Raw genomic sequence first — 144,179 nt, 5'->3', positions numbered from 1 at the left:
GCTGTGTTCATGGCTGAGTGAGGCATCTTGGTGGGTGGACCTGAGGACAGTTTCACAGAGGCATATGCCCTCAGTGTGGTGCAGGGAGGTGGGCAAAGGGTCAGCAGACCCAAAGAGGCCCAGTCCTTGGGCAGGGAATATAAAGATTGTGTGAACCTGACAACTGGTAGCTTCACCTCAGTCGCAGATGCAGCTGGGAAGCAAGAGGATGTCAAGACCTCATGGGCAAGTTTCCTTGTGTTATTGATTTCTAATTTAGTTTCATTGTGGTCAGAGAACATATTTTGTATGATTTTAATCCTTTTAAATTTATTGAGCTTTTTATGGCCAGACACATGGCACATCCTAGAAAAAAATTCCATGCACATTTGAGAAGAGTTTATATTCTTCTGTTGTTGGGTGGTGTGTTCTACACATGTCTGTTAGGTCTAGTTGGTTAATAGTATTGTTCAAGTCTTCTATGTCCTTGATGATCTCTTATCTAGTTGTTCTATCCATTTCTGGAATGTTTTCCAACACCACTGAGGGATTCTTCAATTCTCAGTGGACACTGACTAGGTCTCCCACAAATTCAACTCAATTCTGACACTTTCTATCTGGAAATAGTGGCAGATTCCACAGGTTAAGGGCTCAGTCCCTCAAGACTGCTCTCACTTCAGCTGCCAATCTTAAGTCCAGGTTGTTACCTGTGCTTCTGACCAACTAAGCTATAAATGAGAAGTTCCCATGCCCTCCTTCTCCAGTTCGATTAATGTGTTAGAACGGCTCACAGAATGCAGAGAAACATTTACTTACACTTAACAGTTTCCTATAAGAATGTAGATGAACAGCTAGATGAAGAGGTGCACAGGGAAAGGCCTAGAAGGATCCCGAGTGCAGGAGCTTCATACTACATAGCACTGGAGTGTGAATGTGGATGCATTCACCAACTCAGAAGCTCATCCAATCTTGTTGTTCGGAGTTGTTTATAAAACTGTAAACTCTAGCATGCACCTCCTTCCCTGAGATTGGTGAGTGGGGTGCAAGTTCCAACCCTAAAACAACTTGGTCTTTCCGATGGCCAGTGCCATCCTGAGAGAGGCTGTGTAGGGACCCTGCTGTAAGCTACTTTGTCAACATAAATCCAAGTGTTGTAAAATCATGCTCCTTATGATAAAGGAAACCCCAAGGATTTTACTAGCTTTGTGCCAAAACTGCGACAAAACCAAATATATTTCTTATTATAGCACACCATTATTAAAAATGGGGGGTTGGGCTCAGTTGTTAGGTTCATATATATATATATATATATATATATATATATATATGTTATTTCTTCTTGATGGATTATCCTTTTGATCACTATAAAATGCCCTTCTTTGTCTATAATAACAACTTTGGCCTTAAAGTCCATTTTGTCTGATATTGGCATAGCCACTCAAGCTCTCTTTGGTTACTGCTTGCATGATATACCTTTCCCATCCTTGTACTTTGAGCCTCTTTGTGTCTTTGAATCTAAAATGAATCTCGTTTAGACAGCATATAGATACATCTCTATCCTTTTTTTTTAAATGTTCACTGGGGGACATTTTTTCCATTGCTTTTTAGAGAGAGTGGAAAGGAGGAAGAGAGGGGGAGAGGGAAACATTGATGTGAGAGAGACACATCGATTCGTTGCCTCCCACACGCATCCCAACCAGGGCAAAGAATTGAACCTGCAACCCAGATACATGCCCTTGACTTGGAATTAAAACCACAGTCCCTCAGTGCACAGGCTGGTGCTCTAACCACTTAGCATACCAGGCAAGGGTACATCTCTGTCTTTTAATTGGGAAGTTAATCTTTTTAGATTTAACATAATTGCTGATAAGGTAGAATTTATGTCTGTCACTTTGCTATTTCTTTTCTATATATCTTACGTCATTTTGTCCTTTCCCCCTCTATTTCTGCCTTTATTTGTGTCATATATTTTTTAGTGTAGCACTTTAATTCCCTTGGCATTTTTTTTTTTTTACAATATATATACTTTTTGTATTTTCTCAGTAGTTGCCTTGAGAATGATAATTATCATCTTAATTTATAGCAGTCTAGTTCATATTAATACCAATTTAATTTCTTTTTTGCTTTGATTTTTTTTTATTGTGGTAATAGACAGTGACCCTGCCCAATAACACACTAGCCTGGCCAGTTTCCAAGGTTTTAACCAATTAAATTAGCAACTTCTCCTTTCTGGAGGAAATAGGTTCGTAGACAGGTTGGCAGAAAAGGGGTGGGAATGCAGATACAATCATACTCATGTAACTTGGAGCTGGAGGTTGTAAAACAATGCTACAGACCTGAAAGGGACATGGGCATGAATATTTGAAAGGAGTAGAGAAAATGGTATTCCTTTTGTGGCTAGACTAAGAGAGTGGAAAAGCTATTACATTAAGTAGTCATTCTTTGTCCACATTTCAGTTGTTTTTTACAGTAAATTTCAGAGGCTTCAAATGCTTTTTTTTCTTTTTCACAGAAACACAGTTGCTGACTCAAAGTGTGGGATGCAAGGATTTCTAAAGGGTTTGGGCTCATGATTATGTGAGACTGCCTTTTCCACAGGAAATGTCCTTTTTAAAAACTTTGCCAAATATGATAGCTAAAAATTAACATTTCATTATTTTTAGTGTGTGTGTGTGTGTGTGTGTGTGTGTGTGTGTGTGTGTGTGGCTGAACAAGTGAAGTGAACAGAAGAGGGATTAAAAGCAAGGGCTTCGCAGCTCGAGCTGGCCAGCGCCCAGCTGCTATTCTTCTGCCCTGACTCATCTTTCCCCCGGAGTGAAGCAGGGCCTTCCTCCCAGGACTGTGAAGGCAAAGGATGCAACACCTGGGAAGCGCTGCGGAGGGCTCTGAGCTATCAGCCAGGCTGGGTGCCAAACACTCACGATGAGCACTCCCTTCCCAGCCTCTGGAAAGCGCAGTGCCTCTTGGGCTGTCTCAGTCCTTCCATCTGACACCACCTCTGAAAGCTGCCATTAGGTGTCTTGTCTCCACTCTCCCGCCCACCTGTGTATGCACCCGGATCTTGAGAAGTCCAGCCTAGAGGGGAGTTCTCTCTCTCTCTCTCTCTCTCTCTCTCTCTCTCTCTTTCTCTCTCTCAGCTAATTCTGTGGCCCTTCATTTCATACTGCAGCTAAGCAGTGACCCTGGTGGGCTGGCCTGGCCCTGGACACTCTGGCCACCAGTGCAGTGGTGGCCACTAGGCACACCCGATGAGATCAGCCCATCGGCCTCAGCACTCAGCACCATCCCCTTACAGGTGGTCCAAGCACGGTTATCGCTATAGTCCATGTTTCTAGATTCCATCACCACAAGCTTTCCCCTGGGGTTTTAGCCTCTTCCCTTCAGATGTTTGTGCCCAGAGCCACTCCTTTTGAGGCCCGGCATATGGAGCAGTAAAAACTGCTAGGGAACAGGTTGGGACTGAGTCGAGTGAGCCAGGCTGCAGTGTCTCCCATGACACCCATCATATTGACACGGAACTATTTAAGACCCAATAATTCAGAATATACCCATCCCGTATCATTGTTTTCTAACATGACTGTCTGCTCAGGGCTCACTGCACAAGACCACACCCTTTGGTATGAGATAAGTTTTTTTCCCTAAAGGAAGCAGAATTTTCTATTGTCAACCATCTTGAGATAGGAAATGAGGAGGCAGCACTCAGAGGAAAGAGATTCAAAACCCCATTCCTCTCTGGTTCTTGGGAGAGTTGGTTTGAACTTGAAGGTTTAAGTGTAGGACTGTGGTGAGAGAAGCTTTCTCTGCCGCACCGAGGCGTGATTCTGAGTCTGGGCCATAATTGGGGGCAGTTGCCCACTACTCTCTACATTGTCTCACCCATCTGCCACATCCTATATCTGAAACTGTAGTTCCTGGCTTAGCCACTACTCCAAGGAATTAAGGGATGGCTATATGCTCACACTTGGGAAAAAGTGGTTGAGCCAAGAGCAGGAACAGATGTGGGGGAATACCAGCCAGTGAGCAGTGTGCTGTGGAAGGATCGTGTGCATCAGCTGACTGGAAGGAGACACGGGCCTGCAGCAATCAGCACCCGGGAGAGCTCTGTGAAACATGATCATCGCTGCTTGAGTCTCAGAAGTCTTGGGGGAAGGAAGACAGCCAGATAAACCCTGAACTTCCTGCAGGAAAGCATCATGGGGACGGAGGACCATTTTAATTTTGAGGATCAACGGAAATAGCCTCTCATAGGCTGAGAATGTCTGGGACATGCCAGTTACAATGATAAAAGGGATACTTGGAAAACGGATTTTTAAAGTGGTATATTCAAACAGACAAAACACGTTTGCAGCCAAACCTATGAAAGAAAGTTCAAAACCTCAAAAATTAATTTCTGGTAACGTGGAAAACTGGATATCTTGAAAAATTCTCATGGTATATTTACAATAGCGTTGAAAAATATTAAGTCCCTCGGAATAAATCCAACCAAAGGTATGTAAGATATCTATGGAGAAGGTTATTAAATTTTATAGAACGACATTAAAGAAGACCTAAAGAAATGAGGATTTAAAACACATTCATGGATGAGAAAACTCAAAATCATAAAGATTTCATATGCCCACCTAGATTCTACTATTAACGTTTTATTATATGTGCTTTGTGCTTGTCTCTGCATCTAAGCATCTCTCTATCCACCCATCAATCCATCTTATTTTTTGGATGCACTGCAAAGTACGTTGCAGGCATCTCTCTATATACTTCACCCTAAATACTATGCATAGCATTACTTAGGAGGCTTGAGGATCTGTGAACCAACCATATGGATAGTGTGATTTCAGGCCCCAAACTATATTCAAGCCAACTTTTATTTATAAATTCTTAGGGGAGAGAAAGGCCTTTTTCTTTTTCTTTTTCTTTTCCCTCTACCTAGAGCCAAGGCTGACAGACCTTCTTTTTCGTGGAATCAAAATTTTCTCTTGTTCTTTCTGTAACTGATGGTATGGCCCTTGGAAGTCACTCCTTTATTTGGGTCTCCAGCATGCTGTTCCAGCCCGGGGGCATTCTATCCTGCCTGTGGCCGTACAAATGAAGTTCCAGGTCATGGGGAATGTCATAAGCCCTGGGGCCGCCATAACTTGATTTCTCACCTCCCTGGATTCCTGCTCCTGCTCGTTTGGGGCCTCTGAAGGCTTTCCTGACAGCATGCATTTGAAAACATCTTAAATCCAGCATTTCATGGTGATTTGCATTGTGCTTTGTGTTGTACAGTAAGTTTGGTTATAAATTCATACACACTATCCATACAGCTGGGTCTATCCTAGGGACTGACGCTTTATCTGTCATTATTTCCATCTGTTGCCATCATGAGCTTACCAAACTCAGGATTTCAACATTCTGTTTAACCAAATTCTAGAAGCCTCTCCTTTCCTTTCCTACTTCTCTGTCTCTTCCCTCTTTCTTCGTGTTGGCCTAACACACAGTAGCAGAATGAATGAAACACATTCCAACCCTCTGCATAACTAACACTCACAGAATCCTTAGCTCCAGAAGGAGTTATAGGGTCAGTCAAACGACACAATGTCACTAAAACTTGCTCCTAATTTGTGTGGAGGAAGGTATCTGGCCCTTGAGCTGGTGTCCAATGATCTCCACAATGAGTTCACTCAGGCATTCAAACTGTACACTCCAGCCCAGCCCCTGTCTATATAGACACTCACAGAGTGTGCCAACTACTTCACATCTTCAGCAAGGCTCAGGCATCCAGAGGTGGGAAGGACCCCAAGAATCCTTCCCTACCTGCATGTTCTGCTGATGACTCAGGAAACCCACACAGGGTATCGCCCAAGGCTCCCCAAACCCATAAAGCATATTTACACACCTGAGCTGCTTCAGCTAAATGCCCTAATCCCACATTAGCTGAAGTCTGGTGACGAAGTTTGTGAAGGGTTAATTACTCATGGGGTTCCGCTCTGCCTTAAGAAAGGTAGGAAAGAATGAGAGCAGGTGAAAGGAACCTACCAGTAGGCACGTGGCTTTCCATGACGGTGAAATCTCTTCCCAGGTAGGCAGCCCTTGCTGAGCGTCAGGCTGGAGGTCAGGGTTCCCCTGAGACTTCCCCTTGCTTCACTAACTAAAGGTAGAGGGGTCCTCATGGGGCACTTTCCTGGGGAAGGAGACAGGTGTGAGCTCTACCTGGCTAACCACACCCTGAGGTCAAGCGATTCATCTGGTATGAAACCTCTTCTGGGAATTTTCTACGAACTCAGTGGAGTGGAATGATTAGCTTGCTCTCAGATTGCCTGTCATAGCCGGACAGGTCAGCCTGACATCACATCTGGAAGCCGGGCAGTAAAGTCCAGGGCATGTTGCAGCCTCCAGGTTGGCAGCTGCAGCACGTGTGTCCCGGTAGACAGAACGGGAAGTGCTGAGCCCGATACTCTGCATGGCTCACTCCCTGAAGCCAGGCTGGCCTTTGGGCATGGGAGGTGGTTTCACCCCCTTCTCTATGAAACTGGCCAAGCCTGCCTGTCAGCTACTGCACCCCAGGCAGGGCAGAGCATAAACAGGCGGCCTTGGGCACACCATCATGGAATGCATGGGGGAACTCCTTGGTTTGGGACCCCTGTGCTATTTGTTCTCTGAGAACAGATGATTCAGAAAAGGAGCCCTGTACTTTTCACAGAGCGTGGGCATTTCCCATGTCTGAGCACCAAGCTCTATGGGCCAGAACCTGGGCCCCACTAGGATAGAAAGACCAAGCATCCCTTTTCAAAGAGAACATTAGAAGCTGGAAAGAATGGCCTTTTGTGTAGTAGTTACTGCAAAATGTCCAGGCTAAGTCTGGGCATCAAATGTCGTGAACCACTCTCTTGAAGATCACATTTTCTGAAACAGAAATCAGCAGATAGGAGCTGGCAGGTTATAATGTATCAATAGGTCAAGAGGGCAGGGCTCAGTACATCAGCACCATCCTGGAAAATTCTGATACTATAGCAGCTGGCAAAGGAACTTTCTTGTCCACTGAAAGATGATAACTTGCTAGAGCGATCTGGGGAAAAGGGTGCTAAACTGAGGTAAGTCATAGACTGGCTTAGGGCATCTGTTTTCCACCTCTTGGAAAAGGGCTCGATGATACCAACTACTTGGATGTGCGCTGAAGTATTTAATTAATGTTTGCAAATCACTTTGAGATGCAGTTGTAGGGCCCACAGCCAAAACCAAGGCCAGCTTGTTTAGATTGGCAGTAAAAAAGGTAAGCGTTCTTTACTAATTAACACCCTATTAGTATAACAGCAATATCCATGTAGAGTTACTCAAGATCATGTTTATTTTCAACATGCTGTTTAAATTGGTCTCCAAGTTAAGGAAATCTGAACTTACCTGATGGTGTGAGGTAATGAATAACTGAAACCTCCCTTCAAGCCAAATTCAACCAACAAAGAAATATGCTAAGATGGGTGCTTGCCAGGAAATGCCAGTCAAACAGGTGCCTGTTGGGGAAATATGATAACCAGAAATCCCAGGCTAATGTTTCTCAAACCAAAGTTCCCTTGGACTCCCGGAATGCACTTCCCAAAGAGTGAACACAATGAGGGCGCCCTCTGCTGGAATCAAAAAGTATTTTTAATTATTTGCTTGCCAACTTGACTGGCGTACAGGAATAGAATTTGAGAGGATTAGAAAAGTTCAAAGGAAGCTTATTAGACTGCCTTCATTTTTATAAATGGCGATTAAATCCATCCATTATGATAAAGTAAAATATACAAATATAGGTCTCTGTTCTGTAGTTACTTGGAAAAATTTAGAGGGGAGCAGAGGTCACTGTTTGAGGCTAAAAATCTAGCACCAGCAATGGCACATGGATCAATTGTACTTAATTTGGCACTTACGTTCTCATCTCATTCTATCTTGCAGGTAAATGTATCTTAATTTAAGGCAATGACCAATTAGAAATGTCTACTCTGGATTTGGCAGAGTAATAAATTCTGCTTACATTAATTTTCATCCAAATCCAATTTGGTGGCTTAAAACACTTTTTTGGTATAAGATAAACCCTAAAGAATTTATAAGATTGAAGGTAGGACTGTCAACATAGGCATAATCCAACAAGTAAGTAGCTAATCATTGCTGGACAGCAAATGTATAAATAACGAAGCATTAAGAGCCAACATTCACACACACAAACACACACACCCCTCTGAATCAATCCATCCTCAACCAAGTCAAAGAAGGTGAGGAAGTGAGCCAGGCAGATACTTGAGAGAAAAATGCTCAAGTCAGAGGAATAGTCATGCAAAGGCCATAGGAGGAAGCACTCTCGAGATGTTGAGGAGGCGCAGGAAGGCCAGTGTGACTACAGCAGAGTGAGCAAGAGACACACGGAGCCATCCGGAACCCAACCAGAAGTCTGCAGTCCAACCTGGCCCAGCTGACCCTGGCCAAACCATAGCCACTCTATAGACTTGAGTGCAGAAATAAATTACTGTGGTTGTAAGTCACAGCAAGCATTGTATGGCAATAGCTGATGAATAGATTAATCAAGTAGTCACACAATTAAGCATAGTAGCCTATGGATCAGACAGGTAATGGGCCAGATTGTGTAAGATTTTACAGCCAATAATGGGGGAGAAAAATAAGAGAATGGTATTTAGAGCCAAAGGAAGAAAGTGTGTGTTAAAAAAGAGCAACAAATGAACAAACCAGAAAAACAAACAAACAAACAAACTCATAGACACAGACAACGGTATGGTGGTTACCAGAGGGAAGGAGGTGGGTGAGATAGCAAAGGATAAAGGGAGTTAAATACATCGTGATGGAAAAAGATTTGACTTTGGGTAGTAAACACACACTGCAACATACAGATCATGGATCACAGAAATGTACACTTGAAACCTGTATAATTTTATTAACCAATGTCACCACAATAATTTTAATTTAAAAAAATTGAAAAAATGTAAATGGAGTGGTCTTGGGAAATAAATAAATAATTATTTTAAAATATTTTTAAAACTACTGAAAGAAAAAAGCTGTTGACCCAGAATTCTACTAGTGAAAATGTCTTTCAAAAACAAAGTCAAAGTAAAAACTTTTTCAGAAAAACAACAGCTGAGAGAATTCATTGCCAACAGATCTGTAGAAATGATAGAAAGTTCTTCAGTTAGAAAGAATATGATACCAGACAGAAACTCAGACCCATAAAAAAGAAATAAAGAGCTCCAGAAATGCTAAAAAGGAAGCTAAAGTTATTCTTCTTAATTGCTCTAAAAGATAATTTCTAGAGCAAGGGCCAGCCAATGTTTTGCTAAAGGGCCAGATGTTAAATATTTTAGGTTTGCGGGCTATTTGGTCTGTGTTGTAACTACTCAGCTCTGCCATTGCAGCATGAAAGTAGCCACGGACAGTACGTCAACAAGTGGGCATGGCTGTGTTCCAATAAAATGTTGTTTACAAAATGTGTGGCTGACCTGAGAGTTATAGTTTGCTGACCTCTGTATTGTGGGGTTTACAAAATATGTAAGAGTAAAATGTAAGACAAAAATAGCACAAGGATAAGAGGAAGGAATTGGAAGTACACAGTTGTAAGGAGCTACACCATTCATGCAGTGGCATAATATTACTTAGAGGTAGACTGCAATAAGTTAAAAACATACATTATAAATTCTAGGACAACCATTAAATATTTATTAAAAAGAGGTATGTAACTAATAAGCTAATAGCGGAGATAAAATTAAATTATTAAAATAATCTCAAAGCAAACAGGAAAAGATGGGGGAAAAGGAACAAAGAACAGATGGGACAAACAGGAAACAACTGTCAAGATGGCCAAGTTAAACCTAACCATACCAATAATTAGATTAGATATAAGTAGTCTAAACAGCTCTATTGAAAAGCAGATTTTGTCTACAGGAAGTCCACTTTTAATGTGAACGTATAGATGAGATAAGAGTAAAAGGATGGAAAAAGATATACCAGGCAAATACTAATCAAAAGAAAACCTAAGTGACTATATTAATACCAAAGAATTCAGAGCAAAGAATATAAGTAGGGACAATAAAGGGAAACATTACGGAACGATAAAGGGTCAATTCACCACGAAGACATAACAATCCCCAATGTGTGTGCACCTAACAACAGAATTTCAAAGGATATGACAAGAAACTTCAGCACTGAAAGGAGAAATGGACAAATCCACAATTATAGTTGGAGACTTGAACACTCCACTCTCAGTAACTGATGGAAAAAATGAGCAGAAAATCACCGACAGTCTCTAGAAGACTTGATCAACACAAATACCCAACTTGATCTAATTGACATTGATAGGAAACTCCATCTGGCAACAGCAAAATACACATTCTTTTTGAATGACAGAGAACGTTCATCAAGATATAACATAATCTGGACTATTGAACACACTTCAACAAATGTAAAAGAATCAAAATTATAAATGTAACCTAAGTCAGCATGGTTTTCTGTTTATATCCAGCCTAAATCTGGTTTCGGTAAAGTAGGCAGAGAATTGGATTTAACTAGGTTTGGGATTTTTCCAGGTGAACAATGTGAAGAGATAGAGTGTAAGAGAGTTTTAAGGAATTTTAGCATTAGATCATGACATTTACACCAGGTAAGACACAAAATAAGAACATGAGGAGCAGTGAAAAGATAGTAGGATCAATGGACTAGAAGATCTGATAAGAATTATTGGAGTTTGAGTGCTACAAGAAGTAAACTAGACATTTAGATGATGGTCACAGAATAAATTTATATTGTAAAAGAAAGTGAGAAAAGGACCATTGGTAGGAGAGAGGTTTGACAAGTTTCTCGTAGATGGAAAGACAATGTAAATGGAGTGAAACAAAGCATCCCAGAATATGCAGGAGAAACAGCAGCAAAGGAGAAAGCCAATGGCCATGAGAAACCCCAGAGGGGCTCCAGGAAGAGGCCATAGCTGGCAGGTATGATGGAGGGCAGGGATAAGAAGGAGAGTCCCAATATGAAAGGGTTAATTCAAAGTTGTCCCTTCTACCTTCCCCTTTCAGCTCTACTGTAAAGAAATAGATTATAGGAAGCTCAGCATTTTCCTTCAGGCCAAAAACTATATGACACTTTTCTAAAAATACTGAACTTACTTCCAGGGGCCAAATAGGACTGCCAGGGTGGGCCCCAGCACTGGAGAGTAAAGCCCTCCACTGATCATTAGGGGAATCCCAGCGTAAAGTCTGGCAATGTACATGCTAATCCAGTGAGTCTGCAGCTGAGCCTGCCAACACCACAGAGCAGCCAGGTAGCATATCTACTCCTAGGAAACACCTAGGGAGAAAAACAACACGCCTCTACATAAGCAAGGAAACCCATAACTGCTCCAGAGAAAAATCAACACCATTCCCCATTATTAAGTAGGAGTTGACAATCATCAGGTAGAAGACAAACATCTGAGCATGAAATGACAAAGATACACAAATAGAACAAATCATTTCAAAAGAAACAGGCAACTCAGTGAAGAGAATTAAATATAAAAACAAACAACTCTCTTCACTGAGTTACCTGTTTCCTTTGAAGTTGAGCATTGACCCAGGAAACGAGAGGTCACTGGTTCAACTCCCGGTCAGTGCACATGCCAAGGTTGCAGACTCAGTCTTCAGTAGGGGGCATGCAGGAGGCAGCCAATCCATGATGTTTCTCTCTCTTTGTTGTTTCTATCTCTCTATCCCTTTCCCTTCCTCTATCTCTAAAAATCAATAAAAGACCTACTTAAAAAAAAATAACTCCAATAACTATCCTCAGAGTTTTTGAGATATTGTATGGATGTGGATAAAAACAAGAGCTGGATGCTATTATCGAGGAACAATCAGAAAATTAATTAGAAAAAACTTAATAGACTAGCTGGAAGATAAAGCCAAAGAAATTTCCTAAGACATAAGTCGAAGAGATGGAAACTTGGGGGGAAAAAAGATAAAAAGACGTAAAGGATCAGTCCAGAAAGTGAGTTATATAATTGAAGTTCCAGAGGAAAAAACAGAGAAAAGTGGATTAAACAAATAATATGAAAACTTTCTGAGGGCTCAAAGGAAAGCATGGTTTTCAGATTTAAGAAGTTCACAGCACCGACAGCCAAACACATCTTTAACACATTTCTACACACTGAGGGTTGGGTATATCCTGAAACAGAGAGAGGGAGAAGAGAAGGGGAACAGATAGAGGGAGAATAAGAGAGGATGAGAGAAGACAGGGGAGAGAAAGTGACATTCTTTAAAAATCCAAGTCAGATTGACACCAGACTTCTCATCAACAACTGGATTCTAGAAGACAATTGATCCAATTCCTTCAAAATTCTAAGGGAAAATGATTTTGAATCTAGAATTCTATATCTTGCTAAACTGTCAATCAAATATCAGGCTGAAATAAAGTGTTTTCATAGATGCAAAGCAAAGAAAAGTGTGTCTGTCACAAGAATGCATCTTGTACAGCTCTGATTATGGGGAGTATAACTTACATGGACCCCACTTTTGTGCCTAAAATCCATCGACAAATTTGTCAGCCAATGACTGAATGTAGCAGAGATACGAAGGCAGATCTGTTTCTGTAAGACAGGGAACTCTCCAATATCTCTGCTAAACCTACCGTTGACTAAGTGGCAGTCTACCCAACCTTCTCTCGCCCTCTCCATCACTCAAGGTTCAAACTGCCTCATGGTTTGATAGCTCTCCAGGCCTTACCCAGCTTCTTCCCTAGTTTTCCATATACAGGAACATTTAATTCTATCTTAAAATCCACTTCTCAGTGGACCCAGACTAATAGAAAGTTTACCTCTTATGCCCACTTCTTGAGGAAAAGCTAGCAACAACAAGGAGAAAAAGGAAAAGAAAAAAATCAGAATGAGCAATACATGAGATATAAATGGAAGACTGACCAGAGTTCGGTAAATATGAAGTTGTGCAACAGGCCTGAAAAAGGTCTTGTTTGAAGATGGTTGGTCAAAGCTACCTTTCCCCCTCGTTCCTCCTGGCATTTATCCAAAAGCAGCAAGGAGAATGAGAAACAAAGGTGTAAACTCCATTTAAAGGGAAAGTTGGAGATAGCTAAACCACCAGGCCATATGATAGGGGAGAGGACTGCCGTCACAGGGAGTGCGAGGAGGGTGTTTGGGATGCTGCAGAGAGAAGGTGCCTTGGCCACAGCTCTCAGAAAAAGCCAGCAAAGCACCCTTCTAAAGAAGAGAGGCACCCTTGACAGTCAACCTCAGGAAACAAGCTATGCAGCAGGTCTAGAGTGCAACCAGCCCAGATATGAGAAAGCAGGTCTTCATGAAGGATGGTTTCAACAGCAAAAAAGAACAATTAGATTGCTTGATGTTGTTGATCTTGTAGAAAAACGTTCTGTTTGGGGAGTTGTGGGGTGAATTAGCAATGAAGTAACCTCCCCCCCAAAAAAAGTAAATTAAAAAATCAAGACAATTATTATCTACAGATAAAACAAAAATTAAGAAAGGAAACATAATCTCAGGGCACTGCAATGCTCAGCTGTGAATAATATTTGTGTAGTCACATCATGTCAACAGCAAACATCGATCTAAGAACTGTAAGCTAACGACCTGGGGAGGTGCAGTGGACAGGAAACAGGATAGGATGGTGTTGTAAGCGATCTAGATCCTCATCTACCATCAGAGGAAGCCAGTAGACAACATCTAAAATTGATAAAGTAAAATATAACAACAAATACTTGTTATTCAGAAACATGGAGATAAGTAAACGCAGGAAAACAGCAGTTGACAGAAGAGGCCTCTGGGGAGGGAAGCATGTGGAATGGGGGGCGTGGAACAGGGAATCATATTTTATTATAAATATTTTAGTCAATTTGATTTTGAAACTCTGTGTGCTGTTAAAAATTAAATGAAAAAAACGGATTAATTTCTCCTAGCACCCTTGCTTACAACTCTAGTGGCCGCCTGTCTATGCTGTGATACCTTTTCCTGGCTGCCCTGAACCAATGATAAGTCTTAGAAAAAACAACAATCCCACCTCCCTACACCCCCCCCCCAAAAAAAAACCCCACACCTATTTTTCTATATGTGTATGTCCCTTAAAGTGTGATGTTATTTCAAAGAACTATGCCCTATATAAAATATATGGGGGAATGAAGAAAGGGATCTCAGACAAGAAAATTATAACTATAATTATTAAGTGTTTGAAGGAAACACATGCAAGTTAAACACCTTCCTGAACAGCAATCTTAATTTATCATGTAGCTAATTTCCTTTTAGTTTTCCCCACTCACATCTCCTGGATGGAAGTCTAGCTCTCAGTCTGTTGATGGCCTCCCGTCTCCACAGGACCTGCTCTGGGGGACTTCGTGGGGCCCAGGCTCCTCCTGGCTTTAGCCCATGTCCAGTCCTTCCTAACACACTCATATTCTCTTGGAGAGACAAGGTCACACCATCCCCGAGAGCAGCATCCTGTTCACCACCCAAAGTGAGCAGATGGGGCTCCGGACATGAAAGCCCACGGTCCATCTCAGTTCTGAGCAGAGTTGGTGGGGGGTTAACTGGAAGCCTTCCCACTCCCCCAAATCGCCTTCTTTGTACAAAAGGCTTCGTCCTCCTATGCCCCTCTCACTGCTTTGTTCTTTCAGAGTGCAAAGGCCCCTGGGAGGGGTGACGCCAGTTAACACAAAGACTTGGGCTATTGCTTTTTTTTAATGTATTTTTATTAATTTCAGAGAGGGAGAGAGAGATAGAAACATCAGTGATGAGAGAATCATTGATCAGCTGCCTCCTACTTGCCCCACAATGGGGACTGAGCCCGCCACCTGGGCATGTGCCCTGACCAGGAATCAAACTGTGACCTTCTGGTTCATAAGTTGACACTCAACCACTGAGCCACACCGGCTGGTCATGTGCTATTGTTTTCAGAAGGACGATGCAACTTATGACACCGGGGAAGAAAGGGAGAGAGGAGGGGGAAGTAGAGGCCTCAAGACAAATTTCTCCTCCCTCACAATTATGGGGAAGGCTGAATCATTAAAGATGTGAATCAGATTTGTTCTTGTGGCTTTAAAAATAAACACCAAATGGCCAGCATGACCTGACAGCCTGTTCTTACCCACAGAGGCCTGTGGTCTCAATTTTAAAAAAGACAGCACGTTTCAGCCCAAAACAGTATGTCATTCTGAAAGGATGAGTCCATCATTCTTGCTCTGCCATGGCAAGAGAAGGACCCGTGACCCTGGGCTCCTGATTCTGTGTCACTGTGGGCCCGGTTGGGTCATAGTAGCAACTGGGGGGGAACAGGCCATTGGTGCAGGCCAGGGAGGCCCCGAATGACAGGATGAAGGTGAGCATTATGGGAATGTTGTATTGCCACCTGCTTTTTCCAACCTCCCAGGCATAGCTGGGACCCTGAGATATTGGGGATGCTGAGGCATGGAAAACATACCTGTGCTCTTAGATGCAGATGAGTGTTTCTATCCTCCAATAGCCGCCTTCACGTCTGAACTCATGAGTCGAGGATGGAAACTCACGAAGTGTGATGGAGGGATTTCAGGGGCACCTGTCTTCCACACGGCCCTTCCCTGAATTTGAAACTCTCTCTCTCATTTACCACTTATTCCATTTATTTCACTCTCAAAGGAAGGGGAGGCCTGGGGGCCAGCAAGAGCCATGGTGAGGCCAGGATGGCCCCCTAAACTAGATATAGGGAAACTATCATGTTCTTCCATCATAACAAACTTCAAAGGCAGCGATAAGACAAAAATGCTGGGTAATGACATATCTGAGCTTCCTTTCATCTGAGCATCTAGGATCTACCTAAAGCATTAATTACGCTCTTCTGGTGGAGAAGGACCCATGTGGTTGTCCCCACGGCAGGATATCTCAGCTCACTGGGAAAGAGCCCTGGGCTGACGGGAACCAGGAGATGGCCTCTGCCCTGTCAAGGTAGTGGTTTTTAGGCAGATTCCCTCACCGGAATCTTGGTTTCGGGAGAAAAAGAATAATAAAAATAAAAAATAAATTAAATAGTAATAGTAATAAATAGTTGTTTTTATGAAGCACTTGCTGGGACCAGGTATTATGCAAGAGCTGCCTTATCCCGGAGGCAGGGACTACAGTGGAGCCCTTTGCGCTGATGAGAAAGCCAAGGGCTGGAGAGAATGATTGACTGTGCTAGAAAGTTGAGATGCTGCTATGTGAAAGCCAGGGCTGATAGGCAGATAAGAAAACCTACTGAGACACAGTATGTAGAGGTGTTTGGAAAAGCTCCACATTACACAGAGGTGAAGGGGAGTTTCAGGCCTGGCGTTTGGTCTGGGCTGCCCTCCTGCCTTCCATCCCAGACCGCAGACTTGTATCTTTGGATCCAGCTTCCCTGCTGCTGGTGTTTGTGCGAGATTTAGTCAGACTTCCAGTGGCTTATGTGGGAGGAACAGCCTAGAAGTCCTAGATTAAAATGTTTTGTTCCCTTCAAAACCCTCCATATGGCTTCTGAACCCTTCAGTCAAGGAAAGCCAACCCATTCTAGCCTTAATCAGTTCTGGAAAAGATATCGTCAAAGTGGGAAGATAATTGAAAAGGATTAGTATGCTGTGTGTTGCTTTCTACCCCTTTCCAGGGCTTGAGACACATTCTCTGAGAGTGGAAAAAATTGGGAGTGGGATTTGAAATGTCTTTTCTGCATTTGTTATTGAAAAGATGGTTGATTGTGTAATTAACGATCTTTAAATTAGTGACATCAAGATTCCACAGCACCTGGGTATTTGTTCTCAGCTGAATGCCTGCAAATAACCAGCTAGGAGAAACATCTCCAGGGCCCATCGCACCCCCTGCAATGGAAAAGGCAGCACCTCTAAGCACCCTGGGCTCTCAGTTCTTCCTCCCTCCTCACAGGTTCCCTGGGCCCTGTGCTGGGTGCTGCAGTTACAGGGAATGGAGGATGGGGAGACCCCTGCTTTGGGTGGTGAAGCACAAATTTGCTCTGAGTATTGAAGGACAAGGTGACGAGTAGGTGAGGGACCATGGGACCACAGGATGGTGTCCTGGAATCCAGCAGGTGATGAGGAAGACTCTGTTCAGGCCAGATCCAAAAGGTATATTTGTAAGTCATGTGAAACAAGTGGTGTGATCCATGGGGAATGGGCAGTTTCTCTCAAGCAAGAATGTAAATGAAGGAACTGGATCCACGTGTGGTGGGGCGCCCCCTGGAGACCGCTAGGCAGTACAGCGAGCCGGGGACCGGTGGGCTGCTTCCCCCAACCTGGGTGACAGGTCTTACCCAACTCACCTGGGACCCAGATGCCGATGCTATTTTTAACATTTTTGTCCAACTTTCTGAAAAAGCAACTGCTGTACAACTTTCTGCAAAATCAACTGCTGAACAATCTATGTAGTTAGTGAGAATTTAGGACATGAAGCAAGATTTCTTCAAAAGTAAGTCATGCCCAGCCTGTGTGGCTCAGTGGTTGAGTATTGACCTATGAACCAGGAGGTCAAGGTTTAATTCCTGGTGAGGGCACAAGTCCACATTTTGGGCTCAATCCCCGTGGGGGGCATGCAGGAGAAAGCCAATTGATGATTCTCTCTCATTATTCATGTTTCTCCCTCTCCCTTCCTCTCTGAAATCAATAAAACAAAACAAAACATGTTTATTCAAAAGTAAGTTGTTTGTGATTGCTATTAGGGTCTTGAATTGCAAACTTGAGCAGATGAAATCAAACATTCTTCATGGGATTTTAAAATCTTTTTGAAAACATATTGTTGATGCTGTTGTTCTTCATTTAGGGGTTCACTTGGTGATAAAATGACAACAGTGGATACTTACAGAGAGCACTTACTACATGTCCTGCTGAGTCCTAGGAGCTTTCACCAAAACCACTCATTTAATATTCACAACAGCCTACGAGGTGGCACCATTATTATCTCCAGTTGACAAGTGAGGACGCTAAATAACCACACAGATAGTAAATGAAAGACCTGGGACTTGGACCCAAGCAGTCTGGCTCCAGTGCCACCTCTCAGCCACTTAACTGCCGGCTAATCACCTGACGTGTTCAACACAGGCCAGCATTTAGGGGCACTAAATACAGGTGTGTTCTTTACCTGGGAGCATATTCGCAAGGTTTTGTGTATATGTGCATTTTTCGGGAGAGAGTCTTGACTCTTGGCACCTTCTGGATCTCCATCACTGAGTAGCCATGTGACCTGGGCAAGCTGCTTCTCTGTGTTTCCTCAGCTGTAGAATGAGGGAGGGGCAGTAAACTGTGAGATCTCAGCGGCTGCTTCCAGCTCCGATATCCCACTGCTCTGAGTTAGTGTGAAAGGTATCTGAACCTACATTACACGGGCTGGGCTGCCTTGGGGAGCCCTCGATCTCTGCAGGGATTGGGCCAGTGCCAGAACACCTCTGCAGCGGAGGTCAGGCGTCCATCGGATCGTGTGGGATCTGTCTCACAGCCACACTGAGCCTCAGGAAAGTCACAGCAGCAGAAGTGGATTCATGCCTGGCTTCCTAGTGTTTGAATGCTGGGCTCAGACCTAGTCCTCCCCTCGGGGCTGGGACAATTCTACATGTGCCGAGACAGCTGGCAGAGGCCTGAAGAAGAGAATGCTGGCCTTTCTGCCAACACGGTCCTAAGTAGACCGAAAAATCAATGGGAAACAATAAGAGACGTGATCACGTCTGTACCCCGAGCTCAGTTGTGGTTTATGGGTGGTATTTACAGACAATCCAGTAAGGCTACCGTTCTAGTACTAGAGGCCAGATCAGCAAATGCCACGGTCAGGGGTGACACTACCAAGACTTGTGATGCAGAGGCTGGGATGAGAGACCTGCAGTATTCTCCCTGGAGCAGCCTCAGTGCTTGGGAGACGGTGCCTCCCTTCATGTCACCAGGAAGTGGCCACCTAACAATGCAATCTGTGGGGAATAAGCTGTCTTCTTCAGCCGGATCACTCCTGGGTGATCTGATAAAGTCAGTTTTCTGGCCCTACAACAGGGAGAGCCAGATGGATGGTGAACTAACCAACAGGCCAGTTTCCTATCTGTATTTATCATGGTTCAGTGGCCAAGAATGAGGGGGATAGGCTGGACATGGCTCACCAGTAAGATATTAACACGGTGAGTGGGTTCCATGTCCTGCTCCCTTCAGTATCACTGAAAGGCTCCTCCTGTGTTTAGATCCCAGAGAAGGCAAAGGAGGCTTTGATTCTTTCCGCCCCCGTTACCTCGGCACATCAACCAGCCACCAGGACCAGATCTTGTTAAGTGTTTGTCTTCCCTGCTTATAACAAAGCATGTCCCACCCAAAGTCATGGTGAGCTTTTGTTTCTTAGTTATTGTGCTCAGGAACTTCACAGAGGGGAGCCACTGCTTTCCAGCTCCTCCTTAGGACTTAGGACAGCAATACAGCCCCGGGCCCTGCACCACTGAGGGTCCTGCTCTGACCCTTTCTCTGGCCACACCCTCCATGGGGATGGAGTTAGCAGGGCCAAGGGGACATGCCCACCTGGTGCTGCCCCAAGCTCTGGCTATCCGGGACCCCAGGATGCCCTGCCCAAACAGCCCCTCACCTGCTTCTAGTATCTGTACAGCTCTTCATGGAGTTGATATTCCCGAGGACCCAGAGTGGTCCAAGGACAGCTGTTTGTATCAGGGGGATGGACAGAGCCTGGACATGAGTGCTGTTCATGCAGGTGCACACAAGACCATTTGTGGCAGGGATGGACCCCACATCGGGAACAGAGGGGTAACAGGACTCAGGATAGTGGTTAGAGGCTGGGAATCAGCTCTCCCAACACTGCCACTCTCCTCTGTGGCACTCCAATGAGACTGGGAATTCTAAATTTGAACCTGGCCTTCCACCTCCTTATGAGTATACTAGAGGCCTGGTGCACAAACTTGTGCACATCAAAAGGAAATTAATTAGAAGAAATATTTTAGAGGCTGGGGAGGGACTGCGGGAGGTTGGGTCCAGCCCCGTCTCGCCCAGTCCTGATTGGCGGGACCCCAACAGCAAGCTAACCTACTGGTCAGAGCATGGTGGTCAGTGCATGTCATAGCAACTGGTCGAGTGGTCGACTGAACAGTCAATCGATCGGTGGGATACTTAGCATATTAGGATCATAGATAGATAGATAGATAGATAGATAGATAGATAGATAGATAGATAGAGATAGATAGATATAGATAGATAGATATAGATATATAGATATAGATATTTATAAAGGCAGAAGGATAGAACATACTTAAAACATTTAACTTGATTTAAAATGTGCCAGTGTTTAGAGATACAGTATGTGAGCTTCCAACTATACTCTGGTCCTGCACCCCCATAGGTTTAGGCAGTTATGCTGGTCAGGGCAACCTTTGCTGCAGGCTGAGATTGTACAAGGGAGACTCCTGCACTTGCTCTGAAGATAGGATCTTTTGAACAGATCAAACCCTGGAAAAGGAGATAATAAATTTTAAGTTTTTTTAGAATGATGCTGGGAGTGCATGAGTGTGACTGTGTCTGGGGATGCATGTGGTTCTGTGTATGTTGATATGTGTGGGTGTGTCTGTGTGTATGTTTGGTTATATGTTAAGCATTCTTTTTAGAATAGATGTCTGGCCCTAACTGGTTTGGCTCAGTGGATAGAGCGTTGGCCTGCGGACTGAGAGGGCCCAGGTTCGATTCCGGTCAAGGGCATGTACCTTGGTTGCAGGCACATCCCCAGTAGGGAGGTGTGCAGGAGGCAGCTGATCGATGTTTCTCTCATTGATGTTTCTAACTCTCTATCCCTCTCCCTTCCTCTGTAAAAAAAAAAATCAATAAAATATATTTTAAGAAAAAAAAGAATAGACGTCTGAAGCAGTGAATATTTGTATGGTGTGTCCCCCCCCCCCCAATGTACAATTCAAAAATATTAAATAATAAAAAATTAGTCCCCCCAAGTTCTGATTTTTCCCTGATGATTGATTATTTCCTCATTTTACAGCTGAGGAAGCTGTGTCTTGGAGATGTTAAGTGACTTACCCAAGGGCACAGAGCCCACAAACCTTGGCCAGGAGTCAGCCCAAGCAGCATGGCTCCAGAGCCCTGGAACCCTGCTCACTATCTCGTATGACCTCTTGGCTGGGGGAACAGATCCCAATGGGCTGGCCATGGGGCAGGTTGCCCAGAGATGGGGACTCTGGAAACCAGGCCGGGAGTGCTGGACCTAAGTGTGAAGGCATTTGGATAGGTTCCTGGTCTTGGGTGAGTAAGGAGGCTCACTGCTCATCCTTGATCCCTTTGCTAGTGACAAAAAGAGACGAAAGTCCATGACAGCACTGCTGGGGGCCAAAAAAAATAGAACCAGCGCTGCTTGGGACTCTTTCTGCAAAGTGGAAGCAGAGAAGGGAAATGTCGCCTCCTGGTGGAAATCCTCGGTAGTGTCAGTAGGGTTCCTGCAGAGTGAATCCTGGCACCTGGCTCTTGAGGCCAGGATAGGTGCCCACCGCATTTCCCCAGTGTCCCTGCCCCTGCACCGCAGCCCACCCACTGCTACCGGCTGGCTCTGAGTGCGCGAGTGGGAGCTGGTCTCCACTATGCTATATACTCGGAAGAAATTCCTCAGCGTTTCTGGCAGGCAGAGGGCACCCTGCTCCCACGTTTGCATCACCACCTTCCAGGGCAGCGAGCTTTACACAGGGCGTCAGCACACTGTCTGGTCGTTGGCCTGGTCAGTGAACACAGCTGTGAGATTGCAGAGCTGAGAAGTGCTGTTTACAGGCAGTTTTCTCGATGACTTCAGGAGGGAAAAGACTGATGGCTTTGGGGCAGGGGCGGGCCTGGGCTCCTTGCCCTTAGGCCCACAGGAGCCAGGGAGCTTCAGGGTGCAGGGTCCCTGGGTGCAGGGTCTCTGGGTGCAGGGTCTCTGGTGTAGGGAACAGGTCACCTGGAAGCAGTGGGCTGGGAGTGATGATGGGTCCCTGTGGAGCAGCGAGTGGGAAGGGTGGAAAGAGTGAGGGGCTTGGTCATCTGGAAGATTTGGGTTTGAATTTGGGCTTCGCCACATATTAACCTGTGGGGCATGAAAAACTCCTAGGACAGAGCCTTAACTGTAAAGCAGGGTTTCAGCGGGATTGAAATAAAGTGCTGTGTATAAGACACGAACGCCTGACCGATATGTGTGGATCCACAGTAAGTCCTGGGCTCCTTGTTTGTGAAGAGCTGAGAGGGGCAAAATGGGCTCTTTCTTCTTTGTTCTCTCCCCAGTATCTCCATTCTGGGGGGTGAGAGAGAACCCTTTGAGGGCTCTCCCAGGCCCTCTGGTTATGGCCTGACACCCCTTCCCTTTCCACCCCCTGCCCTCCAGTCTGCCCCTGCTGCTTCCCCTCGGGACCATCTACATGTATGTTTTTGCAACTCCTCCCCACCCTCCTCCTCTCCCCTCCCATCTAAATCCTCCTCCTCCACAGAGTTGTTTGCAAACCCACATGCCGGACCTTCTCAGGGGTCTGGAGCAGTTTGTTGCCTCCCTCCCCCATCGGAACTCAATTCACATGTTCAGCTTTCCATGCGCGAGGGATGGTTTCAAGGATAAAGGTGTGATCGGATGTTTCCATGAATGGACCCCCTCTCTGGCTTCTGCTGCCCTGGGAGCTGGCAGAACTCATGGCCGACAGAGACGGGTCACACACCGGGAAGCCAAGCAAGGTAGATTTACTCGGGTCATATCTGCGGGTGAGATAACAGCACGTACATACAGAAGTCCACGGGCAGAGGCACCGCCCGGCACACAAACACCAGAGATGGGGGAGGGGGACGGGGAGGGGGAGATCCGGAAGTGGCTTTGGGGCATTCTCTTGAAAATCCAAGGGCAGCTTTGGTGCTCAGAGATTCAAACAGAAGACGATACAAAAACCAACCCATAAATATATATATATTATATATGTGTGTTATATATATATATAAAATTGCAAAATAAAAGCCCAAGAAACGAATCACCAATCTGCACATCAGTGGCTCAAAAAGTGTTAGCGCAGAGAAGGGCAAACCCATCCGTGGAGCTGCTGCGTGTGACCGGGGCTGGCATTTCCATAGCAGGAAGGGCATGTACATGGAACCCTATTGGAACCGTCACAACACGAGGGCAAGTTGACACACACAATGTATGTACATGGGAGACGATTGTCAGACACAGACATTTCACCAAAACCATCCACAGCTTTAGAGAACACCAGACCACCCACAGCTTCAGCGTACACCGCACTCTCTATCCAGACCCCACACCCCGGCCAGGCCAGCCCAGGCTCTCCCTGTCGCTTCTCCCGGGGGAGGGTGACCACTACGCCCACAGATCCGGGGAATTTAAAAGTGGAGCCGATCACCGAGATCAAACAATTGCTCACAAAGCAGGCCCAAGAGGCATGAGGTGGAGTTGAAATGTGGGGGTGGGATCCCCAAAATATATTTCCCTTTTTGTAAGGGCTTTGATGTATTTAAATGTGGCCCCTACATCCATGGTCCAACTGTGGTCCTCCTTCTGATCCACTTTGAAAGGGAAGACGTGGCCTTTGAGCTTCTAAACGTTATACAAGGTGATTTGCTGGAGGGGAGAACGGTTTAGGGTTCTTCTATTGTTACTCCCCACCACCACACCTAAGCCCTCTCGACATTTTCTTCACACGACTCAGAGACAAGGGACTTGCACACGACAGCTGGCCTCATCCTGACGCCGGGGAAACGGGTGAGCCAGGAGCCAGGAGCAACTACACGGGGACTTTTTCACACAGAGGCTCTGGCTCTGGCTGCCCCTGAACCCCTCCCTGTGTCAGTAACAGTGACCATTTCTCCTTCATCTTCAGGCCCCAATTTCTCAAAGCCATGACCCAACTTTTGGAAGCATCTAGACGGAAAATGGCACCAATCATCATTTTGACAAAACCTGACACCACTTAAGTATGAATCAATAAGAACCATTACCTCCGTATTTTTTTTCCAGCTGGGGGTTCTTTCTAACTGTGCCTAAAAAGAGAAGCCTGTCTCCATGACAATGATGAGTGGAGCTCTCTCCACTGAAGAATGACTCCCCACCCCACGCTGACTCCTGGCTGAGGGTGGCTTCTCACTGTGAGAGGCTCAAGAGGGTTGGGTGTGCCTTGGTGACAGGGCTCTACATGCGGGCTCTTATTTCTGGCGATATAGATATCTCCCATCCAAGTGGGTGTAGGCTGGTTAACAGGACATTTGGATATAAATGCTCTAAAGTGTATGCTTTTTGTATTGTAGCGTGAGTGGACCCGTGCAGATAGATAACCAAGGAGCACATTTTATTAGAGTCAGTTCAAGGCCTCTGACTTAATCTCATATTACATTATCCCTTCCGGGGTAGATGGGGGACACTGGCAGTAAGGTGTGCCAGCAGGTTTTGAGTTGTGAGGTGCCCTGTCGTTTTTGTGGGTGTGCAAGGCATGGCTTTATCTCTCCCTCATTTCTTCTCAGACTCTTTGAGTGCTGTTGTCTTAGACCAGCGACCCCTTCCACAGGGGTCGCCTAAGACCATCCTGCATATCAGATATTTACATTACGATTCATAACAGTAGCAACATTACAGTTATGAACTAGCAACGAAAATAATTTTATGGTTGGGTCACAGGACTGTATTTAAAGGGCCAGAAGGTTGAGAACCACTGTCTTAGACAATTTGCTTGGGCTCTATTTCCAAAGCCGGCTGCAGCTGTGCCAGCCAGCTCACGGGCTTCTGCTGGCCCACATGAAAGAAACAGGAGCCATGCGTTTTCTCACTTGTCCAATAGTCAGAAACTGAATACTCCCGGCCTGGAACGAGAACATAAACGTCACACTTGTGCGAAAGATGGCAGGCGTGTGGGCTATGTGTCCACCTATCCCTGCGCGTATCTGCCTGGAAAAGCCCACACTTCTTTTTCATCTTTCAGACTTTCGGAAGTGAACTGTGCTCTTAGGCAAACGGTTCTTTCAAATCCATGCAATCAGAGAAGTGGCTTTCTAGCAGTTTCCCCCGTGCTGACAAAAGTGGTAGCCATCTGTTATGACACTGACAGATGACAGCTGAGTGACTATATTGCCATATTCAGGAATGAGTGGCCCCTGACACAGGAAGCAGGCTTCCAGGCCCAGTATAAATGCACGTCAGTGGTATAAGGACAATGCTTTCCAATGGAGTTCATCCAAACACACCCAGTCCTTCAGAAGTAACATCTCCATTTGCAGAGGAACCCTGTTTTTGTACAGAGGGGTCGAGGAAGGTTACTCTTATCTGTGTGTAACCTGGCCGAAGTAGGACAGTTCCTTGGGCCACCTGCAGGCCAAGGGGCTCCTATGGGGCCCAGATCTGGGCTGTGGCTGTACCTTGGCTGCACTTTTTGCAGTTGGAGGAAAGGTCACAGGGTGTGGATGGTTCTCCCACAGCACTGCTGGGTGCCAGCCACCGAGCACGGAGAGTGGCTGGGACTACGCTTCTCTCTCTGTATCACCCCTCCCTCTGCCTCCCTCCCACTCTTGCCCATCTTTCCGTGGAAATAGCCTCAAACCCTCTCCACTTCCCATCTCAGCTGGCCACAGCACAGCAGACTGGTTCCATCATCTCATTCCTTTTCTGTGGCCTATCCCAGCTTGAAATGAGCTATTGCCTACCGATTCTGAGCTCTCTGTACATACATTTTCTCCAGACAGATTCTGGTCCAAGATTTCAGCCAGCTTTTAACTAGAGCCAAAGACAGCATCCCCACCTGTCACCCTAAAAGCCTCTGGTTCTGTTTGGACTGAACATCTGCTTCAACAGCATCCAGTGCACAGCCACAGGCCTGGAGCTAAGCACGCCACATCAATACAGACAGGGAAGAGCAACTCTACACAAGCCAAAATAGAACCGGAAACCGAGCTACTTATTTGAGTACTAGAGGCCTGGTGCACAAAATTCGTGCATGGGTATGGTCCCTAGGCCTGGTCGGCGATCAGGGCTGATCTGTGGGGTGACAGGAGGGGCAATTGGGGAGCCCCCGCTGGCACCCGCCTTGGCCGGCCTAGCACACTTGCTCAATGGCCCCACACCCCGCCGCTGCTGCCGGTCGCCTCTCTCTGTGGGAGGCGACCGGCCAGGCGATGGGGGTGGAGGGGCAGTGCCAACCTGCTTGCCGGCCAGCCCCACCCCCCAATCACCCTGCCACTTCTGCCGGTTGCCTCCCTCTGCAGGGCAACCAGTGGGATGATGGGGGGACCCCCCCTTGGGGACCCCCCCTGGCACCCACCTTGGCTGGCCTGGGGCCTGTGGGCTGGGGGTAGCTCCTGCATTGAGCGTCTGCCCCCTGGTGGTCAGTGTGCCTCATAGCGACATTCTTCAGTCGATTTGCATATTAGGCTTTTATTATATAGGATTTCCCTCTTTTTGTCAAAAATCTTTCTTAAGATGCCTTATCCAAATCATTTGTTGGAAATGAATTCTGTGCTGGAAGCTCACTTTTTGCTCTAAGGGAAAATGTAGTGTGAGGCAGGTCACCTAACATGGTTTAGTAGTGACACTCAGAAAGGCCTCCTTACAAGATTGTCCATGCCTCCAGCCCACTCCTCTTTAAGTCCATCCTCCACTCAGCCACCAAAGGTTTCCTAAAACCTGGGGCTGACCATGACTCTACCCTGATTAGAAGTCCTGAGTGGCTCCAAACCCCTTACATGATAGAGTCTGGTTCCTCCATACTTTCTACAAGTTTCTTTATGATTCGGTCCTGCCCACCTGTGAAACGAACACCCCATCTCTGCCTCCCACCTTACACCTAGTGCTCAGTGCACACATCATGGAGTCTTATGCTTCTGGGCCTTTACACGTGCTCTTCCCTCATCCTGGAATGGCCTGCCTAACCTTTTGTCCTCCTAGGAAATTCCTCTTTTTTTTGAAAATCTAACTCAACTATCATTCCTTTCAGGAAGGTTTCTCTGGTCCAGAGGACAATAAACCATTACTTCCTAATGCCACCTCTGCACCCTTGCCTGTTTGTAACTTGTCTATGTGCCTCCTTTACTTATGAGGTGCCCTCAGGCCTGGCCCATAACCCAAGCCCTTACATGTGTTTTTTTAATGTACAAGGAATGGACAAATGGATAAATATGAGGTGGACTCCTGGCATAAAGTCCAAGGACAATGCCCAAATTCCAACAAGCTCTGGCATAGTCATCTGAATGAGGCCTCCCTGTTGTAAAGGGAATAAAGAGAATTTGTTGAATGCAGAGTCAATCAACATATCTCTAAGCTACAACCACTCACACATAAAAAGCTGCATCAATGGTTGTGTCCACTCCACCCTTTTCTTAACATTGCTTGCCACTTATTATTCTAGTCACAATGATTGTTTTCTTTTAACGTCAGCATAATGCCTGACATTTAGTGGGTGCTTAACAAATATTGTGAAGGGACCAATGAATGAATGTGAAGTCTACTTTTATAAAGAAGGCATCAAAGGATTGGCGTTTAAAGGCATTTCCTATATCACAGACTTTTCTGAGGCATCAGTGCCCCTGATCATTGGGTTGTCCATCACAAGACCCAATCAGAAAGCAGAAAGGGGGAGGGGTACATGGGGGCTGGGGTAGCAGTTGGGAATCTGCATTGGAGAGACACAGCATTGGGTTTTCCTTAGTCTTATCAGTTTTCTTTTTTCTCAAGAAATAACCCAACTATGAATGGTATTTCCTGACCAACCAGAAGTCCCCTGCATCTCCTTTGTCAGAGGTCCACACTGGCCTGGCCACAGTCCACGTTAACCAGGAACTTAACGTGCACAGATGAGGGAGAACACGGGTAATTTCCTGTCTTCATTTCCCATACTGACATTATACAGTGGAGACCAGTCACAAAAATGGGGCCTGGACTAAAACCACACCCCCTGGGGATTAGAGAGTTTTTGATCACCACGGCTATTAAGAGCAAAGGCTCTGGACTCAGGCTGACTTGGATTTAAGTCCAGGCTCTGAATCTTTCTAGCCAAGCCACCTGGAACATGTCAATTTTCCTTTTGGGGGCTCAGTTTCCTTTCCCATAAAATGGGACTAATCTTACCCATATTATGTGAGGGTTAAAGGATGTAATGTATATAAAGCCTACACAGTGTCTCTATATACAGTAAGTGCTCAAACATGGAAAACTATGATTAAGAACTTTCAAAAATACTTTTACAACAATCAGGACAAAGAGGGAAAATATCCTTTGAAGACACTGTGCTTTAAAGAGAATGGATTGTCTATTTTTTTTTAGGAGCTAGCAATGCTCATTAATCAATACTCCATGGAAGAATATGAAAAGACAGTGTTAGCATTTAAAACAATAGCTGTGGCCATTACTAGGCCCCAGGATGGACATAGTGACAGGGCCAAGGACACCTAAGCCTCTCTGATTAATCCTGAAAGGTTCATCACCAGAGTGGCTGAGTTGGAATCCAAAGGACCCAAGGCCAAGGTGCCTAGGGTAAGATGCCAGTTCTAGTCCATGAACCAGTGCTTCTGAGTTTGAGGGAAAGTCAGGGGACCCCTCACTGCCAGGCAGAGTGAGGTGGGTAGAGCTGCATGTGTCATGCAAAGCTAGAAAGGGATAGTATTGTTTATCATCCTCATATAACCCAAAGCCAACCGAGGACCTACCTTCCCCCAAATGTCTGCCTTGAGCATGAGACAACTGTTTTCTAAGCTAAATTTGGTTTTACTGTGGAAGCTCCTGAGATACACAATTTGAATGGGTCAAGCTCCTGGCATCTTACACTGATTAATTATCTCCCATTCCATGGACAGCTTGGCTTGCCCTGTGTCTGCCAACTTTTACAACTCTTCCATCCATAATTCAGGAAGTTCCATGAAGAAAGCTCAAGGTTAGTGGTTGGGGAAGCACAAGCTAAGCCATCAGTCCTTGGGAACAAAGATTAACTTCTGGTGGAGGGGACAGGGCAATTTGTCTGGTTACTGTGAGCAGCAAGGCAGGGACCCTATGAAAAAGAGGAGAGAGATTTCTAAACATAGTGATAGCTCCGTCAGTAGGAGATTGGGTTCCCATGAGGAAAAGGACCTTGTTCAGGGGAAGCCTTGACCTGATTTTTAGTCTGAGCCTGTGAGAACTTGTGGCCCACTCTTGCCCTCTTGCCCGAGGTTCAGCTCAGTGGACAGCACCCTCACAAAGGCAGCCCACAACTAGGCAGTGTTGGGTAGTAGAAAGAGCACTGGACTGGAAGCCAGGAGACCTGAATTCTAGTGCAGGCTCTGCCACTAACTAGCTGTGTGACCTTGGAAAGTCACCTGATTCTCTGGGGCGATTGTAAATGAGGGGTTGGTCGGGCGATCTCTATGTTCCCCATCAGCGTGTGGTCCAGGGTCCTACTCTATCCCTCCTTGGCCCTGTGCTTCCAGGGGCGGAGATGGGAAGAAGGGAAGGTGGGAGAGAGGATGCAGATGGGAGCCCCAGGGTGCTATGAATCAGGACTCCACCTTCTCCTTCTTTTTGCTCTTTTTCAGGAAGGATGGGGTTCGGAATTTCTTTTTCTTCTTTGAGGGAGATTTGGAAGGTGAGCCCTCTGGGGACATGGGGCCGCTGGTGACCGACTCGGTTTTGTCCTTAGAGGTGTCAACTTCCGTGTCGGCATTGGTGGTCATCTGGCTCAAGCCTTTGCTGAGAATTTCCTCTGCGGTCTGCTCGTCCTCCCTCCCGTTGACCACCACCCCTTCTGGCTGCTTTGTTTCGGGCTCTGTGGTGGCTTTGCTTGTTTCTGTCTCCTTAGCACCTTCTGGAAAAAGATCAAAAGACATGACCCATAAGATGTCATTCAGGTGAGAGCTTCCACCTGGGGTTACCAGAACTTCTTCTAGGCAATTCTACAAAGTTAAGTCCAGAGCAGTGAAAGAGCAGGCTGATGTTGTAGGAGCAGAGGGTAGGCAGGGCTCTCATTCAAACCTGCACCCTTTCCACACTGCCTGGCCTGAGAACAAGCCCTTCGCAGGTCAGTGACTCTGGGCTCTTGTTGACAAATGCAAATAGGTAATGGTGTCCAAATATGGCCCAGTTAGGGGCCTTTCTAGGCACAGACAGAGGAAACAGACACAGGCAAGGGCAGAGGCTGTAGGAGCGGGGCGAGCAGTGTCCTGTACAACTCAGTGGAGACATCTAAGAATTGTAACTAAGAATTGCAGTTTCACCAGTAAATATATGGAAATTATATTTTTTCATACCATTTTATTTCCTACATGAGGGAGGAACGAACTTTTAGAAGAATGGAGAGTTGCCTTCTCTGTAGGCAGAGAGGGGAAGGCAGAAGGAGGATGGAATTCCTGAGTGACATGAACCCTGTGTTTCTAAGATAAGGATTGACCAAAAGGGGAAGAAGCTTGGTTGGCCCAGGCTAGCGGCCATTGCCCCAGTTCTTTAACCTGCCTGGAGGGAGCCTGTTAGGATTGGCACCATCTTCTAGGCTAGAACTGCCCAGACCCCATAAACAAAACCCTCCTGTGGCCCTTTCTCCACCCTCCCACTCTCACTCCACTCTGCTTCCACTGGGGCCCTGAAATACCTCAATGGGGAGGCAGGAGAGAAATACAAAACCATGGCAGGAGGGAAGTAGAGAATATAGGAGTCAAGAGCACTGGGGAACTCGGTAGTTATATAATGACTGGAAGTGGGCTGGACAGTAGGAATGGGAGCTGATGGCCAAGGTCTTTGCTACTAAAAGAGAGGCAGTTCTCAGAAGTTACCTGGCAGCAAACCAGCAGACACAACCTTCTCCCCACCCACTTTCCTCACTTCCCCTGCTATTCGGCCTTATCAATCTCTGGTCCCTTGACCCCTCTCTGTCACCCCGGCCTTGTCTCCCTCTGTCTATAAGGACCTTCTCTCTCTCCTGTGTCCCCAACCTTCACCCCATACAATGAATCAACTTGAGTGTTATCTTTTCCTTCAAGTCTTTCCTGATCCCTCCCTATTTCCAAGTAGAATTGATCACTTTCTCTTTTCTTCCCCCACTATATAAACTTCCACCATAGACACTGTACAACAACCACGCTTCCTTTTTTTATGCTTATCTCCCCCTCAAGACTGAAATAAATTAGGGCAAAGCTGTGTCTAAATTATCTATGTAACTAGCTCATAGAAGGTACTCAAAAAATGTGGAACCCATGAATGGTCAAATGCACGAGCTAACAAATGAATGTGTGAATAGTTTTATTCTAACCAAGCCAACACTGTACCTCATCTTCTTTCTTGTCTGCCCCAGCCTGAGCCGTCTAAGCTGATCTGGACCAAGCCATGTACACAAACAGCAGCCCTGAGTGCTGGCCTTTGTCTCCTGTACCTAGTCCCCTGCCCCTCCTCCTCCTCCTCCTGGGCTCATGTCCTCCCATGGTTCTGCAACTTCAATCCAGTTTCTTGCTAAAGTCCACTCTTTTGGATAACCCATTAGGACATGTTTCTCAAGCCTAACCCTCTCAGATGACTTTGATACTTGCCTTCTAGCTCCATGATCATAACTGTGGATAAGAGGGACACCTACTTTCTGTCCACGTGTGCTTTCCTTCCCTGGTGGATGGGTATCCTCACCCCAAAAGTGACCTTCATCCATGCCCTTCACCCATACCCACCTTACTGTCAACCTCACCTAAAGCCTCAGCCCCTGGTCTGTGTCTTGGGTTAGGAGGGTGGCACTCAAACTTCTCACTATCCAGAAAATGAGGCCACACCAAGTGCACCCATCAGGATCTCAGAGCTCCCAAACTATCAATTGTTTAGGGGAGGAACAGCAAATGAAAGGGGGGCTAGTGGAGGCACAGTGGGCCTTAGACTCCAAAATGAGGTCCCCAGTCCCTTGGCGACAAGGGACAGAGACCATTGGAGAGTTTGGGTGGCCAAGAGAAGGTGCAACAGGTCAGGGCTCCAGAAATAAGCACTTATTAGGCTCCATTAGGAAAGTATCAAAGACCAGCTCTGAGAGCCCAGACTCCTCCTCTGTTAACATCTCCAAAGAGTTAAGGCTGGAACTACACAGAGCTCTCAATTGGTCTTCAGTGAATTGAGGACCAGGCTGGGAAGAGGCCCAAGAAGGAGGGGCAGATAGGAGCTTGTCTTCTAAGATCCCCTAACAACAATCACTGGCTTTCTCTCTTGGGTGAGACACTTGGAGCTCTGGGTGTAGGGGACAGATGTGAGGGTGGGTGGAGTGCAGCAGAGGCTGAAAACTGAAGGCTCTGTCCAAGGATGGTGTCCCCAGGAAGCAGGGGATGGGAAAGGGGGATCCAGAGAGTGGGTAATTTGGAACAAGACTCAACTTGGAAGCCAAGGTCCACATCCAGATCCCTGTGAATACGGAGACAAAGGGCTGAAAAGCTTGCAGAGGATGGAGGAGAGGAAGAGGTGCTTCTATAGGGAGGTCCTGAGCGTGTTTGGACATTCCATCTCTCATTCCATTTCTCACCATCCCTCAGCTTCCAGATACTCATTGTCTCTTGATCTTCCTGTGTCTCTTCCAGGATGTTCACTTCCCCAGCTTTCTAACCACAACCCCTGGATAGCCCACTCTACTCCTGTCTGCCCGTCAAGTATACATCGTCCCAAGGTCTGGCTCAAGCCCCTCTTGACATTTGACAATGATCTTGCCCTCCTCTAAACCTACTGCAAATATATTCATTCTACACTTGCATGTCATTTATCTTTTTTTAAGAGCCCACACTTGGGTGTGGTCCCCTCCCACACTAAATCGGGGCTGGCCCTGTGGCTTGCCGTAACCAACAGAATGCAGAGAAAGTGCCACTGAATCAGCCTCACGCTGAAGACTTGAAAAAGCCTAGCAGCATCTGCTTTTATAAGTTGGGGAGCCCAGAGCCAACATGTATAAATTCTGACTACCCTGATGGAAACACATATGGCCTACAACCACATGGAGAGAGACAGAAAGTAGGTATGCATGCCCTGAGGGATGCTGAAGACAGAAGTCAAGCCAGGTGCTCTATGCATCCCTATAAGATAGTAGTCCCTAGAGTCATGCAGACTCTGGCCCATAACCCCAAAAGAGGCCATGGCTCCTTAGAGGTGCCCATGCATTCAGAACAGGGATATATGTACTCGTGAGGGCCAAAAGCACTCTACTACATGGAATGGCCAGGAGCTGACCCCACTGCCCATTCACGGTGGGGGCTTGTTTTTTCTGGGTGGCATGCTCTGTAAAAGTATCGGTGTGTGTTTTTGCATGTGTGTCCTATGTATGTATATCCTTCAGGGGAGTCTTGTTTATGCATAGGACATATGAAATTGGTCATGACTTTTATAGTCAGGAAACCTCCCAAAGGCAGGATTGTGAGTTGCAAAAAAAAAAAAAAAAAAAAAAAAAAAAAAAAAAGAGGGAGGGGGAATAGATTTCTTTTGAAAAAGTCCTCCCTCCCCCATTGCAAGTGTGGAGTGGGTTAGTAAGCAGCCTCTCTATACTTACTACAGAGACAAGTATTCAGAGTCGGAGGAAACTCCTTTGATGAAGGCACAAATGGGAAGAGAAAGGAAGACATTGTGGAGACAGGTTGACAACACCACGATGAGACACAACGAACACAAACAGCTGGGGGACATCCACTTGGGGCTCTGGCCTCAAGCAGATGGGTTTCCTCTGGCAACCCTGGGCCTGCACTTGGGCAGCAACTGGCCTCTACAGGGAGCTAAGGGGTTGGGGCATTCTAGCAGCGTCCACAATGTGGACATTCTACCCAGGAGGGAGCAGATTCCAGCAGGTCACCAAGCTGCCACTCCCTGCATGGTGGTCCAGCCCTCTGTGGTGAGGACTCTGGGGGTTCAGGGAAGAGTGTTCATGCCCAGGTGTGATTCTGGGAGCTCATTAAAGACACTTTTATAACCTAGGTGGTATGGACTGTAATACTATTACTATCTGTCATATATATTATTAATCATAACCACTTTTACTCTTTCGAAGTATTTTTCATTTACAACTTCCCTTACACATATAAGAACCTTAAAAAAGGGAAAGAGTGGCCCCATTTGACAGACAAGGAGACTGAGGCACAGAGATGACCTGATTTTCTAAAATTAGTAGTTGAATTATTGTTAGTTAGCATTGGAGTTGGGCCTAGAACTCACTTCTCTAAACTAGTAGCTAGTGAAGTGGTTCTCAACCTGGGCTACACGTTAGATTCACCGGGGGGATCTTAAAACCCCAGGCTTCCCTCCTTCCCACCCCCAAACTATTTAACTCAGAACCTACCGGTGGGACCCAGCAGGCATCAGGAATGTTAAAGTTCCCCAGAACCCCCATGATTCCCAAGTGCAGTAAAGGTGGAAAATGACCTCATCAGCCTCACCTGGGAGCTCCTTGAAAATGCAGTCTCAGGGCCCACCCCAATTTTGCTGCACCAGGATCTTCATTTTAACAAGATCCCTAGATGGTCCCGGGGCACATGAAAGTCTGAGCCCTGGGCTGGTGCACCTAGAAAGGCCCATCCGCCAGCCCAGTCTGAGTTAGAAGTGAGAAGGCTCTGAGTCGGTCGTGAACTTATTCATCATTGCTTAAACTGGAAGCTGTATGGTCACAGCTTGTGAACGGAACAAGCTTCAGTGAGTAACCCCTATTTCAGATTCCCTAGAAATGGCAGAGGGGAAAGCTTTTCTGGTTGGGGGGGGGGGGGGGAGGCGGGCAACACCTGTTGAAAGGCAGGTGCCTGTAGTATGCACGCCGGCCCCTCCTTCCACACAGATCCCTTTCTCCGCCTGTGGATGCCCCTTCCTCCCTCCTGGCTGCTCAGCTGACTCACCGTCTAAAGACTTGGAGGGAGAGACCACGGGGCTCTTTGTCTCCGACTTCACTGGACTCTGTGCTGGGGAAGCAGGTGCAGACTTTACAGGGGAACCAGGCTCCTCTGCAGTGGTTTCTTTCTCTCCTGAAAATACAGAAAACCACCTCAGGATAGGGGTCAAGCAGAGGAGAGATGGAGAGATAGATAGAGATAGAGATAGAGATAGAGATAGAGATAGAGATAGAGATAGAGAGAGAGTATTTTAAAAAATTGCTTTCTTCTACTTGGTCCTCATGTCTCTCGGCTGGAGTTAGCTGCTCTCCTAACCGTTTGTTATTTCTGCTACGTCCTGGGGGAGTCAGAGTCATGCTCTGCTTCCTCCATCAAAGCACATCCACCTATTGAATATGTTGCCCCTGGCGCAGACAGCGAGCTGCAGGAGAGTTCCCACCATGACTGGGTGGCATGCAGCGCATTTTTATTTACTGAATTTACAAGGTCAGTGCCCACAATGCCTAGGGATGGAAAGCACCATATTTTTCCACCTACTTTTTCAGGTGGCACATTAGAACTCTGAGCAAGCCAGCGAGGTCCTTCTGGTGCCTGCTTGGCGCCTGGGAAGATGTCTGACGCTGGGCGGGGAGGGAGACGGTGGAGGAAGACCCTGCCCTGAGGGAATGAAAGCTGAGCTGGTGGACAAAACCAAGACTTGAGTTCTGGGTCTCAGACCCCAAGTGCCCCTGAAGCAAAGAGAAGGGACAGCTCAGTGTGGGGGGTGGGGAGAGGCAGAGCGGGCTTCCTAGCAGGAGGGAGTTTGAGATGGAGCCTGAAGTGTAGATAACTTTGGATCAGGCTGGCCTGGAAGGGAAGCCATGCCAGGAAGGGACAAGGACATGAACAAGGGCATACAAACTATCATGAGAATGAATATCTACCTGGGAGTCAACAGAGAGAGCTGGGCTTAACTAAAGATTCTGAAATAAAGGAGTGAGAGAAAGACATAAAGAAGTCAGCTAGGGGAGCGTTTTGATTGCCTAAAACGTTTATGCCAGATCTGAAAGAGAATTAACTATTGCCACTGTTATAATGATCTATTATAGCCAACATTTATCTGGTGGTTATAGACCTACGCCATATCCACAGGCACTATTCTAAGCATTCTGCAAGGATTAACTCTCTCCACCCAGCTGAGAGGGTCGGATGAAATCCTGAAGACACCGTGCAACTGTTAGGCATTGAACAATGAGGGTCATTATTGTGATTAATAGTAACGCTAATAAGAATATTATTTGGTGATTGGGAAGGCAGATCGGGTTGAGGATATCATGAGAAGAGAGAGAAACAAGTGAGGATTAAAAATGAAACCAGAGGTTAGACTGAGCCCGGGGCCCTGCGGGGGTGGGGGGAGGCCTGGGTTCCAGGGCTGCCCGTTACTCTGCTCCCTCTCTGGGCTTCCCCAAGCTCTCCCCTCCCCTCCACCTGGAAGAGCCTGAAGCACTGGATTCTTTACCTTCCAGTTCTAGTTTCTTCCTCTCCACCTCTTTCTTGTATTCCTCCAGCTCCTGGTCAGTGAGTTGGCTGAAGGGGTTGGGCACCGTCTCTTCTGACTCATCTTTGGTGTCCGCGTCGCCCTTGGCCATCAGCTGGCTGTCTGTAGACTGAAAGTTAACCACAGAGTGTGTGTTGCTCTCTGAACGCCGGGGCCGGGGCCCGGGCCCGAGCTTCCTTTCAGACTCATGTGGCTGCCAGTGGCCTGGCTGGGGCCGCGTGGCATGCAGCTCCTTGGAAACAGCACAGGGCCTCAGGGCAGGGCTTGTGCACTCCTCCCTACAGCTACCTCACCCCAGACCCGGATTCTTTGCCGCTGCCTAGATGAATGCAGGGGATCCACCCTCTCCCCAGGAAATAAAATCAAAGGATGCTCCCAAGCAGAAGGAAGACACACCTTTATTGCAATCGTGCCTGTGGACGCTTGCAAGCCATCCCTATGCAAGTACAGTCAGCGGCCCAAAGCCAGTCAGCCAAATCCAGCAAGCAAAGCTTGGCTCAACCCGCTTCATGCCAGCTGTTCCCACCATGCCCCCCTCCCCCTCCCACCTCCACAAAGCAGCACAAGCTGCAGCACACAGCAGTGAAACACACAGCGGCTTCAGCGTTCTCGGTCCAAAGGGTTGGTCCTGTTTTGCACACAGTCATAAATAACAAGGGGACCAAGGTCCTGAATCTCGTATCTTCAACTGCCTTTACTGAGGTCCCTGTGGGGACATTGGCAAAAGCACCGTTTCACCACCTCTGGGGAGCCCCTTGCTCTGGGGCGCTCACCAGCTGGGTAAGCTTGTGTAAGCTTCAGGGACCCTTTGAACCCCAATAGCTCAGGACAGGTACTGAAGTTCAGGCTCCACACTCCTTTTTCCGAAGCCAGCACCCTCACCTTGGCCCTCGTGACTGCAGTGCTGTGACGCTGAGGAGGAACCAAAGCAAGGAAAGCCCAGGGGAGGGGAGCCCTGAGCAGCTGGCCGGCACGGCACCATGCACGTCAGGCCATCCTTCTCATGAGCTCCTTCCAACAGAGGGCAGCCCTGGCCAATCTTATGGAATCATGGGGCTCACAAGAGAGGCCAAGACAGGATTCCAAGAAGAGCGACTCCAAGGAGAGCACTTGGTATAAATGGTGGAGTTTTTCACAATTTTGCTCATTGTCTTGAACTCTCACCTCCCCCCAGTGTCATGCAATATTTCCATCCTCGACCCTGTGGCACATTTTGTGTTCCTCATCTTGGCTGGGGGCGGGGGGGGGAGTGGGGGTGGTGATGATATGATGACATAACCTTCACATTTTTGCCAATGGACACCCACCTTATGGGCTGCAGCCTGACCAGAAATCACTGCCTCACCTGTTCGCTCAGCAGAGAGGAATGATTCCTGTATTTCCCCCTTTCTTCCTGCCAAGGAAGATGCCATGCCCACCGCTAGTTTGCAACGAGCAGCAATTATTTCCAACATGAGCCAGAATTCTGACCTTGACCCCCTTTGCTAAGCACTAGACAAACACTGTTCTATCTCAAGCACAGAAACGACGACTTTATACTTTCTCACTCTATGTGGGTTTGTGTGCAACTACCTGCCCCCTCCCTTCTGTAGGAGCACTGGTCCTTATATACACGCCTCCCCTCTGAGAGCATCTGAGCATCGTCCCAAAGCTACAACCTCACGATGCCGTATCCATGCAGAGGCCAGAAAAGCTCAGGGCAGGCAGGCCTGGGAGCTGCCAGCCACATTTCTGTGACCCCCACTTTGCAAGAGGCTAATAGAGGGCAGAGTGGAGTTCCATGGGGGAAGCATGGACGTCAGCAGGCTGGGCAGTTGCTGCCCCACCCAAGGCCCACAGGGTGGGGCAGACACTGTCCCTGGTCCTCACAGCATCTGTTTTGCAGCAAGAGCACCAGCACCCAAGATCACAGGGGAGTGGGCATGAGGACTCAGGGGTCCTGCTGCCCAGCCCCAGGCATTGCAGACTCGGAAGGCAAACACGTCTCCCCTCCAGACAGGGGCCGCCTCTGCTGTACCGGGCTTCTGCTCTTCTCAGCGATGACGCTCGCCAGGAGCTGGGACTGGGGCCCCGCCGACTTCACATCCTGTCGGTTCTGTTCGCGAATCTGTGTGGAAAGGGAGGGGGAGAGAAGCTCAGTGTGCAGTGTCAGGCTGGGGACGGTGGGAGGGGCATCCCCAGGGCATCCTGGTGTCCAGTGTGGGCTGTGACTTGGGTCTGAACAGGTCCTCTAGCGGTGGGGAGCCTGTCTCCCCTAATTCCAACACAGCCTGTCCACTCTGACACGGTCCCCTTGTCTGTTTCAGAGTGCATGCGCGGGTTAGGGACAACACCCGTCTCATTGACTCGGAGAAGGTACCCGAAGGAGGTGAAGAGTGAAAGGAGCCATCTTCAACCCTGGAGGGAGATTCTCACATTTTAATATTCCTATGAAGCCCCTGAGGGGTTTGTTTAAAATGCAGATTCCTGGGGCCAGCCCACACCTACACAATCTGAATCTCTTGGGGGGGGAGGTGACCCAGGAATCTGCATTTTAGACAAGCACTGCTGAGAGGCCTCGCCCACACACTGAAACCCAGATCTGGGAGTGTATCTGACCTACTGGGGGTGGTCAGCCACAACTGCAGTTCTTTTTTTTAAATATATTTTATTGATTTTTTATAGAGAGGAAGGGAGAGGGATAGAGAGTTAGAAACATCGATGAGAGAGAAACATCGATGAGCTGCCTCCTGCACACTCCCTACTGGGGATGTGCCCGCAACCAAGGTATATGCCCTTGACCGGAATTGAACCTGGGACCCTTCAGTCCACAGGCCGACGCTCTATCCACTGAGCCAAACCGGTGAGGGCCACAACTGCAGTTCTTAACGTGGCATTCGACATGTAAGTGAACTGTAAAGCCGAGGTGGGGCAGTAAATACCAAGGATTTTGAAATCTTGGCCAAAAGGATAATAGCATAAATAGTATAAACTTAACTAAAACTCAATTGGTGGGCAGATCTCTTAGACACATCTAATGCCTGAGGCAGGCACCTCTCCTGGAGGAGGGTCCGACCCAAGTCACCTAAGTACAGCACTCGGCACAGGGCCTGGGACAGAGCCAACAAACAGCAGTTTCTTTCCTGTGAGAGGCAGCAGGGGTGTTGGTACGTCAGGCACATCCTCACCCCACCCCCACTCTCGAGGGAGGAGGGATGGCGAGACAGCGAGCTAGCACCCTACCTTGTTCCGCATGTCCAGCACTTCTTGGGGGTCGGTATAGAGAGGCACAAACTGGTTTGGGTTTTCGATCCGTATTGGCATGCCACTGCTGGATTTTTCCACCTCGTCGGCCTTCATCCACTGAACACACACAAGGCCAGGCGGGTGAGCAAAGAGCAAGGCCCACGTGTCCTCCCCCGTGGTCGGCCCCAGGGGATCGGGGCCCACCGGCCCACACGGAAGGTCAGCAAGCCTCTACATACATGTGATCTCCCCTCTGTGACGTCTGTCTCCCAGAGCAGGAGGGCAAAGAAGGCCCCAGGGCAAGAGCCGTAAAGAACACGTAAGAGTAGGGGTCAGCCCCTTGGTAACCAGCACTGGCAGACAGGTGGCCACTGCAGCTACGTATCAGACGGCTCCATGTTAATTTGCAGGGCTTCTTCTTCTTCTTTTTTTTAATGAAAAGCTATTCTATTTGGCTGCCAGCTACTTTAATGTTAATGAAAAATCAAATTACGAGTTAGGATGTGTGTGTGGCGGGGAGGACAACGTAATAGAAATGAATATCCCACCCACCTACTGGGTTTGCATCAGATGTGCACTTCAAATGGTGGATACCCATCCTGGAACTTCCCAGGATTCCCTTCCTGATGTGGGAGCAAGAAGCAAAAATCAATTGCTCCTCGCTTTTGTGCTGCTGGGGGTGACCTGGTCCAGCCATCCTCTGGACCCCAAAACTCAGTGCAGAGGTACAAGAAACAGGTGACCAGAGGCTCTGTGGGCGCAAACAACTGCTCCAAATAGTAAACCCTAAGGGGGGCTTATAGCCCATAAATGTAGCCAGGCACTCTCCCCGCACCCGTCTCCCCCAGCAGGGCCTCCCTCTGCCCGCCTTACTGTGGTCTTGGGCCGGGGGCTGCCCATGCTCCTCTGGACCTCATCAGCCACGTTGACCCGCAGGTAGGTGTTGGGCGTATTGAGCCAGCGGGTCTTCTCCTTTTGCTGCTTCTGGGCGTGCTGCCGCAGGGCGGGCACCGGGGTGCCGTCCTCCTCGAACACGAAGGCTGTGACTGTGGCCGGAATCTCCACCTCACTTTTGTGTTTGGTTTTCTCTTGAACAAAGGGGTGGCGGTATGTGTAGCCTGTTCTGTAGCCCTAAAAAGGACAAAAAGAGAACCACTTCACGTGGGGAAATGGTGTGTATGCACCTGCGCGCCCACCCCCTCCCCAGGCACTTCACCCCCTTCTATCTAATGACCGGGTTTAAACCTAAATCTCCACAGCACAGCCTGGGCCTTCTGCTTCTCTGGTGGGTCTCGGAATTGGTCCTCTCTTGGTGCCCCAACCGCTCCCTTCCTCCACCCCAGCGAGCCCTCTGATCAGGGCTGAGAAAACTGCTGGAACCTTGTGAGCGTGACAGGACTCCTTACCTACACACAGCTCCAACTCTGCGCTGCTGCAGTGGGTCCCAAGCCTGGCTGCACCACGTTGGAACCACGTGGGAGCTTCAAAAATGCGGATGCGGGGCCCACCTCAGCCCTGCCCGCTTCGTTGGATGTGGTACCATCTGGGCTACAGGATTTTTAAGTTTCCCAGCAGGTTCTGACAGTCAGCCTCCCTTCCTCAACGCTAAGGCTCCTCAACTATTTCCCTCTTGGAACCCCGAACTCTGACTACAGGACATTCCTGTCTCCTAAGCAAGACCATGTCCCAAGAAGGCGGAACCAAGTGCCGCTCAGTGACAACAAACACCCAGAAATCTTGGCGGCTGACGGAGCAATTCTTAGCTCTGCCTGTCTTCCCTAACTCTGTTTTGCTCTTTTTTGGATTACTAGTAAAACCGGATGTTTTAATTTACATTTAATGGCCACTCGAATCCCTTCCTTTGTAAATTGTTTGTGTTCTCAGTTCATTTTTCTGCTGAGATGTTTTTCTTTTCCACACTGATTTGTACTAACTCTTTACAGTGCATTGACTATCATCGGTGTTGCAAATATTCACCCCCGTAGTTTGTCTTGTTGCTCTGCTTATGGTGGGGGGAGTGGTTTAGAAAAATGCAAATTTTGAATTGTAATGTAATCATAACAGTCAGTACTTGTCATCATGACCTCAGACTTTCCTGCCATGCTTGACAAAGTCTGCCCAGGACAAGAGCCTCAAGAATGTTAATCTGTTTTTTTAATACCTGTAGGAGTTTTTTATGTTTTAATTTTTGATAAATCAGGGATTCGTCTTGCTGAAAGAAATGTGGTAGCAATCCACATAAGTTTTCTTCGCCAAGTGGCTAGCAGTCTGGGTTTTCCCGCTGCTTTATAAGACACCTGTTTGCCCTGTTAAACGCTTCTGGATTCTCGAAGCTGCCGCACTGACTTGCCTGGCCGTTCTGCACTACCGCTCCTCTGTTTAATTACGCTTTACCATGTGGTGGGACGAGTATCCCTAATTTATTTTTTATAGGATTTTCCTAGACATTCTGAATTTCACCTGGAAGACCATTTCGCTACATCCTCACACATTCCCTGTTTTTAAAGGAATTACACTAAGTTTATTGGTTAATTCGGAAAAGTGACCTCTTTTCCCTATGCAAGCTTTCTAACCAAAAAATAAATTATAGCTCTTCACGGGTCCTGGGGCTAAGCCTCAACAGACTGGCCTCGGAGGGCCACGGCAGGAGACTCACCAGGTTGTCCAGCATCCTCATGAGGGCCTCGAACTCGTGTTCCCCCAGCCGGCTCTTCTGCATGGGCCCGAAGGTGCTCCCCGCCCACTGCACAGAGCCCACCTCATGGGGGCGGTGTTTCTCCTGCTCCAGGAGGATGAGATTCTCCACTCCCCCCGCACTGGACAGAGCGGACACCTGAGGCAAAGAGCAGAGGGCCCTCAATCGTGTGTGCGCGCACGCACATGTGTATACACATGCACACACACACACACACACCCCTCTGCACACTTACCTAAGCTCATGTGTGTAACGGAGAGTGGGGATAAGGGAAGATTAGGAACAGAAATGGGCTGGGAAGCTGAGCTATATTTGGCTTTTTTTCTCCCAGAGGAAAGGCCACCCCCAATTTGTTGGGAGGGCACCCATTCCAGGGAAAGAGCTATTAGAAGTTCCTTTCTTAATGCCACTTCTTAGAGATTATAAAGGACATAGCAAGTGTTAAACCTTAAGTATAAAATAGTATAGAAAACTGAGAGTGACCTGGGTTACAGACCAACTTCAGACTGTGGTTGTTTCTGGGGAAAGTGGGAGCATGGGATTAAAAAGGGCTCTAACGATGACGTAAAGTCTTGTCTGTGATATTTTATTTCTTTAAGAGGAAAAGATCTGAAGCAAAAAGGCTGTTAATATTTGTTAAATCTGAGTGGTGGGTATCAGGTATATGCTATTATATTATGCTCTGCATTTTTCTGTGTGTTTGAAATATCTCCCATTAAAAAAAAAAAGTCACTTGAGAGAAAAAGGCTGGCTTCCAGGCCATGAAATATGAGTGCAGCTCAATGGACTGAATTAATAGGTCAAAGGAAGAAGGTGTCGTCCACGATGGGATCAGCCAGTCAAGGAAACCCAGAGGAGACGAGGGAATGCTGACGGCGCACAGCCGGGCGCTGTGCAGGCGGACGCAGCTCTCACCGGCGGACTCAGGGTGTTTGTCCCACTGTCAGGCTCCATGGGGAGGGGATGACACAGGTGGTCACAGACTTTGAGTATCAGGGCAGGAGGTGTGTGTCTACAGCAGGCGATTTTAGAATGATCCTAAACACATTCATCGATCTAACTAGTTCCCTTATTTCTAAGTCCATGCTCGTGTAATAGTACATTCTGTTTACTCCTCATAGCGCCACTCGGCTATAACTGGTTATGATTTGGCTTCCTGGGCAAGTTCAGCTACAGAAAGTAGCTGAGCCAGGAGTTTTGTGCTGTGTATCCATACACTAGATTCTAATTGATGTTTGATATCCCGTGTAAGCCTGCTTATTACAGAGGAGCAGGCTTATCAGCCTTCAGAGTTTCAGTTTTGGTGACAGTCGTATTTTTTTTTACTGAAAATGAAAGGAAACAGCTTGCTGATGAACACAGGCCTATGAGCCCATGAGGACCCAGACATGCCCTGGAGTGTTAAAGTCACCAGTGTAACAAATGAGACTTCTTGGAAGCAACCAGGCCACCTTCCCAAGGAGACGCCATCACCCTGTAAAGAGGAGGAAGCTAGAACCCTAACTTTCCACGCCCTTTATATCCAAGACATGTGCCCAGTGGAAGGCTCTATTTTTAACCCTGGGAAGACAGAGACCTCAGAGGTGCTTTATTCCATCCTCCCTCCAACAGTAAGAGTCATGGTCTGATTTCCCGAGAAGGTAGCCAGCTCCATGCTTGGGAGGCACCCATTATACAGCTGTCCAAGTGTTAGAGGGTCGCCGTGAGTTGACATAGGTGACAGTGAGCTGAAATCTACTAGTTCCAGTCCCGCCCTCTGCTGCCATGTTTGCTAACTCTGAAGTCCCTCACGCCCAGCACTCAGGCTCAGCACACGGAACGAGCCCTCACAGGTACTGCACTCCACCTGGCTGATCAAGTTACCTAGTTCCCTGGAGAGAGGTCCTGTCGGCCAACCTTTCCCACCAACGCTCACTGCCCCGAGAGGCAGTGCAAGGCGGTACAAGAACACAGACTCAGGCCCCAGGCTGCCTGGGTTTGAATCCGGGCTCTGCCACTTACTTACTGCGTAACTTTGGGCAGTGATTTGCCCTCTCTGTGCCTCAGGTTTTTTTTAATCTATAAAATGCAAATAGTACTACCTATCTCATGAGGTTTATTGAAAGTAATATTTGTAAAGCACTTAGAATAGCACCTGGTGCAGATGGAATGCAACGTAAGAATTTATGACAAATAAAGTACGAGGTTTTAACATGGAAGGTTGAGAAGCATTATCCCCAATACTTGTCATTCACAGAGGAAAAGAGAACTGCCCACATCCTTGCAAGAGCTGCCTCCTCCCACCTCTCTCATCCTCCATTGGTTTCCATGGCGATGGGTAGCAGATGGAGAACTGCCGGAGCTTCTCCCCATCTGCCTGTGAGCAGAGCAGGGAGCTGCCTCTCTCAGCTGGGGATGACCCAGTTTCCTGGAACCTCAAACTAATGGGGAGCAAAGAGAATACTGTCCCAATAGAACAAAATAGACTCTGAGTCTCGAACCACTAAAATGGCCACAATCACAGTTGCTTGTTTGCCAAAGTCACTGAGGGAGAAAACTAGACCCACAAAGGAGAGAGAATTTCAATGCTGGCTGTTCAACCAGCAATGACCCGGCCAGATGCTGGGATCCCAACAGCATCTGCCCATTGCCAGTACCTGGGATCCTCCATGCCTTACACCTCGGGGCTAACCTTGCTGGGCTCCCTCCCACCCCTCCCAGCCTCATTCCTCCCTCCAGAAGCCTCCCTGCCCCACCAGTTAAAAGAAGCCACTGGAGCTTCTTCAAGGTTATCTGCCTTCATCGCCTGATGCACGTAAACAAGGTCACATCACACCAGTCTTGACTGAAAAGAAAGTGACAGCTGGCAGAGCCAAGAGAAGCAGCTAGTGAGCTGCCAACAGTGCCATCCTGCCTTTGGCAAAATTGCACAGTGCCCTTTTCGGAGGGTCTGGAGCCTGGAAGAGACACCCTTCACCATGGCGGTGGGGCGGGGGTTAATTAACATGAACATCTCCCTCCATTCATTCTTAGGGCTGTGCTATCTTTACAAAGAGATAAGAACTGATTCTCATGGCAGCCTCTTCTTCAGAAGGAAGGCAGGGAACTCTTAATGAGCTCGGGTGTGGGGTAGGGAAAGTGGGCATATCAGAGGCTCTGTCAGGTTCCTGCACCAGTCAGGGGTCAGAGCTCAGGGCCAGTGTCACCGGTTAGGGGGCAGGGGGGCCACCACATCAGAAAGCACTGCTTTGGCCCTATTCCACCTTCTCCTGTTCTGACCACTGTTGGAGGGGAGGGGAGGGGAAGGGAGGGGAGGGAAGGGGAGGAGGGGAGGGGAGGGGAGGGGAGGGGAGGGGAGGGGAGGGGAGGGGAGGGGAGGGGAGGGGAGGGGAGGATAGGAGAGGAGAGGAGAGGAGAGGAGAGGAGAGGAGAGGAGAGGAGAGGAGAGGAGAGGAGAGGAGAGGAGAGGAGAGAAGAGAAAAGAAAACCTACATGTGTGGTGTACTGGGCATAGCCAGATGTAACAGGTATATCCCAGGCAATATGTGAGCATGGTAAGAACTTTTATCGTCCTACTATGGTTTCTCCTGCTGTCCCAGTGATGAGCCCAGGCAGCTCCCCATTCTGGACAATGACCCCCAAGAGTTGGGTGTTGGTTGTTAGACAATGGTGATGCATCTTTTAAAGCTACAAAATTCTTCTAAGTGTGAAACTTGAAATGAATAAGGTGGTGCCAAAGCAAAGAAATAGGGCCAGGCTTTTAGAGGGCTAGGCTCACAGACCTCCCTGAGTCACAGCTAATGGTGGGGGTGAGGGGTGGCCTTTGCCCACCGGCCACTGTCAGAGCCGCTCCCCAGAGTCCCCAGAGGACTTGCTCACCTGTATCTCACATGCAGCCTGCAGGTGGAAGATCTTATAAAACGCCTCCTCCACAGTGTCGCCGAGAGCAACCACTCCATGGTTTCTTAGCACCAGGATCTGTAGAGGAGCAAATGGCCAATTAAAACGTTAAGCCTTGTAGTTAAGAGGGAGGGAGTTTCATTTTATTCAGATCAAGTTCCATATCCAATCCCGGAGCACACACCCCTGCAATCCCTTGTTCCTTCTCCCTACACACACATCCAAATGTAACATCACGTGTGATTTGAACCCTAAACAATCACCCTGAGAAATAAATGTTTTTTAATACTGAGACTAAGTAATTTGGTCGATTTCTTTGGGCAAAATCTTTGGGGTTTTAGGCCTTGGAGAGCTTAGAAGTCTAAGAACTAGTATTTGTGTTAAAGTAAATGGAATTATTTGATGTCCAGTATGAGGATCCAACCTCAAAAGCAACTTCTTGCCCTGTGAGTTGTCAACCTGGGAATCAAAACCCGAGGGGGTGGCTCTGTAAGAGGCAGCTCTGCAGAAACAGGTGGGGAACCTGAGTCCCTGATGGCCAGTCACGTGACCTCTCTGGACATTGGCTTCCCTCTCCATGAACTCAGTGAGACCTGGGCAGCTCTATGAATGAGGCCCTAGTGATCTTCTAGTCTAACCCACTGGCTTTATGAGAGCGGAAATAGAGGCCTGAAGAAATGGAAAGTTTCCTAGCTAGTTAGGGGCAGAATGGGAACTAGAACCCAGGCTGACTCACTGTTGGTGCGATGTTTCTGACTCAGTGGGGGCAGGCAGATAAAAGGAGGGGAAAACCCAGAAGTAAATTTATCCCAAGAGCTTGACTCTCCAAGGTTCAGGTGCCAAAAATCCTTCTTGGTTGGCTTTATGCTTGAGAACTCTCTGCAACCAGCCAATGCCCATCTGGGAGCTGGGGCACAGACTCATGTACCGGATCTGTCCCTGCAGACCTGGGCTGAGGCCTGATCATCACATCCTCTCTCGCTGAAAACAGCTGGAGGTTTCTCTCTCAAGTGTCGGAGAAATGGAAAGAGATGATGGCTCTGGCCCACTAAAGATGCTGCAGAGAACAAATGCCCATCATTCGCACTCTTGTAGCAGCTCATGGGGGTGAGCAGCTCATACCTCCCCGGGCGCTGCTCATGAGACTTTTGAGCAGCGGTTCTCAACCTGTGGGTCGAGACCCCTTTGGGGGTTGAACGACCCTTTCACAGGGGTCGCCTAAGACCATCGGAAAACACATATGTAATTACATATTGTTTTTGTGATTAATCACTATGCTTTAATTATGTTCAATTTGTAACAATGAAAATACATCCTGCATATCAGATATTTACATTACGATTCATAACAGTAGCAAAATTACAGTTATGAAGTAGCAACGAAAATAATTTTATGGTTGGGGGTCACCACAACATGAGGAACTGTATTAAAGGATCGTGGCATTAGGAAGGTTGAGAACCACTGCTTTAGAGCAGTGGTCGGCAAACTCATTAGTCAACAGAGCCAAATATCAACAGTACTTCTTCAAAATAGACTCGCCCAGGCCGAAAACCGACTTCTGCGCATGGGCCATGAAGTTTCAATCGCACTGTACGTGCGCTCCCATGTGGTATTTTGTGGAAGAGCCACACTCAAGGGGCCAAAAGGCCGCATGTGGCTCACAAGCCACAGTTTGCTGACCACGGCTTTAGAGAATGTCAGGAGAGAGTGGCAGGGCTTTCTCCTCTGCGTCAGAGACGGGAGGACCGGGACTCTTAGATGGGAAGTGACGGTGAGTGCCTTTCGAGGATGGGAGCAGGCATCAGCAACCCAAGTTCAGCTCCTAAACTTCTTGTGCTAAGCTGACCACCCCCAAATATGTATGTTATGAAATAGGTCATTAGACTTTAACCAAACAATAATGAAGTTCTGTTTTTCTCTATCAAGTTAGAAAAAAGTGATAACAGTAAAGTCTGGGGAGACCACAGAGAAGCAGCATTCTCAAATACTAGACGTTGCAGGGCGAACAGAACAATTTGGCCAACGTGATTTGGAAATTTTAAAAGGTGCATCTGTAGACCCAACTGGTTTGGCTCACTGGATAGAGCGTCGGCCTGCGGACTCAAGGGTCCCAGGTTCGATTCCGGTCAGGGGCATGTACCTTGGTTGCGGGCACATCCCCAGTAGTGGGTGTGCAGGAGGCAGCTGATTGATGTTTCTCTCTCATCGATGTTTCTAACTCTCTATCCCTCATCCTTCCTCTCTGTAAAAATCAATAAAATATATATATATTTTTAAAAAGGTGCACCTGTAGAAATTTACTATAAGGAAATAATATACAAAGATAGATGGGAAAGGATTTGCATAACAGTGTTGTTTATATCAAGAGAAAATTCAGAGAAAAAAACCCTTCCAATGTTCAATCATAAAGGACTGTTCAGGTAAATGGTGGCACAGTTATTCGCTCAATGAAATATACTCTAATAATTTAAAATAGTGACATAGAAAATATTTAATATCATACAAAGGTGTTTACTGTATATTTCTAAGGGGGAAAAAAGGAGGATATATTTTATGATCCTAGTTTTGTAAATATATGTGACCATATTTGGGGAGTGTATCAAAATCTCAGGGTAGTGCAATAGAGAGAATTTTATTTCATTTTTTATGTATAATTTTTAAACATCATCCGATGAACATGTGTCATGTGTAACATCAGCTTTTGATAATCCCCCCCTGAAACATCTTCCCGGAACAGCTGAACCAAACCTTGCAGGTGGGTCCAAGGCACTTCTGCAGGTTGATCCGATCCGCTTCCTGCTCCATTTCACCATTGAAGTTGTAATAGGCCATGTCCCCCACCAGCAGGGCATTGTGGGAGACAGGCAGGAGGCCCCACTTCATGGCTGACACCTTCAGAGGGAGGACAGAATGGTTAGCGCCTGTAGCTCCCCCAGCGCCTCCCCTCAGAGTGGCACAGTCAACTCTACTGTGGCGATGGGTGCGGGGACCCTTTGACTCTCCTTGGCTATGGTCTTGCTTTCTGGCTGCTTCCTCTAACATCCTTCCATCAGTTTTCACAGCAACCACATCGATATATCACCTTCTAAAACTGCTGCAAAGGATGACTCGAGAGAGCTATACCGCTGCCAGCGCCCTGCATTGCTCTTGTCCAAGGACTCTGGGAAGAGGCAGGGGGTGGTGGAGTTGGCAGCAGGCTGGGGCAAAGCAGGGCCCAGGGTCCCCTGGGGTGGGTTGGTGGAGACCCTCAGCCTTGAGGTCAGTGCAGAAACAGCCACAACTCCTCACCCACAGGGAGGCCCATTGTAGAGCCGCATTTTACTAGCAAGGAGGCAGTAAGAGTGCCAGGGGACAGGGTTAAAACCCTATTGCAACCCATGCCCCACCCTCTGCCTTTTATTTAAAGACAGAGGTTTGGAAGAGCCTCTTGGCCTCCTTCACTCATTTTGCCCCAGGGGTAAGCCCAGGCTCGGCACACTTGGCACAAACACATCATCCAGTCTTGGTCCAAGTTCTGGAAGGCCTCTGCTTGTAATGAATGGGGTTTTGCTGAGAAAACCAAAAACCAAAAACCACAGGCCAGTGACAAGTCTGCTCTGCCCTGTAGGTGTGTGGCCTGTGGGGTGGGCATGATGGGGTAAAGGTTGAGAAACCAAAACTGCTTGCCTGCCGTCTTTCCAAGCGACATTGCAGCGTCTTAGGCATACGTGGAGAAATTACCCAGAGACCCCGAGGGAACAACCTGCTTCTTGGGGGGGGGCTGTCTTTATTCTACTCTCTCCCAGTTTTCCTTGCCCCATCCCCAGATCTCACCCCACCCGGGCTATGAAAAGTGGGCAAGTCCAAGCTCCCAACATCGTGTCTTCTATCTCGATCTCTCCTCACCAGAGCCTGGGCTGGGGAAAAGGAGTGGGGGCAGGCGCCAGCCCCCAGTCCAACAGAGAGAATAGAGAGACAGAAGAGGAGGCATCACCTGGTGTGTGGTGCCAGTTTGCGTAAGTGGCAGGGTGGGGGGTGCAGTGGGGAAGACATCACACATCTTCACCTTCTTTCCCTAAACCAAGACTTCTGTAGTCGGAAAGGTGGAGAGGATTAGGAACCCCACACTGGGTGGTCCTTCTCCTCACTTTGGTGTGAGTTCCAGGAAATCTTTCCAGATTAAATGATGGGATTGTTACTAGCTTGGGGGTCTTGGGTCTTAACTCAGGGGGCATCTCAGAGCAGCAGGTCCCATGGGTCTGCTGCCTGCCTCAGGGAGGGAAATGCTGGCTGGAGAGCCGACACTCACCGCGGCCGTGGCCGGCGTGTGCAGGTGGATGATGCAGCGCACGTCGGGTCTGGCTGCGTAGATGGCCGAGTGCAGACAGAAGCCCGTGGTGTCCACCGGGAAGCAGCTGCTGCCCTTCTCCACCACCTCTCCCAGGATGTTCACCTTGATCTGGGCCAGGGAAGGAGAGAGGCTTACGGCCACAGGACAGGCAGAGGCCCCTGAGGTCTCTGCCCAGAAGTGAGCAGCACATGGCTACCCACTGGCGTTCATTCATCCACCACACCTGAGCAACGCTGTGCTTGGTGATGGGGGAGAGACCCCTCCCCGCCCCTTCCCTGCCACAGACTCGCCCCTGCATCTGACAGTATACTAGCTAAGGCAACACCTCCTTTTCAGAACATTCCCCAAAGCACCCAACACAAACTCAAATCCTGAAATGAGTCCCCTCCTAACACCCTCTGACGGAGGTCCCCAGGGTGCAATCTCCCTGCAGCTGGTATAGCCTAATTCTTCGACAACAGGTGTGCCCTGGCGTTATTAACAAGCTAGAGTTTAGTTTCTAAAAATCACAACAGCTTTGGCCCTTGAAATTGTACCACCATGACATTCTGAATGCAGCACACTGGGCAGTTCCACAGACTTCCCACCACCCCATTCCAGAAGGCCCAGCAGACAAGGTGGTACCAAAGGAAGGGACAGACTCGTGTGGGGAAGGGACAGGCTATTGACATCATTTGTTTAAGCAGAACCATCAGGAAGATGTTCAACAATCCCCTCTTACAAAATTCATGTTCCACAAATGAACATGACTTCAAAGCGGCTGACCGCTGGAAGTAGCAGCAACACTCCCATCTCAGGTACCTCCCTTCAGCCCGGCTCCCCCATTTCCTCAGAGGTGTGGCCTGCTCAGAGTTCCCTCTGATCTCATGCAATCCTTATATCCACCTTGGATGTGTGATCTGTTGTCACTTTAAGAACCTCTGTAGCAGGGGTGGGCAAACTTTTTGACTCGAGGGCCACAATGGGTTCTTAAACTGGACCGGAGGGCCGGAACAAAAGCACGGATGGAGTGTTTGTGTGAACTAATATAAATTCAAAGTAAACATCATTACATAAAAGGGTACGGTCTTTTTTTTTTTTTTAAGTTTTATTCATTTTGCCCACGGCTGCTCTATAGCCTTGCCTTGGCCAGGTGGCTCAGTCGATTGCAGCAGCATCCCATACACCAAAAGGTTGTGGGTTTGATTCCTAGTCAGGGCACATACCTAGGTTATGGCTTTGAGCTCTGATTGGGGCATGTATGAGAGACAACCGATCGATGTTTTTCTCTCTCTCTCCTTTCCTCTCTCTCTAAACTCAATAAAAACATATCCTCAGGTGAGGATTTAAAAGAAACAAATCTACAGCCTAATATAATAGCCACTATCCCATATAGTGCTTTTGTCCAAATGAGAACACCCCCCTCTTGAGGACAGCACCAGGGGCACAGGTCTTGGTGTGTGGATGGCGTCCATGGAGCAAATTTGAAACACAAGCCCAGTGGAGCACAGGTTGGCTTTCACCCTTCCCCCTCCCACCAGCCAGGCTCTCTTGTGCAGTGCATGACCTGTACAACCATACACAGCAGCACTAAGTCCACACACACCCTGAACATCTCATGCCCATGACTCTCAAAGCTGTATCTCTAGGCCATAGCTCTTCTGAGCTGGGATAACCAAATGCCAACTGACTTCTTTCCTGAACATGCCACCAGCTCAAACTCAACCCCACACCCCCAACCTAGCTGGTTGCCAGGCCCACTAAGGCTGCTGGACCAAAATTTCCTTCCTGGCTGATTGTCACAGCCCTAACTGGTTGTCGTGATGACAGTTTGCCTCCACACCGTTGTCAGAGGGCAATTTATACAATGGAAACCTGATTGCATCACTCGTCCGCTGACAATGCTTGAGAAGTTCTGCCTGTCCAGCAGAATAAAGCTGAAGTGCCATAAGAGGCCTGCAGTGCCATTTATCACCTTCCCTGTCTTATCTCCAGACTCAGCCTCTCACCTGTCCTCCAAGTGCACTGGGACGTGGTATGCACTGGGCTTGGTGCATGACGCCCTCCTGCTGAGGCCATGGTCCCCTCTGCCCAGTCCTCCCCTGCTGCCCTGGTCTTAGTCTGCTTATCCATAGTGAGCTCCTGAGGACTCCATTCCCTCGTCACCATTTCAACCCAGGAGTTCCTCCTTTGCCACCTCTACCCCCTACAGCACCCAGTGAGTCCGGTGCCTCTTCCTGAGGCTCTCCAAGCTTCCTTCGTCCCAGGGCGCTTTTCAGTTGGAGTTTAATCACTGATTGCCCCCCCTCATCCCCTGACTCAATCATGAATGCCTTAAAGACAGAGCCTGTGCCGGCCTTGTATTCACAGTCCCTGCCTGCTCTCCCATGGCCTCCTTGGGTGGCCTGTGCAAGTCACTTATCCTCACTGGGCACCAAAGTTCTCTCCTGCCTGTAAGGTGGCCTTGGCGGTCCTCGAGGCCCCGCCCTGCCCAGATATTCTGTGACTTTGTCTGTGCTTTTTAAACTGAGTACCTGGACTCAACATCTGAGTGTCTCAAGCCTGGAGACATCTGAGTGGCAAGCTCCTCCCCCAGGTGCACCAGCTGGTACATCAGCTGTAGCCCACGTATCTAAGAAACATGGGGCCTTTTCTGCTTCTAAGACAGTCCTTTCTAGTGCTTTCCTTCTCACACCCAGAAATCTTTCTTGATTAAAATCAGCTTCTGGAAGTTTCTCCCTATCCCACATAAAGGAGCAGAACTGAAAGAGGTCCCAGAAGCTGTCTCTAATGGCACCAGCGCTAGCCAGGTCTTGCATTGCTTTGGGACAAAGCATTGGCTGCCATTCTAATGTATCTCCCAGGCAGAAAGGCCTTCCTACTCCCAGCCTTTATGGTGCAACCCCAGGCTCAGAGGACCGGGCCCACCTCTTCCTCCTATTGCACTTGCTGCCTGCACCTCACGTTTGGTCTCGTGGTGGCATCATGCTCTGGGCACTCCATTTGTTTTGGTGCCCATGTGTCTTCTTGCCCCACTAGATTGTAAGCTCAATGAGGGACAGGACAGCAGTGGATAAATTGGAGATGACCTATCACTGTAGGAGCTGTCATTTCAATAGGAATGAGCAGTGGGACGCTGGACTGTACTCACCAGGCTGGATGCTGTGACTTCACTGCAGGAAACTCCCTTCGGGCTAATGAGGAAGTGGTCCTGCTCCTTGCTGACTCTCATCTGGAGGAAAGACACATGTTCTCAGGGGCAAGAAGGGAGTGGGTCATTTCCAATGACATTCTGCTTGAATCCTCTCTTTCCCTGAATCTGCTACACCCAAATCTTCCTCTCAAGAACCTTTATCTCCCCACCCCCGACCTCGGGCCATGAGAGAACTTAGTCTTTATTTGGAACTAAAGAAATGGAGCTATAAGAAGAATCTCTTGATGGTCAAGGGTAGCCCTAGAAATAGGATCCAGGAGTCCCCAGCTCCTCATCCAGAGAAATGTCCATTGGCCAGGTTATTTCAGGTGACCACAGTGGTTAGAACCCTTGGAAGGACTCAGCATTTTGGCCAAAGGCCACCAGCAGTGCCATGTCCATGCCAACAGTCAGGAGTTCTCCCTTCGGATTTTTTGGGGGCCACACACAGTGCTCCACCCCACTCCAAGACCCTCTCCTCACCGTGACGTAAGTGTCACTCAGCTGGGCCCAGCCATAGAGGTCCAGAAGCCGGTAGACACTGCTGATCTTGCACCGCATGAGCCGCTCCCCCTTGGCCAGGTTCAAGGGGTCGGCTGTGTGGAGGTCATTGATGGGCGTCATCAAGGAGAAGTCTGCACGGGGAGAGGGTGAGGACACGGTAGCTCGCAGGGTCGGGGGCTCCCATCTGCCCCTCCTTCCTAGCCCTAGTCCTTTCCAAATCCTCACTGGCACTACAACTGCACGAGATACTTCAACAGGCAGGGAAGTCAGCATTCTTTCACCTTTACCCAGGTGAGAAAATCCAAAAGTCTCTGCTTATTTGGGTAAAAATTGTATTGCTTTAGGTAAAAAACCATGACAAGGCTTAAGGTCACAGAATGAAGGGTTCTCAGAAAGCCAAGCTTACCACACATCCTAAAGATGGGCATTAAATAAAAGCAAGAATAAGTTTCAGGGTTCAAATATGGGTATATTTCATCAGTTAGTTTTCATGAAGAAGTTACTAATCCTTAGACTTGCTATTACTGTACTATTTTAACTATACTATGCAATATAACTTTTTCTCTGATTTGGAAACACAGCAAATAGAACACCAAAGTCACCCAGGAAGTAAATTCCTCAACTTTTTCTGACAAGTCATAAACTTCCGGAAGTCAGTGTGGCTGTGTTTGGCTGAAGGGCTTCAGGCCTTAGCAGGCCTCATCTGCTCCCCTCTGGATGTGTCTTTTGGTTATTTATGGTTTCTCTTTGGGAATTTTGGGGGCTATGAACGGGACTTGGAAATGGACCTAGAGGGTCTGATAGTCTTGTCCTCAGGGCACCCAAAGGGTCTAGGAGTTGAGGTCCAGCCTGTCTCATTAACCAGGATGACTGCTGCCTACAGGCCTCAAGAAGGCAAAAGGGGGTGTCTGAGCCCCAGCACTCCGATTTGCCAGTGTCCAGGAACCAATACGAGAATCAGCAGGAAAGTGTTCTGACTTAAAATGACATCTGGCTGGGAGCCTCCTGATACTGCCTCTCCCGGCATCCCATTAAAAGCTTAATGGATTAAAATGCTCTTTGGGAACTTCCGCCATCTCTGTAAGCCTTGCTACTCCACAGTGTGATGTGTGTCCTGGGCCAGTCTGCCATTAGTTGAAATAATGAGATGGTGTGTGAAGATGAGGGTGGACTGGGTGCTATTGGCCCAACATAAAGCAAGCACGGCAAGCCTCCAACACCCATGTCAGGAAAATGCACCCAAAAGGGTGGTCACCTCCAGGGCATGTGTCCAGTAGCTGACAGGGACAGAAGTGGTCTGAAGATCCAGTTCAACAGGCAAGAAGAACAATTAAAAAAACTCCCAAGTCAACAATTTCTAATTCAAATGGGCCAGTCTGGGATCCCTTCCTCCTCTTTGTGCATCACCCTGACAAGAAATTGCCTATTAGCTTCACCCAGGCAGCAAGAAGGGAGGCATATTGAAAAGATAAGGTCCCCAGACAAAGCCGGGGGCGGGGGGGGGGGCGGGCGGCGGCTACTATTTGGGGGAGGGTCTTCAGATCCAGAGTTCTTTGGGTCCTTCTCTTACAAATAATGATGGAGTCCCACTGATGCTCAGGAGGCCAGAATGGGTTTTAACACACCTATCACATCCTCCACATCCTGTATCAGAGGCTCCCCCCAGCCCCCGTCTGTGAAGATTATTCTACCCACAGTCTTGAGGGCAGGAGAAGGGAATAGAGGGCTCCACAGGAGTCCCCATCCTCTGCCTCCAGCGTCTTAATGAAAAGAATGCTTATTCTGACGAGCTTCACAAAAGCTAGGATGACTGCGCACCAGGTTTATGACTCAGATCTAGTGGAGCCATTTATTCAAATTACTTAAGAAAACATAGAAAAAGATGCAAAACCCACCAAACCTCCTGAAAGCTAAGACTAAAAGACATATTACTGCATTAAAAAAGAAAGAATGAAAGAAAGGAAGGAAGGAAGGAAGGAAGGAAGGAAGGAAGGAAGGAAGGAAGGAAGGAAGGAAGAAAGAAAAGAACTTCTAAGGCAAATGGAGTGGGACAAAGAACCTCTTGAGCTTGAACTCGTGACTGCGATTCCCCTTCTCTGCATTCCCTGACTCAGACACCTGGATGCACACTAATCAAATTTCCAGTCATCCAACTGTCTTCCCGACAGACAAGAAGAATGCTGGTCAGCCCGGTTTCTCTTTCAAATGGAAGAGTATAAGGACAGAGACATGAAAATGATGAGAGAAAATATGATGGATATGGGAGACAAATACCAGAGAGCTAGCATATAGATGATCAGTACTGATCTAATAGAAAACTTCTGGACTGGAAAACAGTATATATATATATATATATATATATACATATATATATATATATATATGATTTACTGTATTCGGGAAGGGGGTGGAGTCAATAAAAAGAAGAATAGCCTGGGCCAGTTTTGTTCAGTGGTTAGAGCATTCGCCTGTGGACCAAAGGATCTCGGGTTCCATTCCCAGTCCAGGGCACATACCTCAGCTGCAGGCTCCCCAGCCCCAGTAGGGGTATGTGTGGGAGGCAACCAATCAATGTGTTTCTCTCACATTGATGTTTCTCTCTCTCTCTTTTCCCCCCTCCTCCCTCCCTTCCACTCCCTCTAGAAATCAATGGGAAAAATATCCTCCAGTGAGGAAGAAGAAGAAGAAGAAGAAGAAGAAGAAGAAGAAGAAGAAGAAGAGGAGGAGGAGGAGGAGGAGGAGGAGGAGGAGGAGGAGGAGGGGGGGGGAGGAGGAGGGGGAGGGGGAGGGGGAGGGGGAGAGGGAGAGGGAGGGGGAGAGGGAGAGGGAGAAGAAACAGCCTACAATTATATGCTTCCTGACAACATTTCTGGAATACCAAGGTAAGGGGAAAATCCACATACATCTAGAAAAAAATTTCTGGTTGCCTACAAAAGAACAAAAAGAGGTTGTTTCAGATTTCTCTACAATAGCAATAGATGCCAGAAGACAATGCTATAGAAGGTTTACAAAAAAACCCAACACCACACTAAAATAAAGTAACATAAAACTGGTTAAAGTAAAAGAATCATCAGAAGTATGCCAGGCAAATATAAACAAGAATTAAAGAGAGGTCATAATATTATTATCAAAGTAGAAGTCAAGGGAAAACAATATTCTTTTGGACAGAGGGCTATTTTGTAGGTCATTTTATATAGATTAAAGGTTTAATCCAAAATGAGGCTATAGCTATAAAGAACACTCATGCCTTCAATAACATTTCATCAAGATGTCCAAAGCAAAAGCTATCAGATAAACAAATAACAATGAAAAAAATTCAAATATAGTGGAAGGCAACACAACTCTCATTTATTACAAAATCAAAAACAATAAATGAAGATATAGACTAAATACTATGCCCTAGAGATAGAGTCTATTCATATATCATTTTTAAGTGATATTATTAGGCCACAAATAAAATCCCAATAAATCCCCAACACAGACATTAAATAGGCCACATTTTCTAAACATAATGCAATAAAATTAGACATTATCAACAAATCTTTAAAAGAATGCAAATTCAACCATCTGAAAATGAGAAAATACGTTCCCAGAGAGCTCTTAGAATAAAAATAAAATTATACTAGTAATCTCCTACCTAGAAATTAGCAATAAAGGAAATACAATGTATCAAAATTCATGGAATAAGACCAAACTTATACTCAGAGAAAAAGAATTCATAGCCTTAAATATCTTTATTATTGGATTAAATATAAAAATAAACCACCCATTTTATTCTTCTCTAGAAAAAATATAAACAACAAAATAAACTAAAAGAAAGTTATGGAAAAGAATTAATGAATATAAAAACAAAAGCAATAAACTGGGAACAAGAAAATTAGTAGAACCAATATGAAATCCAAGAATTGGCTTATGTGAGAAGATCTATGAATAAACCAATATCTGGATTGGCCAATAAAGAGAAAGTGTTAATATACAGCACCAGGAATGAGAATGGGAGTCATCTCATTCACAGCAGAAAGTTTAAATGATAAAAATAATATTGTAAATCACGCTAATAATTTTGAAAAGCTCCACAAAATGGATTATTTTATACAAAATATATGACCAAAGTTTACTCAAGAACCAGCCAAATAGATTTTTTTAAAAACCACATATGAAACAGAAAAAAAAAGTTTATAAAAAATATTCCAGATTTAGATGGCTTTCCAATAGAATAATAAATATTCAAATAATGAGACTTCCTATCTCCATTAGGGCAAAGAAAATAAAGATTGCCCAAAAAGCGAACTGCTGACTAATCTCATGTATGAATATGGATGCAAAACTCCTTGATAAAATTCCAGCGAATCAAATCCAGAAGAGTCTTTTAAAAAGAATATATCAAGACCAGGAATGATTTATTTTAGGAATGAAAAAAGAGGCCAATATACAGAAATCTACTAATATAATTCATCTCATCAATAGTTTAAGGAAAGGGAAATCAATAAATGCTCAAAATGCATTTTATAAAATTCTACATCCATTGCTGAGAAAAACCCGATCGAACCAGAATAAAAAGATATTTCCTGAACATAATAAAGAACAACCATCTCAAGCTCTTGTGGTAAAAGAATTTCCATTAAAGTCCGAAACAAGACCAGGATGATTACTCTCTAACCTATTACTGAACATGTTCTGAGAGTTCTAACAATGCAATGGAAAAACTGGAAATATAAACCAAAGAGTAGATATTGGAATGAAGGATGCAAAATGACCATTACTTGCAAATTATGTGATTTTTCTATATACAAAACCCAAAAGAATTGAATGAGAAGATACTGAAATGTAAGAGTTTGATAAGGTGCTAATATATATATCTCCAATGATTCCCCTGGGTTACAGCAAAAACAGAAAGAAAATTAAATGGAGAATCTTTTGAAATAACAGAGTTACATAAAATTGTCAGGATAAACTTAACAAGAAATTAATAGCAACTATATGAAAATAATTCCTAAACTTTTCTGATGCACATTAAAGAAAAAGTAAATAAATAGAAGACATATAACATTTCTGAAAAAAATTTAAAATTCATTCATGCAAATATTTTTTATGGGTTTTTAAAATTGATTTTAGAGAGAGAGGAAAGGAGAGGGAGAGAGAGATAGAAACATCGACGAGAGAGAAACATCGATTAGCTGCCTCCTACATGCTCCCTACTGGGGATAGAGACAGCAACCTGGCACGTGCCCTGACTGGGAATTATGGGGCGCGGCTACAGTGCTTTGGCCAGGTCCAAGCCTCGGACTAATGAAAGGACAGGGTCCTCTCATTGCCACGTGCAAGTCCCAGCAGGAGGGCAGGGCCCTCCCAGCACAATCATAGCCAACGGCTGTGGTAGTAAGCTTGAACCTATGGTCCGAACACGTAGCCCCACGTGCCTTGTGGTAGAGTTCAGGTGCATTAGTTGAGTGAGGCTGAAACTCACGAGAATGCTGTAAACAACGTGATCACGCCCCTACTTTGCCTCGTGGCATCTGCTATAAAATAAAGACACGGCTTGTGGGCGCTGGCGCTGTCTCCTCATCAGGGAGCAGCGTCCCACCGAGACCCAGCTTTCATTCTCTTATCTGTCTTTCCTTAATCCTTTCACCCCCCACCGCCACTCAGTTTACCTTTGGCCACAACAGGGAATCAAACCGGTGACCTCTTGCTGCATAGGTCGATGCTCAACCACTGAGCACATTGGCTGAGCCATGCAAATATTTTTTAAGCACCTACTATGTTCAGAAATGTACCTAAGTCCAGGGCACTATATTCTAGGACATATTAGGGAATAAGACATACAAATACCTTTTCCCCTGTGGAACTTACATTCTAACATAAATTATAAATTTAAAAATTCTCCACCAATTTAATCTATCCATTTAAAGTAATTTAATCAACATCCCAAGAGAAAATTTTGAGGTGAAGGGGAGACTTGACAAATACTTTTAAAGTTATTTTAAAGAATCAACTGGTACAAATAGTTGAAAAAAAATTGGCAAATGAGTACTTAAGGGTATTTGACTAAATGATAAACCATAGGAAAGTGTTTCTAAGCATGCAATCAAAAGCAGAAAACAAAGGAAAGTAACAATGGATTCAACAATGTGGAAATTAAAGTGCTCAACAAGACAAAAACATCTTAAACAAAATTAAAAGGCACGCAAGACACTGGAAAAAAAACCTGCAATGTATTTGGCAGGTAATAGAGAAATAATCTTACTTTATAAAGATTTGAAAATCTATAAGAAAAGAATAGGTGAGTAGGAAAATCAGCAAAGGGTGGGTATGACAATCAATTTACTACAAAAGGAAAATCATGTCCAATAAGTGTATGAAAATACATCCAACTTCGTTAGTAACTGCACATTAAAACACAAATAAAGGATTTTTCATCATCTGCCAAATCATGAGGATGAAACAAACGGTAATACATGCTGTGGATCAGAGTGGAGTAAATGGGCACTCTAGTGCACGGCTCCGGGGAATGTAAATTGGTTCCCTCTTTCTCCGGGGTAATTTGACATTATGCATTAAAGTCTATAAAACATGCATATACTTCAATCTAGAAATTCAACTCCTAGTGATTTATCTTAAGAAAAGAATCACAGATGTAGTCAGATTTATCTACAAGGTTGTATATGGCAGCAGCATCAGAAGCAGAGGCAGGTACCTCTCTGGCTGCTGCTCAGCTTCCCCAGGTCTACTAATGCAACTGCAGCACTCACCCCGTAGCCTGGCAACCAAGCTGCCTCTGGCTGCTCCTTTCTCTGGTCCCCCCCCCCCACTTCCCCAACCCGCTGCTCCTGGCAGCTCCCCTGCTCCCCACGTACTCATGGAAGATGTTGGGAAGACTGCGTGGGAGGTGCTGGCCATGAAGTCCGCGATCTGCCGCAGGGCCCAGATGTTGGAGGAATTGTTCCCCTTCTTCATCTGCTCCTGGATGAGGCCTTCCAGCTCCTCCCTGAAAGACTACAAGCAGGCCAAGGGGCGCTGGTCCCCCAGTGCATCTCAGGCAGGAGACCACAGGACCCTCTTCCAAGTGCCCACCCCACCCCAGGTCAGCAAGGCCGGGGCCACACTTGGGATTCCTGGGCCCCAGAAGACATTGGGCAATTTCACTGGGATTTAGGATCCTCCCCAAACTGCTATTGGGGGGGGGGGGGGGCAACAAGGAGATGCTGAGAATGGATCCTGCTCACTTTGACCTGTGGGCAGTACTCCGATTCCAGGTAACTTCCTGTGTCTCAGTGATAGTCAAGGTTGGCAGGACTTCAATTTAGTCACTGAGACATGTTAAAAAGCAGAACTGAATGAGAAAGCATGCCCAGCTTCCATTAGCTGTGCCTATGGATTTTTTGAGCCTCTCAGTTTCAGAAGGATTTGATGACTTCTGAGTTCTCCACTTGTGGTTTCCCACTACGTACAGTACTCTCAGCCTGGCTTTTCAGAACCCGCGGGCTATGAACAAAGCATGTCTGTCCACCAGGTGGCAGCAGGGAACACGCGTGTTGGTGACTATAAAAGGGGAGAGGCAGCCTGAGCTCCCCCCATTCCCATCTCCTGCCTGGGTCTAGAGTCCCACCCTCTCAGGCTCCAAGCCTGCCACTTCTCCTCCCACACCTGCCTCCCCTCTTAGTCACACTCTGGGGTTTTTCCACCGCCCCAGTGCTTTTAGCACCTGCCATAGTCCTTCAGGCGCCCCAACACTGTGTCACCTGTCACCAAGACCGCAGGCCATCCTCGGTGCTCCTCTGTGAGGCCTGAGCATTCACTGTGTTCCCTCAGCTGGGGCCACACATACCCATGCAATGCCCTGGCTCCCTTGGGGCTGAGGCAGAGCCCATCCGGCAAGCACCTGGAGATACCAGCTCCACCCCTGAGCTTCCCAGCCCTTGGGACCATGCACTGTTTCCTGAGGACCCCTCAGCTCTACCGCCCTCCGACTCCCATGCTCTTCCTCCCCCCGGCCCAAGAGCGTGTGCCCCCTCCCACGTCAGTGGTCCATTAGGCCCACATATGTCCTTGCCTCAGGGATGAGCTGAGTCCATGCCAGGCAGACACCAGCTGACCTCTGGAGCTCTGGTGGGATGATCTTCACTTGCTCTCCCTTCCGGGGCCCCTGTCCCATAATCCCCTGAATTATCGACTCCCCCCACCTCCTGGGGCTTTGCGGCTCTCTTCACCCCTGCCCCGGGCATGTCAGCCTTATTGCCCCAATTGTGAGTCCTTTCTGTTGTTGGGGAAAGGGAGTCTCAAGTCTTCCACGTGGCGCCCTCTGCTGGGCTCCGGTTTACGCACATTTGTTCATTGTTAACAGCTTTTGGCGAGGAAGGCTGGAAACTGAGGCTCAGAAGGGGCACTGGAAACCGATCGGTGTCTCTCAGACTCACCGATCCAAACCACCTACACCTAAGCCAGGTTTTGCCACCCACCAGCGACCAGAGAGAATCAAACACCCAGGTCTAGCTCAGCTTGAAATCGCTGAGCGCGTGAAAGAGGAATTCTCTTCCAGGTTCACCCAGACGCATCAGCGCAACCCCCACGCACGCCCGCGGGGCGGCCCGGGGGCAGATCCCACGCACCGGGCTCTGCAGGATCATGGTCACGCGCTTCTTCTGCTCCATCAGGTTGAAGTCCTGCCGCAGGTCCGCCGCGCGGTGGCGAAGGCGCAGGTACTCAGGGGCGTCCTCAGAGAAGCGGTCAAAGTAGTGCTGCCCCTGCGGGGGCGGCGGGGAGGCGGCCTCGGGGGCAGGCTCCTCGCTCATCGTCCTGTGGGTTCACTATCCACCCCTGGAACCCTGCGGAGAAGGGAAGAGGGAGGACGGGTTGGAGCTCCCAGACGGGGTGCGCGGGTCCTAAAGCAGAATTCACAGTGGGATGCGGCTATTCCCAGGAGGCTGTAGGCGGGGCCGCGGGTTAGAGGGCAGGGCACGCCGACAAGTGCCGATCCTTAGGGGGCGCTACTGCATCACTGGACTCAGAGAAAATAAGGCCCCCGCCCAGGTGTCCACCACCCCTCCCCGACTAACCCGCCAGCCTCACATGGCCACCGTCCAGTGGAAGTGGACAGTCCCCCCAGTGCCGGCGAGGATGTCTGTGATGTCTACCTTACACAGAGTAAAGCTATTTACTGGGAATGAGCACTTCAGCTAAAACGGCAAGCCCCTAAGACGCCTCCTAAAAAAAATGTTGGCGGGAAATTCACAAAAGAAAACTGAAAAGAGAGGAGGACCATGGAAAGGTGGGGATGCTTTTCTGCACAACTTTGACTTGCTCTGGCCTCTGTAAAGGATGGAGGATGCAGATGTTTCTCTGTGGGCATCTCCCCCCACCCCCCACGCCTCCATCCCCAGTGCCTCTCCCTCAAGCCAAATGCCCAAAGAGAAACATCTGCAAAGAACACAGATGACCTACTGACAGTTGCCTTGTGGGTTCAAGCCAATCCCACGTGGTGGGGTGAGCTAAGAACCTTTCACCTAGCCTCATCCCTGGAACTTGGGGCGTAAGAAGAGACTGACTGCAAGCTCAAACATAATGGGAACGCATCAGAGCCATGCAGACAGGCAGTCACCACCCAATTCTTCTGGGCAGACGGCGCTGCAGACCAAAATTCTCCCAGAGGCATCGCCCACTGCTCCCCACCCCTTTTAATACTCCTTGGCCCTTTCACAGCCTCTGATCCTTTTAAAAATAGCAACAAGCAACTCCCCCAACAGTAGATGCATTGGATGTGCACCTAGAGACCCCTGGGCTCCTTATGAGTGCAGGTTCCACCAGCTGCAGAACCACCTGAACTCTCTGCTTCTCTGGGACCAGCACAGACTAGTCCGGAGCCTTCCTGGCCTGGATCCTTTCCATCCTGGCAGGAAAGGCTGGTTCTCTCGGCTCCCCTGTGAAGTGGCGGCAGTTCCCAGGCATGGGTCTGAGAGGCTCTGAAGTAGCTCTCCACGCCCTGAAGCACCAAGAACAATGGCCCGCACCACCATGCCCCAGGCCTGCCTTCCCCTCTCAGCTCAGCCCAGAGGTGCTCTGGTGGGTGTGGGGTAGGAAAGGCAAGCACTGACTCTCTCACCATGGCAACAGGGGCTCGCTCAAACCCTTTGACTTTGTGAACCAGAGGTATCCTTTTATGCCCCTCCCTTCCCTCCCCACCCCCCTTCCCACAATGCTTCCTTGGTGATCAAAGTTGTGTGTGGAGTGGCTTAGTGGTTAAAGGGGTGGACTCTGGAGTTCAGATTCCAACTATGCCAGTTATCAGCTGTGTGATCTTGGGCAAGTTGCCCAACCTCCCTGTGCTTGTTTCCCCGTCTATAAAACGGGGATTGCAACTACTTAGCTACCTCTTTATGTTGTGTGAGGATTAGATTAGTTAATGTACATGAAATACATTCTTGAAATAGTGTCTGGTGCATAGCAAGTGGTATTAAGCATTCATTTAGAGGCTAGAGAGTCATCATAGCATTAAGAACTCCGGTAATGAGAGGCTATGATTTGAGTGTAAACAGGTGCACACTAAATAACTGTAATTATATGTTTTAGTCCAAAAATAATTCAATCTTGAGCTATTTGAACAAAAGGAAGAGCATGCAGAAAAGACTGGTGAGGATGCCTAGTTCTCTGACCAGACAGGGGGTCACGTCCACCTGGAGATACAGGAAAGAGTGAGCAGGATGCTGAAGATCAGAGGAGCCAGCACTGTTATACAGGCGGGACAACGTACAGAGTATATCTGGAGGGTATTTGTCCCCAGTTTCTGGGACAGAGCTTCAAACACCTCGGGACTTCTAAAATGTCCAAAGACATTGGGAATGTCTTCTGTTATTCATAATGAGCCCCTTTCGCCAAACCTGAGTTTATGCTCATGAGGTGGCTTACAGTGGGCCCTTAGATAGTTTCAAGGGAGGGACTGGCCACCAGGAAAAAAACAAACCCTTAATTAGAGTGTTGCAATTTCACCCCCAACCACACAGGAAGGGAGGGAGAGGGGCTGGAGGTTGAGTTCAATCAAGTGGCAAATGATTTAAACCATTATGCCTTATAAAGCCCCCTTCCCCAATAGTGACCCCGCCCCCCATTAAAAATCTCTGGACACAGGCTTCCTGGTTGGTGAGCACATGGTCGGGCTGGGCTGTGACACACTGGATTCCATGAGGAGAGGGTAGGAGGCTCTGTACCACATCACCAAGCCCCAGACCCTGCCCTATGCATTGCCTCCATTCGCTGTTCCTGAGTTGGATCCCTTATACTAAAACTGTCATCAGACTCAGTGTCTTTGGTGAATTCTGTAATTGTTCTACCGAATTCTAGAAAGTGAAGGGGAGATATGGACATCCCCACATCTAAATCCTAGTCAGTGAGACGTGTGGGTGGCCTCTGAAGCAGGGGCCATCTTGTGGGCAACCTTGCCCTTTAGCTTGTGGCAGTTACCTTGTGTGCCCTTTGACTCTGGGTAGTGTCAGAACCGAGTGGCTTCGTAGGATGCCCAGTGAGTGTCAGAGAACTGGTGTCAAAACGGCACCAGGCCACTTCTATTCATGATTTATTTTCATTCCCAGAACCACTCTATGAGACAGACCTTATTGTCCCCGTTTCAAAGGTAAAGAAACTGAATCGGAGAGGTTAACTAACTTGCCCAAGATCACAGAGATAACAGTGGAGCCCGGGTTTCAACCAGGACTGCCTCTGGCTCCGGATCCACACTCCTCCACTCCTCCAATGGCCCCAGGCACCTGCTGGGCTGCCATGTGGAAGAGATTTAGGCTGACTCTTTGGAGCCTCAGGAGCCAGAACCAGAAAAGCCAGTGGTGGCTGCAGGAAAGCAGGTTCTAGCTGAGGGCGCGAGGGAGAACCTCCCGCCAGCAGGAGTTGCTCAGTGACGGGAAGATGGGACAGGCTGCCTTCTCGCAGGGGAGCTCTCTCCTTGCATCAGGGTGACTCTGGAAGCTGTAGAGGGGCTCCTGCCCTGGCTGGAGGGTTGGCCTAGTGACCTCTAAGGTCCATCAGATTCCATGGTAGCTCTTGCGTGAGCAGGATTGGGGGAGTTCACGCAAGGACCTGAGTGTCTGGAAGCTCATGCTGGTGAGATAACCCCCAGCTAAAAGTGTGTCCCGCCCTCATCACCACCAAATGCCACCGACTAATTACCGGGAGGCGGGACCAGCCTTGGCCCAGGCTGCGTCTTCTCAGCGGTCAGCCTGTGCAGCCTGCTCCGCTCAGCGACGCCGTCCACATCTACGGGATTTCAAACGTCTGAGTGGAACCTGAAACACACAGAGATGACACATATGACTCTTGTACCTGCTTTCACAGCACCATTAGGTGTGGGTTTACTTTAAGGACTGTTGGGAAGTTCTTTAAAATGAACTCGAAATGGATTTTTATTTTAAAAGCAAATTATGTCCATAGAAAGCTAAAGAAAGCTTCATTGTCCTTATAACTGAGGTCAACATTCCTTTCAGAGAGAGGAAATGAAAAAGCCCTTTGCTGAGGGTCAGCCAGGGAGGCCCAGGGGAAGGAGTGGAAGGTGAGCTCAAGAGACAGAAGAAGCCTGAAGAATATCACATCCCAGGCGAGTGGGAGGCGTTTGGCGTTGCCCAGGCCAGGAACTGGTAGATTCAAGGCAATTTCATCCCCCAGTGCAAGGAGACCAAGGGCTCCCAGCTCACACCCAGGAAACAAGTCCTAAAGAACCACTGAAGGAGGAATGTAAAGTTGTTAATATCTTACAAACAAGGGCGACTTACTACTCCAAAAATCCTGGGGATCAAGGTCTTCAAACAGTTAATCATAGAAAAAAAATTAAGGCAAGTGACAGTTGTCCATTTTCACTTGTTGTTCAGACCCATAGATGCTTGTGTCATCCCTGACCCCACTCTCACCCCACCATGGCCCTGCCTGTCCTGCCTCAGTGGCCATATCAGCTCCACCCCTGACCTGGTGCTGCCCAGAGCAGAGCACCTGGAAAGACTTGTCTCCCCATTGAGGGGCAAGGCGAATTCATTTTGGTAGGAATGTTGTGCCTAAGGGAGCCCAGGACACCAGGGTACCCAGGGCACCCAGGACTCAGCATTCCTGTACCTAGGTGGCCCCTGATCCCAGTGCCGATGCTCAGGCCTCTAGTTAGGGACTCTAGATAGAGACCTCCAAACGCTATTCCCTATGCTCTGCATGTCAATGGCCAGAAGACCTTCCATTGGTCTTATTTTTATTTAGAACAGGGTCATGGCCACAGCTTCTGTTCGATGCCCACCAACGTGGGAGCCCTCCCTTCCAGGGCTGGCTGGCTCCAGGGTGGGGTTGCTGACATACCTCTGGATGCTATTCTTTGGATGGGTGGCCATTGACCCGCCCTCAGGAACAATCCTGCAGCCAGGTAAGTTGTCTTACCTGAAGCACAGCTTCCTCCCCTTCCCCAGGTAGCCCTTTCCACAGAAGTGTGAGGTTGTCCCTTAAGCTGCTAAGGTTTTGCTTTTTAGAGTCTGAGCTATTTCTTATGTCCACTGAGAGAATCAATCCTCTGCCCCCAGAAGTTATTTGTACCATTCATGTAAGAAGACAGACATCTGACCCCCAGATAAGTATACACCGTACACAGAAGCTCCCACCCCAGTCTCCCTGTGGTGAAGTTCCACTGTTAGAGCTTCATTCCTTGGTTTATGGGTTTCCTCTGATTAAGATGAAAACAGCCCTGCAAGTTATTATAGGCAAACGTGTAATTTGTAAAACACTCCTGTGGTACCCAAACTGTCAAATCTCTGATCTCAGGGTCAGGCTGAGCAGTGGCAGGACAGGCACTGGATCAGCAGGTCTGAATAGGGAAAAGGGAAGAGAAGGAGCGTGATGCCAGGGCCGCTCAGGAGGGTCCAGCATCTTGGGCAGGGCTGTTGTCCTCAGTGGGCCTCTGGGGACTCTGGCCTGTCAACCCTCAAGGCCAGCATCGCCACCCATTTAGCCTTTGGTTCCCCCAGCATGTGCTTCCTGAACCTAGCTCGCCCCAGCTTCCAGCCACCCAGGCCATGTGGGCAGAGCTGAGAAGCAAGGGGAGGGCACCCCATGCAGTGAGAACAGCATCCACCCCAGGGCGCCTGACCCCTCCTAGAAGGCAAGCTCCTGGGCTGCCTGCTCTCAGTGTGCAGTGAAGCTGGGCTGGAGATGGAAGAGTTAGGATATGGGATTCCAATTCTAACTGGCTGTCCACTAGACTAAACCTGGACAAGTCACAGGTGCTTAGGGGCTTGTGCCCACCTGGATGTCCCACTGCCACCTTGAAGTCGACCTGTGGCCAACCCTGCACCAGCCAGCCCTTTGGATGGGTGGCCCCTGACCCTCCTTCACCCAGATGAACAATCCTGCAGCCTCCCTTCCCCAGGCAGCCTCTCCTCTTTGCCCCTCACCCAGCTAGCCACCCACCAAGGGTCCCTGAAGGCAGCCTCTGACTCTTCCCTCTTCTCACCCTGCGCACCCACTATCACTAAGTTCTCTGGTTTTATGTCCTGAATATCTCCCCACCCAGAGCACCACATCCTGGGTCAAGCCCACATCCCTCCATCCTTTCATGGTCTCTACCCAGTCTTTCCTCTCTCATACCCCCATCCAATCGGTAGCCAGAGTCGCTGCTCTAAATATGCAAAGATGGCCCATGCCTGTCACTGCCCTACTAAACACTCACCTGGGGCCCCCATCACCTGGGGCAGTGCTCCTTTATCTTTTCACTTTTTCAAACCAAACACACGGTCCATGTTGAAAATGCTACACCTCTCCTCCTACCCCCAATCCCCGCCCCAATTCTGACCATGGGACTATGGGACTGTGGCTCTTGCTCTGGCCACTCCCTTCCTCTGGAGAACTGCCACACTGTAGAATGAGGTCTAAGCTCTTAGCTGGCACACCAAGCTCCATGGGCCTCTCAGTGCCCGCCCCCACCCTCCCAGCCTGTCATGGGTTCTCCAGGGATATTCCCAGGACCTGGAAGGCACCAGCTGGTTCCCACCTTGTGGGTGGTCCATGCTGATCTCCACCTGGAGCACTCTCCGCTTTGCCTCTCCCTTCAGCTCGAACTGTTCTCTCCCAGAGTCTTCCCCCATACCTGTCCCTTAGGCTCTCAGGTCACCGACACTCCCCTCTTTCATTCCACCTAGAGTCCAATAGTAACAACCTACTACCAGGAGCTCCTAGTGGGCAAGGCCTGCGCCTTCAGCATTTCTCTATTCCCCGTGTTGCCATAGGACCTGGTGCCAGGTCAGTCCCAAATAAATGTAAGTTGAACTAAAACTCAACTAACAGTGAATTGGGAGAAGTTAGGCTGGTTCAGCAAAGCAGCACAGCCAGGACCTGGGGTCCCAGAGGTGAGCACAGCCCCAGCGGGGCTCACAGCAGCTCCTCTCAGGGGAAGGTGCTGAGTGTTAGTGGAGGCTGCACGGCAGGTGTCCTAGTGCCTAAATCAGCTCCTCTGAAACAAAACATTCTTTTCTTCCATAACCCACTCTTCTTGCCTATTTTGAAGCAAAATTCCAGCAATGGATTACAACGTTCAAACTACCAAGTTCAACTCCACAGTATAACATTGATTATGGGGAGACAAGAGAAGATTATGTTATATACCAACATCATGCACCACAACCCCCTTGACTCTACCCGGTTCAGCCCTGCCCTTGATCTGTCTATCTCCGCTCTTCCCTCCGACAGCCCTCCCCTGTCCCTGCCCCAGAACCCTCCGCTCTTTGCTCAGGGGAGCCCCGGAGCTCCCCCTCGGCCTCTCCAGTTTGCATCCTCACACTCCTGACCCTACTCGGCAAGGGCTCTGTTGGGGATTCGCCATCCTCAGAGAGCAGCTGGGGATGGCAAATCATGAAAGACGTCCCTGTCACAGGTCATTTTCTTCCCTGTCCCTCTGAAGACCAGGTATATGGAATCACTGGAGTGTGACAGCGCATTTCTATGGGTCATTCCTTGTAGCTATAAAAGAAACAGAAGGTCTGGAAGGGGAATAACAGATGCCCAAGTTGCCTGACTTTTTGTTAAAATTCGTTTAAGCTTGTGAGCACCAAGGAAAGGCGGGTGCCTGTCTCCTGCCACATCAGCCAGAGGTGTCTGGGCAGAAGCAGACAGGCTATCACCCAGCAGCCTGAGTCCCACGTGGACATTTCCCAGCTGCTCCCACCACTGCCCTGGGCATCCACCCCTGTGCTGGTGCCAGCCTCTGAAGGCCCTAGTCCCAGTCCCCTTGTCAGCTCCAGACAAGGGCGGCACAGAGTTTGCTCCAAGCTTTACTCTGGAAGTCAGAGCCCAGACTCACCGATCCCTGCATGACACTTCCAAACCTGAGGGAGGAGCTGGCCTTGCTGCTGCGACCGAGCAGCGTCAATGAAGACTGTTGAATAAAGGACTGGACCACACCCCGCCTGCTCTGTTCAGATAAAGAGAAAGCTCGAACCTCTGGGTGGTGGGATTATGGGTGAAGCTTATCATCAGCTTCTTCACAGGCCTCTGGCTTTTTCTAAGTTCTACACTAGGTATTAACTGCTGGAACCATTTAGGACAGAAATAGTTTAAAAGAAGAAAGGGAGAAGGAGAGAGATGGTCAAGCCTCCTTCGGCCCATCTCTGGAAACCCCCTTGGCTGGAAGAATCCTTGAACCTGCTGACTGCTGCAAGCCCAAGAAGCACTCATTTCTGAGGCTCCCACTTTCCTATCAAAGGCCAGTGAATAGCCTATGTTAATAGCCTTCTAGCAAAGGACCCCACACCTAATGGTTGGTAGGCATTTTTTCCCATTCTTCTGTTCTCCAGCAATTGTAGGCCCAGCATTCCTTCTCACCACTTGGAATCAGCTCCTTCCCTCTCGCCGGCCAAGTACAATCATCTGCTGGGTATCTACTGGTGCCCAGGAGTAAGAACTGGAATTGTGTATGAGAAGGAAGATTCCCAAAACAAAGGAGATTTGGCCCCTGCCTGCTAGAGTCCCACAGTCTGTGAAGGTGAAAAATACATATATTTCCAACAAGCACTGATTACATTCATTTCAGAAGACCTCTCACATTCAGTTTCAGTCACACTGTATACATATTTAACTGTTGAGTTCAACACAATACAGGAAACTGAAAATAAATGAAAGTGCTCAGTGTTTTTTAGAACAGGAGGCCAGAAACCTTGGGTCCACATTTACGAGGGCCACAGTCCTGAGTTAGACTCTTAATGAAGATATTATTTAATCAGTGAAATTCATTAAATAAATTAGGTGTTGGTGCTGAGCCGGGCCCTTCCCATCTGTGCTGCAGTGAAGGGCCCATCCTCCTGGTTTTCAGGGGAGGGAAGTGAGGCTCCAGGCAACAGGGTGGTTTGATCGGGGCCACAGAACTAGCGAAGGGCAGGGCCAGGTGTGATCCCACCTGGTTCCAGCACCTGTTCGCTCTTTTCACTTCGCCACACATTCCTCCCCTCGTCCAAATGAAGGTGAGCAGACGGAAATCATGGAGGGTTTCCATGGAAGGCAGATGGGAGGTGGCGAATGGAAATCAGTAAATGGCCAGAGCCCAAGGCTCAGGCAGCATAGTCCTGGAAGAAGCTCCAAGGATTTAGCCAGCTCCTTAAAGAAGAATTCTGGTTCCTATTTCTGTCACAGGGACACGAAAGGATGTAATTCACAACATCTGCTCTCAAAAGGCCCATGATGGAGTCGGGGAAGGAGGAGCTCATAGAGCAGCGGTTCTCAACCTGTGGGTCGCGACCCCTTTGGCAGTCGAACGACCCTTTCACAGGGGTCGCCTAAGACCATCCTGCATATCAGATATTTACATGACGATTCATAACAGTAGCAACATTACAGTTATGAAGTAGCAACGAAAATAATTTTATGGTTGGGTCACAACATGAGGAACTGTATTTAAAGGGCCAGAAGGTTGAGAACCACTGTCATAGAGAGATCATTGCAATACTGGGGTGGAGGGGGAGGGGGTTGGGGTGAGGGGGAGAGACGGTGCTTCAGTAGAGGCTCATGAATGGTGGGTTCCATGGAGCTCTCAATCTTAGGCTCCAGCATTAAGCTTCAACCCACTGGTCAGATACTTCTGCCACCAATTATAAAACATGTGGATTTCATACCTTCAATAAAGGGGAAAGAAAGAGGGATTCAGGAAGCCCTGGTGATACAGAGACAGTGCTGAGCTAGCAGGATGGCTGGGCTCAGCCATCAAATACTCAGTCCCTTCAGTGAAAAGGTCAGCCAAACTTGCACACAATGTGGGTAAAAGCTCATCCAAAAGGCTGTCTAATTGAACTGACAGGTTCTCTGATCCACTGGTCCACACCTCAGGCTGTCCTAGAACCTAGTTAGTCACAGACACTTTTAAGGGTTATCTTATCTACCTGTTTCCTTCAGGCAGACTATACCTACAACCCATGGAGCTACATTTTGGAAAGTTTCACCTTGGTCAAGTTCAAACATAAAACAGTTGATTCTGCTTTTGGGCCTAAACTGTGAGCATATGTCCTTCAATAGGTAAGAAAGTATAATCCACTGAATCATGTGGCAGAACTACCCTTGTCCCCATCCCCACCCCTAGCCAACAAAGTCAGGAAACAGCTATTGGATGGCGTGGACTTATATGTCTAATAGAATAAACCATATCCTAGGCCACAGAGGTAGAAATAAATGCTCTTTTAGCACCTTAAGGTTAAAGTTGTTTTGTTGTTGTTTTTATTGGTTTTGTTGGGGGATTTTTCTCACTAAATGGGAACTTGAGAAAATTGGGAGAACACCTTGCATCTAGGACTGGAGAGGGGTCTGAGGCCATCCCTCCCCTCCTCAGAACGAGAAAGCTAGAAAGTTACAACTCCAATGAGCCCCGGGACTTGCTGACTTGGGGGAGAGAAGGGAGGCAAGTCAGTAGGCCCAGGAAGGGGGGGGAAGGTGGGAACTGGAGAAAATATGTTAAAGGGCCATGATGTCTAAAGGCTCACACGGGAACTCTGCTGGCCTCGGGAACATCTATGTGGAAACACCCCAAAAGCCTGACAAGTGAGGCTTAGCCTGTCACCGAGTGTCAGGAACAGGAGAGAGAAGATAGGAAGCATGTTGTTATGCGTTCCACTCCTCTCTGTGATCCTCCCTATGATGTCGTATGGCTTGGATCTGATCATGAAGATATTAAGGAAAGAACTATTTCACCCTCTCTGTATCCGTACGTGTGTTTGCATATCCATGTGTCAGGGATAATGCCATGTGTTCACCAAACCCACTTCCTGTTCTTCCGGGACACCCACATTTCCCAGCCCCCCTTCCATCTGGATAGGGCCACATGGCATGGAAGCCAACGGAATGTGAGCAGAAGTGATGTGTGTCACTTGCAGCCGAGGTAATGAACGCAGAGGTGCTTTCTCCACACTTTCTCCTTTCTTGCCTCTCTGCTGGGTACAGAGGAGTCGGTGGAAACACTGGGACCCTTGGGTTGATGCAGCCAGCAAATGGAAGGAGCTGGGTGTGGCTGAAGGCAGCCCACTGGTGGGAGATTCTGCAGTTGTTGCAGCAGGTAGCCTGCCCTGGAAACATAGTCACACTTTTTCTTTAGCTCAAGATAGTCTTCTAGTAACTCTATGGTTGTTTTTTCTATTCCAGAGTCTCCTTCAGGATCACCAGTTTATCCACATGTCGAATCTCTGTTCTCTACTATTTTCATTTTTCCTCTCATTAAAAAAATATATATACTTGACATACCATATCATATTGGAACCAGAAGAACCAGTCCTCTCATTAGTTTTATTATTGACATTTTCCTTGCATTCTGACAGTTTGTCAATGTCATTTCCAACTTCACTCATTTCAATTCAGCAAAATAACGTGGATTTTAATTATAATATTGAACATTTTATCTCTTGCATACTTTCCTTATTGTATCTCCATTTCCACCTCAGAGCTTTTCATCTTAGTCCATTCTTTCCTATGTCTGCCCTACTATTTCTTAGAAGCCATGTATTAAGGATACCAAATAGTTTTAACTTTATTAAGGATACCAAATCGTTTTTTGACATTTTTCTTCTGGTTCCTAAAGCAGATTATTATAAGAGGTAAGTGCTTCTTTTGAGTCTTTCAGATCATTTATCTTTCCGTCAAGTGTCTTTTCTCAAGACAGTTCTAATTGTTTTTCTTTTCCTTTATTCTCAAATTAGATGAAATCAAGTCCCCTAAACTACAACCTCCGGGGAAAATAGCTTCCTAGCAAAAGGTGATCAGGATACACATGACTTCGGGAAATCGAAGGTGGTCCACACACAATGAATGGTGACTTTTAATGCCTCTGGGCAATGTGTGCCCTGGGCTGACCATGGCAATTACCTTAATAATCAGTCCACTGAAGATCAGAGATTTAAAAGGACGGTTATCATGGACACCGGCTGGAATTCACAGCCAGGTTATAAAGTGGGTGTTCCTTCTCTAGAAAACTGAAGTTCAATCAAACTCATTTCAAGGTAGTGGGGAAATTGGTCTATTAACATCAGACTCAAGGATATAAATACTTATGTGAACCCACATACATTAAAATATGGCCCTCTGCTTAATAACTCCCTGAGAGATTCCATAAAACTCCGTTTAGAAATGAGAGACTAAAAGTAACCATCGTGGTAACAATGTGAGGGCTATCAGATGCTGGAGGCTCAGTCAGCCTTGTTCCGGGCATCTCCTACTCGAAGAAATCACGTGGGAGGCTAGTCACACAGGGGAGCAAAGGTCTCAGAGGTGAATTCAGAGAGTCAGCCCAGGTTTTGAGTTGATAGTGAGGGGCAAAAATAAAGTAAACATTGGCATCACTGTATTTCTTCAAATCGAAGATGTATTGATTGGATTGATTGATACATCATTATTTTAAATATTACTAATGTGGACCAAAAACAGGGGATTCTATGGAAAGTAATGTGACAGGGTGATGTGATCATAAATTCCTAACTTGACAGGTCATGGTGGGTGGTCATGCCCCAGGACGATACCTTCTTTCGTGAAAGGCTTTAAATCAGCCCTGCCCATTATTCTTACACATCTGGGTTAACACACTTTTGAAATATCAGAAGCAATCCCCTTTAAGGGGATATTAGCCCTCAAGAGGTCACATAACCTTAACGATCCTGTAATCCAGCGGTTCTCAACCTGTGGGTCACGACCCCTTCGGTGGTCGAACGACCCTTTCACAGGGGTCGCCTAAGACCATCCTGCATAACAGATGTTTACATGACGATTCATAACAGTAGCAACATTACAGTGATGAAGTAGCAACGAAAATAATTTTATGGTTGGGTCTCAACATGAGGAACTGTATTTAAAGGGCCAGCGGGTTGAGAACCACTGCTGTAATCCAATCCCACCTTGCTTTCTCCAATCTTCCTGGGGCCTCCTCCTTAATTTCAAATGCATAAAAGAAGCTGCAAAGCTTATTCTCCAGAGCATTTGAGATCTTGTTCCCCAGCATCTGTCGTCAGTTTGGCTCAACTAAACTTATAAACATTCTCTACAGATTTGGATGTTTCTCACGTTGACACGAAGAAAGGAGAACCACTGCCAAGTATAAGTATAAGTCATCATTAATTGGAAGACATATCCCATTTTCAGAGACGTTGACATGGGGGAGAGATGTGTGCCTTAGAATGAATGAAGTATGGGAACCCAACTTAGAAGTTAGTGTCACCAACTTTGGGACTTCCTTTCACAGGGTAGGGGGGTGCAGGGCATCCACTGAGTCAGGAAGCCGAGGGATGAGACAGGAGAAACAGGCCATGGCTTTAGGAGGGTCCCTGGACACCCTGGCTCAGGGCTCATCAGCAGACAAGGTTTGCTGGCTGACAGTCCTGCTTCTTCTAGGCACAGTGTCCTGAGAGCTATGAAGCAAGACAGACTGATGTGCCCAGCTTCCAAAAGGTTTCACTCAGGAGCACAATCTCATAGGCAAGAGCAGACTAGGATAAAAGACAGCACGCTGAGATGGAAATGGAGAAGGATCCACTACCTGAATTTCTGATTGGCTGAGCTGATGAAAACCATGACAAGAAGTATTCTCCAAGACTAGCATCTAGTCCGTGCTTAACAAATGCTAGTTCCCATCCCTTACACCCTCCCTCCAAGAACCCTCCCATATTTGCCATTCGGATCTGCCCTGCATTTTTCCAATGTCAGGAATAGAGAGATTTGAGGCAAGCAAAGGGAAAATTAAGAACTATTGTGGAGGGCAGGGCTAGCAGTGGTAAATAACTCAGTAGGCGTCCAAAGCTATCTCATTATAGTAAGGGCCTAGGGAGTTGGCTCCACCATAGAGCACTGTGTCTAAGAATCCAGGAGACCAGTAAGGGCCCAGGATGGAATTCCAGCTCTGCATATTTCTAGCTGTGTGACCTTGTGCAAGTTATTTAACTTCTCTAGACCCCAGTTTCTTCATCTGTACAATGGAGAGAGAGAGAGTGCCTCCTCTGAGGATGATGAGGTAATACACAAAGGCACATGCCTGATAAATAAGGGTCAATAAATGTTAGGTGCCACTATTAAATCATTCTGCATGCGGTCTGTGGACATTGTAACAATTGCATTTTACAAATCACAGTCTGGATTCCATCTGACCAGCAAGTATACAGCTGGGTTGACTGCCTCATCAAATGTGCTCAAGGGAATGTCAATGAATCTGTAAAACTGACTTTAATAAGATTAGGCCGGTCATGTTTGCTGCTGACTTTCTGTATTAAAGACACAGGTAGATTTCTGGCTGATAAGCAGTTTTAAATGGTGGGTCCCTTTTTTTTCCCATCTGAGCAGGGAATCTGGAGCTTCCAGTGCTGGTCACAGCGCTAATTGCCTCTCTAGTGAACATGCCTGGACGGGGCTGCAGGTTTTTCCAGCTAATTCCCTGACCCCCTTGACCTGGTCATGTATTATGGGAACAGAAGGTTGTGCCCAGCCAGCTGACATGTTTGTGCCTGGGAAAGGGCTTCTGGCTCTTCTTGGCAGTCAAGCTTGCAACTTAAGAGAACGGTGTGAGATGTTCAGTCTGGGAAAGGTGAAGGTGGCAAAGGACTGCAAACCAACACCAGGAAGGGTATATGCAAGGGGAGATCCCACTCCTTACTACTCAGAACAAGGGCACTTAAAGCAAATTGAAAGAGGTTTTGCGTACTAGTTAGTAACCAAGTGGAATAGGTTAGCGGGGGCCCCGTGGTCGGCAAACTGCGGCTCGCGAACCCCATGCGGCTCTTTGGCCCCTTGAGTGTGGCTCTTCCTAAGCCTTAGGAGTACCCTAATTAAGTTAATAACAATGTACCTACCTATATAGTTTAAGTTTAAAAAATCTGGCTCTCAAAAGAAATTTTAATCATTGTACTGTTGATATTTGGCTCTGTTGACTAATGAGTTTGCTGACCACTAGGTTAGCCAAGGCATGAGACAAACTGAAAGTGTATAAAACATACTACACATCCATGTAAAGAGCTCCTTTGACAGTAACCCCCCACAAAGCATGTAGCCATGACAGTGTTAAATGAAAAAGGGTTGGGGGTAAAATAGGTAACCACTGGGGAGCCCCCCAACCTCTCTGCACTGTGGGGTGGGGACAGGACACCTTGGCCTTCTCTATGCCCAGCCTCCCTGGGAAGTGGATAAAGGACTTGGGTGCCATCTTCTCCACCTTTTAAACCCGCCATGATTTCAGAAGCATTGTGACATATGGGGGAAAGCACAGATTCCAGTACCGACTGCCTGGTTTGCATCCGGGGTTCACCTCTACTGTGAGACCTTAGGCAAGTCACCGAACCACCCCAGGCCTGTTTCCTCATCAGTAAAGTGGGAGTAGCAACCCCACGGGTTGTTGCACTCAAATGGATTCATGAAGGTAAAACACAGGGCCATGTTTGTCATAGCGGAGGCATCAACAATGCTTTGTTATGTGGCAGTTTCCAGCAGTCTGGGTAAACCAGAGCACCGAGCTGGACCGGCTGAGGAGGGTGAGCACTGGCAAGTGTCTCAAAAGAACACTGTCCGGGAATGTTCCAAGAGAGTCTGTGGTGGGTTGAACGGGTGTAGGTAGTTAGATAGGCATGGGCAGAGTAGAAATGATAGGCCGGGGCAGAGGGTCACCAAGGCGGAGAGCCTGGGTGCCTAGCAGCAGGCAAAACTACAAGCCTTTGCACGACCACTCCCTTCAGCATGAACCCCTGGAGATGACATCTAGGCCTCAGCTGTGTTTCAGCTCCAGGCGCAGAGAAGCAGCAAAATCAGACAGAGCAATGCCATGGCTGACCTCAGGACCAGCTGCACTGGCTAATGATCCCGTGCCGTGGCACCCACCCATCCGTGGAGACCACGGCCCTGAGGGGGCGCACCTGGAAAGCTGATGGATATTCTATTGAGACCCCCCCCCCCCCCCCGCCAAACCGCCAGATAAAAGCCCTTAAGACGGGCCTCTCCAGTGCTCTCTCTCTTTTTCTTGAGCATGCCCACGCTCTCCCCCCTCCCTCCCTCCCTCCCTCTCTCTCCCCCTCCCCCGCCCGCCCCTAAGCTCCAACTTTGTTGCCTCTGTAACTCGTTTCCTGAGCCTATTTCTTTTACGGCTCACTTCTACCTCTGTGGCTTTTGAAATAAACTGTCTCTTATAGTTTGAGTTTTAGCTCTGAATTTTTCTTAGCCAGAAATCAAGTACCAAGGTTGCTGAACCGAGGTCTAACACCTGGTGCCATTTCGCCAGCAACAGAATGATGGCGAAAGAAAAGAAAGAAAAGAAAGGAAAGGAAAGGAAAGGAAAGGAAAGGAAAGGAAGGAAGGAAGGAAGGAAGGAAGGAAGGAAGGAAGGAAGGAAGGAAGGAAGGAAGGAAAGGAGGGAGGGAGGGAGGGAGAGAGAGAAGGGGCGAGGAAAGAAAGAAAGAAAGAAAGAAAGAAAGAAAGAAAGAAAGAAAGAAAGAAAGAAGAAAGAAAGAAAGAAAGAAAGAAAGAAAGAAAGAAAGAAAGAAAGAAAGAAAGAAAGAAAGAAAGAAAGAGGGAGGGAAGGAGGGATGGAGGGAGGGAGGAAGGAAGGGAAGGGGGGTAAAAAAGAAAGAGAGCCGAAACCGGTTTGGCTCAGTGGATAGAGCGTCGGCCTGCGGACTGAAGGGTCCCAGGTTCGATTCCGGTCAGGGGCATGTGCCTGGGTTGCGGGCACATCCCCAGTGGGAGATGTGCAGGAGGCAGCTGATCGATCTTTCTCTCTCATCGATGTTTCTGACTCTCTATCTCTCTCCCTTCCTCTCTGTAAAAAATCAATAAAATATTTAAAAAAAAAAAAAAAAGAAAGAGAAAAAAAGGCCATGTCTTAACTCCCAGAATCCAAGACCTTATTTGGAAAATAGATCTTGACCAATGTAATTAAGAAAAGAATCTCAAGATGAAACATCCTAAATTACCCAGGTAGGCCCTAAATCCCATCACAAGTGTCCTCATAAGACACAGACACAGAGACGGTAGCCTGACACAGTGGAGACTGACGCAGAGATTAGAGTGAAAGGCCATAAGTCAAGGAGCTCTAGGAGCCACCAGAAGCTGAAAGAGGCCGAGAAGGGTTCTCCCCTAGAGCCTTTGGAGGGAGCAAAACCCTGCCGACACCTTAATTTCACACTCTGGCCTCCAGAACGGACTCAGGTTCTATAACCTTAATGTGCATACAAATCACCTGAGGACCACGCTAACCGCTAACCTGCAGGTTCTGGTTCAGCAGGTTTGGGGTGAGGCCTGAGGGTCTGCATTTCTCAAAAACTCCTGGCTAATGCTGCCACTGCTGCCGCCGCCTCCGGTAGCAAGAGTTTTTAGAACAGCGGTTCTCAACCTGTGGGTCGCGACCCCTTTGGGGGTCGAACGACCCTTTCACAGGGGTCGCCTAAGACCATCGGAAAACACATATATAATTACATATTGTTTTTGTGATTAATCACTATGCTTTAATGATGTTCAATTTGTAACAATGAAATTGGGGGTCACCACAACATGAGGAACTGTATTAAAGGGTCGCGGCATTAGGAAGGTTGAGAACCACTGTTTTAGAGCATATTGTCATCAGCAGCACCATGATGACAAAGGAGAGCCCTGGAACAAAGGTTTGAAAGTTGTAGATCTAATCAGCCACCTGGCTGGGCCACTGTGACCACGGAGGAGCCCAGCTCTCAGCTTCGGGGTAAAGAGTGAATGCCAGTCACTGACCTCTGGTGGCCTGTGTCCCTGGACTCAGTCGATGCTTCTGAATTGAGCAGCCACTCACTGGGGCACTGCTAATGGCTTCTGACTGCTCCTGTTCGTCACTCTCTAACAGGGTCAACGAAGAAATGGTCTAGTCCAGTGGTTCTCAACCTTGGCTGCACATTAGAATCACCTGGGAATCTTTTTAAAATCCTGATTTCTGGGCCTCATCCTCCGGAAATTCGGTTTCTTTGTTACTAATGTTGTGGCCCCACCCCATAACAAAGAAACAGAATTTCCGGAGGATGAGGCCCAGAAATCAGGATTTTAAAAACATTCCCAGGTGATTCTAATGTGCAGCCAAGGTTGGGAACCACTGGTCTAGCCACTGCAGAGGAGGGAAAACACACTGAAAAACAGACTTCTTCATCCCTGGCCCAGAACAATTACTGGGGGAATGAAAACTTTGGTGACAGAATCCCAGTTTCCTAAGTTAAATAAATTGGATAGAGGCTTATAACACGGTATTTTTGCCCCAACGTTTTATTGGAATGAAAAACACTTGTTCCAAAGAGAAGACAAGGATGCACCTCTCACGTAGCCTGGGCTCTTACCTGAGTGGGACTGAGAAGCTCGGTTTGGCGGACAAGAGAGGAGAGGCCACTGGCATAAGTGCCCGGAATGAGCGTGGGAGAGTCTAATTTTTTTAAAAAAAATTTAAAGCTGATCCACTAAATCCATTGTAGGAATGGGCGGAAGAAGACACAGACGTTCCTTGGTCTGAGTTCTCACTGCATTCATTTTCCCCCTGATTTCTTCCTTCAGCGCCCCTCCTCCAATCCAATCCACACACACGGTTAATTTCTAAACTGCTTCACAAAAGCATCCACAACTTCTTGTTGTCTGCAGCCAAGGTCGCCAGGCTGTGTCGTGTACCCACTCCAATGGACGGGTGGCGCTGCCTTCGCAGAGCTTGAGGCCTCCTCTGCACTCAGTGGGGAAGAACATGGGGATGGGTTTCCAGTGTGTGCCGTGGGGTCGGGAGGGGCCGTGGCACCGTGCCTTTGCTTTCTAGACAACAGGATAAAGTCATCTTGGCTATTACGCTCTCAAACTAGCACTGAAATGCCCACTCTTCCTCCTCATGACATGCCCACCCCAGACAGACAGAACCACCCTTTCCACCCCACACCAGCCCCCAATTCCACACGTGACCTGGCTCTCAGGCCACACTTCTCCTTGTCCCCTGGTCAAGGTCTTTCCATTCTCCAGCAGCTAATTCACACCCTCTTCTCGGCTCCAGTACCTCTTGTTTGTCACCAAACTGGCACTTTTCTTGCTATTACTCATCTCTGTATGTGAGTCAGGACCAAAATGATTAATGCATGAGTGTCCCCAGCTTCCCCTCCCCACCTGAGCTCCAAGAGGAACCTGCCGCCTTGGTTCTTTGTGGCTTCATAATGCAGAATTGACAGCGGAGGGAGTGAGATGGGAAGAGAACAAAAGGATGTGACCTTCAGGGAAGCTGGTGGGTTTTTAAAAGGTCTAACACCTGGTGCCATTTCGCCAGCAACAGAATGATGGCCCCTCATTCTGTGTTGAGAGAGGAGCAGTCATGGGAAGTGGGAGGTCCGCGGGCAGCAGGGAAAATGGGCTTAGAGAAGACGTTGCTGTGGTTTCCATACTCCCCATTCATAGTCAAGGAATGCAGGCCTCGAGTTATTACAAAGAGCTTCTGGTTACTTAAGTCCATCCTTGATGCCAACGTCTCTTGCTCAGAATGGACCTCATGGTACATGGACGCGTAACTGTCCCTTCTATGTCTCCCATGCCTTCTCCTGGCACCTGTCTGCCAGGGTCGGGGGGTGGATCCCTGTGTGGCAGAGCTGGGAAGGCCCTTAGAAGCACACCCAACCCCCTTACTTTACAGATAAAGAGCCTGAAGCTCAGAGAAGGAGGGCCCATTAGCACCTCAAATTCTGTGGCTGATAAGTGCCTGCCTGTGTGAGAAGAGTGTCTGGAGCTGAGGACAGAGTGTGACCACTAACACCACTTCCCCTCCTTCAGGAGGGGGCACCTGAGGTGGAGGGGATCTCGAACCCATCCAGCTGGACAGGTATCGATTGAAGACACTTGGTGTAAAAACACGTTACCCATTCTAGGAAAGCCTGCTACAAGCACTGCCCTGTTGTGAATTACTCCATGATGAAAAGCATCCTTACACAGAGAGTCAGCCCCTCTGGTCATGGGTGAAGCCCTCTGTCCCGTCTCCTCTTTCTCCTCATCCCCCTTCTTGTACCATCTCCTCACCCACAAACACCATCCCTGCAGGCTTGCCTGTCCTCCCCGCACAGAGGCAAGCCAGGTGCAGAAAAAGGGTAGGTGCACCTTGGGAGTGTTTGTTTCTGATGGTGGGAGTAGCAGAGTCTCATTAAAGAGCACTCTGGCCTTGTGGGCCTGATTTTCCCATGGGCAAGGACACACGGAACGGAACGTCTCACTTTCATCCACTGTCAGGGTCTCAAAGTACCTGAAAGGCAGCCTGGCCTGAGCGGCTCCCAGCCTAACCATTCCTCAGCCTTCCCTGCCGCCCCCTGCAGGATCCATGTCACTGGTTTCCTGCTGCGTTGGGGACAACAGGGGGCACTGACCCAAGATGCAGGGAGAAACCGGGCATCTCCTCCCTCCCTCTCTGCCTCAAGTGGCATCTCCTCCATTGCCCCAGCTCCTGCCAGAGAGGCCCATGTTCCAGCTCCCACAGTGACCCTGGCCCCTGGGCTGGGATGACACCACCCCCCACCCCTTCTCCCTGAGACCAAGAGGCTGCGTGCTCTGTCCAAAGAAAGACACTCTGATACTTAGTTGTCAGTGACTGGGCCGGGTTCCCTGGCTCTGCCCTCCTCGTCTCTGCAGAAAGTGCTTTGTGTTTTTAAGCCCAAAGAGTTGCAAGTCATTGGGATCCACAAGTTTGAAATACATGACTTCTAAGGAACAACCACAGTGATAGAAACATAGCTTCATAGTCTAAACATGCCCTCCGGACTGGGGAGCAACTTAAACCTTCTCTCTGGGAGACGGAGGTACCCCAATTAGAGTAGCTCAGGGGGGTGACCATAACTAGGTCACCGGCCGCTTCTGTGCCTCAGTTTCTGCATCGAAGGAAACGAAAGTGACACAGAATTACCATTTCCAGAAGCCGTTAAACATCTCTTAAAATATTCAGCAAATCCAACTCCTCAGATTTTGGGGCCAGATGGTTTCCCAAGTCTGCAAAGTCGGTTTAATTTAATACTTAAGCACGCCGTATATTTTAAACACACAGTGCTTCTGCTAATTAACACTTCATCATTCCTCAAGAGTCCCGCAGGCAATTGTTACAATTTGTAGCTGGTGAAAGATGGTGTCGAGAAAATGAATCCTATTTCTTTCCCAAATTGCAGCCCTGGGATAGCAGATATGCAGCACCTCGCCTCTCCCACCCTGTGTGAATGGAGCGGTGGGAGGATGGGGTGACTCCCCTGGGGTTGGATGATGGGAACGTGTGAGCACAGCACCGCCTCGGGCCCTCCAACAGGGCCAACGGGACAAGATTAGTTACACAGGTGCACGTAAGTGAAACGGTGACCTAACAGAAGGCATGCACAGGTGTGCACACATATATGCACACACAGCACTTGTAAGAAAAAGCCGGTCAGTGGGGCAAAGTGGCCTGAGTGTGTGTGTCTGAGCCTGAAAAGCAAGGCCAGCCAAGCCACAGGTGAGAGTAGGGGCTGGGCCGCGCTGCCCCAGCCTCAGTAGGCTGCCTCCACACCCTCACCCCACTCCTCCGAGCCTGAAGTTTGACCATTTAGAGGTTCCTTTGGCTAGTATGTCTTCTCTGTTTAAAGGCCAGCCCTCCTGGGAGAATTGATCAGATATTTGTTACTCCTGCCTACCTCCGAGTGGCCTAAGGAAACAGCTTTTTTCCTGGAGTTTTGCAGAGAGCGGGGCTGATGGGTCGAGATCATGGCGCATTCGGGAGATGCACTGTGAGGATGCAGCTGCCTTACTTTACTGTCCAGGGGCCCTGGACATCCGGGAGAGGAGGAAATGGGTACTTAGAGGCTGATGGGGCACAGAGTGGGAGGGGGTGGGAACGTCTGCTTACCCAGGGCTCTGCCTACGACAAGCCTGGATGGACGGGCTCCCACCGTGCACACCACTGCAGCCTCAGGATGCTTCTTCTTTGGGGGGAAAGGAGGAGACTGAGCCAAAGGTTGACACGGAGTCAGGAGACAAAAAATACAGGGAAGACTGAGAGTGATTGGGGGAAAGCTCATTGTGTGGAACCTTCTTCCTCAAAATTGTAAAAAACAACAAAAAATAGACTGGAAGCTCTAAGAGAGAAGGGTCCTGTCTGTCTTTGCTCATTACCGTATCCCTGGCCGCTAGAAAAATAGGCCGTGCTCGGTAAGAATCGAGGGAGAGGGCACAAAGTGCGCTGAGATGACACCTCAAGGCCCTTCTAATAGACTCGTTTGACATCCGTGGCTCCACACGCTCTTGCTGGGGTCATGGATGGGCCTCCAGGGAAAGGAAACCCCCTCTGAGACCCTACAGAGCTGTGCCGTGAGCTCTGCAGGCTTTCTGCTGTTCCCCGGGGTCGCTGCCTTCCTCAGGCAGCATCTGGCACTTGGCCAGCCTGCATGTCACATCGGGCAGCCCAGACACCTTCCCTGGTGACGCCCATTATAGGAAGTAGATGCCACACCATCCGACCTTAACATGGTGCTCAACAGGCAACAGGCTCTGAACCAGAAGACACTGAAGGAGGATTCTTTGGGGGCATTTCCACCCTTCATTTTCAAGGCACCACAGGCAAAATGAAACTGCTGATCTTCTGTTGGACCCAATGCCCCAAGGTGATGTTTCTGGCCATATTTTCAACCCTCCCCTCCCCTTTCATTGGGTTCAGAGGATTAAATGGCACAGGCAGCAGGTGACAACCTAGCTATGACTCTGTAGAAGCTAGAACAAAGCTAGTGTTTTGTAACCAACCAAGAAGCACTAGAAAAATATGTATGAGGCCTGTGGATCTTTACAGGTTGCAAAACCATATTGTCAACCAATCAAAAACAGCCTTGGATTTAGCCAACGACACTCCTACCTAAAGCCCATCTATAAGAATCCAGTTCCACACAGAAGTACTTTGCACAATGCTAATTCTCCAATTAATTTATTTCCAATTGAGAAGCATTTGAATGTCGTGTGTATCTGGACCAATCAAGATCCTATATATATGAGACAGAAAGCTTTCCTGATCCCTAGATATAATGGAACCACACACCATACCTCACACCACGCCTAAGAGGGCATTTGAGGGGCGGGGGGGGGAGGGGGGGAGGTGTCGTGGGAAAAAGCTGGACAGACTCCAGAGGCCAGCTAGCTGGATCTCGAGCTAACTCACTGCATGATCAACAGCAAGCCACTGACCCTCTCTGGGCTTCCGTTTCCCCGTCTGTGAAGCCAAGGGTGGAACCAGGCAGCCTCTGAAGTTCCTTCCGGGTCAGAGGTGCTCTCTGACAGTGAGTCTGTGATTTGAACAGGTCCATGTGGGAAACACAGCCCCTGGGCCCACCTTCTCCACAGCCGTCCTCAAATGGTCCTCGGGGCCCTAGCTGGTTTGGCTCAATGGATAGAGCATCAGCCTGTGGACTGAAGGGTCCCGGGTTCCATTCCGGTCAAGGGCATATGCCCGGGTTCCCTGCTCAGTCCTCAGTGTGGGGCATGCAGGAGGCAGCCAATCAATGGTTCTCCCTCATCATTGATATTCCTCTCTCTCTCTCTCGCTCTCTCTCTCTCTCTCTCTCTCTCTCTCGCCCTCTCTCTTCCTCGCTGAAATTAATAAAAAATATATTTTTAAAAATGGTCCTCAGGGATGTGGGAGGTGGGGACGGAGAGGAGGATCCTTTGCCAGCCAGGGTCAGAGTGTCAAGGTCCCGGGAGCAGGGAGGTTGCCGCTGAACAAAGAACTCGGCCTAGGAAGCCTCTCTAAGGGAGCCCACTGTTTGCCTGGGGGAGTCAGTATCTTTCTTTTGGGGAGATAAACAAAGGAACTCATGGAGGGTCTTAGAATCCACAGCTCATCCCTGGTGACTGGGGAGGGGGCCGTGCAGGAGCTAAATTTGAGCCGCACTGCCATGATCTTCACGAGACGAAAGAGTCACTGAAACGTCCCTTGGAAGGTACCGGGTTCTGGCCCCCACCTGTCTGTTCCTACGTGTCTGAATGCGCCTTCGCCTGCTTCTTAATTCCCATCTCATCACGGTCATTCTTGGCACACGAGTCCCACAGACAATTTCCAATCTATGTTACCCAGCCTCCAAGAATTCCGTGCACTGACACAAACACACGTACAAATTCGCTGCTTGTATAAGCCCCTGGTCCAGGGGCCATCTTTATTAGACATAGGGTGGGCTGCAATTTTGCAGAATCTCTTTTCTGTGCTTTCCCAGCAGCAGATGTTGCTTCTTGCAGGAGATGGGAAATCACTGCTGGCACGTCTTCTCCCCTGTGATCCCATCTGATCCGTGGGCGGCTTTATAAGGAGGCTTTAATAATGCAGAGGAAGGAAAGGGCTGGGCAGTCCGTGAATGAAACACCAAGCCACGCTCAGACCTGCTGCCTTGACATCAGGGCTAGTGGGCAAAGCAAACGGACCAGCTTTCAGCCTGGAGTCTCCTGGTTTGCATCGAGGGTGAGGGTTTGGACCCCAAGGCCTTTTCTGAAGATGCCATCTGAGGAGTGCAGGCCTGAGCCAACATCAGCCAATTTTCATTTCCTCCCAGCAGCCTGGCCACACAAACCACGGCTCGCCGAAGGAGGAAGAGATGCCTTCCATTCAGCCTTCGGGAGGGCCAGGGGTGAGCATGCGTTTGACTGACATCTTACAACATGTTGTCAAAGAGGTGTTGCAGGTCTGATGAAACACATCAAGGGTCAGAGGCAACGCAGGTGGAAAGGCAAGGCAGATTCTGCCCCTGGGTTCCCAGTGTGCAGGTTACGTAACCGAGGCCACTGTGCCACCCGGGAAGCTTTCAGCGTTGTTCATAGCACAGTCAGGTTGGCGAGTTTTCAGAAATGGGTTGCTGCTCTGATAAAGAAAGGATTGCCTTTCTCGTCCCCAAGTCCCTGTGCTCTCCACAGGCACACAAAGCCCCCCTCCCCGGGAGCAGATGAGCAGACTCCGTCTCTGTTGTCAAGGAAACCAGTCTGTTCTTAGCTCCAGAATTGGAAAGCCTGGGCCAGGCCTCAGCAGTGCCTTCTGCCCACTCCTCCTGACGGGGCCTGCCATCTCTTCCCCACCAGGGACACTGAAGGCCCCTTCACAGACTCGCTAGCATGGCCAGTGGAGTGGGGTTCCATCGACAGAAGCCAACCAGTGGGCAGGTGCACGGGCTGCACGAACAGATCTATGAAAAAAATTAGCTCATCCACATGAAAAGGGAGAGGACGACTGGCCAGGGCCTGGGACAAGTGCCGAGTGACTGATCCATGTTACTGGGAATGGCTGAGGGAAGGAGGATTGACCACCCAAAGCCAGCCCCTCTAAGACATCCACCCTCACCTGTCTCCAAATGGGAGAGTCAGCCCGCTGGCCTCCACCAATGGCTCTCTACTTGAGGAGGGGTGGGGCCCAGGGAAGACTTTGGGGGTAAAGGGCTGGGGTAAAGTGCTCCCGGTGGGTGGGGGTATTTGGAGAATCGGCAGTAGAACAAGGTCTGGGATAAGGGGAGAGGAGAACCTTAATATTGCCGCCACCTGAGTGGGAAAGGAAACTGGGAGAGACAGAGGAGTGAACCAGCTGCGGGCAGGAGAGGGGACAGGGTACCCGGCGTCTTCAGGGATCTGATGCTCTGTGAAAACCAGGGGAGCAAGTTAAGGGCCCAGAGGTGACTCCCATAAGGACAATCTCCCTAAAAAAAAAACACCAGTCCATGTGCTTGATCCTGTGAACTCTCTGAGCCCACGCTGTGTCTGTAACCCTTTCAGAGGTGAGCACCCTCGACCTCGAATGGTATGCGGTTACCTGTCTCATCTGTCCTTTCAACCCAAGAGCCCAGGGGATCTGTGCTGGACTCATCTCTCTATCCGCCACAGCCCTGGAAGAACAGCTTGCCCACACCAGGACAGAGGAGGGTCTGCCGAGTTTTCATGAACGAATAAATTCTTATTCTAGACATCGTGACGTTACCTACAAAGAGTGCTCACCATTGTGAGGTGATTATGAGAAAGAATTTTAAGATTTCTATCGCTGGAACTCAGAGTATTAGTTGGGTTTTCATGTTTAACCGTGCTTTACCTGACTGTCACAATTATTATTACTGTTATTATTATTAGTGACGGTGTTGATTTTGTCAGCACAGGGAAGCTGAACAGAAAAATGGGGGAATTAAGAGTGCCCTCTGCATTAAACCCTGAGAGATGTGCCCAATGATGGACTGAAAGAGAACATGACCTCTTGGCCAGTAGGACTAGACTTTAATCTGACCATGGAATCGCACAGCAAAACTTTGTCACACACCTGGGTCCGTCCTGGAGGGATGTCACAATCCCGGGGACCTCGTTCATGCGACACAGAGTCTAAATAGCTCAAATCCTTGGCTTGAACTTCCCAAACACCATGAAGAATAGAGTTTCCATCCATGCTTTTGAAAACCCTCCTTTTCCTTTCTGATCCATTGCACCCACATACAGCCTCCCCGTGCCTTTTCCTCAAGCATCAACCTCCCCCCCAAAAAAGCCCCCACAAAATCTCCTCTGCCCCAGCCAGCATTGCCTTATTCCTACTTCCCTCCTCCCCCTTCCTCTCACTCCTTCCCAGACAGCCTCAACTTTATTGTGCACATTTAAAAGTTCATTCCATTTGCCTTTCCCATACCCCAACCTGCCCATCTCTTCTCTCAAACCCTGTCTCTATTCCCACGCCCCTTTCATCCCAGAAGCCAGAACAGGCCTGACGAGGCACCATGTCTTAGTCCTCCTCCCTTCCCCCAACCAGGGTACAACTTGGCAAGGAAAGGAGCTGTGTACACAAAACCAGTCTTCTTCACCTGCCAGGGGAGCAGAGAGGCTAAGAACAATCAGGCAGATGGTAATGACTTTCGTCCCATCACCTAAGGAAAGACTGTGTCCGGAGAAGGAAAACTGGACAGGCATGAAGGCATAAAAGAGACTCACGGGGGCAGTAGCTGGCTGCAGCTGGGTTAAAGGCCGCCAGCTGGGCAGATGTCCGGAGCATTCGCCATCAGGCAGCAGTGAGCTGTCACTGGCACAGTTAACTCCAGTTTACACAGAAACGCAGGATCCGTTAACCAGGTTTCCATAGAAACGGCATGAGTTAACTCAGGTTTCCACACACAACTCCTCACTTTATGATAAAATGTAAACTGGTCCTGCTCCCATTGAGTAGACAGAAACCTTCTGATGGCTCCTTGGCTGCGCTGACCTACAATTTTATGTATTTTTGCAAAATGCCCCTCTAGGTTTCATGGCATATGCATGGCAGACCCCTGAAGGCTGCCACCACATTCAGTTGAAATTTCTAAACCATATCGGGGCTGTGTACTGAGATCAGTTATTTAGCTTATTATATAACTACTAGAACTTTTCACGTGCCTTTCAAGAAGCTGCCTAGTTCAGAAAATCTTATTAATGCTCTCCTTAGTTTGGACACAAAGAGAATCTATTTCTTCCCACTCCTGCTTTAAAAAAAAAATGAATGGATACTTAAATCTCAGCTTGGAGGGAGGCAGAATCATTAGTCCACCCAGGATGCTCATTAAAGACAATTCAGGAGAGAGTGAGACCATCTTATTATAAAAAGGATACTTCAGGCTTGATACTGTTTTGAAACATTCAATTCAGATTCCATTGCCCTAAGAATTCTTCAGAGTATGATTCAGCTTCTCACCTCCATGTGCGGCCAAAAGGGAGCACGTCTGGCAAACACACCGCAGTTTGCCTCTGCTCCTCACTCCCACCCTTTAGAGTGAAAATTATTACCCCCATTTTACAGAAGAGGAAACTGAGGCCCAGAGAGCCTGAGTAACTTGCTCAGGCACACACAGCTAAAAAACGGGAGAGCTGAGCTCTGGACCTGGGTTCATCTGGTTCCAAAGTCCAGGGTACTATGAGGCCTCCGGTTGTTCTGTAGCTTGTTTATTAAAAAAAAAAAAAAAAAAAAAATTAAACACTACTTGGGAGACTTATTTATAAATAAAAACCAAAACCCAGTACGGAATGACCAGAATGTTTTAAATGATTACAAATATTATAAGAAATTCTAGTTTAGGATAGAGCCTGGCCAGCGATTTATAACTCCCCCTCCTTCAACTTTTCACCACAAACCAATGTCAACTCACACACAAAATCAGATCATAACTCATAAGAGCTCCAGGAATGAAGACTGACAGCCGGACCAGAGCCAGTACGGCGAATAAACATTTGCTCATCACAACACTTAGGAGATTGAAAGGAGAGGCACCAGTAGTGATTGACGCCGGCACTGGTCTTCGTCACTCACCAGCTGGAAAGTGAGGCCTTCTTGCTCCCCTCTGCCTGGCTCCTGGCTCAGGCTCTGTACCCTCCAGAAATTCAGCAACCTTCCTGCTATGATGTGGAAAGCCCATGCCTGCAAATGGTATCTGAGGTGGGGGCAGTCTTGCAGGGCTGAGCCCTTAACGTACAGGGTCTGACTCAAACTCCTCGGTAGTGTCCGAATGGAACAGGATGCCCAGCTGGTAGCTGGTGTAGAGAATTGGTCCATGTGGAAAATAACTCAGAAACACTGTGAGTAGAATAAATGAAACGTGCTTTCCTTTTACTCACCAACCCTCAGCCCTGATGTGGAAGAAGACGGTGAAACAAAGGGATAAATTGCCCTGCAGAGAAGTAACAGAATATCAGAAGTGGGGAAGGTGGGAGACGCAAGGACAGGCAGGGGCATTGGGGCGAGGACACAGCAAAGAACAGGGGCCAAAGAGACAGCCAGTGAGCAATGCCCAGCAATGGAGAACGGCCAATCCACGGCCTGACATTGAATTTAAAAGTGGTTTCTGGCACCATACCATAACTCCCTCCTGTTTGCCTAATCCTCTGATTAAAAGTCTGACATGCAGAAGAGCCTTGTGTTAGTGGTGCTTTGGGAGAATAAAGGAGAAAGGACCGTGTTTAGTGAGGGCAGATGTATTAACTAGGAGGGCAGCTCCTCTGGGAGGCAAGCTCTCAAATCTGTCGGACGGACACCGCTCTTCACCAGTAGTACCTGCTTCCTCTCCTCGTTTGGGATAGAGGAGGAGGGTAATTTCCCACCCTCTTCCAGTTCCGCATTGTCATGTGATCAATGAAATGTGAGCAGGAGTTCACCCCGGAAAAAGCATTTTAGATCCATCCCACGCTACTGCCACTAGCAATTTGCAGGTGGTGGCAACTCCATCAGCCTAAGTCTCTGAGTAAGGAAGACACAGGGCAGGGCCCCCCCACCCCCAAACCAACGTTTCTTCTCATTAAGTGTGTAAAATCTCAAATTTTGATTTACAAATAAGCTTGTAAAATTCTGAAAGATTTGTCAGTCTTACTTTTAAATTAATCACGTTAAAAAAAAAAGAAAAAAAGAAAAAAATAGGAGTAGGGCCTCCCCAACGCCATGGCTGTAGCTTGCTAAAGTCATCCCCGTAAGCAGCAAAGACAACACAGCTGTTAAGAAGGGGACAATGGCCCTAACCAGTTTGGCTCAGTGGATAGAGCATCGGCCTGTGGACTGAAGGGTCCCAGGTTCGATTCCGGTCAAGGGCATGTACAATGGTTTCGGGCACATCCCCAGTAGGAGGTGTGCAGGAGGCAGCTGATTGATGTTTCTAACTCTATCCCTCTCCCTTCCTCTCTGTAAAAAAATCAATAAAAATATTTGTTTTAAAAAAAGAAGGGGACAATGCCTTTCAAACGAAGGTTTTAGTTTGCCAGGCAAATTGAGACATTGTCTTTAAATACTCAGAATTACTGGTATACTTTGGGCAGTGAATTCCAGAATGTTCATTTTCCATTACAGTTTATTGGCTATTCTAAGGCAAGGAGCTGCTATAAATATTTCGAACGAAGCAAGAAATTATTCTGAGTTTATTTTTTCTGATAAGAAACTTAGCTAAATGCCTCAGAAACATAATACAAGCACCTCACTTGCATGTGGATATTTTTAATAAATCAAAATGAGCTTAATTTGGTAATTTAGGGTCACAATAGTACCTGCTCACAAAGCATTCAACATTGACAATGAAGGTATTTGGACTGAACATTCCAAGCAAAATGCGTTTGACCATTTGAAGACTCTGAGTAAATATCTCTGAGAGAAGGAAAGGCTAAAGAAAATTGTAATAGCATTGTTAAACATTTGTGAAACTATAAGCACACTGAGAATAATTTCCTGCCCAACACTGGTCTAAATTGCTGAGTTGCTCACTCAGTCGACTTCATCGAAATTGAACACTTGGAGAAAAGAAATGAATGCTGTTGTTAGATGTTGCCAGTGGTTCAACTGAAGGGAAAAAAAAAAACAAAACACATTCAGCCAACAGTATGTAGAAAGTAGAATGGGGAGCAAATCCAGGCAACATCCCAGCGAGCATGGAAGTTACGATTTGGTGCAGGGAACAGGCCTTTGGTGCAGGGAACAGTAATCACAAAAACTGTTGTACCTGCACCTGTGGTCACTGCCTTGCAGGAGTGACCCACACAGGACTGGCTAGGAACACCCACACAGGCAGGCCTCACAGATACTGTGGGTTCCAGTCCAGACCCTGCAATAAAGTCGTTATCGCTATAAAGTGAGTAGTAATCTTTTTGCGTTGGAAAGTCATGCCTTCAGTTTGTAAAAAAAAAAAAAAAGAAAGAAAAAAAATGCAACATCTGTGAAATGCAATAAAGCAAACAAAGCACAATAAATAGTGTGTGCCTGTAGCGGGAAAATTTGGCCTCTTGGTAAAGCAGGTCAGAGACAGCTTTCTTGAGAAAGTGATACTTGAGCTGGCACTGTAGGGAAGAATAAGTGTCAACAGTGAAGCAGGGAGGAGAAAGTCTCCCAGGCCAGGGCACCAGCATGTACACAGGGCCAGTGGCACACCAGAGCATGGAGAGCATGAGGAATCAGAGAGTGGAGGCGACACGTCGGAGCCAAGCAGTGCTGGGTGGTGGCCATCCATTCAGCCATTTACTCGCTCATTCATTAATCAAACATTTATGAGATGAGAGTCTTCTATGCGTCCCAGGCACCAGGGGAGATAGAGCAGTGAATAAGACAGGTAAGGATCCTGTTTTCATGGGATGTACATTCTAGAATCTAGATGGATAATACATAGCAGACTTTCAAAAACTCAGATTGGTAAGAGCGATGAAGAGAATTAAAAGAGAACAATCACTACACTTACACTTAAAAATGGGTAAGATGGGATGTATGTGTATATTACCACAATAAAAAAAAATATTGAAAAAAAAATAAAAAATAAACTCTAAACAAATGCGGTTGATGTATTCACCATTTGGCAACCCACATGGTAATAATTATTTCAAGCAAGAAACCTCCTTGGATGCTAAAACTATTGGGCAAAACTAGGCTGAGAAACGGGATGTTTTGCACCGTCTCAGAGTGTATTTCCACGAGATACTTAGTAATTGCGAGAGATAAACAGGAACTTCGCAGACACCACCTTAACCAAGTCGAATCCATGTGGGCCTCCTGAGAGGGTGCCTGGAGGAGAACAAGCATCGCCTCTCCGGTATGCCTGCCTACAATGCATCACCTGAGCCTAATCATGAGATCACATCAGACAAATCCAAACTGAAGGACGTGCAGCCAAATAACTGGCCTGGGTCCTTAAGAAACGTCAAGGTTACGAACGTTAAAGAAAGAGTTAGGAATAGTTGTTCCAGACTGAAGGAATCCAAAGAGACATGATCCTGGATAAAATAAAATGGACCAGAAAGATTTTATTTTGTTTTTCTATAGAGAATGTTAGTGGAACAATTGGCAAAACTTGAAGGAAGTAGATTAGATCATTGGACTGTACCAATGTAAATCGCCTGGCTATGATCATTGTATTTGATCATGTAAGAGAATGTCTGCTTTTAGGAAACACACACTGAGGTATTTAGGAGTAAATGGGCAACATCATGTCTGCACTTTACCCTCAAACAATTCATAAAAAAATTATACATGTGTGTTAGATGTACATTATACATGTATATTATGAGTGAATATATAGATATATATATATATAGGTATATATATATATATATATAGAGAGAGAGAGAGAGAGAGAGAGAGAGAGAGAGAGAGAGAGAATGTCCTCTGAAGAAGTGATACTTAGGTTGAGTTATTAGTGACAAGAAAGGGCAGTTGGGGCAGAGGAACAGCGAGTGCAAAGGCCCTGAGGCTGAGAAGCACTTGGTGGGTGTGAGGAGCAGAAAGAAGTCCAGTGCGGCTGAAGCTGAGTGGGCAGAGAGGACTTTTGAATAAAAGAATAATAGGAAGCAATAATCAACTTTTTTTTTTTTTTAAATATATTTTATTGATTTTTTACAGAGAGGAAGGGAGAGAGACAGGGAGCCAGAAACATCAATGAGAGAGAAACATCGATCAGCTGCCTCCTGCACACCCCCCACTGGGGATGTGCCCGCAACCAAGGTACATGCCCTTAACCGGAATCGAACCCGGGACCCTTCAGTCCATAGGCTGACGCTCTATCCACCGAGCCAAACCAGCCAGGGCAATAATCAACTTTTTAAAAGAGGACAGCAAGGTCCAATTTGCATATTGAAGGCCCACACTGTCTTCAGCATGAACAACAGAGCAGGGGGTGGGGCACAGGTGGGCATGGGGAGACCAATTAGAGGCCATGTGCACATCCAGATGGGGTGATGGGCTTGGACACCGTGGCACACCAGAGCACGAGAGAGATGGAGAAAGTGCATGGGTGTGGGGATGTTTAGGAGACAGAAAATGAAATGGAACTTGGTGCGGACTTGAATGTGCCCTCTGGTTCTCTACTTTCAAGCTTTGGATCAGTTAATGGAACTGAACCTAAGATTTCAAGGTGAATGATTCAACCCCACCCTTGCTATAGGTTTGGGTTTTGTTTTGTTTCTTACGTCTGCATTCCTTTTCCAGACAATTCCTCAAAATACAGAACTAGAGACGGAGCAAGTTTGCACTTTGGGGAGGCCTTATGTGTATGGAAATGGTTCTTAGACACAAAGGGGCGGGGACACAGGCCACATCTCTGAGGTTAACACGGGTTTCTAATGTCTCTGCACAAAGCAGGGAAATGCCATGTGCTGGGGGCCAGATCCCCTTCCACGGCCGGACCACAGCCTCAGAACCCCTCCCCCCAGGGAGGGCAGCTGTCTGTGCCGCCTGGAAGATGGTCTGCCCGCACCCCCCTGATGAGAAAGCACAGCAGATGCTCTGCTATAATGTCCCATCACTCCAGGGAACGGCACCATTTTTATGATTAATCAGTTGCATATTCTCAGGGACATATGTGAGGTGAGTATCCAAGGACAACGAAAGGCCCTGCAGAGAGAAGATAAATTGAGCCCAGCCCCGGTAGCTGAGAGTTAGAGAAACAGATTGATTGTATATATTACTTAAATATCTCTCCATGCAGACTACTGCCAAAACAAGGACCATTTTCATCTACATTCAGCAGGAAACAATTTTTTGAAAACCTACAAGTTATGTAAATGGTGGGGGAAAGGTGTCAATAATAAATATCTCCTTGACAGAAGTCAAATAATAAGGAGCTAGTGAGCCTGCAACAGTGATGATCACTTATAAAGTAGCACCCAATAAATTAACCAAAAAAAAAAAAAGCTTTTGTGCTTAAAAGGATTCTTCCAAGAAGGAATCAAATCAAGCGGGAGTATTCCCAGTTGCTTTGCAACGCCCTGCTCAGATGCCAGCCCCTTTGTGAGGTTTTCTGATCTCTCAAGCTGAATTAATAGGCCGGTGCTCTGAGCACTCTCGCACTGCTCAGTGGAATTATTTATCAGGGTAAGTCTCTCTGATGATTCTCATCCATCTCAGCACCTCGCATACTGCTCAGCTACCTTCTCAGTCTGGGCCTTAAAGAGGATGCAAATACGGAAAGCATTCGTAATTATTGAGCTGGCAGCTGCTAACACGGAAGAATTAATTCATGGGGCCAGGCTTTATGCACTCATTCCTTTAATTCCCACCGTATCCTTAACGAGGTAGGGACCTCAGGATGAGGAAACTGAGCGAGAAAGGAAAAGAGGTGTGTCCATGGTCACATGGCTAGTCAGTGGGGATGATCAGGCAGTCTGACCCTGCCATCTCCCAGAAGAGTTGGGAACTCACCGGCCTGGGAGTCAAGATACCTGGGTCTCCTATGTATTTGGGAGCTTATTAGCGGTGGCCCTAGGATGCTCACTGAGCCCCCCTGGCCTCTGGGATTTCCAGCAATCCCAGCGGGCCAGGTCTCATCCACAGTCACCGGCAAGTCAGCAACTGTCCCGACTGGACTTCACACCATTGAGCACACCCTGGGGCTGTGGCATTAGCATTCTAGCCAAATGTTTTTGATGAGATAAATGTTTTTGGATGGCTTTACTTGGGCATCATTGCTTTCCTGGTGCCTTTACTCATCTCATAGCGTCTAAAGACTATGGGGCACTGGGCTACGTGCTTAAAGACAGCAAAGATTTAGCAAAGGGTCCCTGCACTCCAGGAACTAAGAGTCCAACCATGAATTCAAACAGGGGAGCAGCCTGGAGATTGTAATCCACAGCTCTATGCCTCGTGCTCTCCCTTCATGCCGCCTGGTTTCCCATCATGCCGCCTGGTTTCCCATCATGCCGCCTGGTTTCCCATCATGCCACAGCACAGTCACCTGGGCAAGAGAAACTCATCTTTTGCTGCATCATCCTTTTCCTTATGCTTTCTAAACACATTTTTTATTTTATTGTTGTTGTTTTTGTCTATGCACTTGTCTTTATTTTAACATTTAAAAGAATCCCATGTTCATTCTGACAACTTTACCAGGTGTGGCCACCCAGGAAGTTACACACCCACTCAGGTACCTGGGAGGCTACTGCACAGCTGCTGACCTGACCGGGTTGGGTCAAAGGGGCGCCTCTGCCCACAACCACCTGGGAGTTCACCTTCCGCAAGGGCCCTGAGTGCCCAGGCTGCAGGGCGGCGGCACTTGCACCTTGCTCGGGAGGATAAAGCCAGTGAGGTGAGCACAATTCTCGAGGCTACGTGCGCGTCAGGGTCACGCTGATTGAAGTGGGACTTCCTATACTTTGCACTAAGGGGGATTACAATGTGAAATTCAACTTTGTTTTGTACAGCGGGCCAACTATCAACATGGTACAAAGGCATTTGCTCCTCTCAGCTGCTGCCTTTGGGTGTGAGGCCACTGTGACCTTTGCTTCTGTGGTAATTATAAATGCATACAATTTTAATGGTTAAAAAAAACTTGACATGTTTTGCTGATAGGAAAAACAACAACAACAGGTGTTTTGACATCCTCGATTGATTCCCTCCACCCGGAACTAAGGAAAGAGCTTATATTCACAGCTGAGGATGGTGAACGGCACAATCTCTACGGTTGTTTTTCCCACAGGCCTCTGGGCCCTCACTTTGAAGGACATTCCTGTTCTCGGGTGTGATGACCTGACTGCCTTCTATGTGGGTCCTTTCCTCCTCCTCCCCCATCTCCAGTGGTGAGATTAGAAGTGTCACATACTCACGCAGAGATCAAAGGAACCTTTTCTGGAATCTGTCATACATCTCCCTATCTTTGAGGTTATTGTGCGCATTCGCCAGACTCAGCTAGTATTATGCTGCGGTAACAAGTCTCCCTTGCCCTGGCTTGTGTGCTCTCCCTGACCAAGCAAAGTAAACGAGAAAGAACCCAAAGGAGAGGGAGACCTGGTTGGCTCCTTCTCCTTCAATAGGCTCCTCACTGCAGGTCCTACCTGGGAATGGAGGCGCGCACTTCGGCTCTCCTGCTGATTAGAACGGGTGACCACAGCAGCGACCCCTCAGGTCCCCGTGACTGACAAGGTCTCCTGAGCCACTACGGCGGCATCCACGGTCTCTGAGCAGGTGGGAGCCTCTGCCTTTTCATTGCTTGAAAAGTTGGCCAGAAGAAGGGTTAATGTCTCTACAGTGCATTCTGAGTGTATTACTTTACACAGGGCAACTCTGTAGTTAAGGAATTGGTGTTGTAGAGAAGAAAGCTCCAAATTCCATTAAAGCACATTAAAGAAAATGAAATTAGCTCGGGAGTGCAAACACACATCAAGCCATTAAATAATTTAAAAGGCACTTAGGGTAGCATGGTGCCTGCCATACAAGGATGGACACTCAAACTGCTTGAGTTGTGCTGAGCTGAAGTGTTTGGCAGGATTAAGCTTGGAGGCTGATGCTAAAACCCTGCCGTTGTCTAGGAAACACTCTTGTAAAGGACAACGGGAACAGATTTTTAACGAGGGCGATCTCCTGGTCACTAATGCTATGGGCAATTGCGTGTGGGGCAGTCACTGCCAACACGTAGGCAAGATTCGCCTTCCCTTCTTCCTTCCTAACAGAACCGCACTTTTGTCCAAAATACGCGCCCAATGATAACAACAAAAAACAACCCTGCATTTTTCAGCCTTCCCTGCAGTTAGACACAACCCTTTGATACATTCTTAGTAATGTGCAAGCAGAAATCTTGGGGGAATTTCTGGGAAAGTCTAATCTACTGATAGAAATGCTATCCCTTCTCTCTCACCATGTCCTCCTCTTCTCTCTGTTTAGAAGGAAGTTGGGACATTGGAAGTGAAGTAGCTGGTCTTTCAAGAGAATGAACATGAGTGGCTAAGCATGGTAGAGCAGAAAGACAAAAGGAGCCTGGCATGTTGGTGCCATCATGAGCTGCTGTGCCAACCCTGACTGCTGACCTCTGAACTTTCTAGGTGAGGGAAATAAACCCCTATGGGACTAAGCCTGATTGGGGTATCTGTTTTGTGAAGCTAGAGGCAATCTTTAATCAATATAGAGTGTTCCCTGTCCAGTACACTTTGGAATTGGTAGAGCAAGTGCAGGTCCTTGTTACAAGGACCTTTCACAACCTTTTGTATCCTAGATGCTTAATGATGCTTTGAGAGAAGAATAGATACAATGCCTCCCAAATTCTGTTGACCATGGAAATTTTTACTTCATGTTACATTTCTTGAGAATAGTGTTCTTCCAGACGTATTTTGGGAAGCACATCTCTCTCTCTCTCTCTCTCTCTCTCTCTCTCTCTCTCTCTCTCTCCCCCCCCCACCCCCACCTCGGGTTCCCAGGAAACAACATGCCTTTCTAGCATGTACAAGTATAAATTCTTAGCAAAAGTTAAAACATAAACTCATTATAATTTTGCATACTGCACTGAATTTGAATTGTGTCTCCCCAAAATTCATGTCCAACTGGAACCTATGACTGTGACCTTATTTAGAATACGGTCTTTGCAGAAAGTTAAGAAAAAGTCATACGTGGATTGGGATGGGCCCTAAACCCATTGGTGGTAGTCCTTATAAGGAGAAGGAGATTTGGACATAGAGAGGCACAGAGGACACACAGACATGGAGGAGAGAGCCATGTGACTATGGAGGCAGAGACGGGAGTGGTGCAGCTGCGAGCCAAAACCCACCAAGGATGGCTGGCATCCCCGGAAGGCAGGAGAGGCCAGGTAGGATTCTTCCCTCGAGCCTGCAGAGCGAGCATGGCCCTGCCCACACATGATTTCAGACGTCTAGCCTCCAGAGCTGTGAGAGAATACATTTCTATTTCTATGCATTTAAGAGACTAAATTTCAATCTGTCATATTTTGTTAAGGCAGCCCGAGGAAGCTAATAGACTTGGTAAAATTGTGACGAAGTTTACATTGTAATTTCCCCCCTGTATCTAGGGATGAAAATTAAGGATGAACATGGAGCCTGGCCATCTAGGGCGCCTGCCTCAGCCCCACCCATCTCTCTCATCATATTTTAGATTCTCGTAAGGAACTTCTCCTCCTGTCTCTTTTCCATGACATCAAATAATATCCTGAAAACTCTGACATTAACAATGGAGACTTGACATTTAGAAAGAAATGCCCCAAAGAGCAGCTTCTCCGGAACCACGGGTTTGCCGGTGATTCTGTGCCTCGCCCTGGGCCGGTGCCTTGTCTTCCCTCAGCTCCATTGGTCTGATCTCTGTAACTCGGCTGGACTGGGAGATCCCTACGCTCCCTTCCGCTTCGACTTGCTGGGGTTCCAGGGAGAATGTCTCCCATATGTGACATCTGACGCGTGTTCCTCAGAAACATAAAGACAGAAAGGCCCTTGCTACCGCTTAGGGCTCCTTTTGAGCTTTTGGGAGATCATTTGTATATAAGAACCTCGCTTCCTAGGGTCATTCTTTGAACTGAACTAGAGAAAGGAACACAGTGTGGTGTTTGTTGTAGTGTTTGCCTTGGCGTATTGAAAGTTCTAGAAGACACGACTGCTTCTTAAGAGGAGGCTGTAATGGAAATCAGGACAATAGTGAATGTGCATCACCCCTTCCCACCCTTCAGAGAAACTCACACTTATAAAACTAGTCAATTGTTCCCATTACAAAAGGTGTCTTTATTTTATAAACAAGGTTACTAAAGATTCCCTTTAAAATAAACAGCATAGCAAACTAATGGCTTACCCTGCTCTTCTCAACCTAAACAACCCAAGTTCCTTCAGATGTCTCTGTATGAACTAGCATCCATCTACCTGGCCATGCAGGTTGCTGTTCCCTGAACCCCAGCCACTTGTAAGTGTGATGTCCAACACAGAGCGCGCTACTTTCAAAACTGACACACACAAAGGAAGCTTAGGAAAGGAATATATCTTGGAGCTTAACTGTCATTATCTCAATATATCCCACAAGTTACAGAAAATGCGGTGACGTAATGAGACAAGTGTCCCTGCTTTTTGCAAGGACACACTAGACACAATGTCTTCATAGGGTACATCACAATATTGTAATTATCAGACATAAATAATTTTAATGTTTTAGATGCTTGTAACCCTGTCAAAGGTGGTTTGAGGAAGCCAAAGAGACTATAAATTCTGTGACACGCACACCCTATAGACATTTGCAACTAATTTGTGCCTAGCAAGGACACAGAAACCTTAAAATAAGACACTGTCTCCATAATTCTCTGCATACCAATACACTATTGACTATTACAGTTAAAAAAAATAACCAAAATAATGAATTAGATTTTTTTAAAGACATAAGCTATGTAGGGCTATAAGTTATAAAGTTTGTTTACTCAATCCACAAAGTTTTATTTATTGCCTATTATGTGTCTACCTTTTTTAATCCAAAAAATTAAATTAATAATATCATGTGTCTTACAGGGTTGTTATAATATTTAGACTTTAAGTACATAAATATACAAATGTATATTGTTGTCTTAATCAGCTTGGGCTGCTATAACAAAATACCACTTCTGGCTTATTTATTTCCCACAGTTCTGGCAGCTGAAAATCCAAGACCAAGGAGCTGACAGAGTCAGTGCCTGGTGAGGGCCCGCTCACAGACAGACATCTTCTCCCTGTGTCCTCACATGGGGCAAGAGGCAAGGAGCTCTCTGCGGCCTCTTTTAGACGGCACTAATTCCCAATACCATCACAAGGTGGACAGGTTTCAACATACAAATTTCCAGGGGATATAAACCTTCAATCTATAGCAAACACTAACACACTCTGACATGAGGAAGAACTCAGTAAACGTCGGCTCCTACTGTCCTTATGGAGCCAAGTAGAAAGATTCGGGATATATATGGGAGGACTGAGCCAATAGAATTTGCTGATGGATTGGATGGGAAAGTAAAGGAAAGAGAAACCAAAGACAATTTCAAGATTTTGGGCATGAGCAACCGGGAGGATGATGTCATGCAAAGAAAAGTGGGTTTGAAGAAAGAGGTTAAGAACTCTAATAGGGTCATTTTAAGTTTGGTTGGAGATGCCTGTAAGACATCCATGTGGAAATGTCAAGGAGACAGTTGTGTATCCACATCTGCAGGCTCACCACTCAACACTACTCAGAGTGAGATCCCAAGACCAGCAGTATCGGCATCACCTAGGACAGCAGTTCTCAACCTGTGGGTCGCGACCCCTTTGGGGGTCAAACGACCCTTTCTCAGGGGTCACCTAAGACCATCGGAAAACACATATATAATTACATATTGTTTTTGTGATTAATCACTGTGCTTTAATTATGTTCAATTTGTAACAATGAAATTGGGGGTCACCACAACATGAAGAACTGTATTAAAGGGCCGCGGCATTAGGAAGGTTGAGAACCACCGACGTAGGAGCTTGTAGGAAATGCAGAATCCCAGACCCCACCCCCCAGACCAATGGAACCAGAATCTGCATTTTCACAAGGTCCCCATTTGATCTGAATGCATGTTAAAGGGTGAGAAACATAGAGCTAAAGTTCTGGAGAGAGAGAGACTTTATGCTCCTCAGGATATAAATGCAGTTAAAGCTAAAGCCTGAATGAACTCCCATAGGGAGCTGGGCAGCCCAAGTGGCGTCATGAAGCTCTCCCACACCTGGAGGTCTGGGAGAGGAGAAGGGAGCCCCACGGAGGAAGAGGAAGAAATCCAGAGCAGCAAAGGAAAAACCAGGAGAGGAAGCCAGGAGAGTCCACCATGTTAAATGTTGCTGATGGGTTAAGGTAAGAACAGGGAAGAGGCCATCGGACCTGGCAGCAAAGAGATCACCAACGACTTTGACAAGAGCAGTCTCAGTAGCATAGAGAGGACAATGGGGAAGAGGAAGTGAGACGGTGAGCAAAGGCAGGGGGTTTTGCTGAGAGAACAAGAGAGAAATGGGTTAGTATCTGAGATGCATAGGTAGGAGATACTGGAGCATGCCTGAATGCCAATGGGAATGTTGTAGTTGAGAGAGGGGAGAGAGAGAGAGAGAAGGAGGAGGGAGGGGGGGGGAGAGAGAGAGAGAGAGAGAGAGAGAGAGAGAGAGAGAGAGAGAGAGAGAGAGAGTGCTGCAAAAAAGAGACCAATTGCTGGAGTGTTGTTTTTGGGAAGATGAACAGGAAGGGGGTCTGAAGCCCAAAGGACGCCCCTGATAGAGGCAGGGCCACTCTGCTCATTGCTTCTGTTTCTCAGTGAAGTCCAAGGCATGTAGCAAGGTGGGTGGGGTGGGGAGAGAAGGTTTAAAGAGTGAGGGACTGAATTAGTTAATTTGGAGAGTGAGAAAGTCAACACCTTAGGATTTCCAGGGAGTGCAGGGAGCTTTTTTGAGATTGTGGGCCAGGGGTTTGAGAAACCCCATGCTTTCCCACCATCACCTGCTTCATTTCTCCAAAAATGTTCTGTTCTAATGCGTGAGCCATGACTTATGAGAAAGTGCATCTTCTCCATCAATCCTCACTATTCCTGTAAGCAGTTATTATGTTAAAGGTCACCATCAGCAGAGCAAGGCTAGACAAGATGATTAAAAAAGGACCGAAGCCTTCTGTCTCCTCCATGAGATTTATGGCTGGCGGTGATGCAGGACTTCTAACGACATGAAAACACAAGCTACCTCGAGAGAGGAAGTTTTTCCTTCTCTTCTCACAATTCACAAGAACTGCTGGGTCTCTCGTGAGACTAGGACTTTGGTAAACAACACCACATACTGTTAATTGCCTTCAAGTGAGTTTTGAACAAGCCCTAAGTCAATAAGGCCTCCTTGGTTACCTTCCTTGCAGCTTGGAAACCAATGTCATGGAACAATCACACAATTCTTCGCAGCCTCCCCTAACTCCCCTACATAAAGCCCATTTCTGTGATCCAAAAACCAAAAATCTAAAGCCTGGCTCTCCCCTGAGCTCACTGTTCTCTCACAGCACACACCCCACATACTCAGGGCCTGAGTGCAGTGTAGACAGCCTCTTTGTGCCCTATACCCACCTCCATTTCCAGTGCTTCAAAACCCTCATTGTCTTGGGAGCACACATCTAAAATAGACTTCCCATCAGCCCCCACCCCTTGTGGCTATCCTCTACCTCTCTCCTGGTCACTCCCCTCATGCACTGATGACTCCATCATCTTCCCCTTAATCATTACCCTTTCTCATTCCCGATGACTTCAAATACACACCACACAGGCATCCATGCAACACCCAGCCTCACATTTCCTTAGCTTCTAACACCAATCATCTCTCCATTCACCCCAGCCCCAGCCACCCACTCCTGTGGTCATATATCCTAGATCTTGATGTCACCAATAAGATCACCACCTCCAACATCTGGATTTCACATCCTACCCCTGGACCATCCCCTTCTAGTCCACCCACTCTGATACCACCCCTCTAGAGGCAAATCTCCAATGCCTCTGAGACCTTCTGTTCACTTTTTCACTATCTACCCCCAAACTTCACTCTTCACACCCCTCCCTGTCTAGGCAAAATTAGCTAGTCCGGCTGGGTAAGCACTCCCTTGCAAAACACCTCTGACTCCTCCGTGCCTCTCCCCTCCACTGTTTTCACCTCACAGAGCCCACCTTTGCTTAAATGTTACATGACCTGGCTCCACGTGTGCATCTGAGCTGTTGACCCCTGTGTGGACAGGACTTATTTCAAAACTCCCTGTACACCTTCCAAATGGTTTCTTACCATTACCAGGCAACCTGCCCTTCCTCGGTGTAGACCAGTGATGGCGAACCTATGATACGCGTTTCAGAGGTGACACGCGAACTCATTTTTTTTGGTTGATTTTTTTTTGTTAAATGGCATTTAAATACATAAAATAAATAGCAAAAATATAAGTCTCTGCTTTACTATGGTTGCAAATATCAAAAAATTTCTACATGTGACATGGCACCAGAGTTAAGTTAGTGTTTTTCAAAATGCTGACACGCCGAGCTCAAAAGGTTCGCCATCACTGGTGTAGACTCTTTAAGAAGATCAATTCCCACCTTCTCATCTCTCCTCAAATCTCCCCACACCCCCCTCACCCCTACTCTCAGCCAATGCTGTTGTCTCCAATAGGGTAATGAAATGCTTGAAACCAGCCAGCACTACCTCAGTCTCTAACCCAGTCCCACCAACCCACCTGTGTCAGCTGTATGTCACTTCCCCAAAGGAGCCTTCCCTGGCCACTCTGGCTAAAGCAGCCTTCTCTGCTCACTCGCCCTCTTGTTACCTGAATTTACCTTTTGCATAACAAGCACCAGTGCCTGGCGCTGTCTGTGTGTTTGAATGCTTAGCATCGTTCTCTCCTTACTACAGCGTGACCTCCTGGCTCACCAGGGCATCCCCAGCACCTGGAACAGTAGTTGCTCATAGAGGGTGGTCAGTAAACGCTTGTTGACTGACTAATTGACTGACATGCATAGGCAAACCTCACAAACTTACCTACCACTGTGATATAGTGCTCATCATTGCTAGTATACCCCAATCACATTTTTAGAAGTTTTCATTGTTGTAAAGTACACATAACATAAAACTTACCACCTTAACCATTTTTATGTGTACAGGTCAGTGAGGTTAAATACATTCATAATGCTCTACAACAGTGGTTCTCAACCTGTGGGTCGCGACCCCTTTGGTGGTCGAACGACCCTTTCACAGGGGTCGCCTAAGACCATCCTGCATATCAGATATTTACATGATGATTCATAACAGTAGCAACATTACAGTTATGAAGTAGCAACGAAAGTAATTTTATGGTTGGGTCACAACATGAGGAACTGTATTTAAAGGGCCAGAAGGTTGAGAACCACTGCTCTACAACCATCAGCACCATCCATCTCCATAATTCTTTTCACCAGGTAAAACTGAAACTCTGTAGCACTAAACAATGATTCCATGTGCACCCCACTCCAGCCCCTGGCAGCCACCGTTCTACCTTGTCTCTATGAACTTGACTTTTCTAAGTCACTTATGTAAGAGGAACCATAGAGTATTTGTCTTCCTGTGACTGGGTTATTTCACTGAGTGCATGTCCTCAAGGCTCATCCAGGCTGTAGCCTATGTCAGAACTTTTTTCCTTTCTAATCCTGAATAACATTCCATTGTATGTACGTACCACATTTTCCCCATCCACCCTTGGGTCGCTTCCAGGTGTTAGCCATGGTGAATACTGCTGCTGTTAACGAGGCTGTACAAACACCTCTTCCAATCCCTACATCAGTCAAATTTAAATAGGCATTTCCTTAAACATATTTTATGTAACCTCCCTTTCACACACACCCCAAATTAACAGTAGGGCTGCTCTCTGGGCCAAATTTATCTATTTGAGAGAGATATTACTGAACTAAAAGTATAAAGAACCGAATTTGGAGTAAGCAAATAAAAAATAATGGAATCAATAGTACAGCTGTCTTCCTCTGTTCCTCCCTCCGTCCCTAAGGAGCAGCCTCTCACAATACAAACCACAAAACCCTCCAGAGAAGAACTCCAGACGCAGCCTGAGCAGGAGGGAAGGATCAGACACCCCAGTGCCTGACTTCGCCAGCCCCCTGTCCCCTCATTCTGCTCACCCTGCCCACCCTCTGCTACGCTTTCACTCCCCCTTTGAGACTAAGAAAACATGCTTCCCCTGTTCGCCTTAGCATGGCAGAGCCTCGCTGACATTTAAAAGACAAGAAACAACCGAAGAAGAGATACTGTGACATTCAAACACATGAAAGGATGCTCAGTGTCATTGATCATTGGGGAAATGCAAATTAAAACCACAATGAGATAATACCCCACCCCTCTCATAATGGTTAAAGTAAATACACACACACACACACCACACGCACACGCACACGCAATTACCCAGTGCAGAGCAATTACAACTCCCATTGCTGGTGGGAATGCAAAATGGTGCATACAGTCCCTTTGGAAACCTTTGGCAGTTTCTTACAATGCCATTAAGCATACATAGGACAGAGAATTATAATCTTGTGTTTACACAAAAGCTTGCATGTCAATGTACACAGTGCCTTTATTCATAGTTGTCAAAAGTGGAAATTACTCAAATGTCCTTCAATGGGTGAATGGCTAAACAAACTGGGGTACAGGCATCCAAATGAAATTATTCAGCAATCAAAATAAATGAACTATTAGTATCATAACAACATGGATGGATCTCAAAAATATTATGCAAAGTGAAGGAAACCAGACACAAAAGACTTTCCTATACGATCCCATTTATATGGCATTCTAGAAAAGGCCAGACCAAAAACAGATGGGCGGTTTTCAGGGGTTGTGTGTGAGCAGAGGCGATTTCCTACAAAGGGGCATGAGGGAATGGCTTCCTATCTTGATTGTGGTGGAGGTTACACAACTGTATACATTTGCCAAAATTCATAGAACTATACATCTAAGGAAGGTAAATTTTACTATATGTACATTCTATCTCAATAATACCCCACACCTCAAGCAACCTGAGCAGGAGGGAAGGATCAGACACCCCAGAGCCTGACTTCGCCCTCCCCCTGTCCCCTCATTCTGCTCACCCTGCCCATCCTCTGCTACGCTTTCACTCCCCCAAATAAAAAAGTATTATTTGACTTACAAAAAACACAAATAAGTACATTTTAAAATAACCTTTTAGACCTACACCCGAGTCTCTGTGCAGGGAGCCCGGGCTCCAGCTGTGGTCACTGAACAGTTCTTCCAGGAGGCTATTAAAAATGGCCTCTGTATAATACCGGGGAATACAATAGGAAATAGGCCAGCAACACAAAAAGCCTAAGAAGAAGTCATTTTTTAAAACCTAGTTTCTGATCCTCTGGTAGCCTTCTCGCCTTGAAGGACCCCGTATGCTGCAGTACCTTGCCTGGTGACGCCAGGCTCCTTCCAAGCTGCCAGCTGGGAGCTGGGCCGACAGCCATCTCAGCCCCTCCTTGAAGAGAGCACAGAGGACCTTACTCCAAATCCACAGCCACCTGAGCCCTCTGATGGGCAGAGTCGAAATCTGTGACATCCGGGAAGGCAGAGCCCACCCTTGCCGCCTTGTCTAAGAGCCTCACCCACACCACCTGACAAGCAGGGCAGCAAAAGCATCACTAATCTGTGTGCGGATGGACAATGGGAACGACCACATGGGAATGGAGACCTTGTCCTCCAAGTCTGACTAAATGAAAGTGGGGAACTTCGAAGAGGAGGGACCTCGAAGGTAATTTCAGATCAGCATGGGGGCCTGCTATGCAAATAGAAGCCTCCCTTTCATGGCCGGCTCCTCATTGCCCAGCAGACTCGATCTTCCTGTAAAACCCTGATGAGCCCAATTCACAACAATAAAACAAGGATGCATTGCCTAACTACAGCGATAGATCTGCTTTATAACATTGTCAACTTAATTAAGTATTGCTTCCTGGGTGTCCCAGTTGCAAGAACTATGAGTTTTTGTCCTGTTATTATAAATCAACCTAACAGATGTGTCCTTTGACAATATTCTCCAGCTATTTTTGTTTGGGGTTTGAAGTTGACTAATGTTTAACATCATGGTTAAGAGGAAAAGCCCCGATTTTAATAAAACAGTGAACAGAACAAAACAGAAGAAAAGTTTTAATTATGGAAAAATGTGAAAGTATACAAAATTAGAGAGCACACTATAATATACCCTGCGTACCCACCATCTAGCTTCAGAGTAGACTGCAGTTTGCCCGAGAGAGTCCAGGTTATGCCTCTTTTTCCAATGTAATTGCTAATGACACCTCCTTTCACTTTAAAAAGTGCCAGTTTAGATGATAGATAATAATTCCCAATTCAATAATTATCAGCTTATGGACTTATCTTAATTCACCTCTAACCCTACTTATCCCCCAATAAAAGTGATGATTTTGAGATAAATCCTAGATATTATATCACTTCATCCATAAATATAATAGACTTTTAAAAAAGATTTGGGGAGATATTAATTGGGGAACTTATATACATATATGCATAGCCCATGGACACAGACAACAGTGTGGTGGAGGCCTGGTGTGCAGGGCGGAAGGGGTCAATGCAGAAAAAAGGGAGGACATCTGTAATACTTCCAATAATAAAGATAAATAAATAAATAAATAAATACATAAAAAGTAAATTCTTTGACATCCTTAATCTTGGTAGATCTCGAGTTCAGAGCTAAATATAACACGTACAGGCTTCAAAGCCGACAACGGTTTTACAGCCTGTGACTTTAACGGAGTTAAGCTATATATAGCAGGATCCCAAAACTGTTTCAGTCTTGCTGATGATTGCTAAGACTGAAAAATGAAGCAATAATCTCCAAATTAGATGGAAACATAGAGGCAAAGGACATTTCTTGTGCAGATTTAGTTTCTGAACAGAGAGCCTTTGGCACCCTCAGACCCCTCCTTCTCACCCAGGTACAGAAAGCCCGCAGCCCTCCCCCTGTGAGGACTCACTCTGTTAGCTCCCTTACTTTCTCTGGTAGGCCCTTACTTTCCAGGTAAATCAAGTATGGGCAGCTCTGCCATGTGATCTCCCATCGCACCTGGGCAGTAACTGTGGCCCAGGTCCCTAGGAGCAGTTGTCATCTTCCCTTAACCCTCATTTTTATCCCAATCTCTTGTAGACTGTTAGCCAAACTCTTCTTTCTAACTTGCCACTTCCACGTCTCTGGAGTCTCCGAAGAGACACAACTGAGCTTATCAGAATTGCATGTAAACTAAAAGTCCATCACCTTGGAGTAGGGTAGAAGGTTTCAATGTTTCTGAACTTCTCTAGCTGGGAGAAGATATTGCACTCAAGTTGATAGTATAGCAGCTAGTGGAAGGCATTTTCATAACAAAGAAAAGCAAACTTCACAAGGTTTGCATTTAAATCATGGCCATGCCAGTAGTTCGTTTGATCACTACCATGCATTCCTTGATTGAAAATTAATGCCAAAGATGGCAGGCCTAGCCCACCGATCCCTAGGTTTCATTCTCTCCTTGGTCCCCATTCAATGGATCATAAAGGAACACAAATATATAATCCCACAATAACAAACTGAAGTCATTTATTACCAGAGGAAGGATTTCAAGAAGTTTCTGGAGGACAAAAAGCAGATGAGGAGCTGGTGACTAATGTTGGAAGCCTCAGCCTGGACTTCAGGCAGAGGATGCTGGGGCCAAGGAGGCAGGTGATGTGTCCGGCAGAGCACTAAAGGTGTCCCAGCCTCTGGGATGGCAGGGATGATGGAGGACAGGAAATAGAGGGACTGAGCATAGGGGCACAAATTGCAGGTGTCTAAATGGAGCAGTAGACCCTTCCCACTCCCTCTCCTGCCTCCACGTGCAGTGGTCCACAGCCACGCACGCAGCTGTCATTACCTCTGTATCTGAAGATAGTCTGCATTTGCTGCTGGTTCTGAACTTACCAACTTGACCACGGGATGGGTCTTCTTAGAGAAGCTGCACGCCGTGAAGGTGAACTAGAACAGCTGAGATGGTGCTGGTGCCCCCAGCGAAACAGAAACCTTAGGACTTCACCCTGGGAGCCTTTTTCACGTACTGGCCCAAGGGATGGGGTAGTGGAGCCCTGAGAAGGATATGGAATCCCAGCCTGTTATTGTGCAGCAAACAATTTCAGCCCGTCAGGTAATGAACACTTCAAGAGTTTTCAGCTTTTAGAATTACCTTATAGACAGATCATGGAAACCAGCTATGACCATGGAACAGATGAATGTTTTATCAATGTTGATAATGCGAAGGTAACCATTCAGCTAGCAGCGGTTCGCAACCTGTGGGTCACAACCCCTTTGGGGGTCGAATGACTCTTTCACAGGGGTTGCCTAAGACCATCGGAAAACACATATATAATTATGTATTGCTTTTGTGACTAATCACTATGCTTTAATTATGTTCAATTTGTAACAATGAAAATACATCCTGCATATCAGATATTTACATGACGATTCATAACAGTAGCAAAATTACAGTTATGAAGTAGCAACGAAAATAATTTTACGGTTGTGGGTCACCACAACACGAGGAACTGTATTAAAGGGTCGCGGCATTAGGAAGGTTGAGAACCACTGAACTAGAGGAAAGGAGGACGCGGGCAAGGAGAGGTGGTGGTAATGCCCTTATCCTACAGAGTTGAGAGTTAAATGGCCCAATCAACAGTCCATGGAATGAAAATCTGGTTTTAAGAAATGCATTGTCTGGAATAGCAAGGATGGAAGGTGGTGAGATGTGAGGTGTAAATAAGCTACATCCTTGACTTTCATGGCAGAAAGTCACTTAGTGATAATCGAAGTTGATAAATTCATAACAGCAGTAGCATCTGCATATTATTTTGAGATACAGAGGGAGCTACAGCAGAATAGAGAACAGCTAAAAGTGGTTTGCCTGTGGATAAAGGATTGGGGGTGGGGCAGGAATTGCTGCTTTTTGTTAGCAGCTCTCAGTCCTATTTGATTTAGTGAATTCGCACTTTGTATGGGAGCAGAAGAATAAAGAAAAATAATGGTATGTTTTATGAAATACGAGAAAGGAAGTCTCCTGCACAGGACTGTTGGAACAGCATGGAATGGGTTAAGCTGGGTACTGCATAACTATGGTAACAGATGTAGCTAATTTAGGACACAAATGAGGGTGTGGGAAGGTTCTGAGAGAAATGTGCTAAGAGGGAAGGAGATTAAGTTCCCAGATAATCAGCGTGGATGCTCTGCCATCTGACACAAGTAAAGGAGGAAAGAACCAAACCCGCCCTCACTTTTCTGGTATCTTTTCACCACGGATTTTTAAAAGTAAAAGTCAAGAAATTCTTATATGGGCTCCATGCTGAGCCAAAAAAGCAAACATGGTGAAATTCATACTCAGTAAAATCATGACATGGGAAATCATGTCCGCTGTTAAATGAAACCCTGTCTTCGTTAAGGCCCCATGCATTTCAAAGTTTAATAACTTCATTTGTTCTCGGAGAAAAACAATTTACAAATGACATTCAGATGCACGTGTATTGACTTTCCCTTCCATAAACTGATTCACAGTTCAGCACTAGCACTCAACTATCCTTTCAAAGCTCCACAGATAATGATCAAAGGACCATGAAAATGGGAACGAATCTGCATCACTCCTGGTCACCAGAAAGGCAGCCATCCTCACGGCAGAATCCGTGAGGAGTCGACATCTTTGCAACATCAATTCTCCCCATCCAGGAACATGACATTTGATTTCTGGAGTAAATATTGGGAGTTCAGATTTTCTGTGAAAATGGCCCATTTGCTCAAGATTTTCACATATGTTAGGATACAACAATGCATAGTGTTCTTATGATTTCACATCTCTCCTTCTCCCCTCTCCTTTGTTCCACATATCATTCCTGGTATTGTTAAATTTTTTAAATCTTAATTAGGTTTGCCAGCAGTCTGTCTATTTGGTGGGCTTTTTCTAAGGACCAACTTGCAGACAAGAAGTGGGAGGAGGGAGTATAAGGTGAAGAAAGAGCCTGTGAATGATGTGGAGGCTGATGGGGGAAGAGGGGGTGGGGGTGGGCGTTAATGTCCAGAAAGATGGTCAGCCTACCTAGCAGGTGGAGTGAGAGGAAGGATGATGTGAGCAGTAGAGGTAGGTAAGGAGTTTGGGCTTTATCCTGAGGGTAGAGGAATGAGGAGATTCGATGTTTGTTTAGGAAGGGTCGCTGTGGATGGATGGAGGGAGGTCCGGCTCAATGGCAGACGAGAGGGGGGAGGCTCTGGAACAATCCAGAGTTCCAGCCAGCAGTAGCCTGGCTGTGAGAAACAGAAACCCAGGGAAACTGGCCCAGGCAGGATAGAGGGCGGCCTCATCAACATAGGCACCAAGGTCTCTGGGCCCATGGAACCTGCTAGAACTGGAATCACTGCGGCCAGCACAAGGGAGCCAGTGGCTTCTTCTCTAAATTGGCCACGGAAGTTTCCCCTCATGTCCGGTGTTGGTTGCGGGGGGGGGGGGGGGGGGGGGGGCGGGGGGGAGGGGGTCATTTTTTTACTCTCCTCACCTTGTTCCCCTCCCCTCATGCCTGCTCCAATCAGTGCACGCGGACGGGCTGGAGAGCGTCAAATGGTCCTTAGAGCTGCCACCCACAGAAGCCGGAGGGATTTGCTACTTGTCTTGGTAAGTTTTTCCAGCCACCTCAAGGCTGGGCCTGGGGAAGACCATGGCAGATATCACCGGGAGCCCTGAAACTGGTTTCCTGGCAACCATATCCTAAACTCCCTGGCTTCTAGGTCCTGCCTGGGTTTCAGTGGGTAAGGTCCTATGTCACATCAATACATTAGGAATATTTACTGCTGGGTGAGTGGCATTTATTTATGTACTTACTAGAGGCCTGGTGCACAACATTACTGCACTGGGGAGGGGTCCCTAAGCCTGGCCTGTGCCCTCTCGCAGTCTGGGACCCCTCGGGGGATGTCCGCCTACCAGCTTAGGCCCGCTCCCCCCGGGGGCCTAAGCCAGCAGGTGGACATCCCCCAAGGGGTCCTTAGTGCTGCCACAGAGGCAGGAGAGGCCATTGCCACTGCACTCGCCAGCCATGAGCTCAGCTTCTGGCTGAGCAGTGCTCCAGTTGTGGGAGTGCACTGACCACCAGAGGGCAGCTCCTGTGTTGAGCGTCTGCCCCCTGGTGATCAATGCACATCATAGCGACCGGTCGTTCCACCATTTGGTTGATTTGCATACTAGGGTTTTATTATATAGGGTGTATCTTTATTTTTAGCTATAACTGTTGGGGTAATTACAAATGACCAGGCTTTAAGCTGGCTATGTTAAAGCCCTACTTTCCTGGGGGCTCCCTCTGCACATGTTCATATTGGGGGTTCAGACACTCAAGGTGGAGGTGCTGATAGGTTCCTAGAGCCCTGCCCCTTCCTGTCCCCACCAATCATGCCACAACCCATCCAGGCCTGGTGCAGTGAGCCTGAGGAATAGTCTAGGACTCAACTTGCCCAGAAGGGACCCTTGTTGAATCATGGGTTGGCTGATGTTGGTTGGCACCATCTGTACCATATCTTCCAGAGAGTCCTTAAAGAATCTGGGCCCATTGTTCTCTCCCTGTCTTCTGAAACTAAAATGGATCTGTCTTGATCTTGCTTTGCCTGGCACTATCTTGGTTTTAGTGCTGCAAGTCCTCATCCCAGGAAACCCATCAGTCCTGGGCAATCAAATATAAATGTCTGTGTGACGTATATATGTTTATGTCTATGATAGGTATACTGGTATATCAAAATCTACCAAAAACATGATTATAATGGGAGACTAACATATATCTTATAATTTTAGATCACTGAGGTACAAAGAAAAATTTTAAATAGATTGGTATAAAATCAATAAATGTGTTTTAATCCATACAGCTAAGCATTGTACTACACAGAGAATAGGCTTTTCTTTCCTCCTCATTTCATAAGATTGGCTAACATTTCATGGGTAGTTTATCTTGCTGAAGACAGAGGCAGGTTTGGGTATTACTGCCTTAAAATCTTTTCAGGGTACAACTATGGCAGTCAAGGTACATGGAGTCAATTATTGGGGCTGCAGTTTCTCTTCTAGATATTCAAAATTCTATTCCAAGAATCATGGGTATGGCCTGGTACACAGTTCAAAATACAAAAAAAACTGCATAGAAATCCCTTTTGAAAGAAAAAATGTTCTCACGGGCCAAGGCTTACCCTAATTCACTTTTATTAAAATGTAACTTAAATATTACACTCATAAAGGCCAGTTCTAAATACTTATACTTTATAGCTTTTACATAGCTAAAATGGCAAAACAAAGATGTACATAAATACAGCTATCAAACTTTAAAATGTCAAATTAATAAAATGAATTCACTGCAACACCTTTGGGGTTTAACAATAGAAAGATGTAGTCCCAAGGTCAACTTACTACATGTTATCATTTCCTGGATTTTGACTTCAACAATCCAAATGCAGACAACACATCAAGCATGCTATGCAAAACAATATTAGTAACATCAAATATGTAGCTAATTTAAGAGGATACTATCAAAACCATCCTGGAGTGACTACATAAATGAGGTGCCATTTCATACTAATAAAAATGGTAATAATCTCTAACATTTGTTGAACCTCACTATATGCTCCAAGTCTTTTACGTGTAATACCTCTCATCCTCACAATATAATATAAAATCAATACCACATATTTATCCACATATTATCATAAGAAGCAACTGAGGAACAGAGAGGTTGACTAACTCACCCAAAGTCTCACAGCTAGTCAGTAGAAAAGTGGATTTGAGGTCAGGCAGTCTGACTCCACTTAACCGCTGCACCAAATTACCTATGTCATTGCTTTGGATTATCAGAGGGTTCCTTACTCTGCATTAAATAGAAATCTAATCCAATTAGTGCTGAAACCAGCAACAGTAACTTTTCCATTTTTTCACTACAACACCTGCTGCTAATAAATTGCTGAGACACTGTCCATATGCGGGTAGAGCTGGCATGAGAGCTGTTTTCCTTGCCAATGCAGCCGTGGTCGCCAGGAACAGTTCTTTGGAGTCTGGCAAGCCTGTGCCTGGTGCAGGCTCACCTCTCTCCCCATAGGCCCTGTTCCCATTCCCCACTCCTCAGCCGTGCTGGGACCTGGCTCCGTGGGAAGATACCAAGGGTCAGGCCCAGCATTGGTTTGGGGGTGGCCGTCAAGATGACCCAGAGCACATTTTTATTATCATTATGTGAGATTATCATTGAAATGAAACCACTAATTTTAGAGAAGACACAGATCCCTCAAAAGACATAGATCCTCGGAACCCTAGGGGCCTGAGAGACCGGTGGTGTGATATCATGAGCTCACATAGAGGGACATTACAAAAACACAGCTGAAGGCAACCCCCCTGTGTTTGACAAAGACATGATTGAAGATCATTCCAAACACTGTATCATATTTGAAAAAAAATTGTGTATTTTGTTGTTATTTTGTGTTTTTGTGTTCTGGACATGTGATGTTTTGTGTTTGTATTTTTCCTGCAGAGCTCTTAACATAATATGTAATTGCATATTTATTGGAGAGATTTATCATGAATGTCTCTTTCTTGCATTTGTCTGTAAGTGCCATCAGGGCAGAGACCATGTCTGTGTCTTACAGAATGTGGAATGTTTGTTGAGTGAACAAGTGAGTGAATGAGTTGAAAAATAAATAAAACACAAGTCATGGGCTGCTCAATTTCCCTTTATGCATCAGCTTCTACAAAATTGACAGTTGGATTTGTTTCCCCTCATGAAAGGTGTAGAGCAGTGGTTCTCAACCTTCCTAATGCCACGACCCTTTAATACAGTTCCTCATGTTGTGGTGACCCCCAACCATAAAGTTATTTTCGTTGCTACTTCATAACTGTAATTTTGCTACTGTTATGAATCGTCATGTAAATATTTGATATGCAGGATGTATTTTCATTGTTACAAATCGAACATAATTAAAGCATAGTGGTTAATCACAAAAACAATATGTAATTATATATGTGTTTTCCCATGGTCTTAGGCGACCCCTGTGAAAGGGTCATTCGACACCCAAAGGGGTCGCAACCCACAGATTGAGAACCGCTGGTGTAGAGGGTCTTATGCTTGTATTTTTGTATTAGTCTCATTCTTAGTAACATTTTATGTCTCTACCCTTAGTTTCCTGTTTGTCTTTCCCATCTACTTCTTAGTTTATGTTTTATGAATTCCTGTAAACTGTCTTAAATCCCTTGTGGAACAAGGTAGGTAATAAATATATTTACCAAAGCCATATATATATATATATATATATTTATATTTAAAATCTTAACATTAATCTCTGCCAACAAACACATTTAATCACCTGTAAACTCTTAAGAACAGCTGAGGTTTGCTAATTCCAGCATTATACTAATATTTAAAGCAAATTCGGCCCGAGCCTGAAACTACATGTGGTGTGTCATTCCAGGCAGTGTGTGTGCAGTGTGTTTGTGACAAGTGCATTTCTAACAGGGCTAAGCAATTTGGTGGAGAAGAAAGAACGCAGGGCTTGCTACAGAAATGTTATGGATTTTGGATCAAAGAATGATTTATTGTTAGTGGTGCTCCAAGGTGTATTGACAACATACTAATACTGAAAAGTTTGCTTTCACTGAGCTCTGTTGGGGTGGGGCTTTGGGCAAGATCCAGGTCCACAGGCAATGAGAAATGTCTGATCACGTTGCGGAATGAAGGTGCAACATTATAAAGTGAACACATTAAATGGTCTCACCCCCTTTTGAAAAATCTCTAACATTTGTTATTCATTTGCTAGTGGGCAGACGGCTGCAAGTCTGCAACTTCAGTCCCCTCCTCTGGTTGTATTCATTTAAAGTACCTTCACTTCAATTGTTGACCAACGATGTTCCCCTTAAAATGAAACATCATTTTCAAATCCCATTCCTGAGGACATCCCTCCCTGCCCAAGTTAAATATCTCACGGATCCCAGCTGGACCCACATGCCGAAGGTGAAAGGAGGGGACTCCAACCATTTGCTCCCCTCCTTTCAGGTTACTCACAAAGCACAAAATGTGCATTTTGGAAACCGAGGTTTGATTTCTGATCTTTATAAGGCTCATTTGAGTCCGTTGAATTTTAGATGACAAACGGCTAGAAGAGGGAAGAGTGGGTGTAAAGAACAGACGGGTAATCATCATGTGTCACAGATAAATGACAATTTTTTTTAAAGGAGTTTGATAGGGTGTGGGCTGGTGCCTTTTCTTTCTCTCCCCCCTCCACTGCGGGGTGGGGGTGGGCGGGGGTGATTAGAGAAGAAAAGGAAGGGGGAGTAAAGGCAAGACAATAGGCTGGACCCCAGCGCCTGATCAGCATCCTGAAGCAGTCTGCCCCTCCCAGCCTCCCCGCAACACCAGGTGGGCTGTGGCCAAGATTTCAAAACAAGCAGACGCCGGCCCCCGCCATCCGGACTCGGGGTGGCTTCCACCCGGGTGCAGGAGGGAGGAGAGGCGAGGGAGGAGAGGCGAGGGAAGATGGAAGCTAAGAGATGAACAGACTGGCAAGACCTCCTGGAGACGCATACAAATCCAAGCCCACTGGCACCCACTCACTCGCCAGCCCCCCTGCTCCAAATGCAGGCGGCTGCCGACGCCCCACCTGCTCCCCGCAGCTGCGGAGTGCGGCGCCCGGGAGGTGGCGAGGCCCGGGAGCGCGCCCAGCCCCTCCGAGCCGGGGCCCCGCAAGGCTACCCGGGAGGGTGGCGGCCGAGCGGGAAGGGGAGGGAGGGGCGACCGGCCGGGTGAGGCTCGCACCCGCCCGCCCTGCGCAGAAGAAAGCCCCACCTGTCAGGCGTTGTGCTCGGGACCCGCAGGTCCGACAGCCCCCCGCGCAGAGGCCGGCGCTCCGCAGCCCCGCTTCCCACAGAGCCTCCCATGTTACATCATCAACAGACACCTTCAGGCTGAAACACAGCCGCGGGGAAGGGCTGCGCCCAGACGCGCTCACTGCCAGGCGCTCGCCGGCCTGGACCAGTCGGGGTGGAAGGATGCTGTGGGTCTCAAATGCCAGGACCACAAACAAAACCCGGGCGAGCCGCGGCGCCCCTTCCGGAGACGGGCTTACCTTCTGCGCGGCGCGGTCTCCATCTCTGCGCTCCCACCGCAGGCTGTAGTTTTTGTTTTGTTTCGTTGTTGTTGGTTTTTCCCCCCCTTTGGATCTGCTTAATAAACGCACCCAGCTAATGTGCAGAGCAGCGCTGTCTCGCCATCCCGCAGCCCGCGCCGTCAGGGCTGCCTGCCTGGAATCCCACCGGCGATGCAGCTTCTGGCGTCACCGGCGACTGCCCACAATAGAGGCTGCCACTCCTGCCACCAGAATCAAATCCCTTCCCGCACGCGGCCGGGAGGAAAGGAGAGCTCGCCGGCGCTGCGCGCTGACAAAAGGACGCTTGGCGGTGCCCACAGCGCCCCCTCCTGCGGGCCCAGCCGGGCCGCCCGGGCTGCGTGCTGCAGTGCCCCCCGGCCCCGCCCGCCCGCAGTGCCCCCGCCCGCGCTGCCGCAGTCCTGCCGCCCGGCCTCTGCCCGCGTCCACACCCACACCTCCAACTGCCCCCACAGCCAAGAGCCAATATGAGGATTCTGTTACGAGGAAGAAAATCTGAACCGTGACCTCCCGTAGAGGATACCTCCCTGGGATTTAGAAAAAGAAAAAGAAAAAAAAAGTCTTACACTTGGAATATTTCTTGTCTAGGAGGGGCAGCTTGCCTTTAGAAGATAACACTACGAACGGTCTTAATAGCAATTGTCTGACCATTTGAATCCCAAGGAAAGTATCCCTCTCCGAAGTCTGACTGTTTCTGAAGAGAACAACACTGTTGCCCTCCCCTCTGGGGGGATGGGTCCAGCTCCCTCCAGTTCTCACTACCTCCTCTTCTCACCTCTCTCCCCTCCCCGCCCCAGAGGAAACAGATATTTAGTGAATGGGGAGCTGGATGGAGAACCAGAATACTTGGTCACAGTCGCAAACCTGTCATTAACTAGCTGTGTGACTTCAATAAAGTTACTTAACCTCTCTGGGCCTTATTGTCTTCCTCTGTGAAATGACAGTACTTAAAAGGTGTCTCACATTTCTAGTACTCCTGGCAGTATTTCTCAGAGAGTAGGGACATCAAGTGGCAGCGTGGGACTTTAGACCCAAATAATCTCCACCAGCTCCCCAAAGCTCCCCTAAATCAACTCTCACTGCAAATGTTTCTAAAAATGTGATTTCAGGGCAAGTTTAACTTCCAGAAAAGCCAGCGGTCACTGCCCCCAACAAGGTTACCGTCCCTTTGCTCCTTCTAGGTTCTGGGACACCACAGTCCTTAGACGCCCCCATAAAAATCATCAGACTCCACCGAAGTGCTGCTGCAGAATCAGAATCGCCGGAGGTGAGCCCAGGAATCGGTATTAGTGACAAGCATCCCTCGTGATTCCTTTGCATGCTAACACTATGCAAGCTACTACAGTGGGGCCTTGACTTACGAATGTCCCGACTAACGAGTTTTTCAAGATACAGCCGTCTCTCGGCCGATTTTTTGCTTTGAGTTGCGAGCTAAAATTGGGGTTACGAGCCAGCTTCAGATACCCCACCGCTAGTTGGCGCAGCGAACTTCACAGTGAACACCACAATGTCAGCCCAGCATCACGTGTCTCACTCGTTCACTTTTTGATTTGGCATGTGAGTAATTTGAGTTACGAGCTCCGTCACGGAACGAATTAAACTCGTAAGTCAAGGCCCCACTGGAGAGAGAGAGAGAGAGAGAGAGAGAGAGAGAGAGAGAGAGAGAGAATGCCTGCCACAGCAACCCTAGAACAACTGGCAGGCATTCCATTTCAGATTCCAGAGTAAATTCTGTCTTTCTGCTCTAGCTCCTCCAATTCCTCCATCCCCCAGTCTCTGCTCCTTCCCCTCTCATTTCATCCTCAGAATCACTAAGTCCACAAGCACTCTCCCCATTCTCACGTCAAAATCTGCTAGAATTACAAGCAACTCACCCACCAGGACCCGAAGTCTGTCTGGCCAGAACCAGGAAGAGATGTATTTATTGACACACTTTAGTTCGCTGTGCATTATCGTTATGGACTGGTAATATCTGGGAAGTCAGGAACCCCTTCACCAGAGCCCCGAAATCACAAGTATGGTGGGCCCTTTTCTGAAATAAACCCCAAAAAGGAGTAGGGAATTTTTGTTTCGTCCACAAATAGCAGGTTTCGTAAATTTCCATCCTCAAAAATGTATTTTCCTGGGGTATAATTTCATTTTCAAACTAATAATAGCAAACTCTTGTTGGCTCCTGCCACTGTTCTCAGGGCTTTACATGCATTTTTATTCACTTAATCTTCTGAGGGTGGGACTATTATTGCCCCATTTTATAGAGGAAGAGACTGAGGAACAAGGAGGTTAGGTAACTTGCCTAGGGTTGCACGAGTGGATGGCTGAGCCAGGATTCAAACTCAAGTACTATGGCTTCAGAGCTTATGAGCCCTCACCACTACCCCACACATGGCCTCTTGGAGGAGACAAAATACTGACTTTTAAAAGCTGAACTAGTTCAAGACATTGATAAAGTTGATACTCTCCTTTCCCCAAAAAAGTTATTCTGCTCCTATAGCCAATAGAGTCTAAAAAATAAAATATAAAAATCCCCCCAGTTTCTCCCAGATGCCATCTGAATACAACTTCCGAATATTATGAGTGCTGGAAGAGTAGCACCATCCTGTGGCTTCAGGACTCGTTCAAATGCCAGACAGAAAACAAGACTTTATTATATTAATTTCCATAGGAATTGCCTAGATGGAGTTTTAGTTGATGTTCCTGAAGTTCCCTCTCATTCAAGTCCAAACTCACTCTGAAACCCAGTGAAAGAAACTATCACTGTAGTTGGCTCCACCGACTGTGCTGGGAAGATCCCTGGTATTCGGAGTCCCTGCCGCTTGGCTTTTCAGTAGGGGCAGGACAGCACAGGAGACTCCATGTCAGACCCAGAAAATCACATTTGGCTAGCCCCCAGTGGCCAGTTTAAAATCAGATTTTTCTGACTGATTTGCAATAAAATTATTCCTAATCTCTTTACAAAACTGTTTCTGGGCAGCAATAATTTGTAAAGAGAGCAGATGGCAGTGTAACAGACACCCACAGTGTTCCCACCTCTTGGTGTTCATGCCCTGACTAATTCCCTTCCCTTTGGTGCTGGCAGGGCCCGTGGCTTGCTCCTAACTAATAGAATACAGTACAGGGGATGGGATGTCACTTCTGTGATTGTGTTACATAAGATTCTTCACCTTGCTAGCTGACTCTTTTGATTGCTTTCTTGGCTTGAAGGCTTTAAGCAAATAACCATGTTAGGAAAACTTAAGTGTCAAGGAACTGAGGGTGACATCTGGCCAGATCCTTCCCCAGCCAAGCTTTCAGCTGAGACCCCAGCCCAGACTGCCACCTTGATTCCTGCTTGAGAGAGACCTTGAAGGAGAGGATCCAACCAAACCATGCTCAGGCTCAAGTCCTGCCCCATAGAAACTGAGAGAATAAATGTGCTGTTTTAAGTTGCTAAGCTTGTGGTCATTTGTTACACAGCAGTAGATAACTAATAGAGTGTCTTCGCCCTCTGCAGGCCCAGCCAAACTTATCTCTGGCTTTCCCCAGGGTGTGCCGAAGGAACTGACATTCCAGGGGGTCAGCTCTCAACCAGTGACCATCAAGAGTTCATGGATAAAGAGACTGGGTCCATGATCCAAGGTGTTGGGAGGTACACTCTGGGGCATGTGACTCCGCAGGACTGGGCTTCAGCTGCCCACAGCAGTAACCTGCTCAGTCATGCATATTTCATAGGCTGCTTCCTTCTGAGCGTCACTTTCCCTCTCCCCTGTTGATGTTTCCTTTCCTCAAGTAATCCATAAATCATGGCCTACTTTTAGGGGAATCCAATTTAAGACAGGAAATGGGGCCCAGCCAGCGTGGCTCAATGGTTGAGCATCAACCTATGAACCAAAAGGTCACAGTTCGATTCCAGGTCAGGGCACATGCCCAGGTTTTGGGCTCGATCCCCAGTGTGGGACGTGCAGGAGGCAGCTGATCCATGATTCTCTCTCATCGTTGATGTTTCTCTCTCTCTCCCTCTCCCTTCCTCTCTGAAATCAATTTTTTTAAAAAAGGCAGGAAATGCGGGAGAAACTATGCTTTCAGAGCAAGAACAATGATAAATTCTAAGTCTAGAACTCCTGAAGACCCCACTCTCCCAACAAGCGGAGGTTCAGCCACTCTGTGGCCGTGGCCTGCTGTGGAGAGAGAACTGGGCGTCCAAGGCCTGGGGCTGCAGCCTCTGACTCAGTGACTCCGTGGCCTCTAGAAAGACTCTGCCCCGAGGTCTCACTTCCCAGCTGTAAAGTGAGGGAACAGTGCTTACCGTCTTTTTTGGGCTGAGTTGTGTCCCCATAAAATCCCTATATTGAAGAACTAACCCCTAGTTCCTCAGAATGTGACTTTATTTGGAGTTTGGTCTTAAAACAGATAAGAAATGAGATAATTGCCGAAACCAGTTTGGCTCAGTGGATAGAGCGTCGGCCTGCGGGCTGAAAGGTCCCAGGTTCGATTCCGGTCAAGGGCATGTACCTGGGTTGCGGGCACATCCCCAGTAGGAGATGTGCAGGAGGCAGCTGATCGATGTTTCTCTCTCATCGATGTTTCTAACTATCTCTCTCCCTTCCTCTCTGTAAAAAATCAATAAAATATATTAAAAAAAAAAAGAAATGAGATAATTAAAGAATTAAAAAAAACGTCATATGAGTGGGCCCTAATCCAATAGAATGGGTGTCTATAAGAAAGAACATGGACCCAGACTGGCACAGAGGGAAGATCACATAAATACACAGGGAGAGGACAGTCATCGCAGCCAAGGAGAGAGGCATCAGAAGATTGTACCTTGATCCCTTGGTCTCAGATACATTTCTGTTGTTCAAGCCATCCAGCCTGTGGTACCTTGTGATGGCAGCCCTAGAAAACTCAGCCAATCTCCCACCACCCAGGACTGCCGGGCAAACAAAACGGGACACCAAATAGAAGTATTGACAGTCTGATTACTGATTAAAATGAAATAGCCAGCAACTGTAACCCCAGCCCCAGGAGGGAAGAACCAGGCAGGGCAGTGAGTCCTCACATGCAGCTGATGGAGAAGCCTCAGGCTCTAGACTCCAGTGTCTAGGCCAGTGATGGCGAACCTTTTGAGCTCGGCGTGTCAGCATGTTGGAAAACCCGAACTTAACTCTGATGCTGTCACATATAGAAATTTTTTGATCTTTGCAACCATAGTAAAACAAAGATTTATATTTTTGATATTTATTTTATATATTTAAATGCCATTTAACAAAGAAAAATCAACCAAAAAAATGAGTTCGCGTGTCCCCTCTGACACGCGTGTCAGAGGTTCGCCATCACTAGTCTAGGCAGTGGTTCTCAACCTTCTGGCCCTTTAAATACAGTTCCTCATGTTGTGACCCAACCATAAAATTATTTTCGTTGCTACTGTTATGAATCGTCATGTAAATATCTGATATGCAGGATGGTCTTAGGCGACCCCTGTGAAAGGGTCGTTTGACCGCCAAAGGGGTCACAACCCACAGGTTGAGAAACGCTGGTCTAGAGGAAAGGCAACTCTTGTTACAAAGTGGCAAAGAACTTGGCTAAATTGTGCTTTCAGTGTTTTGTAGAAGGCAGAACTTGCAAGTGATGAAATTGGATATTTAGCAGAGTAGATTTCTAAGCAAACTATTGAAGGTGCAACTTGGGTCCCTCTTACTGCTTATAGTAAAATGTAAGAGGAAAGAGATGAATTAAAGAATTTTTAAACAAAAAGGAACCAAAACTTGCAGATTTGAGAAATTCTCAGCCCACCTATATTGCAGAAGGTGAGAAAGCTTGCTCTGAAGAGAGCATTAAGGGTATAGCTGAACAACCATTTGATCGAGAGATCATGGGGACAACTTCTGGACTTAATCAGCCATCTCAAAAGAGGCCAGGAATAGAGATGGGATTATACCAGCTATGATACTGTCAGTTTGAACTAAAGGGGACGGAGAAAACAGGCCAGAATGAAGGCAGGTGTTGGACTTCCTGGATTTTACAGAACCAGACCATAGAATCATCTGGTTGTAAACATGCACTACTCTTCAAGGAGGCGATTCAGAGATCATCAGGGCTGCTGCTCTGACCACAGGCCCAGGAGGCAAGTCTATTTCCTCCAGGTTTCAGAGGGCAGGGCCATCACTGCAGAGACCTCTTTGTGTGGGGGAGGGGGGGAGGAGGGGAGTAGGAGGGGCGAGATGCTGCCAACCCAGGGCTCCTGGAAGGTGGGATGTTGAGCCAAAGGGGATTATGGTGAAGTCATAAGATCTAATGGAACTTGCCTGGCTAGTGTTGAGGCCTGCATGGGACCCGTCATCCTTTATTCTTTCCTATTTCCCTTTTGGAATGGGAATGTCTATCCTATGCCTATTCACCATTGCATTTGGAAACACATAGCTTGTCTGGTTTCCCAGGATCACAGCTGGAGGACTTCTGCCTCTGGATGAATCATACCCAGAGTCGTACCCAAGTGATATACATACTTAGATGAGACTTTGGATCTCAGACTTTAGAGTTGATGCCAGAATGAGTTAAGACTTCTGGGGCTGTTGCAATGGAATGAATGTATTTTGCATGTTATAAGAACATGAGTTTGGGGAATTAGGGGCAGAATGCTATGGACTGAATTGTGTTCCCCCTGCCTCCCAAAAAAATATTCATATGTTGAAGCCCTAACCCCCAATGTGACTACTTGGAGACCATTAAAGTTAAATAAGGTTCTAAGGGTGGGACCTTAATCCAATAGAATCCGTGTCCTTATAAGAAGAGGAAGAGAGACCAGAGCTTGCTCACTCAGGCTAGCTCTCTACTATGTGAAGCCACAGAGAGAAGGCAGCTGTCTGCTACCCAGAAACCAAACCTCCTCGTCCTTGATCTTAGATTTCCCAGTCTCCAGAACTTCGAGAAATAAATTTCTATTGTTTAAGCCACTCAGGCTATGGTATTTTTCATAGCAGCCCAAGCTAACTAATACATGTTTTGTGCCCCTGTTTCCCCATTGGTAAGACAGGGATAATCGTGGCTACCTGTGAGGACAGTTGTGAGGAAAGTTAACATGGGAAAATATGGAGGGCAGAACCCAGCATACTTTAAGTGCTATGTCTCTTTGAGGAACTGTTATAAAAATGAAGACTGCCTCTATGCTCAAGGTGCTTGGAGTCCAGCTTGCACAAAGGTGTCATAGGGCCTTCGCTAGGTATTGAGCTAACCCGGAAAATTCTCACTCCCATTGGCTAATAGTTACAACTCCACATTCTTCAAGCTTTAATTTGTATTCCTCTTAAAGGTTAATTTTCCCAGGAAAGGTTAGCAGTCACTTATTTCTCAGGTAATGAAAACAGATGGAATGAAAGATATTAGGTGTAGGACCTAAGAGGATGAGGACAGAGACCACTGGAGGGTTGAAGAATAAAAATGCAGGCTGAAGGCCCTGAAGCCTATTTCTTCAAAGCATGAAATTAAGGAGAAAGTACAGTAGAGTAGATTTGTAACAAGCAAGGCCATTTAAAGGGTAATGGCAAACTTTGAATTATCACACACACACAGAAAAAATCATTAAGACTCCAAAACTGCAATTTATTTGTCTGCAGAATATAGACCTGCACCAGTTTTTTCACTTTTCATATTTGGAACCTGAAACACAGAAGAGAGTTTCTTGTAAATGCTAAAGATAAGAACAGACAGGTCACAAAAGAAATATCTAAAAACTTGTTCATTTCATTAATAATCAAAGATGTTTGCATTTAAAGACATCATTTTCACCCAGTAAAAATCTATCATTTTAATAGATCCTACTGTTGGCAAGGATATGATGAATTCAGCACTCTTACATAGATGATAGTATTATAAATTAGAGCCATGCACCAAGTCATAGATTGTACCTACCATGGCTCAGGAGTTCTACTTCTGGGAATCTATCCTTTAAAAAAATACAGAAAGAGTGAAACACATTTGGTTATTTGCCATGTTTATGAGAACAAAAACCTGAAAACAAATATCTGTCTATTAGAAAACTGTCCAATTTAATGAGCCATTAAGACTTGTAATAAAGACCATATATTAACCTCTAAACATGCCAATGGTAGAATAAGGAAAAACAGAACACACAATGTTATCTACCCCATGGTAATTTCTTAACTCAGCTGTATAGAAAAAAAAATATTTGAAAGCATTTTAGAATATATCCATCAGCGGTTTTACTAAGATCATTCTGTATCCTCTCAATTTTCTGAAATCTCAACTTGAAGAAAAAACAAACGCATGACTAAAAAAATAAGCTCACTTAAATGATGGTCAGGCAGTCTGTATATCGGAACTTAGATGTGTGTCACTGTGGATAATAAAATACCAAATGCTTTAACTTAGGTTAAAGTTCTTATTTATTTCCTAGTCCCCTCTCATTCACATTTCAAGGGCGAGTTTTGTCAGAATGAAAGCCTGTTACAGGATTTAACACTATTTCCCACATCCCACTGACTCGCTGAACATTGGGCAAGTTATTTAAACTTCTGTCCCTTAGTTTCCTGACATGTAAAATGGATATAATTGCCTGTATATCACAAGTTGGTTACAAAACTTAATAGGTTAATAGATACCATCTTCCAGGAACAGCGTCTGGCACAACATAAGTATCAACAACTATTTTCCCCCTGACCTCGATGAAGCCTTTTCTCTATCCATGTGATCAAGCTTTCTTTTTTGAGTTCAAATTTAGCTTTAGACATTTTACTTTAAAAGTTTTTATATCATCTAGAAGGTTTTAAACCTAAGAGACAAATTCATGTAATGTTGTGTTTACTTGAAGGGTTAAAGGGTAATTTAATCTTACCAGCCTATAGTCTAGTAGTATACTATATATCATTGTCTTAGTGTTTTTCTTAAGTGTTTCCTGGAAAATCCGAAAAGGTAATACTTAAGCATCAGAATATGAAAACGTAAATTTTATTAATGTTGTCTGATTCTCACAGTTCATTAAAAAGAAAAGCCTGTTGGCCTCATCTAAGTCAATGCATTACAGGACCAAGAAGAGTGTGGTCTGAGGAACAGAAACCCAGCTCGCTGCCCAACTGCTTTAACAAGGCAGGTGCACTCCTGTTGCTGGGTGTGTTGCCGGGTAATTTGACATACTATCCAATGTACTTTTCCCTCCATCTAGTCCTTGGATCTGAGATTTCCCTCATCCACTCAGTCAAGGCTTGGGGTTGGGATGGGTGGCAGCAATAGAGGAGAATGGCAAGAATTGGATGGAAGTTTCCCTCAAAGGTAGAGGCTGGCCTTCCTTGGACAGACAGCGCTTTGGGTTAGCAGAAAACCAAATGCTAAGGCCACCTAAGCTAGTACTTGAGGGAGGTCAATGTGTCCTTCCACCTTTCCCCCTTATTCTAATCCTGGGCTAGCCAGAATAGGTCAAGGGCCATCACATGTCAGAGAAATAAAAAGAAAGCATTGGCTTTCTCAAATTATGCTCACTGACAGGGTTAGGAGCACAAACCAGGTAGAGTTCTTGCCAAACACACTTCACACACATACACATGCATGCACACACAACATACCAAAACCCACTTCCATGATTGATTCGACCTTTTGTCCTCATAGAAAAATTAGAGTTCCAACAAACTCCCTCTCTTATTTTTGCAAAGAAATAGAAATTTGTCTATCCTTTAACTTTTTAAAAATCTTCATCAGATTTGGCTTTAAGAGTCTTCCTTGGGTGCTAGTTGGATCTCTTCCCAAGTAGCTGCGGCCTCAGGAATCCTCCACCTGAATCACTCCAAAGTCAGATGGGTCCCATCCTGCATGTCCCAGATGTCACCCTTCCAATGTTCCAGAGAGGACGACCAGCATCCGTATCATCACAGCCCCAAACCCTCAGTGCCCGAAGTTCAGAAGACACAATAACACCCTAGAGCCAAATGCAACCACTGGCACAGCCTTCCCTCTGAACCTCAGCGCCCTTGGTCTGGGGGCTGCAAAGTTAAATGCCTCAACTGGTGAAGTAATAGGGGGTGGTGGAGACCAACAAACCAGAGAATACCCACCCCATCAAAAAGGAAGTTCAGTTTTTTAAATACTCTGTTGGCTAAACTTATCAGAATATGGCCCCTAGGCTACCAGTGAACACTGAGGCAGACAAAAGTGCTTCCTAAGGAAAAGCCTAGGCCAGTGATGGCGAACCTATGACAGGGGTGTCAGAGGTGACACGCGAACTCATTTTTTTGGTTGATTTTTCTTTGTTAAGTGGCATTTAAATACATAAAATAAATATCAAAAATATAAATCTTTCTTTTACTATGGTTGCAAATATCAAAAAATTTCTATATGTGACATGGCACCAGAGTAAAGTTAGGGTTTTTCAAAATGCTGACACGCCGAGCTCAAAAGGTTCGCCATCACTGGCCTAGGCCCACCCCACTGCATGGTTAGGGTTTTTGCTAAAACACACAGCCACTACCTGGGGGAAATGTGAGAGGGAAGACAGAAGGATAGATGCTTCCGGGCTTTCCCTGGGTGATGATAAATTAATCCCAACTCATTCCAGAGCTTAAAATGCCATTAGAAGAAATGTCTGCAGCGATTGCTTTCACACGGAGACTACCACAACCTGCAGAGGAAGTAGTAGAAATCTACCACCCACACGGCTTTCCTTCTCTGAGAAACGCTTTCCCAGGACTGCTGCCCGGACAGGCCACGATTTAGAAGTGTGTGGTGGGGACACCTCCGGCCTCATAATAAACACCATGTTTATCCATCTCTCTCTGTCCAGAGCTCCTCTGACCCAGCACAATCGGCACCTCACCCCAACACTGAAGGTGGCCTTTGCACAGGGACACAACCTCCACAGGATCACAGGCCACTCTGAACAAAATTCAGAGCCTTGCATGATGTGAAATGCCCACATCCTAGCCACGCATGACAGTAGAAGGAGTAAACAATGGTGTTTTATTCAACATCTTGCTGCCCAGCAATGCCCAATCCCCAAACAGCAAGATCTGACACCTGCAAGTCCAATTCTAAATGAGCCTCGTCCGGACCTTGACATTAATCCCTAGCCCCACCCCGGCCAGATGCTGTGGCATCACCTGGCCCACAGCCTTCTCCATCCACACACATACTTGCTGATTCAGTCCCCCAAGGAACCTACCCTCGCCTGAGAAATTAATCTCCATTCCTACCATCAGCAGATCTTATGTACTTCGTTTGGAATTTTGCCTCTCAGGAATGTTGCTGATCTTGCATAGCCTGTTCAGACACATCCCCAAATCCCAAAATATGACCATCTCTGCCAGAATCCGGAGTCCACTCTTCAAATCCTCTCCAAGGGCAAGAAGGGCTAAGTGGGACATCAGGTTGGCAACTTACTTTTAAATGGGTCAGGAAAAACATTCTTTGTACTGTACTTGCAAGTTTTCTATAAGTGGATTATTGTTTCAGAATAAATGTTTTTATTTTTAAAAATGATTTGAACATCAAAGTATAAGAAACCCTTGACAAAACTGATGAAATCCTAGAACACTTCTGCAAAAAATGACTCTCTATATTCAGGCCTTAGAGAGCACACAGAAGTTATAGGCATATATTGAAAATCCAAAATTTATTAATTCTTTGTTTATTTTAAGAACGAGAGGCCCAATACATGAAATTTGTGGGGCTGGGAGGGTCCCTCAGCCCAGCCCGTGCCCTCTCTCAATCCGGGACCCCTCGTTCCTAATTGCCTGCCTGCTTGGCTCGCCACTCTTCAGCACCTGCCGTGGAGGCAGGAGAGAGGCTCCCACCACCGCTCCCCAGCCGTGAGCCTGGCTTCTGGCTGAGCATCTGCCCCCTGGTGGTCAGTGCATGTCATAGTGACCAGTCATTCTGGTTGTTCCACCTTAACAGTCACTGGGCTTTTATTATATAGACTAGAGGCCCAGTGCACGAAATTCATGCACTTGGCAGGGGGCAGGGGGAGGGGTCTCTCAGCCCAGCCTGTGCCCTCTCGCAGTCCAGAAGCCCTTGGGTGGGGGAGTGCTCAGCCAGCAGTTGGACATCCTTAGTGCTGCCGTGGAGGCCGTGAGCTCAGCTTCTGGCTGAGTGGCACTCCCCTTGTGAGAGCGCACTGGCCACCAAGGGGCAGCTCCTGCATTGAGCATCTGCCCCCTGGTGGTCAGTGTGCATCATAGGGAACGGTTGAGCAGCCTTAGCATATCATTAGCATATTACACTTTGATTGGTTGAATGGACAATCAGATGACTGGACACTTAGCATATTAGGCTTTTATTATATAGGATTAGCACACTCTTTCAATTAAACTTGGTTAGCTAAAAGACTAAAAATGAAGTGTTTTGTTCCCTTTGTAAAAGAAATTTTCAATCAGAACTTTTGTTTCCTACTAGAAAAAGTTAATCCCTACTTTAAATCAATTTACTAGAAATGGCCTATCTCCAGGATCACTTCTCCTTGGAACACATGGGTCTCCTATACGTCCTTGCTGCCGGTGTCACCAGCATAGGCTTGCTCTGCTATGAGGCCCAACAGGACTGGCAGAAACGGAACAGCCGGTTAGCTCACCATGAGAATGGCATGGTGATGCCCACCTGATAAGCATCAGTGGGGATTAAATGCAAGTAAGATTCTAGCCTTACTGCTCTAGTACATATTAAAACTTACGTTTGTGGAAGCATTACTGTTATTAACTTAGATACCCAGGTTCAAGTTTCAGTTCAGGTCAGATCTACATTCTTTTCTTTCATTCTCAGTCATTTGCTGTCAGCTCATGTAGTAGCAACAGGAATTCTGTCTCCTAAGGGTTGATTGGCAAGGGAAGGTTTGTATCTCAAATGGCCCAGAATTTGAAAATCTAGACGAAGCATGTGCACAAATGGAGTACTTAGAAAAGAGTAATCAAATCAGAAATGGTAACCAAAGCCAGCCAGTCAGCAGGAAGCCTGTAAGACCTCAAACCTGAGTGGAGCATTGGTGAGAGGCGCGTGAGAAATCCCTGAACACTTGCTGCAAACACAGCTAAAGTGTCTGTGGCTCATTGTTGATTGCTCACCAATCAATGCTGATTGCTCGCCAAACAATGTGATTGCTCATGGTGCATCAAGCAGACTTAATAATGTATGTGCAATTGAACACTGACATGCCAGGTACTGTGCTAGACACTTCACTGACATGATGCCCTTTGGACCTCACAGTTATCTTACATACAGGGTAGGTACAATTATCCTTCCCATTCTACAGATGAGCAAACTGAGGGCTGGGGAGATTCAGATTCAGTAGCTCACCCAAGGTCACACAGCTAGGAAGTGGTAGAACCAGGGTTTCAACCTCAGCATTCTATCTCTAAAACCTGCGCTCAACTGCTATTCGAAATGGCCTCCCATCACCAACCACCACTTGTGACTCCACAGCCCCTTTTTCCCTTATATCAGACGAAGCAACTTGCTTGGTACAGTACATTTAGTTATAGATTCCCACAAGACTTTCATAGTTCAATAGCAATCGTATTGTCGGATGGAGTAAGGGGTCTCATCTGTGTAACACTGAAACACAGCAAGGACCAAAAGTCCACCTTCTAGACATGGAGAAGCCGGCTGCTATTTCAAGTGGCTTCTTAGCTGGGCAGAGTAATAAGAGCGGTTACAATAAACTCCTTGTTATTACGCTGCCTTATAACAAGGCCAATTTTTTTAAATGTATGCATGTGCACACGAGTGTGCGTGTGTGTACATGCTTGTATATGCTATGACCATGCAGCTTTATGTATGGCAATCTAGTACTTATTTCTTTCTCTAGAGTCCTCAGAGTCCAGAAAACCTTTTGATATATTAATGAGGGTCATAAAAAATAAGCTTAGGTCTATGATAAGTGGTTCTGGAGGAGTTGGCTTCCCCTTGGGCTGCTTACCGGTTCATTTGGGGACATAATAATAGATCTTCCAAACTAGCCAACTCCATCTCCCAAACTAGGTGCTTTCACAAAATGAACTTGTTTCAATAATGGTTCATCATTAAAAAAATACCCAAACACCTCAAGGGAAGCGTTTTGAATTTTTTTTTTTAAATCTATATTGCAATTTAAGAAGAAAGACTTTACCATACTCCTGGTAGGGGAGTAACTCCAGTTGTAGACATCACGCTCTGGCGACAAGTGCATGCTGGTTCACCACTGCCACCATCTGCCCAGGGCCCTTCCTCCTCATTCTTCAAGCCCACATCACAGCCAGCACATTGAGTGCTGTTCCTCAATTGCTCTTTAGCCATGGATATACGTGGTTCGGAAGTACTGTTTATATAGTTCTGATGATCTGGGTTTTGTTTCTAGAAATCATATTTTTAGTTGTCAAATGCTATGACAGTCAGACTTTGAAGATTTAAATCAATATATTTCAAAATTGTAATGGATAACATTTCATTTAAGTTATAAGGGCAATTCTTAAGTTATGGAGAGAAAAATCATTGCTCAATGGACTGTATTTTGTTCTTCTATAACCTTAAAATGTTGTGTAATGGGCCACTGCATTTAAAATATTATAGCAACATGGAACAGATCCTGTACTTTAATGAAAACAGCATAAAACTAAGCGCTTCTGTTACACAATAAACATACAAGAAAAAAACTAAGGCAGCCACTTGTATATCTGCAAACTATGGCCATGCTAAACCCAGCTATCCAATTTGGCCAGTAGGACAATCCATTCCTGTAGAATGTGTCCTTCCGGTCATCACCTAAGAAGGACTAATATACAAGAAAAGAAAAAAACGCCCCAAAAAGTACAATTATGCACCTGGCTATTTCTGCCCTAAGCTGATAGAATGATTGTTTCTCTTCTGGTATCTGTCCTTCTCCTCTGTCCCTAAACATGGACCCACTGCTACTTGGAAAAGACCTTTACTGGCTCTAACAGCTTTTCTCTTCCCTTTGGTTTTTAACCTTTCCTTCCAGTCTCAGACTGCCAGGCTGAATGGACTTGAAGTTTGCCACTGCCCTCTGCTTAGATTCCAGATTTTTAGCAATAACACACCCGCAACCCCCTACCAGCTGGCTCCCAGCCATTCCTATTCCACATCTCAAATGCTGGACCTGGTTGCCTTTCCTGAGCTCTCTGTGCTCCTCCCACTACTTCCTACCCCCAGATTCTCAAGATTCCCCCAACCCTGACTTTAGGACCCATCTTGCTTCTCTACTACCTTCCTACCACCTTCTCTCTGATGGCTCCTCCTTCCTCCTGTCAATAATTTCACTTAGGCCTTTCCTCTCTTCATATTTTACCTCCTCTGATGACGAATCCATTCTCTGGCTTTCAAGGTTTGCCTCTCCATGGAATGAGCCCATAAAATCAACCCCCCGTCTTCCACTGCCTAATGGACACTTCTGAGCCATGCATTCTGAGGAGAGTGGTGACGTTATGGTGCTTCGCAGATTGCAAAGAAGGTTCATTTGATTGCTGTCAGCAGGCGATTGCTGGGCTCTCCAGCAGGGCTGTCCTTTAGGGAGGACCTTTCCCAAGGGAGACCCCTTTGGGATAGAAATGCCTCTTCCTTTCTAGGCCCTGTCTGATGTTTTTCTTGCTGAAGAGAGGCCACCACCACAGTGTGGGCTTATGGGAGCCTCCTCTCATGACACAGCGGTCAAGGTTCTATGAAAGATTCAGCATTTAGGAGCTCAGGGCCCGGGGCAGTGACAGGAGGTGTAGTGATGGTCAGGAACGTGGCTCCAAATCTGACACAGACTTACACTCAGGCCCTGCTCCTGACATTTCTTAACCACGTGGCCTTTAACTGTATGTTGTGTGCTTCCTCTATAAAATGAGGACCATAAATAGCTCAGATGGTTGTTATAAACTAACTGGAATGTATACATAAATTGCCTGGCACATACAAGGGTCAATAAATGATCGATCTCATTGCTCTAACTTCCTAAACCTTTACCTCGGAGTCTTTGGCTCTTCCCAAAACATCACCGAGGACTCGTATGTATTCAGTTGCACCTTTAAGAATGTCAACTTTGCTAGGCTTCCTGCTTTGAGGAAGAAATGGCACCAATGCCTTCAGTTTGGAAAAACCACGGTTGAGATTTTTTATCTGGAAAGCAAAAGGGCACAGTGAGAACAGAGAAGCTAATTTGTACAGACGTCCCCCCAACCACAGAAGGGGGCTTTGAAGGCTCCCTTCCTCAGCTCCCTCGTCTGGGTGGGGCAGCTAAGCAGGCGCATGCCACAGAGCCACCACTCACCGACAATCGTCCCTGGCAAGGAAGGGGAGGGAAGTGACCAACTCAGCACGATGGTGGACAGGCTAGGAGTGCCTATGTTCACTTGATCCCTTTCTGCTCCTCTGAGAACCCAACCACTGCACTGAGACGTAGAGGCAGTAGGGGCAGTGGCTAAAAGCTCTGAGTCCACACAGCTGGGTTTAAAGCCCAGCTCTACCATTTAGCTTTACAAGAGTATTAGGCTACTTCACATCACCAACACTTGGTTTGCTTATCTGCAAAATGAAAAGTACCTACCTTGTAGCTTTCTTTGTTGTAACGCTTCAACTTCTTGCCTAGCTAGGTTGATGATTTAGAGTAAGTGTTAGAGTCCAGAGAGTCTGCATGTTGGTGAGACTCGAAAGGTAGAATGAGATGCCTTTTTTTTTTCAAATCTCCAGGGTCTAATTCCTCAGCTCCAAAGCCCCAAAGTGTGACAATATCTCCCTAGGGGACACAGGTCTTGAAAGACCTGGCTCCTACTCTACCATAAAGCTAATGTACTCACATAGCAAGCCTCTCCCACCCCACATCAAAGTGGACTAAGGACATAGTCAGCCCATTCACCACAGAATAAAATAACCAGGAAACATGAAATATTGAACTTGAATAATCAAAGAACTATAAATTATAACAGAAACAGGTGCCACTTTTCATGTGCCACGCTGGTAAGATTTTTGTTCTGGTTTGTTCATCATACCCAGTATTGAGGATGGAAAAGGGAATGGTCCTATATCTTGTAAAAGGGGACAAAATTGGTAACTTCTCTAGAAAACAATTGGACAACCTGCATCAAAAGTTGAGACTGTATGTATCCCAATAATTCCATATCTAGCATTTTATTCTAAAGTAATGAGCAGACATAGACAGAGATTTATGTACCATAATAAGTTGCAAAGAGCACACATGTCCCACAATAGGAGACTGGGTAAGTTATGGTCCATTTCTAGGTCAGTCTATGCCATTAAAAGTTTCTCTTTGTCGGCCTGCAGACTGAAAGGTCCCAGGTTCGATTCTGGTCAAGGGCATGTACCTTGGTTGTGGGCACATCCCCAGTAGGGGGTGTGCAGGAGGCAGCTGATCGATGTTTCTCTCTCATCGATGTTTCTCTCTCTCTCCCTTCTTCTCTGTAAAAAAATCAATAAAATATTTTTTTTTTAAAAAGTTGCTCTTTGAAAGCATGCTTAGGGATGAGGAAATGCTTTTGATGTTAACTGAAAAAGATACAAATATATCTTCAATATGTGTACTAGATGGTTACAACTTTGAGAAAATTATATCTAGGGTGTCCCCTAAAAATGTATACATACACTTTGAATAACTTCAAAGGCAGGGCTTATTAAAATGCATTTCATTTTCAAAATTGAGCTATCAATTAAAGTGTGTATCCATTTTTGGACACTGTATATATACACATAACTAGAAAAAAAGACTGGGAGCATGTACACAAAGAATGATAGTTCATTGTCATCATGTTTGTGTCATGGGTGTTTCTGTCCCCTATATAGTCATCTCTATATTTTCTGCATATTCATTGCATCATTATAAAGAATAAAGGGGATTAGTTTTAAAACAGTGGATAACACCAGGACGAATTCTCCACAGAAAGCGATTCCTTCCCGGTGGGAAGGCCCACACAAAATGCAAAATATGGGATCCGAATCTTGTTTGAGGGCCACATCATCACAGCAGGTCACAGGGTTATTTTCATGCAGAGTCTAGTGTCTGGTAAAATCATGCTTCTCCACTCTTGCAAGTTTCCCAGTTTTCCCGTAAGTCTTTTACTCTTCCTTGGTCCTTTCTCTGCACACTCTTTCCCAAAGCTCCTAGTTGATTCGCCGGGGCTACATTCCTAAGGGGCAGATGGCAGCCACCTGGGGCAGAGGCCCCAACTGCTCCCACAGCAGGTCCTCCAGCACCTCGGCCGGCGGGGTGCCCAGGAACAGGCCCCAGCAGAACTTCTTCCTCAGTCCCAGCTTAAATGTGCGCCCCTGCCTCTTCCACCATTCACCCTTCCCTGCCCAGGATCCTCTTCTGCTGCAACCCAACCTACAGACTGCAACTGAACCAAAGGAGCCGGATCTGTCAAGTTTGGGTTTCATTACAAATACCAAAAGCTACCAGTAGATGCCGCTCCTACTACGGCCCACGGGACCATTCCGGTTGGTGAGTCAGCGCGAACCCAGCCTGACTGAGAAATGGGCACTTTCTCTATTTTATCAGGAGATTAACTGGGAGTCTGGTGCACACTGGGACATTGGGGAAGGGGAGGTGGGGTTGTTTGTTTTTGTTTGTTTAAGGAGTAACTTCCTTTAGGCCCCACACACGCCATTTGTGCTTGGAGACAGAGACGCAGAGCACAGGGACAAGGGATGGCGAGAGGCCTGCGCGCCCCAAGCGCCCACCAGCGCACTCGGTTGTGAGATTTAAGCGCGACTCGGGTGCTCTAAACTTTTAAAAGCATCTGCCAAGGGGAGACATTTCTGAAGTTGTCAGGGGCCTCCTCAGCTCCGCAGGCGTGTTAGCACAAGTCCAGGTGGGTAGGCACGTGAGGTGCCCATCCCAGTGGCGGCGAGTGAGCAGCTGGACCAGGGTGGCGGGTAACCAGGCCACTGTCATGCACCCTGGCTAGGACACAGCCGGCCCGCAGAGGCCGGCGCTCCTCGGGGGGGCCCCACGGTTGGCCAGCGAGGGGGTGCACTGGGGCCTGACCCGGTGTTGGGAGCTGGTAGCGGGGATGGGGGCGGGGAGAGGGGAGAAAGTCATTCCTGTCCTGGTGCGGGTCCTGGGGCGGCCGAGCCCGGGTGGCCTCGGGGACCCGCGCGGGGCAGGGCGCTCACCCTTTCGCGCTCCTTGGCGTTGGCCACGCGCCGTCGCTCCAGCACCAACTGCAGGTCCTCGGTGGACGAGTAGCCGCCCGAGGGCAGCCGCTTGAGCCGGCAGATGGCGGCCAGCTGGGGCAGTGGCCCGAACTGCTCCCGCAGCAGGTCCTCCAGCACCTCGGCCTTCGGGGTGACGAGCAAGCCGGGCACCATGTCCATGGCTGCGCACTGGGCCGGCGCCGCCCGGCCTCGGGCCTCTTATCTCCTATCCGGGGCACCTGGGGCCGCACGAGGCCCGCTGGCCGCGGGGGCGGGGCCTGGACCACCTGCGCCCATAACCCTGCCCACCGCGGGCACACTGGGTCCCGCTCTCTGGAAGCTGTATCTCTCTCTGTGTACAGTGGGGCCTTGACCAAGGAGTGTCCCGACTAACGAGTTTTTTGAGATACCAGCTGTCTCTCGCAGATTTTTTGCTTTGAGTTGACAGAGTAATTTGAGTTAACGAGCTCCTTAACGAGCTCGGTCTCGGAACGAATTAAACTCGTAAGTCAAGGCCCCACTGTATACAGTTAGGTAGGTATGTTTTACAAAGCATTTCATACTGTTATTTCCAATTCCAATCCAACACCTCAGGTTTCTCCTGAGTGTCCCCCTTTTCTTATTTGTAACTTCCCTCTTTCTTTAAGAATATATATTTTAATACATATTTATATTTTCTAAAATATATTTTTGTTTTTGTTTACTCTAAGTTCATTTTGAGGCAGATAGAAGGCAACAGGAGCCAAATGTGTGGGAATGAGGCCGAAAATGGAGATAGTTTACCCATTTTCTCAACTTTCCTTGAGGATCAAAGAGGACAGATTGACATTGTTCTATTTTTACCGCCAAGCCCTTGAGTGGGCCAGCTGGTGTGTATCAGGAACCCAGTGTAAGAACCTTATTCTTTCACTAGAGGCCCAGTGCACAAATTCCTTCACGGGTGGGGTCCCTCGGGGTGGCCTGTGGAGATCGGGCTCAGCTCATGCCCCCAGCCTTGCAGCCCAGCAGCCCCGCCTGGCACCCCACCTTGGCCTGGCGCCACGCCCTCATCTGCCCCACCATCCCACCATGGTCCTGCTCTCATTGGGGCCCATGGGGCCAGCAGCGCCTCCACTGTCGCCCAGGCCCACCATGGTCTGCGTCGCCCCTGGTGGTCAGCCCACGTCATAGCGACTGGTTAAAATCCTGGTCTCCCTGTGGAACGACTGCTCGAGGAGACAATTTGCATATTAGGCTTTTATTACATAGGATATTTGCTCCCCTCCCTCAACTTTCTGGCCTCTTGGCTGTTAGAGTCCTCCATTGAACCACCTGTTCTGAGGTAGAGCAGTCTGAGCTGAGTTGTTACACCTGATAGGGACTTAGTGCCAATACCTGGCCATCACCCAATAATGCAATGGTCTAACCAAGAGTTTATTTCTCCTTCCTCTAACAGTGTGAAAGGCATAGGTCAGCAGTGCATCTCTGCCCCTCATGGTCACTTAGGGACTTAGATTCTTTCCAAGGCATGCTCCTCCATCATTGCTCCTGGTTGTCGTCTCCAAAAATGGAGCTGGTGCCCAGCAGGGATCAAACCTTGAAGCAACAAAGTCCCAGGCCAATCACCGATATCAAGGTGCAGAGCAGGGTCAGAAACTCTTCTAGGTGTACCAGGTAGAGGCCAAGGAATTAGTTCAGGGATTTAGGTGCTTACACGAGCTTTGGGAGGATTAAAGGTACAGGGGAGCTCTGAGTTCAAGAACACACACGACCAAACCTATAGACCAGGGAGCAAGGAGCCATTGCTCCTGCAGCTGCCACTCAACCCCCCAAAGCTGGGAAGGGGCCACCTTTCCTGTGCAGAGACAGTCCTCACCTCCGGGCTTGCCCACAGGAAATAGACAAAAGAGCAGGGAGGTGTGCTCTGCCTCACTTCCACGCTAGGAAGCTCCCACAAGTGTTTCTAATTACATCACCTTAATTGGCATCCAGAAGCCTGGGTACAAGGGGTTCGTGGAAAATGGAGCAATGAGAAAAGGCAGCCTGGAATAGGGGGGTAAGGATGGGGATTGAGAGAGCCCATCCATCTTATCTTCCATCCTGACACACAGACATTGCTCCTTGCTCCAGCTCATGCCCAGCATGTTCACCTCATCAATCTTTGCCTGTTCGTTGCCCTGAGGCTCCACTGAGAGGAGCCCTCCCTCCTACATCTGCCACCCTGGGTGCACTCAGCAGCCCCCCCATCACCCCAACCTGACCGAGGCTCAGACACAACTCCCTTAATCTCCTTTGCTCAGTCAAGGCACAAAAGAGCTGCTAAAAAGCAACTTTAGTAAGAGAATACAAAGAAAGACATTTTTAAAGGGATCAAAAACTTCAAAGAGACATGTCTACATTGCCCAGAATTCCTGTCCAAATTAACTTGTCAATGTTACTCATAATCACATAAATTTGTATTGTTATCTATAATAATAAAAGTGTAATATGCTAATTAGGCCAGAGATCCTTCCGGACGACCTTCCAGATGAAGCTGGGGCTGCAAGGGAAGCCCGGGTCCCGGGTGCCACAGGGAAGCTGGTGCCAGCAGCCGGGGAAAGGAAGGCCTACTCTTGCATGAATTTCATGCATCGGGCCTCTGGTTTTTACATATTATTTACCACATAGTATGTACTATTTTATCTCACTACTAGAGGCCCAATGCACGAAATTTGTGCAAGGGGCTTGGCCCCTACTGCCTCGGCGGCTGTCTCTGCCTTGGCCCCCGCCCACCACGGCTTCGTCCAGAAGGTCGTCCGAAAGGATGTCGGGAAGGATGTCTGGTCTAATTAGCATATTATGCATTTATTATTGTAGATATCCCTGGGAATCAGACTTAGCTCCCATTGTACAGATGAGAAAATTGATGCCAGAGAAGTTGAATGACGAGCCAAGGTCATGCTGCTGGTCAGTGGCACAGCCAAGCCTAGAATTCAGATTTGCTGCCTCCAATGTAGTTCTTTCTCCTCGAGGTCTGAGTGGCCTCCCTCCCTAAGTCAGTGGGCCATCCCCCCCGCGCTTGCAGTTGACTTGGTCCATTGGCAAGCAGAGCCTTAAGAGAGAAGCAGGGTCTGTGAAACATGCCCCACATTCACTTCCCCTGAGGCTCTTACTCCTCCACCCACACTGGGCATGAGCTGGGGTTAATCTTGGCCACATCACCGGCAGGGTTAACGGTGGGTCAGAAGTGCTTCTTTGCCAAAAGTAGAGAAGAGGAACAGACCCACAGGCGTTGTCCCCAGGAAGCTTCAGCAGGTGCAGAGAGATGCATGGCAGCCTTCACGCAGGGGTAGGTGGAAGCTTACAGCCCCACGGGCTGTGAGGCCTCACAGAAGAGCTGAGACTTAAACAGGACCCCAGGGTTAGTCGCAAGTCAGGTGGAAGAGCTGCTGTATCACAGGACCCTTGGACAAGTCATTCAAACTCTAGGCCTCATCTTGCCACCTGTAAAGTGGAGATTTTACTAGAACCTTCCTCAGAGTTGTAGTGAGGAGTCGATTAGGCCACTGGCATAACAGTAACAGCTGACGTTGCACAGAGGGATCCGTGGGCCATGCACCACTCTAAACTTGTATACAAGAACTTTCTTAATCCACACAACAGCCTCAAGGGGGAGGTACTCTAATGTTTTCACAGAAGAACAACTGAGACACAAAAGTCAGGTAACTGGTTTTCCCAACTAGAAAGGGCAAAGCTGGGATTGGACCCGGACAGTCTGGCCACAAAACTTGGGTCTCTAACCACCAATCTCTCCTGCTTCATGTAATTCCCACTGTCCTGTAAGTGATGGCTACAGCAGCAGAGATGATTTATGAGCCAGACAGAACGTCCAGAAATTCAGCTATTGTATAGATAAACCCTAAGGCACTCATGCAGAGGGATGCTCTGAGCACCAGTGCAAAAGCTGCAGTCAGAGCTGGTTGAGAGGACGCTGAAGCACAGGGCTCAATTCCCATGGCCTGGTAGCGAGATACTAAGAAAGGCTCATGGGGGCCACCTCAAAGAGAACCTGGAGTCCCTCTGCAAGGTGGGAATGGGAAATGCTTGTCAGATATAAGAAGGGTAAGATTACAACAAAAGCAGGGCTTAGGGGAGAGTGAAGAAGCAGTGGGGTGTGGGCTGCTTTGGGGAAGACAGGGGGAGTTAAGAGGCGAGCGTGTGCTGTGAAGACCCTTGTCCTGCAGGAGGAAGCCTTCTGAGGCCTGGCAGGTCCCTTTTCTATCCTAAATCCCCCTTCCCACGAACAACCCAGGCCTCCTGACTCTTCTGTGATCTTTCCTGGGGTCTGGGACCTTCACTGACCGTGGGATTGGTTGGCTTTGAGCTGCGGGAATTGCTGGCAGCAGATAGAGTTAGAGTGACTTATAAGTGGCCCTTCTAAGTGAGAACAATACAAAGGGAGAGGGTCTTTCTGGCAGGCATGGTGCAGGCACACTGGGGGGACTGGGCCAAAGCCCAGGCCTAAATCTGGGTACAGTATATGGGGGCAAGTGTTAGTAGAGGACACTCAGAGTTGCTGACTATAACATGGGCATGTTTTCCTCTAAACTAGTGACTTTCCTCATCCTCAAAATGCTGAGACATCTTCCAGAATGTGTTCACTCTCCGGACGGAGAAGTTGTCCCCTGCCCCCAGAAAAGCAGGCCTGGGAGGTCATTTCATGACAGCAAAGAAGTCTGCGCTTTCTTCCCCCTCTGCCAGAGTCAGGCCCTCCCCTAAGTCACAGTGTGAGAGCCCAGCCTCCATCAGGTTGGGTCCCTGTATCCAGAAAGACTGGAAACCGTGGCTCTGGGAGAAGAGGCTGTGGACATCAAGGTGCCAACAGCACGGCCCATGTGGTGACAATTGTCTGTCACAGCCTGCTACTGCCACCAACACAATCCATGGTCACCACCAGCGGCAGCTGTACAGGGTTTCCACAGCAGAGACAGGGTGGGGCAGGCCCTCCAGGGTGAGAGCTGGCCACTTCCCCCAGGATAGCTGAGGACTTCACTCTGGCTCCTCAGATGGCTCCACTCAGTCTGCAGACAACTTGGTTCCTCTGCCATTCTGACTCCCTCTTGGGGAAATTGCAGCTTTCAGAACCTCCCTGGGAAGAGAGACAGGGCCAGCCCAGGCATGAGAATTGACTCTGGAGTGAGCAGGAGAGACTCCTTCATGTTTATTGGTCCCTGTCCCGTTACCTTTGGCCCACAGGCTGTGGTTGGCTGGATTGATGATGCAGAGCTGCCTGCTACTCCAGAATGTCACCTCCCTCAGGCTTCAAGCTCCACAGGACTCCTGCTGTGGCTGTGAGGGGCTGAGTCTCCCTGCCTCCTGCTAGAATACCAACTACACGAGGGCTGGGACTTTTATCTGTTTGTCTCACTGTTGAATCCCAAAAACCTAGAAGAGTGCCTAGTACATAGTAAAGGCACAAGAAATATTCCTTGATTGAATGAATATTGATAAAAAGCAAAATTCTTCAAGTAGATTTAGAGGTTATGAATCCTTAGACATAAAACAAAGGAACTCTGAAATATATAAATCAAAAGCTTTATAAATACAAGACTGTGATAAAATGATACACATAGCTTAATGTTAAACATGCAAGAGGTTTTTTTTAATCTTCTTAGAGAAATTGATAAGTTGGGCAGACAAATTATAAATGAGGATATACGTAGACCATCTAAATAATAACAATCACAAGCCTAAGGTAATAAATATGCCCATGGAACATTTATAAAAAGAGAGCATATACAAGACCAAAAGAAAATCACAGTAAATTCCCCCCAAAAAAGCAGGACATATTATTTAACACTGGCTGCTATTTTATTTAGTATAAGACAGGAAAATCCTAAAAATAAAAATACACACATTCATGTTTGTTTTTCTCCAAAAATCTACTATAATGACAGTGAAGAAATAAAAACAAGAAAAACACAGGATGACAAAGAGAATGGGAGAAGAATCAATAGCAGACAAGGCATTTCAACAACATTTGGAAGCTGGGAGTGGATGGATGGGTGGTAGCTGACTCAGCAAAACTGAGAAAATGGAACTCTACCACAGTAGTAGTGTCTGAATAGGGGTAGTGAATAACAGGACAACTCGGTGAACTCAGAACTCAGAAATACCTGTTACCTCTGAAGGCAGGGGTGCAAGACAGACTGAAAACAGAAGAACTGG

General features: G+C 47.2%; 2 protein-coding genes across 4 annotated transcripts; both read right to left on the bottom strand.

Annotated features, from left to right (window-relative positions):
* Nucleotides 1–23,844: 23,844 nt before the first annotated feature.
* ADD2 (adducin 2) lies at nucleotides 23,845–119,152 on the bottom strand. Of its 3 annotated transcripts, none has more exons than XM_036334199.1 (17): nucleotides 118,863–119,152; nucleotides 66,245–66,360; nucleotides 62,683–62,898; nucleotides 60,931–61,069; nucleotides 56,977–57,000; nucleotides 54,053–54,204; nucleotides 53,528–53,608; nucleotides 50,356–50,505; nucleotides 48,816–48,959; nucleotides 46,047–46,145; nucleotides 42,150–42,326; nucleotides 40,367–40,624; nucleotides 39,491–39,610; nucleotides 38,286–38,375; nucleotides 36,230–36,377; nucleotides 34,738–34,863; nucleotides 23,845–29,726 (listed from the first exon to the last, which is right to left on the bottom strand). In XM_036334199.1, exons 3-17 carry the CDS (start codon nucleotides 62,863–62,865, stop codon nucleotides 29,419–29,421), a joined length of 2,199 nt encoding a protein of 732 aa, XP_036190092.1. In that variant the 5' UTR covers nucleotides 62,866–62,898; nucleotides 66,245–66,360; nucleotides 118,863–119,152; the 3' UTR covers nucleotides 23,845–29,418. The 3 variants fall into 3 exon arrangements, with proteins under 3 accessions (XP_036190092.1, XP_036190094.1, XP_036190095.1); XM_036334201.1 differs by lacking the exon at nucleotides 118,863–119,152 and adding an exon at nucleotides 70,395–70,475; XM_036334202.1 differs by lacking the exon at nucleotides 56,977–57,000 and having other exon boundaries at nucleotides 118,863–119,151.
* Nucleotides 119,153–126,510: 7,358 nt separating this feature from the next.
* Nucleotides 126,511–138,173, bottom strand: FIGLA (folliculogenesis specific bHLH transcription factor). Its single transcript, XM_036335517.1, is given in 6 exon segments — nucleotides 126,511–126,530; nucleotides 126,783–126,816; nucleotides 132,976–132,995; nucleotides 132,998–133,199; nucleotides 134,811–134,963; nucleotides 137,973–138,173. Coding segments are annotated over 6 exon segments (630 nt in total).
* Between the last annotated feature and the right edge of the window lie 6,006 nt (nucleotides 138,174–144,179).

Source organism: Myotis myotis, unplaced genomic scaffold, assembly GCF_014108235.1.
Source record: "Myotis myotis isolate mMyoMyo1 unplaced genomic scaffold, mMyoMyo1.p scaffold_m19_p_14, whole genome shotgun sequence".
NCBI classification, from domain to species: domain Eukaryota; kingdom Metazoa; phylum Chordata; class Mammalia; order Chiroptera; family Vespertilionidae; genus Myotis; species Myotis myotis.
Note: the sequence above shows the minus strand (reverse complement) of the source record. Positions and strands in the feature narration are given on the sequence as shown.

Bases quoted from the DNA above. Each gene is read 5' to 3' on its own strand.
- ADD2 (XM_036334199.1), bottom strand. From the start codon at position 62,865: ATGAGCGAGGAGCCTGCCCCCGAGGCCGCCTCCCCGCCGCCCCCGCAG. The intron at 46,146-48,815 runs GTTTGGTTCAGC...GCTCCTCTACAG, and splicing joins GCCTTGGACCCACCTGCAAG to ATCCTGGTGCTAAGAAACCA. The intron at 29,727-34,737 runs GTGAGTCAGCTG...ATCTTTTTCCAG, and splicing joins TCCCTCCAAGTCTTTAGACG to AAGGTGCTAAGGAGACAGAA.